The sequence below is a fragment of the Parasteatoda tepidariorum genome, chromosome 3 (assembly GCF_982258835.1).
Source record: "Parasteatoda tepidariorum strain Cologne lab strain chromosome 3, Ptep-v5.0, whole genome shotgun sequence".
In the NCBI taxonomy this organism is placed as follows: domain Eukaryota; kingdom Metazoa; phylum Arthropoda; class Arachnida; order Araneae; family Theridiidae; genus Parasteatoda; species Parasteatoda tepidariorum.
The window spans coordinates 33,807,074-33,928,969 of NC_141757.1; the positions used below are offsets into that span (position 1 = coordinate 33,807,074).

Sequence of the window (121,896 nt, forward strand, 5' to 3'; positions counted from 1 at the left end):
TTAATACAAATATATTTTCCATGGCGAGACGATGAGGCAACCACAAGCACTTCCACTGGTTCAAGAGATCCGCGAGGGAAAAATGCACAATATCACCGTTATTACAGAGCACGGAAGGGAGCAGAAACAAGAGTCGTTGAATAGATTTAGTGATCCTTCTACGACTGCTGATTCTTCTACAATTAACGTCGCAGGTTACGAAGTTTAACTTCTTCCGCGCGGAGGGACTTCAAGCACTATTTTTTTTTTGTATGTATGTTACCGTTAAAGGGTGAAATCCTTATTTCATAGAATAACTAGATATTTCATGAAATATCTAGACAGGTCAGTTAAAGTTTATACAAAACTATTGAGTTCTATGATTTAATTAGGTATTCTATAGAATAACGATTACTTGATCGTTAAAGTATGAAATACGGTGCTCGAAAGTTCTTTCAACCGGTTCTAGCTGTTTTTGGTCAATTTTGAACCGCTTATAGCTGCTTTGCTGTTGTTGTAGTTCATTTAGTCACACTAGAGCTGCACAATGGGCTATTGGCGACTGTCTGGGAAACATCCCTGGAAGATGATCCGAACGTCACGTTGGTGAAAAGAACGTCACGTTCATTCTATCCAGTCTCAGGGTGGGCGGTAAGTATTTCTAATCAGGGAACATGTTTTGAATAAAATTTTTAAAAAAATTAAAACTTTTTAACAAGTAATTTGTAATGTGCTATAATAAACACTACTACAATAACCAATCCTAAGCCTGGAAAAGTGTGAAGGGCAGTTATTTAAAAACATTCTTATAGTCATTTTCAATTTTGTCCAATTATCCGGATTTTCCGTTATCCGCTCCGGCCTTGGTCCCGATTGGTTCGGATAGTCGGCGCTCTGCAGTAATTGTATTGGGGCCTTTATTAGGTTGCTGTGAAGTGGGGAGATGGATGGACTAATGTAGCTGTTAGAGCGACATGGTGGGTTATGAGCAAATTTCAAAGTTTCACCTTGAGCCGTGATGGCTCACAGGATAGAGCGTGTGCCTTCCAATGAGGTGAACCAGAATCAAACCCCAGCGATGTCTGGTTGATACGATTTCCGCATCTGGCTTGCACCGATCACAGAGGTGACGTAAAATATCCCAGTAGTAGACGGATTATAAGTTAGTCTCCTTGCCGCCAGGCTAAATGTGGGAGGGGGTTCGTGGTTATCCTCTCCATGTAACGCAAATTCGGTTTAGTTCCATCAAAATGTCCTCCACGAAGGCAAATTTCTCCCAATACTTGATCCAGGAGTTCCCTTGTCTTCTGGATTGGATTCAAAATTTACGGTGTTGAACATTAGTAGTCGTAAACCCAAAAATTGGGTCAACTGTTCAACGAAAGTTATAAAAAAACGTTTCACCTTAATTCTAATCTCACTTTTTTTTTAAACAGTGTATTTGGAAGAAGCGAAAACGTACGTAACAATAAATAAGTTTAAGATTCTCCTTTAAGCTTTCAAAATGGAGGCTTTATCCTGATATTGTTGCTGCACTTTCTAAGCAATACTACAGCCGAGGCACCATTATTATGGCCTAAAAACGCATTTATACAGGGACATAAATGAGCCCTTAATTTTGAAAGTAGGAAGTATATTTGGAGCCAAAAAGTCACTTATTTATTCTTTTTGCGATTTCAATAATCATTGTCACATTTTGATGTTTCATCAATTTATAGTGTTAAAAACATCACCCAAATTGATTAAAACATTTGCCAAATATGTTTAAATTCATTCAAAAACTACTTCTTAAAAGTCTTGGAACTACGCCACTTTCCAAAAGGACTTTATCCACTTTCAAAAGTTAAAGGCACAAGTGTTAATAATGATCTTATCCGCGAATCACTTTTCATATTTTAAGAGTTTTCAGAGCACAGGAGATTAATACTTTCAAGTGAAGTAATTCAAAATAGAAAGTATCAAGCAATAACTTTCTATTTAGTGATTTAATTTATACGGAGCCTTAATAATTCGGGAAACGCATCTTTAAACAGGGCTAAGTAGAATTGAAGGGCTGGTTCACTCCTTTAAAGAAACTCTCGCCGATCCAAACCTCCGATTTTCTCCAGTGACGTCACTGTGGCGCAAAGTTTGCACTTTTACTTCAATAACGGAACGTTCGGTCCAACTGTCTCTAACCTAACTAATATTGGAGCATTTCTTTTTGTGACATATTCCAAGACATTTGTTGTTTTATAAAATGATTTTCCTCAGTTTATTGCAGTGAATTTACAAAAATTTAAAACTATTAAAGAAATGCCAGTTTGCGCGATTGCAATTTGCAAAAATTCTGATAGAAACACAAAAGGAAAAAATATAATTTTCCACGTGTTCCATGAACAACTATGTAAAGAATGGATTCGACGAATTGCAAACGAAATGACACAGTTAATATAAAACAGCAGTACGTTTATTCTATCGTTAAGAACTTTTAAAAAAATTCACCATCTAAATAGAAACAGCCTCGTTAACTTCAAAAAGAAAGGCAGGCGAAAAAATTAAAAATGGATAAAGTCAAAGAAAATTAAAGCGTAAGTAAAAAATATAAATAAAATACATAGTATATAATTAAAATTCTCCTAATTTCATAACATATTTTTTAATGTAGTTATTCTAAATATTTATGATTTTTTTAAAATTATAATCTCTTAAAATTAAATATCTATAAATTATATTACCTTAAATTTAAATATCTATAAGCAGTTGTAAAATTTCAAATATCATTATGAACCTAAATTATTATTCTGTTTCAGTAATTAGCGTTTAAGGTTGATGTTTCTTAATGATTAAGTATGAACAAATTGTTAGAAACGGCATATTTTAAAATCAGGATTCTATATCTAACCCTACTTATAGTTATCAAAGATTATGTAGATAAAAAAGTGTCGATAATAGCTTTTCTTAAATAATTAAAGTTCTTAAATAGCTTTTCTTAATAATTAAAGCTAAAACTGAACTTTTTAACATAAAGTATTTATAGTGTCATTTTCGCCAACTAGTAAAATATTTTCATAAGTTTAAAATTGTATTTTTTTAATATAATGGCCAAGAAAGTTTTTTTGAACTATGTTTATGAACGGAAATAATGTGTTAATTATGTAAAGTTTGAAATCTAATAACCAGAAAAAGTCTAACTTATTTTTACAGAGAGAAAGATGCAAGTTATCATAATATCTTTGCTAGAGATCTCCGAGATCTGTGTATACAGTGACGTCATGAGGAGAGAAAGCGTAGCTTCAGCTCTAAGAGCGGAATGAACTAGCCCTTCTATTCTCTTTAGCCCTGATCCTTAAACCTATACCACTACATGTTATAAACTCAGATTAACAGAACGCACTTTCCCGAAATAAATTAACTTTTTATTTTGACAGGTTAGAATTTTAGATCTGCAAAATTTGCAATAAAATAAGGCTCGATTAGTTTAGTCAAAGAACCCATGTGGACTAACTTTATTTTCCGTTACAGATCCTGATCCATTTTTATTTTCTTTTGTATTTTTTATTTAATCTAATAATGATAAAAAAGAACTCTGAAGCGTAAGGCATAAAAATTTTGCATCTTCTTAAACTGCGTAATTTTGCGAAATCAGTCAAGGAAATTTTTTATAAATTTAAATACTAAAATAAATGATTTGCTCCTGAGAAACAAAAATTAAAAACTTGAATTTTCTTCTTTGAATTGAAAATTTGGTTCTCAAAAACTATTCGTCCAATTAGTAAATTTAAGATAATCGTTTGATAAAGCGTGAGGTCTAAGTTAGTCATTAAGTACCAAAATTAAATCTTAGAACAGAAAACACCGACCATTAGAACAAATAAGGATATTAACGATTTTCTCGCTCAGGGATTGAAAATAGTAAATAGGGACATTGCATCTTTAATAATTTTTAATTTATTGATCACTTTCTAAGACGTAGTCTTAAGGGGTCTGGGAAGTTTTGATTTCATCCAGAAAGCATCATAGTGCAACTATTTTTTTACTTTCTGTAACTTAATTAGGGTCCCGCAGTGGACTGATCGTTAAGACACGGTTCCCAGCAGATCACCGAAGTCAAGCATCACTGGCTACGGTCAGTGTGCGGGTGGGTGACCACTTGGATCAGTCTGCGTAGGGACCGAGGGTGTGCGGTATTGGTCCTCGTTAAACTGTTCTTCCGTAAAGTGCTCGACTTTGCGTGCAGGTCGCCGGGCTACCGAAGCGGGGGTGCCATCCCTTCTGCAGAGGATCAAAATCGTGATGATATGTCTTCGGATCATCCTCAGGGATGTTTCCCAGACCGTCGCCAATAGCCCATTCTGCAGCTCTAGTGCGACGTAAATGAACAACAACAACAACTTATTTAGGATTTTAAAATTTTACTGTAGTTTAGCGTAAGGATAATCTTTGACAGCCATCATTTTTGTAAAATAATTCAAAGAACTTTTATAATTTATTTTTCTTTATAACTAAAACTTGGACAAAAAATTGGTACTAATTTTTGCGAGCACGGTAAAAGTCATAAAAAACATGTTAATGATATGAAACAATTTTAAATAAGCACTCTAATAATTGTCTCCTTAAGGCCTGGTTTCTTAGAACAGGACGCCGTCAGCTGGAAATCAGCGTTAACCTCTGATTGGTCCATTTGTGAGTTTGATAGTATACGTCATCGAACGCTCATCTTGAACTACAATTGCCGTCCAACTCAACTGCAGTTGGATTACAACGTGACGTTAACCACAGAAGCAATGGCGGACAACATCCAACAGCACATTGAAATCAGCAAAGATTTTGACTTTGACATTAAACATAGCTTCTTCATTAAGCATAGCACTCTTCATTTAGCTCAGGTATAATGGGTTTTTTCTTGGACAAAGTCATTATTTGTTCTCTAAAACACTGGTCGACAATCACAAAATCAATACAAATTCAAAATAAATATTTGTTTACGTTATTAACGCATGCGTAATGAGAGATAATGTCTGCGTTGGACCGACTGCTCACGCTGAGCTAACAAAAAAGTATTTTTTTGGTGTCAGCTCTACGTCAACTTTCCGCTGACGCCCAGATAAGGCGCTAGTTCTAAGAAACCAGGCCTTTAGAACCATATTAACTGAAAGAAATTGAAAAATATATTTTCTTAAATTTCAGAAAGATGAATTTTTTTGTCTGAAGATAGAAATTTATTTTGACCAAAAAAAAAGCAAAAAAAAAAGAAGAAAAAAGAGTTGAATAAAATAAAAAGTTTACTTATTATTCTAACTATTATAATTTATTATTCTAACTTTACTAAGCGCTAGTATAAATTTAAGCAAATTTTTACACTTTAACAAGTTACCAAGTTTTAGCTTCATAGGTTCATTTAAAGTCGGATAATCTTGTGCTGCAAGGGAAAAACTTTAATTGAGAAAAACAGACTTAAAAATAAAACTTAGTTTAAATTATTTTAAACAAAATACAGGAGTTAGCAGACGATTCCTGTTTAGAAAATGGGTGGTGTTATTTTCTGCTTTCAGTGAAAAGGTTATAGTAATTTTACTCTTGATTATTATTTGGTAACAAACTGCCTAGAATAAAACAGGTCGCTATACATATTTTCATGAAAAAGAACTAAAATTTTGTGTTATCTATTATTTGCAAATAATTCATTGTTTTTTTTATGTAGGATAATTATTTTGGAACATAAAAATTCAGAGCATAATCGTTTTATTAGTCTATGCAGTTTTTCTACAGAAAAAACGTGGATTTCTTTAGACTTTAATTTGTGATAATGAAATAATTTCAACACATTATTTTATTAACAAATAATGCATTTCGGGAAATTTTTCTAATCAGTTTATAACGAAGAGAAAAATTAAATTCAGTCTCTACATTTTTTCTTTTAAAAAAATCTGTCGGCAATTAAATACGGCTCTTTTAATGCAATTTGTTAACTCCAATAAAAAGGTCATTAAATTGTAGCGTGAAAACTATTGTTTTTGCTCCAATTAATACTTAATTGTGCTTGTAAAAAAAACACTTTCAACGATTTTCGAACACGTTTCATTTTGTTTAGTAAATCACAACCATTATTTTTTTATCTCACTAACACGCTTAAATATTTTAATTAGCATTTTTTTAAAGTCCTTTTTAAACTGCAAAATGGTTTAGCACTACTTTCATAAAAAGAAAGTTGGAGAATTTCAAATAAAAGTTACTTAAGGTATTCCGAATTCGCTGAATCTATTTAAAGAAAACAATTAGTGAAATTGTATCTAAAAATTTTTTAAACAAAGAAATGCTCTTAATCCGTTATAAAGTTTCGGTGGAAAATTGTATAATCTCAGCAATAATTATATATTTCTGAAAAATTTTCTTCAATTAAGCTTTTTCTATTAAAATAAAGAAGGGATTGGATATGTTGATCATAGCTGCCAACTGTTCCGTTTTTCCTGATTCTTTTTTTTTTCCAAAAAGAAATTTAAGTCACAGCGAAATAACAATTCGAAATAACAATTAAAATAAAACATTTCAAAACAAATGTATTGAAAAAATAGTAGGAAAAACATTTTTATACCATAAAAAATAATAACTTGGAAAAATTATCTTACGTTCGATAAATCCAAAACCTCGATATCCCGGCAACCACTTCAAAAAAAAAAAAGGTTTAACTCATGTGAAGTGCAGTTAAACATAACTCTCATCGAAAATATTTTGTTCCAAAAATATAGGTTTTGAGCTTAAAGTTCTTTTAATAAATATCTAAATTCCCCTTGCCATGCTAAATTTTTTCGAAAAATGACTAGTTTTGACTTTCATTTTAGAAAAAAATTACAGCTCGAATACAAAATTCTACTATAAATAGTATAAGAACTTTAAATTACCACAACATACATTAATTTTAACTCTAATTTATATTTCAAGTAAACCAAAAACTATTACAGTTTTTTTTCTTTTTGATGAAATTGTATACAGTGAAGCAAAATATACTGAATCCGAAGTGAAACCTAATTTTGATAGCCATGAACATTAACTCTTTAATAATACAAATAAAAATAATTTTCAGCATTTTTTTAAATATAATCAAGATCATTTTTATTTTTAAAACAATAATCACATACGTTTTTTAATGGAATACTAATTTTAGAACTATACCCACTTCACCCCACTCTGGGGCAAAGTGGGTATATCAAAACATGTTCTTTTGAATGCAATGTAAGAAATGTTCTAATGTAAGAAAACAATCAAATAAAATAGATAAATCATGCTTTATATTTAATCCGGGTTAATCCAATCGATATAAAATGGATCAAAATTTTCGATAAAATAAATTTTATAATTTGATTTTAAAGCCTTTTTTTTTTTTAAAAAAAAGCTTGATTTTATATCCAATTTACCCCACTAAATAAACTCAGACTTCGATGGATTATATCCTAATCCATCCGTTGTTGCTGAATTTTATTCCATTCTTTATTATCAACCATACTTTTTAATTTAACTTAGTTTTGTTTCAATAGGAATTTTATAAATGTGTACTTCCCTTGTAAATAAAAGTAGTTATCTTTTTAAATTTTTATTTTGATATGTTAGTTGAATACCCATTCTTTGTGCGGGTTGAAAAAAAAAAGTAAAAAATCAATAAATCGTTAATATCAAGACCATGGGTGCCACTCTAAAATATTCCAAGACTGAATTTATTTTTTGACCATTAACATAAAGCATAATTTTTCAGAAATTTATTACTAGCTTTTCATAAAAACAGCCCACATATTAATAACACCTAACATCTTTATATATTTTTTCAAAATTGCTGATTTACACCACCTATTTTATTTTGGAGCCATTCATACCTCTACTTTTTATTAATTTCTTCATCAATATTTCATCACGCATCAAGCTTCATCAATATTTCATCAAGCACATTTTGAAGTGCAGTCAATCAGTTTCTTTCATTGTGGTGTGACACCATCATTTGATCATTTTGCAATAATTATGAAAAATATCTGTTTTATAAAAAATAATTTTTTTTTTAAAATTTTAACAGAAAATATTTGTTTTCTTCTTTAAAGAAAAAGGAAATGTAATTTTTTTCTGAAAACAATTTGTAAAAAAAAATTGGAAATAAACATTGATTCGAGAATGGAATTCAGTCCACAGTTTTCAGTCCTCAGGACTGAAGAGTGGCGCCCCTGTAAGATTACGAAATTATGCACATGACTGAAAAACATCTACTGACACAATTATTAAAACTAAAATAATTCCAATTTTTTAAAGTTATTATTTGTTGACCTTCTCATATCCTTACGTTATTAGATTAAGCAAAACATGTTTTTGTGATTCACAAAAATAAAGACTAACTGGACAAAAGACTAATCCTAGTAACATTTAGCGTTATCCTGTTGCTCAAGGCCAACTTAAGAATTTACTACATTCAAGCAATATTTTCTCCTGTATTTATCGCTTTTGAGAAACAGTATAAGAACTCTATCCACCAGTATCTACATTAAAATTGTATAGTATTAATAGATATCAAATATACCAATATTATATTTTGTACCCATATTAATATATCTTTTATCTATTAAACAATTACTAAAATTAATTAAGTATCATAGGCATCCATAATAGTCTGACTATTTTTACGTTTTACCCAAACGAATTTGAATACTAATTATCTAATCTAGCTACATTTATGAGATCTGATTTTTTCCTTTTTTTAAAAAAAAGGTCATAATTTTTATGATGATGACCAATGAACTAATGTATTTTTAATATACTTTTGAATAATTTTCATTATTATTTACGAAGTTTGACTTCTCTAAAAAAACCAAAGAAAACTTGCAGAAAATCCACACCGCTGTCACCAGTAATAATTCTGTAGTGTTTCAACCAGTGGTCGGAAGTAGCGCACTACATTCGTAGTTTGTAGTGTAAAATAAGTAGCGCACTACATTCGTAGTTTGTAGTGTAAATTAAGTAGCGCACTACATTCGTAGTTTGCAGTGTAAATTAAGTAGCGCACTACATTCGTAGTGTTAAATAAGTAGCGCACTGTATTCGTAGTTTGTAGTGTAGTGTGCTACTTATTTTTAAAAAAAGTAGCGTAATGAGATACAAAAAATAGTAGTTTGTAGCGATTCCTTGCAACTGCTATTTACGTTAGTTTAGTATATGAACAAGGTTTCAACACAACTAATTGTTCGAATTCGATGGGTACATATCTTCGCGGGTCTGTCAAAGGACGCACTTTAAAATGCCCCTGTGACTGTGAGTTAACAAGAATTGCGAATTTATAGTCACATATAACTAATATTTAAGCTAGCCATTGTGAATAATAGATAATTTATCACTTTGGTCACACGTTTCACACGCGAATGTAAACTTGTAAAACAGTGATGTTATTTCAAAGGAAGGAAACATGTTTTCGATGTACTTAATTTCTTTGAGGAAATAAAAGAGAATGAAATTGCACCACTTAATGAAATTACAAGTACTTGATAATTTCTTAGCATCTCTTAAATTATATATTCACTGTCAGGAACATAAAAAAGCGACGACTAAATAAACAAATTAGAAAAAAAATGTTTTAGAATAACAAAATAGCTCATGTAAACATGAATAAATATTTCTAAATAATTCTTTATGTTTAATATAAGCCAATTTTTTTATTCAAAACCATTTTGAACATAAATTGTAAATTATACAAGTGTAAATTAATTTCCTCAGCAAAGTTTGGTTCTATACATTAGCAACATAGTCACTACAATTCCTAAGTAGTCTGAAGTCACCACATTTAAAAAAAGTTGTAGTTAATTATATTTGTAACAAAGCAGCTTTAAATGTAGTAAACTACAAAAATAATGTAGTTTTTCTGACCACTGGTCTCAACTAACTGAAAAGATGACGTGAGTTCAATAAATTTATTTCAAAACCTGTACACAACTTCGTAAATAAGTTTGACAGTCTTAACATGAAAAGAACTAGTCTTAATTTTAAAAATCAGAGGAAAAAAAAGTCACAAATCCTGCTTAGTTTGATCAGATTATACTATGGCTTGAAACATTTTTAATACAATCTGCTTGAACTCTGTTTTGTTTGCTTTCTTGTTACTTAATAACACGTATAATTATGCAAGTTACAATAATTAGCAAGAAAAGGCCAGTATACCCTGGTTGGTAGGGCACTGGACCCATGTCCGAGAGTTCGATCCCTGCCGGCCGAAGACTCCCCGTGTAGTAAATGGTGACTGATGCACGTTAAATCTGCCAAGTCGCAAAGTCCTCTATGTTCCCATAACAAATCAATACCTCTGGGGTTACTGATCCAGGAGTTTCCTTGTCTTCTGATTTGGTTCAAAATTACAAGGTTGGGGAGTTGAACATTAGTAGTCGTAAACCAAAAAAATTGGGTTGGCTGTTCAATGACGGATATAAATAAATATAAATAATTAGTAAGAATATTTTATTTTAAAAACATATATACATATATCACAGTTGTATGAGAAACCAATGGTTGATAGGAGTTAGAATAGCCTCCACTGATTTCCACTGACATAGAATAGCTTCTCGAAGAACTGCCAGAGAAGAGGAGGAAGAAATCATGTCTTCACAAGACATCAAAACTTCTATCACAGAATACATTTTTTTGAAGGCCAAAAATACTTGATGAGGGAAAGCAAATCTTTGATCTGTAACACAGAGATTTAGAGAATTGAAAAGGGTTCTAAGAGACATTTGTAAAGAAAAAAGAATAAAAATTTTTTAGAAAGATTTTATTTTAGTTTTATTTAACCACACAAAATTCATTTACTTTGTTAAATCTTTGAGTTTAGAACGTTTTTAGTGTATTAGTGGATGAAAATACTGAGTGTTTTTCAGTATAGAAAATGGTTCCCGAGGCTTTTCATTGCAATCAGTCAAGTAACGTTGAAATATCTTGTTTTTGAGAGTATGTTATAATATTAATAGTGTGAATGGTAAGATGAATGCAATTGGTAAGGCAAGGTATAATCTTATTTTAGATTAAGGACCTCTAAATTAATTTACTTAAATTCACTTCAACCCAGTTCATCAATTGTTTGATAAAAATAAGTAATTTTCGTGAACAATTCTGAAAATCTTACAAAGCAGGGTGTAAAGGTTACCCTGATTTCTAATAATTCAGAGAACCTGATTTTAAAAAAATTTGATTTTTTTTAAAATTTAATATTTGAACTTTAATTTTTTCCTTCTAAATATTGTGTTACTGAAGTGAAGGATTTTAAGTTATTAAATTTTAATTATGTAAGCTATAGTAAGAAGCCTAAAGTATAATATTTGAATGCAAATTTGCTGTAATGGTGTGGTTAATAATTAAACCCTAGAATAGAGACAAAATGGATTCCCTGATAATTCTATTGCAAAGTATCAGTAAGCATAAATAATTCTGCTTAGCAATCATTTTTTAAAATAATATTAAAAATTAAAACTAAATTGTTATAACAAATTTGGTGAGCGCAAATCCGTAATTTAATATTTTCGTTTACTAAACAGGTTGATACATTAAATACAATTTGTGCATGCATCACATTGATGTGAATCTACTCAAATATTTTCATTATTTAACCAATCACTTTAACTGTAATTTATAATATTATATTAATGTAATTTTTACCAAATAAGTAATTTGTAAAATGGTTAATAAATCTAGACGCCGATTTAAATATGTTTATCTGAAAATGTAGCATATTAAGGTACTAGCATAGAATTTCCTTAAAATAAAGAAACAACAATTTTAGTTTAGGAAACAATAAAAATTAAAAACATAATAATAGCAGAGTAGAATAAAAAAAATATTGCTGTTAAATGCTTTTATATTAGGGATAAAAATATTTCATAGGAAAACAATAACTTTATGACTTTTACTAATTTTAACATGATGACAACCCAAAATATACAGAAATTAATGTGAGAAAATTTGATTCTATCATGCATTTTTGGGCTAATAAAAATGCACCAACAACAATGGAAAATTAACAGTCGTAACTGACTACAATGTGATGGGATATAATAAAGAAGATTTAACAAATCATCTGCCTGATATCATTTGGTCACTACTGTTTTCCTCAAAAATGCACAACTTGTGCATTTTATTGTTGATTCTTGTTTTTTTTTTAATATATTATGAACCTATTATTGTTAGACAACACCTGAGAATGGATATTTTCTTAGAAAATAAATGTAAAACATTGCCATAGAGCATTTCTGACCCTCCAACTCAAAGGTTTTATCTCACTTTCAATGAATTTCAAAAAATATCAAAGAAGTTTGGATTCCAATATCCAATAATCGTGAGTCTAATAACAAAAAAATGTCAATGTTATCATATTATTATATTATATTGCAATGAATTTGATAACAATAAGCAGCTGATTCCAATAACCAGTGATTATGGACACTGGTGGTCACTGAATGCAAACTAACAGGTTTTAATAATTTAGTTTCATTAAATTATATCCAGCTACAAAACGAAATAAGATATTTTTATTGAATATTGAAAACTTTTATTGAATATATGGTTCTCTTAATATTAATTATGAACACCTAGAGAAAAGAAATAAAGAATTCTACATTACTTGTAAGACATTATTAATAAAACTTTGTGTATATTCAAGAACAAAGGTCTTTGCAGATTAAGTTCTCTTCAAGAAGCATGAATTATTCACTAAGAATGTTTGCATTGTTAGCATTTAATTTACAATAATTTAATGTTCTAAAAAAAGGTGAGTCCTTCTTTGTAATTTTTTTCTCAATTTTTCATTGGTGTTTTTCACTGTGTGTCTAGGATTGATATATTTTTTTAAGAAGATAAAATATAATTCTAATATGTAACTAATTTTTTCTGAGTTCACCAAGTTAAAATTAATTTGGATCCCAGAAATGCAGCACTTGGAGCAAGCACATGGGATCCATGCTAGCGTCTCCACATGTAGGCAAACTCTGCACCTGAATGGTGATCTCAAGTAGGTTTTAAAATAAAGTTTTTTACAGTTAGAGATCATTTATATAGAGCATCTACAAGTTATTTTTATATCCATCAATATCCTAACAGAGAAATACTGGCATCTTGGAATCACCAAATAAGAATATCTTTTTTCTGAATAAGTAAAAAAAAAATGGACCGAGTATAGTGTGATTATTTCATAGAAGTAACTGCACTTTGGGCACAGAGCAAAAAGAACAATTCTGTTCGATCCGTCAAACCTGATGGATCTCTGGTAACCTCTTAACAAATTTGCTACATAATTTTTTGATTTAGATTAACTCTTTCACTGACAATATATTATATACAAATTACAATAATTAATAATTTACTGACAATCTATATTATATAAAACGCTAATACGTACGTATGTATGCATGTATCAATAAAACCGATGATATTTCTTTTCTCGCGCTGGCAACAGTTTTCATTTTTAATTGATTGGATTCGGTGCGCAAGAGCACGTAGTGAGCAACCAGATAACAATAACCAGAGTGAGCATTATCAGGTTGTTCAATTCAGATTCATGCACTAAAAACATGACAATATTTAAGTTAAACTCAATTAGGAATTAATTAATTAATTGAAGTGAGAATGCTTTAAAAGGCTGCTGTTGAATTAATATTTTTCTACTGGGAGCTACCTAAACGTTTAAGTGTTTGTATTGAATGCGTTGAATTCTTTTATATTTCGCGTTTATTTATGCATTGAATTTTCACGCTTTAAAATGCAGAATATTAGTGAAGCAATATTTGATAATTTATTTTGCTAATATGTTTCTTATTTAGCTAATGTTTTGATTTTTTCATCATGTACAATCTAAATAGCTAATATACTTTTTTAAAAGCCAATAAGAACATGGGTAGAATTCATCTACATAAGTACAATACTATGTCTTTGGTGATAAAATATAAAATACTATGTCTTTGATGATAATATATTATGTCTTTGTGCTAGAACATTGTGTTCATTGGTGAGCGAGCGCAGCGAGCCATGGTTCACGGCGTGAACCACATAGGATTGCGTAGCAATTCTCGGGGTTGGCGAGCAGGGGGCGGAGCCTCCTAGTATATTAATAATTTACGATCACAAAAAATATGTAAGGTTCCTAATTATCATAATTTACATACCAATGACTATTATCTTGCTTTTAATGTTTGATATATATTGATTAATAACCACATAATATATAATAATAACCACATAATATATAATAATGACCACATCCAAAAAAAAAATTCATTTTAAAAATTCAATAAATTCTAAACTGGAAAAAATAACATACTTAGCTTTGAAAAATCATTTTCAGAAAGGAACTGTACCAAATCTTGTAATTCAGTTTTTGTATCAAAAAGGAACAGCTGAACATTATCAGTCCAAGCTTTATAATCTTTATCATGCAGCGATTTCATAGCTTTCTGGAAAATTAAGACTAAACATTAAAACAAATAACATTTAATAGTTACTGCAATAAAACCGCTTTGAGCATAAATTGATGTCTCTTAATTGCATTAATTAGTCGCTAGAAATTGATAATTTATTGAGTAATCACTTTTGCCCAATCAAGCACCAATTAAAAAAAATTTTAAATTAGCTTGCACACCTATTATCTAGTGTTTCACACCTATGCATTATCATAAAATACAAATTTTTTACGAAACGTCCCTTTAAAAAATGGTAATGGTAAAAAAAATTCAATTAAATAGTAAAGATGACACAAATAAAATTACAAATTTCATTAGTCATTGAACAAGAGCTTCATTAAAGAAAGAATAAGATATAAATTTCTATTAAATGCAAAGGCAACCAGTTTAAACATTTGGAAAATGTTTAGGCATTAAATTAAAAAATGCATTTACATTTAATTAGATAAATACTCAGAATTCGAAGCATTAATAGTTAATTAGACATTTAATCAGTATAAAATTATCTTAATGAAACTAAAGTCATATTATAATGTCACATTGTTAACATAAGAAAGTACTTAATGAATGTTTTCAAGAATATTAAAAATCAGTTTCCCTATTTTAAAACCGACTGTTTCTTGATTAAGTTAGATAAATAAGAACTCAACAAAATGTATTTTTCTATTTATTTTGAATTAAAATTTTTTTTTTGTCTTCTTTATGATGAATTTCTATCCTTTTATCAGTATTATTATTTAAAAAAATAAAATTTCTAAAATGATCTGAATTTTTCTTGAGTAAATGAATACATATACAATATGTAAAAAAAAAATTTTTTTTTAGTCCATTAAAGACAGAGAAAAAAAAATTTCTAAATATGTCAATAATTTTTTTTTAAAACTCTAGGTTTCTGAAATAAATAATCTGAGCAACATTACCAGAAAAAGGTCTCGATGCTTCAATAGCAGTTGTAGCGGTTCCGCATAAACATTCACATACTCTTGTTCAAACAAATTTGTTTTACTGAAATAAAAAACAATTGAACATTCAATTATACAGTTGTTATACTTTATTTTAATACATATTATAACAATTAACTGGCACCGAGCAATCTAAATTGGGTTTGTAACTCCCAGTGTACAATTATGTAGGATAGTAATTTTGAAGCTAACTAATTCTTAAGGCAAAGGAATTCTTAGTATGGCATGAAATTAATTCACATTTGTTCTACCTGTAGAGGAAAACATCCAGTGGTCAGTTTGAAAAAGAGATTTTAACCCAAATTTAGTAAAAATGCTAATAGTATTTTAAACCAGCACTATGCTCATGTGATATTTTACATATCTGTGCATATTTATTCTTTTGGTGTGTTATATTGTCTTACATCAGCACTATGAGATAGAAGTAACATACAAATCCAAAAGATCAGGGTCAAACTCGTACTTAACTTGCTAAACAAAACTTTTCTGTTTCCAATTCTATTACTTTGTTAGATTATTACTTTTGTTTTGTGCAAACTTTTCATTTGCATCAAAATGTTAAGAGTCATTTTCTAAATTTTGATAGCTAAAATTTTTTTTAAAAAAAGCTCATTACAATGAAAACTAGAAATATCCATTAAATTTTATTTGCATGAAAATGAAAAAAAAAGAAGATATTTAAAATCATAATTTAAATAAAGTTTTGAAGAAAATTACGCTTATTTCAGAGATGCCAACTTGCTCCATGTTGTAATAAAATATTTTCTAATGGTGGTGAAATTTGAGTTATTTTCAGTTTAGCATTTTCCATTTTAAGTAATTTTTCCACCACTACCTATCAAAAATTCAAATTATCATATGGAATGAAACTTTATTGCAGTTATCTTGTAGTGACACTTTTAAATAGTAGGAGTAATTATCCTTATTCTACAGGTATTAACATTAAATCTGCTACCAATTTATTAAAACTTTTACAGAAAGCAGAGCAGTTCGCTTTCCTGTAATTTGGAAGGGGTAAACTGCTTTCTTAGGAACTGGATGTAAATCAATGAGGGGAAACAAGAAAGCATTACTTCAAATTTCAATTGAATAAAAATGAAAAAGAAGCTAAAATAATAATGAATAAAATGAGAAAGGTTTTAAAAATTATGATTTTAAGGAAGTTTTAACAAAAATTATGTTTATGGAGAGGTGAGTTCTCACATTTGAAGCAAAAATATTTTATTTTACATACATACATTACTAGACCCAGAAAAGAATTTTACACTTTTTTTCTTTTGTTCCACACATCTATTAATAATTTTTCTCTAAGCAGGTACTAAGAGAAATCCTTTTAATTCTATAGTCATTTTCCCATACTCATAATTCTATGATTTATTTATCTACAAGTCATATTGTAGGCACAAAATTTGTAGAATTTTTTAGGTATTTGTCGAAAATTCATAAACCAAAAATACTATACATAAAATCTAGATTTTTCCAGGTTTTTGTTAGAAAAAATCAGGGCTGTAAAATAAAGATTGTTCAGTAACCCAAAAAAATAAAAACTACTGTTATTTTTCCAGGTAGCAATAATTTTTGAGCTCTATTGCTTGGACTATTTAAACTAAAGATTTGTCTTAAAATGTAATCTGGTCATTTGAAAGTAAAAATATGAAATATAAAGTGTTGGTGTTAAGTATACAAAGCTGCTAACGAGTGTTTTCACTACAGCGGGAGAATCTCGCATATTTTTTTCCTTTTTTGCAATAAAAAATTATTAACGCGAGAAGTTCGTGCACTCTATTAATCAATTTCAAAATGAGCGAATTTTATTAAAAATTTTGTCTTTTGCCATTTTGAATAAAATCCGTTTAACTTTTCTTCCTTGATCTTTCATTATTTTGAGCATTGGTCCTTGTTATCTAGCTTTCCTATTTACCAGTATTGTTCAGAACCGGTGCGAACAGCAGAACACCCTTAAAGAAATAATTTTTTTCCAAGTCTATTCGAGCTTTTTTAATTTTTAGAAATCTTACTTAACTTTTTGAAATCTCACTCTGTTTTTGAGAAAGGGTGAGAAATTCTCCCCCATTTTTTTTCTGTAATGAAAACACTGCAAACCTACGAATGAAAAATAATAATGAAATCGCTCAGTCTGAAACTAGCCTGCAACAGTTGTACCTGACTCAGTGGGTACACCTATTGACAGAATAAGTTAATAATGATTTTTAATTTCCTTCATTTCGAGGCTGAAAAAGCTGGTCACAAAAGGAGTCAAGAATACATAAAAAACAAAATTTGATGATACAGTACTTACACAGACTTCTCTGCCCCTCTCAAGATTTTCACAAAACTTGGATAATTTTGAAGACGATTCCACAAATATTTCAAAAAATAGTCATGAAAAGATAGACATTCAAACATGTGCTCTAAAATGATCTAAAATACATCAAGATAACACACAATGTATTCATATTATGAAATTTATAAACTATAAACAAAATTAAAATAACAACAAAAATTAAATCAACATCTAACTATTGTCTATCATCCTGACTAAACCATTAGGATATTTTCTCCAATTGAAGATTAAAATTCTAAAAATCATAAACCAGTAAAAAAAAACTAAAAAAAAACGCTTACATTTTTTTAAAAAATAGTTTATTTTCATAATTTAAAATATCATCTGCCTTCATTAATTAGCATATTGAAGGATTGGATGTCTAACCCTTGAACCATCATTGCGTTTTAGTACACGAAAATCTGATTGTTAGGTAAAGAGTTATTTCAGAGGTATTCTATTTTTTGTGCATTGTAGAGTAAAACTAGTGCAAAACTTGAGAAATGAAGGATTCCCTAAATAATTTTATTGCATTTTCGACTGCAAACCACAAGAATTAAGTACCCATGTAAAATCTGTGCTATTTTGTGTGGTTAATAGCATAGAGAGAGACTAAGTAAACATATTGAGTTTTTCTTCTTCTTTTTTTTAAATTTTATCTTGCTCTTTTACTAGCAATTTGTGAATTTGGACTTTTCTTGTTATTGTACCAGGCTCCTCATTTCTTATAAAAGGTATGACTGTTGAATTTATAAAAGAGGTAACAAAACGGAGCAATGTATTTATGCTGGCAACAAATTATAAAATCATAAGCATCATTTTCTGAAAAATATATTATACAGAATTCCACATTATATTACCACATGTATATTCCACATTATTTTGGGAAAAATATTCCTCATTATTTTCAAAGATACAATGAAATCACTCAAATAAATTTCAATTATGTTATACAGAGAGAACATAAAGTAAAATCAACTCACATTAATGCATACATTAAACTGCAGAGATGTGATCTGAAACAAAATAAAGACTCAATAAATCCAATGCTTGAAAAGTTAACCACTGAACTTTTTAAAATTGTTTTAAATTATTAATAAGTCTCATGCTTGAAACATCAATATTAAGTTGCTATTCAGTTTAGCTGCTGGGTGGTAAAGGAAGAATTGCAGATTCCTTTCATTTTAGAATAAAATGAAGTTCAGATTTGTCAAAAATATTTTTAACCAGTAAGGACAAATTTATTTAATACTTTAAAACAATTGATTTAAGTCAACTTAATTTGAGAAATAAAATTCAGGCTAATAGTTTCAGCCAAGTTAAGCAATAGAGGGAAATAGTGTATCAAGAATCTCTAGGTATTTCCATGCATATTTATCAATATTACTTATTCAGCCGTTAATCTAAAGTTGCTTGCTTCTTAGTAAACCAGAATGTTTAAATAATAATATTTTTATTATATTTTTTATCACAGCACAGAAAATCTGACAAAGCTGCAAACTTATACTGATTTGAACTCATAAACCAATAATGATTTAAACAATGCTTCATAAACAATATGTAAAAAGTAATAAGTAATTTCCTTAGTTGAATATGGAACTAATTAGGAGAAAGCTAGAAATAGAGGTTTGACTTCAATAAGAATAACTAAAGTTAACTCTTTTCCCTTAGGTAAGCTTTAGCTGCCATCTTGAATTTAATGAAAGGAGGGTCAAGGTGAAACTTTCTATCCATGCAAGAGGTGTTTGTTTCCTATTTTTATTCTAAATCGAAAGATACCAGAACCAAGTTGATAGTACTAGTTGTTCAGAAAATATAAGGGAATCATTAAGTATAAAAAAGTATAATTTTGGATTTATACCTACTTATGCATCTAATATTACTATCTGCCTAATTGCCTCAAGTCATTGTGACTCAAAATGTCACGAGATTCAAATTATTTTTTATAGCATAAGTACCTTAAAAAAGCAAATTCTGTCAGTTTTTCTTCTAATCATTCAAGAATATGATATGAGGAAATTTTATGGAAGCAACTGTCCGTTGCTTTCTAAAAAATTGGTCCTTAAATGGTATTCACTCTTAGAATTTTCAACAATTGCCCAAACATTTATCTGAAAAATATATACTAATTGTTCGAAATTTTTATTTTGAACTCTTAAAAATCCACTAAAAGTGTTGTTTTCTAATTATCCACTAGTATTACTCTCCTAACTATTATTCTCTGCTATTCTGACTCCTATTTACACCAGTTCAAGGTCATTAAGTGAGGTCATCAGGGCACACAACACATTTTAGCGGAGAAAAAGAGACCTTCTGTAGTTAAAGAGAGAACTTAGAGGACCATTTATATTTTGAAAAAAGGACTTAGATGGACCATTTACAGTAAAAACAATTTAGTTTCAGTTATGACAATAAATGTTTCAGTTATTTATTGTCAAATTCATTAACATAAATTCATACAAAAATGAAGGCTTCTTTCATAGGTTTACAAAATGTTTTTTTGTTCATCTACTAAAGAAGAAAAAAACCTGAGTGGCTCTAAGAGGATTTTTTAATATTAAATTGATAGGATAAAAATCGGTGGCTAAAAAGGTGTCCTTAGTTGCTCTGTTGTGTTGGTCTTTCATAAAAGTTCCACTATAGTAAAATTTAAATATATTTATTTTTCCTCAAATTACTTACTGGATATTTGTGTTGAAGATTTGATGGGAAGAAACAAGCTTTATTTCTTATATCTTCGTCCTCATCTTGAAGTAGAAGCAAACAACCTTCACACAGACTGTTAAAGAAACATACATAAGTATTTGAGGACAACAAATATAATATTAATTTGAAAAGTCGTTTACGGGGAGAAAAAGCAGGGCATATGATCAGGCTCTTGACTGAGATATCAATTTTTTTTTATATATTTATAAAAATTTTGATTTTTGTGAAAAATTTATTTTTGGTATTGAAAATTTATTTACTTCCCTTGTAAAAAGCTTTTAGTCTCAACTTTCTATTCACACAAATAAGATAGAATATTCTATGAATTTATAGATCAATTTTTTCTAATCATAGAAACTCTTAAAATTTAGAATATAAGATATATTTAGCATTTCATTTTCTGATTAATAAGCGGGGATCACAAACCAAGGCACCATGTACCAATTATAAAAACGAAACGAAAATCAAAAATTTGGAAAGTAAATTAAAATTAATAATAATAATAGAAAAAAATGAAGCCATTATGTTCTCAGGAACAAAATTTGAGAAAAAACAAAAATCCATTTTAAACTTATTTATTAAAATTGATCATACGATTATATTGTTCATAATCAAAGATGATTATGAACAATATAATCGTAATCAATATGATAAATGTTCATAATCAAGTGGCATATTTTTGTAGGGATTCAACAAAAAGTGAATATTTAAAAGGCCTCCTGAAAAAATTTTCGCACAAAGTCTAGTGGCATCTCCACAGTTTATTTCAGTAATTAGAGTATAATTAATTTCAGGTTACATATAATACAAGTTTTGGATCCAAAACTAACTTGATAAGCAAAGAAGATGCTGTTTCAGGATCAGATTTGAGCATCTGTATGAGATGGTTGTCTAATGTGATGCCAAGAGCAGTGACAGAATGAGCAGCCTGCATTCTCAGCAGATCAGGGCTTCGAGCATGACAAAATGAGTGGAAGTGCTTAATCCATGAACTTAAAGAATGTCTGAAAACAAAGTTAATTACTAAATTAAATAGTTATATCAGCATTTCTTACTTCAATACATGATTAAACGTTTAAATATACTTAATGAATATGAAGGAGAAAAAAAGACTGCTTATTTTGGAAATACTTATTAACCTAATTAAGAAATTTTCAATATTGAACTACTATTTAAAGTTAAGAAATGCAGTTTTTTGTTGAAATAGAGCATCATCAAAGCACTTCATAAATTTTGTTGAAGAGACAGATACATAACTTGACCAGATGTCCTCAAATCTTCAGGATGGGCCTCATACTTCATTAGCTATCCTCAAAAACTTCTAAACTCTTTGACAGATAATGTCCTCAAATTTTAACATATGTACTGGAATTTCTCCAAAAACATCTTATTTCTTTTACACACAATGATACATTAAAAAAAAGAAACAAGGAAAAGCAAAAGTTCACCATGCTAAAACTATTCTATGAAAATTTCTTACTCGTCTGAAAATAATTTCAGAAAAAAATAAAGAAAAAATAAACATGTTTATTTTACCTGCAACAGATGCAGAATATCATGTGATGTTTCAAAACTGCTTAGAAATGAAATCAAGTTCATGGTTCTGCACATGATATTAGTTATCAATTTTTTTTTAAAAAAAAAAAGAAATCTTTGTTGTACATGTAAATTATTTTCCATAAATATCTGTGTCATGCTGAAATATGCATAACATATTTCCTAAAATTTAAAAAACAAATTATTATCTTATTTAATCTTTTTCTTAGTTAATAAAAATCATTTAATATAATATCAAATCTTTTTATACCACAACCTTGAATTGAGTGCAAAATAAAATCTTTTTTCAGAGATTTTCTCTACATTTGCCTAACACATTAGAATAGATTTGGAAACCGGTATATGGTTGCTGATGTTTCGATTTCAATAAAATTTGATATTATTTCTCACGCTTTCTTTACTGCCAACACACTTGAATGTGTAAGGTTAAGAAAAAGAGCCTTAGCATTAAATTTAATCAATTAATAGCCAATACATGGGTTCCTTAACTTTCCTTGGCAAAACTATATTAACATATACATGGGACTTGCAATTTCGATTTCTTGGTGGACGGAGGTGCCGTGTTGGGCTTGGCCCGGCAACCACACCCTCAGGGCCATTTTCCAAATTTATAACTCGATAATATATATTTTTATTAAAAATTAAGATTAATCTTGATTTTTGAGCTCAACATAAATTTCAAAAGTAAAGCAGTTTCAGTTATTTAAAAAAAGAAAAGGATTAAATAAGATAATAATTTGGCTTACACACATAAAATGAATCCACTTACACACTAAGGCGCATCAAATATTTCAGAAATTGTGGAGTTGACAAAGAAAATTAAAGAGTGATGCATGACATGCAATTATAAGGGCATGTGATTCTCTGATGATAAAAAAAAATTGTGTACCAACAGATTTATATTGGCTATATTATAACAGAACTTATATCACTCCCAATCAAAAGTCTTGTTAGCTCAAATATAATTCTTTTCTTCCTTCGAAATTCTTTGTTTTGTCTAACAACTGAAAAGCATAATTATAAATATTCTTATTAATAGACACGTAAACGAGTAGAGGATTCATATTTTTAATAGGGACCAGCTTTTAGCAAAAAGGGACCCAAACATTTGAATGTCTAGGTTCTTATGAGCCCAAAATTTATAAAGTCTGGTGGAATCACTACACGTAGAACAAATCAGTAGAATTTAAACACAATGATTATAACAAATACCTGGAAACATTATTTTCTTCAATATGAAATCTGATGATGAATGACCATGCTGTTAATGAGGTTGCCACTACTGACAGGCTGGACTTAGTTTCTAAGAAGTATATCAGGCTTTTTTCTAAGGCCTCTGTGGCCTCAGAATTAAGAATCAACTTGCCAATCCTCCAGTCTTCACACATGAGAATGATGAGCTTCAGCGCTTCTAAAACAACACTGTAATGGTTTTCTTTTTGAACAAATGAAGCAACACATACCTAAAATGTTTGGAAATAATGACTTCAAGATCACTAAAAATATCTTTAAAAAATATGTTCAGCCCATAACCGAAAATTTTCCAGTTTCATTTTTTAATTTCAAATTTAGCTACATGTATAAAATTACACCAATTATAAAAAACTTTGTGTAAGATAAACATGTAGCTCTTGTTTAAATAAACTGGCAAATGTAAATTAAGACAGATAGAGAAATAATCCCCTCTTAGTGTGCATGTGCTTTTATAAAGTTAAACCCAGAAATTTTTATTATTTTTTTTAAATATTTCAATTGTTCATTATTATAATCAGAAAAATTTAAAATAAAAATATATACTCAAAATGAAAATGAATTTACAGGAGGACAAGCAATGTATTAGACTTCATTGTTAAACTGCATAATATAATAACTTAACACATTAAAAGCTTATTATAGTTTCACATATGAGTACTCTAGGACAGTCACATGCATTCAAGGCTGAACACAGAACAAAACTCCTTGCTAACCCGTTCCTTTTTAAAATTCAAAAAGTCAAAGTTTGTGAGCATTTTTTAAAAAAAAATTCAAAAATATTATCACTTATGACACAAAATATCAATTTTCATTAAAGTATAAAATATTGATCTCCTATTCTTTATGCTTATTTTAACTAAAATCTAAACGTTAGTTTACATTTTTAATGTGTACTAAACGTGAAGAATTGTTTATTAGAATTGTGACCATTACAATCACACATAAATGTGTATATATACATATAAAAGAGGCAGGGAACATTATTAACTCAAGATTCAAATAATCACATATAGATCCTATCACTATCTAAGGTGGTACAACTAGAAAAATCAAAAATCTACATTATTCAGAGCTGATGCGCCTTGAATTAGTTCAGGCTGATGTAATTCCTATCACTCTCTTTAGATGATGCAATATGTATGCTCTTTCTCACACTTTAATAGTTACATCCTGTCTTTTGATCTATTTTTGGCTTCAAGTTATGCATTAATTAACATTTTTGATACTTCCCTTTATTTTAAGTGAGAAAGACTTTTTCCCTCAACCTTTTTAATAGACCAATTATAATTATTGAGAATCCCCTTATTTCCTAATGGGAAATATTTTACAGTTTTATTTTACAAGATTTTCCCTAACCTTTATTTGGTTTTGTGTCACTTGAATATTCATTCTCTGATTATGAGTCTTTTTTTAAAATCCTGTGCCTGTTTGTCCTGCTCGCACAACTGCCACCCTTATATATTCATCCTTTAGGAAACCTTTGTAAATCTGGCATCAATGAGGTATACATGAAAAGGCTATGGTTTGTATCAAGCACAAATTTTGATAGAAGAATAAAATCAAAATAAAATTTTCAAAATTCCCTGCTACATTTTCCAAATGAGTAAGATTTAAGAGGACACTATACCATGGGAGAAATATTTCGTCGCAAATTCTCTTTCACCTCTATAAGTAACTTAAAATTTACAATATGGGAAAAGTGAGTTCAGACGAACCTAGAATACTGAAAAGAAATTTTTAAAATATCTAAATAAAAATAAATTATGAGAACATAACTTAACTTTTAAAAAAATTATGAGAACCTAATTATGCAATGGAGAAGCTCCCTTCAAAAATTTGTTTGCATTTTGATATTTTAAATTTTCTTTCAGCAATTGAAATTTCAGAGCTAACTCTAGGTTTGCTTCAATTTTTCTGTAATTTAAATTTTAAATTAGTTGAATTTAGCAATGAAAAGTTTCTCCCATGGTATGAAGTCCTCTTAGCCAGTTAATAAAAATTCTTACAAATATCCCTTGCAAAGATTCTTTCAGAGAAAATAAATCCTTTTTATCTCTAGGAAACAGTTTAGAAGAGAGAAAGTGAAGACACTCAATTTGAATAAACAAATCAACATTTGTCAGTTGAGAAATGAAGAGAGGAAGCTCATCAAGATGGAGGCTCTTCAATCGACACCAAGTCAGGTTCTTATCACATAGTACTCGACCTACCTAAAGGGAAAGATAAATAAAACCTAAACAACGAGGGATAAAACTACATTTAAAAAAAATAATAAATAAAAAAAATAATAATGAGTACCCTTATTGTTTATTTGACTAGATTCATAACTTTAACTTGAATTACTAAACTAACTATCAAACATAGAAGTTAGTTTTTTATAAAAAAAATTTTTAAATCTTTATTAGGTTAGATTCTAAAAAGTATTATTTCCCTCATACAGTTAGGATAATTTTTTGGTATTGGCTCACTTTCATTGGCTGAAATTTTTGGAATAATTTAGGTCATATTGTATATCTCAATATCTCTTGCAATTCTGCCCTTCTCAGATGTTTGTTTTTCTTCCTAATTAATATTATTTCAAACTTTATTGAGATTTGCATCACAATTTTTAACATACATACACTAGTAATACAATTGCTAAAATGAAATAATGTTTTGGATTGAAATTTTTGTTTAATTATAACGAATTTCTTTTTTCCAATTTTAAGAACTTTTCAATGCTCATAAGTTTATTTATTTATTTATGTTCTCAAAGGCATTTTTGCTATTTTAAGGGACTCTTCTGGGTTATCGAAATCTGCTAATATGAGATGTAATAATACTAAAAGAAATATAATACTAAAAGATATCTGACTAAACCCATAGCAATAGAAACATTAGTTACCAAATATTACCTTTTCATATTTAATAACATATATATCTGTAACAAATTCTTTCGCATACAAATGTTTAAAGAGAGAATAGATTTAAAATCCTTCAATTGCTTTAAAAAGAGTCTACTTTTTAATTGGTACTTACAAATCTATATAGGAAAATGATAAAATACCTTTACCATTATAACTTAACTTTAATGGTTTAAATCAATGATTTTCTTAAAAAAGTGAATGATTTATATTACTGCTTTTCATCATTTGATTTAATTGCTGTCACATTAAGTAGATTTAGCTTCTGTTTACACTAATATATGCAATTGCAAACTTTAGATTACCTTATAAATATTTACACTCAGTTTTGCTATAACCAGTATAGTATGAAATTTGACCAGGATAATTTATATTACCTGTATAATATGAAATTAGACATTTTGAAAGCTTGAGTTTCTTAAAGTGTGCTACATTACTTAAAAGATTAGTCATTTTTATAACTTAAAAACTAAGAAATCACAAAAAAATTTGAAATTTTTACTTTAGAACAAATACTTTATAAATGGAATATTTACTTTAAAATAATTTTCTTCTTCATAACTTTGAGTCTCTTTGAAGATTTCCAGCAATGAACAATATGAATTTCTTTGATTTAAAATTATAAATATGCTCAACATTTGAGCATTTAATATAGGAACTTGCACTTTTGTAATTACTCTATAGAGCAATTTCAGATGATCAATAATTTCAGTGTCACTGCCAGCTAATCTGAAATAATAACAGTACAAATAAATTGCCAAAAAATTTAAAATATGATTACCCAAACAATTTTCATAATGATAATTCATACATCAATTCAGTGAATTAATTTTTACACATTTGAACAGGATGCTTGGACTAATTGAAAAAATATTTATAAAAGGTTTGCTTTAAAAAAATCAAGAAGGGATTATATATGTTTAGTTTGTAGAAAATTTTGCAATTTCTTTTAATAGTTTGCAGAATCTTGAAAATTTCCATATCAATAATTCTACTTAAAGTTTGAGGATGATTTCATTGAATTAAGAGTGGATTTTGCACATTTTTGACAAATAATTGTAAGCTTATTCTTTAAAATAATTATTTTTATTAAAAATTAGAGCTTTTTTGTCAGCTAAGTAGTAATTATTATCAAAAAAAAGTGTAATAAAATGTAAAATTTAGGGCCTTCTTAAAAACAATAAGAAAATTTAAGATCACATTGTAAATATGCTCTGAATCTAACTTAAGTTGTCTTGAAAATTTTACTAGCTTTGATTTTACATTGAGAATTCTATTAAGCATTGCGAGGCGTGGTGGCTCAGAGGATAGAGCGTTTCCTTCCAATTAGGTGAACCGAATTCGAATCCCAGGGATGGCTGGTTCATATGAATTCTGCATCTAGCTTGCATAAAATATCCTCAGTAGTAGACAGATGATGGGTTAGAGTCCCCTTGCTGCCAGGCGTGATTTTCGTGGTTTTCCTCACCATGTAACTCAAATGCAGGCTAGCTCCATCAAAGAAAAGTCCACCACAAAGGCAAATTTCTCCTAATACTTGATCTAGGAGTTCTCTTGTCTCTTGGATTGGTTTTTAAATTACAAGGCTATAGAGTTGAACATTAATGGTTGTAAACCCGAAAATTGGGTCGGCTGTTGAAGGACTGTTATAAAATAATTCAGCATTGTAAAAGAACAATGCTTATCGTGCTTTAAATCTTGCAATAATGTATATTGACTTGTATTAATTTGCAATGAAACATAATAAAATTGAATTTTTCAATAAAGAAATAACCCAAATATATTTTTAAATATTCATTTAAAGTACCCGATCATTTTGACTGTTTATTGTATTCATCAAAACAATATAGTGTAATAAAATGTAAAATTTAGATCCTTCTAATTACGTAGCTATGAAAACTTAGGTGTTTATTTTATATACTTTGTTTCAAGACATATAACAAAATTTCTGAATTTGAAATTTCCTCAATTATTTTTTAGATAAACAATATATATTCTTGCTGTTAAGTAGAAAATAAACATCAAAACAGGAGGTAAAAATTCTTAAATTAAACAACATATTGAAATAAGTTTAAAAACTCTTAAAAGTTCAGTTTTATGCATAAAATTTAAATCAGTAAAGCTATTCAATTACATAAAGAAATTCATTTTTTTAAACTTAAAGAACGGTTTTAACAAACAAAAAAAAACAATGATAATAAACATTTGAAAATATTACATATTAAACATAAAAAACATATCTAAATTTTTAGGAAAAAAACTCGGAAATTTGAGTTTTTAACTTTGCACTTTTTATTTTCTGAACTTTCAGGTGGTGGGAATCCAGCAATAAAGAACTGGTTTTCTCCAATGATGTTGTAAGAAACAAGTGCATAACTGGGAAAACTCTGAATAATTTAGACTACAGTCTAAACACACGGAAGGTTAAACAAATTTTAAAAAATATAAACTATTAACATACTAGAAAAAGTGAACTACTTACAAATTGTTTCGCTTAAAGAACTTTTCAACTGTCCATAATATTCCATGAACAAAATTGCATTTCATATTGCCTTGTTCTAAGCTTAGTTTGATATTTTTACATAATTCAGAAATATCTTCAATTGTTATGACAACAGATAAAATCGATGATACGAGGTCTCTTATTTTCCAAACAGGGATCCCTAACAGTTCTAACATTAGACTCTTCAATTCCACAAATAATGTCCTGAAAATTAAAAGCAAGGGTACTCAAACATTAGAAAAGTTTAAGAATAATATAAACACAAATTTGTATTTGAGAAGTTAATAGTAATAGACAGGGCTGGAAGCCCAGAATATAAAAATTAAGGACTCAATTGCCCCCAAATTTAAGGATGTAGACTGCTTAATGGGAGCAACTTCCAGGATACCAACAATTACAATTTGCAAAAATGCAATTGGTAATAGTTTCAGTAATTCCTGCACTTAAGCAAACAAATAAACATTTCTCAGAAAACTTATGTGTGTGTTTTGTGGGGCTAGTTGTTTTCGACAATGTTAACCTTCATCTATGAAAAGGTACCCCACAATAGTACCCCATCACGTTCGGGTCACCAATGTGGGAAGAGTAGTTATCGACAATGTCAACCTTCATTTATGAAAAGGTGCCCCAACATAGAATCGAGTTAACATGTTTTATATACTAGTGAATTAGAATTGTATTTTTGTAGTGGTAGATACATTACAGTTTTTTTTTAAGTGATTGTTTTTTTTAAAAAGAAGTTATGCAATTTTTTTTCATATATATATATATATGTAAATAAAGTGGGAGAAAATTAGTATAAATATTGGAAATCATTACACAGTAACAAAATACAAGGATTCTCTTGCGAAAATTAGTATGATATAGTGATGGAAGGAGAAAAAAAGAGATAAGAGCTTTTTATATATTTCTCCCACATGGAATGTTTTGTACCATCAAGTCAAGGGTAATTGGCTTTAATAATGGAAGTAAACTAATACCATACTAGACACGCTATAAAAACTCAGGCGTTCATTTTATATACTTTGTTTCATGACATATAACAAAATTTCTAAATTTGAAACTCCTTCACTTATTTTTTAGGCAAACAATATATATTCTTGCTGTTAACTTCATTAAAATTTGGAAAATACAAAAATTTCAGGAATTTTATTGAAATTTTTATTAATTAATAACACTTTCTTTTTTAAGAAAATTAAGGACTACTTTGTGCCCTGAATAGACAATGCAATAAATATTGTTGCTGTTCATTTACGTCGCACTACAGCTGCACAATGGGCTATTGGCGACGGTCTGGGAAACATCCCTGAGGATGATCCGAAGACATGCCATCACAATTTTGATCCTCAGCAGAGGGGATGGCACCCCCACTTCGGTAGCACAACGACCTGCGCGTGCGAAGTCGAGCACTTTACAATAGAACAGTTTAACGAGGACCAATACCGCACACCCTCGGTCCCTACACACACTGATCCAAGTTGTCACCCACCCGCACACTGACCGCAGCCAGTGATGCTTGACTTCGGTGATCTGCTGGGAACCATGTCTTAACGATCAGTTCACTGCAGGACTGCAATAAATATTAATAGCCCCCTTACTGCCTTTACATAGATTTATACGATTTCTTGTTTTTCTTTTGAAATCTCTCATAAAAGAAAACCATTTAACACAGTCATAGCACCAAGGCTCTAAAAACACTAGGTAAAATGTCAATCCTGACAACTTTGATGCTTGGACATTTCGTTGGAAGCCATGTATGAATGCAGTAGGGGCACATTTAATGTGTTACATTAATCAAATCAATGTTCTTTTTTTTTTTTTTAAAGATTTTACCAGCATTATATTTTAAAGAATCCCTGATATTAACTGCTAAAAATTCTGTCTCATGATGCGTTCCAAGTGAGATTATATCATTTCATTTTATTATTTGGCCCAATGTTTCACAATTTTTAAAGCAATGCTAAATTTAAAATTTGTTATCAAAAAATATCCGAAAATTCCAATTATAAATTATGCAATATTTTGCAGAAATCAATTATCCCACACTGCCATTCCACCCATTACCATGGATAGTTGGGAGACAAAAAAATTAACCTAATGTCTATTGAAGAAAATATAACAAAATTTATAAAATATAAATAATTTTTATCTATGTAATCAATATTAATCTATCATTCTTTATGGCTAATAAGAACAATTAATTTATAAGCATAATTATCTTATAAGTATAATTAATAATTAGGTGAGATCCTTTTAAGTATGAACATTGAAACAAATACTATACTTTTTTTTTTTTTAAAAATTTACAATGTACCAAAAATAACTAAATAAATCTAACCAATTTTCTTCTTGAGGTGGATTTAATTTCACAATAATTGATAAAATTGGAATTAATTCTGAACTTAATTTTCCCTGCTTATGAAGTTTGACACATTTTTCCAACTGTTGAAGTAAGTACATTTCTAATCTTGGACATCGAGAGAACAATTCTGATGCTGAAACCATATTATATTCAGAATCATCTTCAGCTACTTTTTTCTGACCACAAATACGAGGTAAAAGAACACCTGGGAAAAAAATAGAAAATCATTTTAACATTCTAATCTTCTTTTTTTTTAAATCTAAAGACAAAACAAAAAAATTTACTGTTCATAAATACAAATAAATGTCGATTTTGCTTGAAATACTTATTTTCTTGTACACAAAATTAGTTTTCCATAGTTCTAGTAACAAATAAAAATAAATAAGATAAATAAATAAACATTAACAAGTGCTGTACATATGAAATTAAAATTGAGAAATAATATGCATTTTCCTCAAACTAACTTTTTGTTATAATTACATAAATTTATAATAATTATAATGCTAATATATATGTTATAATCTTAATAATGTTAATGTTATAATATAAATTATAATGTTATAATTACATTAATGTTTGAAAATGAAATTTAAAATAGAAATATAGTAAATATGAATCTTTCATTTTTATATCAGTTTCAACCAAAGACTATTTTTCTTTCTTAATTTCTTTGTTGAGTTCTCTATATCAAGCTTAATGATTTTAATGATAAATAAGCTCAGAGTTCTTTTAAAACGGTGTTGTAATGTTAAAAAATGAATTGGTTTGAAAAAACAGAAAAAGAAAGAAAAATTTACAATAAGCTCTGTAAAGAAATTATATGCAAAAGGAAAAAGATAAAACTTCCAAAATTACTGTACAAAGGTACAAATAAAAGTGATATACCGAATAGTTGCAAAGCACCATTGCGTACTGGCCACAGTGTAGAGGAGAAACCCGAGACACAGGCATTAATGAGGCTGTCCAAGTGCAGGAGAATTGCTTGAGATAAACTTGCTTCCATCACCAGCGCCTTGAGTATGTGATATGCATGAGCCTGGGGCAAGTCTGTTTTGTCACTGATCTCGGTGTCGGACGGCAAAGGCAGGCTCACAGTTTTGAGCAGAGCATTTATGATGTAGGGAAGCAACCTCCTCTAAAAGAATCATAATATACAGATTATCAATTTAATTAAATACAAATAACATTAAGCTACAATATGCAATAATTAAAGAAATTATACTCCGTACATTAATGTTAGACTTTTCACTTGATACTACAGCAAGGCAAAGCGATGGTAAGCCAGCAGATCTTCTGGTCACTGAGGTTGATGAAGCACCAGATAAGGATTCAAATACCTAAATAATAATAATTTCATTGCATCAATTTTAATTTCAATATAATATTAAAAAATAATGACAGTTTCTCTTTTGAAATTATGCTAATTGGTGGTCCTTAAAACTATATCTAAGTCATTAAAAAAAGAAAGAAAAATGCAATTGTTAAATTGCCCTTTGTTCACAGTTCTTGAGTTGTAGCTCCCATTTAAAAACAACAATTATTTAGTGTGAGTAACCTGAAATGTAAGACATTACCACATAGTTTGTTGTGATCAAATATAATTGTAAACATTACATTGATATTAAGTTGAAGTACATTATAAATTTGTTAACACAAATAAAACATAGCAACTAAAACAAAGTCATATACATATTACAGTTTGTAGAGTAATTTTAAACACTCTATTTCAAATTGTATTGCATGCAAAAAGACGATGGTATAAATTCACTGTGCAATTGTCTGCATTATTCTTTATTATAAATCAATAAAAATTCATTTTCAACTCTTTACGAATGAAATGGAGCACGTTTTAACTGCACAAAAGCTAAAATTGTACATTAAATACTGTGATAAACAAAAATATCAGATACCCATTATTATAAAATCAAAATGATGTTGCTAACTAGGTATGAAAAAAAAACTAAATTAATTTAAAATTATATAAACTTTAAAGCAAAAAAAAAAGCTAACTCAATAATGTATGATTTAAATTAAAGTAAGATAAACTAATTCAAATACTATGCAGATTATTTTTATGGGTTTCCAACTACTAATGTTCAACTCCGTAGCCTAGTAATTTTGAACCAATCCAGAAGACAAGGAAACTCCGGGATCAGTACCCCCAGAGGTATTGATTTGTTATGGGAACATAGAGGACTTTGCGACTTGACAGATTTAAAGTGCACCAGCCACTATTTATTACATGGGGAGTCTTCGGCCGGCCTGGAACACGAACTCCATGCAGATTATTTGTTTATATTTACTTTTATTGTACAAATTCATGCTTGAATACAGGATCTCACACATTGCTTCTGGTGGTATCCCTGTTTGATTGGCCCGGGCCGATGAACAATCTTGAGTGCAGGAATGTTAATGCAAGGCGGGGGTTATGAAAAATTATAAACTTGCTTCTCGGGTAGACTGGCCAACTGCAGTGACCATACGTTTGGGAGCACAGAGATCAATTATTGGGGTTATATCAAACATGAGTTTTATTAAATGTCAAGCCAATCGACAATAAAAAAATTATTTAGCCATTTTAAATTTAGGTAAAACCAAAATGCCAAAAAAGTTCAATAATAAATTGTAGTACACCTGTTATTATATTATGTTAGTGTACAAATGGTTGAAGAGAGAAAGATTATAAATAGACTTTTTATATCCAGTTGTCGTGATATTGAATAATAATTAATTTATTTTTATTGAAATAAAAATTTAGTTGTTATATACATTGAGAAAAAAATAAGATTTAAAAATGAATATAGACTTCAGAAATAAATAAAACTAAAAAGCTATGAAATATGTAATGCCTGTATTGGCATGAGGATAATTAACATGAATATAAAAGAGAAAAATTATATTTTATTGATTTTTTATTAACAATTAAATTTTGTTGTTCTTAGTTTAAGATTTATCTTAAGAAATTGCGATATTAAAAATTCAGACACACCAAGTTCACGTTATGCACAGCTCAGGGGTTTGTTTAGGTTGAAGACAAAAGAAGGGTTATAGACAAAAATCCGGTTAAGACTTCTAAATTTTATTTGAAGATACTTCTAAATGATAAGAGCTATTTACAACACTCTAATTTGATAACATTAAATCATATAAATAGAATTCATAATATAATATAAAAGAATTTTTCTCAACATAATTTTTTTAATTTGTATAATAAAATCAATAAAACATATTACCATACTAAGTAAGTATTTGCAGATTTCATCATGAAGTTTCTCTTCTTTTAGCAGTTGTACACAGAATTTATTCAATGCTAAACTACAAGCATCCACAACACCCTGAAACAAGCAACTCAAGCTATTAAAACTAAAACAATTAAACAAGGTAAGTGACTTTGAGTAAGTAACTGAAAACTGTCCTTGTTTAATTTTAAGATTTTTCAAAATTTAATTTTCATACATTTTAAACTGATGAAGCCAACTTAGATGGTGCTAAACAATTCTTATGACTTAAATTGCACAAAATTATTTAACAAAAATCTAAAAACAGACAACTGTATACAACTTAACATGCAGAATTGTATTAGCATAATTTTGTCAGAAAAAATTAATGCAGAGTTTAAAATACCCCAAGCTTCATATCTCAAATTCTGATAGGGTAATGCCTTGTATTTTACATGCATCAAAATATATTGCCAAATAGATTAAATATCAGCTATCAATGTTAGTAAAAATTTAATAAATAGAATTAAAAACATATTTAAAATCATTAACTAGGTCTTCACATCTTTGAGAATTGGGTTTGGGTCTTAAGATCATAAAATTCTGTATTTGAAACCTCTAAATGATTTTTTCCAATTTAAAGTTCATTTTATTCAACGAAAATAACTATTATTGGCTTATTTAGACGAAGGAAAAGTTAAGTTAATGTTACAAGTGAATGAAGCTTAACATAAATAAAATCACATAATAAAACATACTAAAATTTGGATTACCCTATCAAAACTTGTTGGTTCATGTAGTATTATTTGTACTTTTATTCATGTTGTTTTGTTTTATTCAAATCAATTCATTTACTAATAACTTTTTAATACTTTATTTTTTAAAAGATCCAATAACAAATTCATAAATTTTCAACTTAGCATAATGATTCTTCCCCTTTCTATCAACTTCACTTCAGAGTATAATTTGTTTTTAGAAAACAATAAATTACTGTAAAAACTGCTAGACAAAGAAATTTTTGTAAAACAAAAAAGGAACTAAATTCTATTCCAAGCTAAGTTTATGGTTGTTAGTTAAAAGTAACATGCATAAATTAATTTATTAAAAAAAAATTCTTTCTTGATGACGCTTTGTTTTGTTATTGATGATTTTAAATTAAAACTCTGATTTAGAATGAAAATATATTTCATTGGTGTAAAAGCTTCAAAATTTTATTTTTTAAAAAAAATAAGGAATAAATTTATTTCACGATACATTTCCTACAATCTTGTTCATGTAAACCGAAGTAATGGTTATACTTTTATAAATCATTATTTACTGTCAAAATTTAGTTGTCATTTTCTTAATTTTATGGTGAATTAGCTAAATGCAAGCATAGATAACCTACTCTGTGTCGACTTGATATTAATATGGAAGAGAAAATCTCAGCAATTCTTTTCAAATGATTCAATTTCTGGAATGTCTCTAGTTCAAGACAACAAAAGTAAGTAGACACTTCACATAACAGAGAGCAACTATTCTAAAATGAAAGAATAATAAATCTTGTCCATAAGTTTATTGCACGTTAAGGAAATTTAAATAATTAATATTGCTTATTATAACAAAACAATAAAATTTGATAGTAATAAAAACAATAAAATGTTATAAATTATACTATAGATATAAAACAAAGAACAATGCATAAAAAATTGGTAACACAACTAAATAATTTAAATAAATATATAGTAAGAGTTTAATATAGCGAGCATGGTATGTTGTGAGAAGTCTGTTGTAATGATTGGTTTTAAAGTCACTATCAAAGATTACGTATATAAAAAAAATTATTAGTCTTCCACCATTGTAGCAATTTTTTTAGACGGAAATAACATTTTCCCGCCGTTTAAAGGAGCAATTCTGTAAGAAAAAGAACAAAATTTGAGAAATTCTTATTTTTTTCAGGTGTTAATGTTACCGTGAATTACCAAAATCAAGAGAATGTCGACTTTCATGGATGAATGTCAACAATCACAGTCATTTTGGTGAATGTTGAATATCCGATTTGACATTAATTTATTTGTTGATATTATTATATTTATTCGATATTTTAATATCAGCTGAGAATAGATTAGGAAAAACATCAGTGTTCGGAGTACCAGTTGAATGCATACCAGGCAGTAGCACTGACCCTTAAAAAAACAGTGATCTAGGGCAAACCGGGTAGTGGCACTTAACTAGTCCCAACATATATTTCGGCCATTTACCAAAGCCAGCATTCGGTCATTGAAAGTATTCACCAGTGGAAGTCAACAACCACCAATTTCGTTCATTCACAATAACTCAATACAGAAAAGTGAAAAACAAACATTATTTCTCCTTACTCCCCACAATCTTAATCCTTTAAGTTTCTAAAGAAACTTGTGTGAGCAATTACTAGCCAATTTATCTTCCACCTTACAAAAGAAAAAATTTTCTGCCATTTTTTAAGCATCTTGTTCAATTTAAAAGAATACTCCTTTTTAGACCACATACCACAGATATGCCCCCTTTTTTCTATTAGTGGCAGCTTACTGCTGAAATCAACACTCAGTGTTATCAGGAATGTCAAAAGCTATTGCACTTTTATTGCTATTTTAACATTAAATATGTGTCTACGCTAAAAACAACAAGCCAGCTATAACAATAATTTCCTTTGTTATTGTGAATGGGTGTTATATTGTACTGTGTGTAAAAGAAATGATAAAAAATATAATTAGAAAGAAAGAAATATAAAAAGAGAATACCAAAAAAACATATTGAGACATAATAATTAATTATATATGTATATAATTTTTTTCTTAAGTTAATCACGAATTGGTATTACTTTAATGCTATGCCAACAGCATGACAAAACAAGTTCTACTTCTGCAGTGGTTGGCTTCTCTAAAATTTCTTCTTGATCTACTATTGCAAGATTAGATTGAGTTTTGTCCCTTTGTAAAATAATTACATTTTCAAGAGCTTGACCAATGTCCAAAAATGATGGACCTACAATAACAAAACAACACAAAAAAATATTAAAAAGAAATAATTTTGAGAAATATTCAAATGTAAAGGAGAGAACAAATAAGTTTTATGGATCTTACAATTTTCTTTATCATCACCACGTTTCATAACAAGTAACATGGACTGCATGATGTCATCACACAAATTCAGAATGTCATAAAGAAAATTTAGGGTTCTGTTCTTTTCAGATTGGAAGAGCTTGAACACAACTCTGTTAAAACTAGACAAACAGTACTCTAATGCCAATAATAAGCCTAAAATAAAAGGTTTTTGACTTATGTCAGTAGCATTCTAAGTTAGAATAACTGAATAATATTTTATAACTATGTAATAAAACAAATCTCAGCAATTTACAGTTTATAATACAGAATCCTGCTTAACACTGAAAATAAGAATAAATGTTTTTAAATGATAATTTAATACTAAATAGTTAACTTTATTGATAGCACTGTCTAATTTAATAATACAAAAACTAAAAAAATGTTTTTTATTTATACAGTCAGCGCTCTTTAGTACAACCACCATTAGTGTGACCCTTCCATTGTAATGACTGCTACATGAAGCTTCATTTGCTGTTCCATAAACACAATGCGAATTTAACATCCATTAGAACATCTCGACTAAACCATTCATTTAAATATAGTGATTGACATTTTGTTTCCTTTTTTTTAATTCTTCGAAAATCACTTCAAAAACAGTTGTTACACATTTTTGCACTTTCAAATCTAACATTTTCCCATTGTGAATCAATCAATAACATAAATCAACAGAAAACTATTTAAACCCTTATTTCTTTTGATGTTACTGCTTAATTAACATGATATATCTTGAACTGTCTATGAATGAAAACAGATTGACAGGAGAACCTATTCTTAAACCAGGAGGATATATATATATATTAATTTTGAACTTATATATATATATATATATATATATGTAACACAATAAAGAAAAAAAGGAAAGAGATTAATCAAGATAATTTAGATAAAGAATATTAATTAGTTTATTTACAAATTTATTTCCTGAGAAATATGGAAAAATTAGTTAGTATAGAAGTATTTCCATTATTTTGTCTAACCAATGGATGTAATATAAAAACATATTTTTTATATATAAACCCATATATGTATACAAACATACATATTATGTATTTATATAAACTTATTTAATCGATATCAACACATATTATGAAGGAATTTATTAAGTTTGATAAAACACATCGGTCCATAAAGTAGAATAATATTTTAAACAACTCGATTTCCTTTATAATGTTACTTTATTAAAAAATATTATATATTTTTAAGTTTTAACAGCAAATAAATATAGGTACCAAGAATTTTACTTTTTGAGAATTTATACCTTATTAAACAATTTACTTCATTTTTTTTAATGGAAAAAGCTTTGACATATAAAGATTACTGTTTATAATTAACTAAATAGGTCATAACAAAAAGGAACATTAGAAAAAATACATACATGTAATAATAATAAATGGTAGAGATTGTCTTACCATGAATTGGTTTTGAAGCAGCAGCATCTAAAAAGTTTTCTTTTGAATATTTCAATTGCTCTTTGGTTGATTCTATAATTTCATTCAGAAAATCCAAAGCTGAACAATATTCATTAGAATTGACAACATTTTCATCATTCACATAAAACCTAAATTTAAAACAAAGTAAGCTGAGACTCTCAGCATAAAGTAACTATCAATTATTGAAATGACATTTAATCATTTTATCTACTCAAAATAGCTTTCACCAAAGAAAATAAAAATTAGACTAAAACTGTGAAAACTTATTCAATGTTAAATAATAATCTGTCTGCAAAAGTTAGATTTCTGCAATGCAATTCTGTAATGCTTAATAATCAATAAAGTTAACACTTTGCTGACCAGCAATTGTACACAAAAACTGTGTCATATTACCAGCTACTATTTTTTATGCACAATGAACAGAGCTTTTGCAATATTCTGTATTGCTCTGGGTTTCATAAATTGAAACTGATATTGCATGCATACGAATATTTTTTTAATTACCACCTTTAATATACAATTTTAAACCATTGTAAAAAAAGTTCAGTTTCTATTGACAACTAAACTGGTTTTGATGCTTTAAATTTTATCTTCATTTTAAAAATCAATTCAATAAAATCAATTTTAAAAATGATTCATCATTTTTCAACTGCATCTTTGAAAATGTTGTTATAATATATATATATTAAGGGTGGTAATTCTTGAACATCGATAAAAGTCAAATATATTTTGAATATAAATTTACATCAATGCAACAAAATAAAAAAAGCATACTTTTTAAAATAAAGGCAATAAAGATGAGACCCAGCATCATTATTTCGATAGTCAGGATGATTACACAAATCCCGTGCATGGTTTAGGATGAATTGCGGTTTAAAAATAGGGCTCTCATTTTCTACCAAGGGCCATTTAGTAAAGTTTACAAGGAGGTAAAAAGCAATGGTGCGAATCTTTAAAGAAAAAAAATTGATTAAAAATATATGATTTAAGAATTGGAACATAATTCAGTGAAGAAGAAAAAAAAAGAAGTATACCTCATCAGTAAAATCTGTTAAACAGGGTAAAATATTCAAAAGTGAATCATCTTTAAGAAACAACCATAAATTGTGAGATTGGGCAATTTTCACAATATCTCCAAATTTTTCTGAAAAAAGATAAATTTTATCAGTTAATAGGCAATTTTTACAGCAGACTTTTGAATATCCAATTTTCAACATAAACAATTTTCTATGCAAGACTCGCTAAGTTAGCCCGAAAACATAACTGATTGCTTTTTTATTTTAAAAAAAATGTAAGCAAATTCAATAAATTTTTCTTACAATGAAATATTCTAAAGTATAACTTAGTTATTCCACATTATCTTGCTAATTACATGCATTGCAAATAGTAGCAATTATTCAGGATGTTCCCTAATGGCATTTCTTAATATAAAGAGTCTTTTAAAATAGCAAAGAAAAAATAAAGAGTAAAGCAGACATACAAAAAAGAACAATCATACGGGTGACAAATGAACTACTCATAGCCTCCCCAATTTTTTAACCAATAGCATTATGATAGCAATTTAGTAAGTTTTACGTACTGTTGACCTTTTACTCACAAACTAGCCGATACCAATCCATTTGAAACTATGTAGGCTTCAAGCCACCTTCCCTCGATACATCACTATAACAGTTCAGTGTCTTAATCACTTTGCCATTGGACTCTTCATACTATTATCAGTGTTCAACCTAAGTGTTTTTGGAAGGGCGGCCCGCCCCACCTGCCCTTTCATCCTCATAAATGTACCCTCTTTGCCCTTTTCGAAAAAATAAACCGCCATCCCCTAAGAAAAATGCCTTTTTTATTTTTTCAGGAAAAAAAAAAATTTCCTAACCACCTGTTTCAATGAGAAGTCTATTTCTGATTTATTTTGTTATTGATAATTATTTACCTTTAATTTTTAATTTCATTCCTTCATTTTAGTAAGATTTTTTTAATGTTGTCTAGTTATATAGATAAAATTTACATGATATTTGGCCACAGAGAAGTTCATATCCTTTTTTTGGGAGGGGGGGGGTATATTGAATTTTTTAGTAATTTTAAATTCTACCATTAAATTTTTTTTTTTAATAAATACCTTTTATTTAAAAATGCACATTTAAATGCTTATTTTTCATAATTTTCTGCTTAAAATGAACAATTATTAAAATTGTTCATTAAATAATCCTTCTTTTTTTTTTTTTTTTTTGAAGAAAATATATACACAAAGATTGTCTTTTAGTTTATATCTTTAATTATTTTTTAAAAGCTTCGGCTTTTTCTGTTAGTGTGGGAATTACTGTGTGAGAATTACTTTATAAAATATACTCTTTGATCCTCAATTACACTTTTATACTAGTGAAAAAGCGTAATTGAGGATCAAATTCAGTTATTACATAATATTACATATATTGAAAAATTTTAATGGTGTTAAGTGAGAGCCCTATTCTCAACTCAAAGTTTCTTTTTCTGCGAGTAAGCACCCTGAACTTTTTTATTTCTAGGAAGAACTATGTATTATGTGATATACAACCATACCTTCCTAATAGGAAACTTTTGTTCCAGAATTTCCGACAGTTTGTTAAATGTTGTTTAGAGATTTTAATTCCATAATTGCAGATAAAAATGATCAAATTTTGATTTTTTCTTTCTTTCTAAATCATTTAAAAATAGATTTCATTATAATCGTTCTATAGGAATGTCAATAAATCATAACTAACTTGATGGTTTTTCCTTCCTTTTACCGCCAAGAACAGATACAACAAACACGTCAAAAATAGTATCGATCAGAAGAAGGGAGACACGCCGTCTCTGGAAGCAAGCACCAGGGTGTGTGTTTTTTACAGATGTCTTGAAAAGCCAGTCAACAAACTCTACAAAGAAAAGAAAATTTATAATTATTTTTTTTTAATAAAATGCTAAGAAGAAATACTTATAGTGTAATGCTATGTCTTAGATTTCCAATTTTTATAATATCAAATGCTACCAACACAAAATTGACAGAGCAAAAGTAAGATAAGATCCTAAACTTAAATAAAAATCATACTTTAATCATAAATCAAATAAACTTAACTTATAGATCAAAATTTTAAAATAATAAAAAATTTTAATTAGCCTTTTTTTCATGGGTTAATTTATAAATTAACTAAGGTTTTTATAATATAGGGTAAGGTTCACCAAAGGTAAAGTTTAAAACATTAAAAAACGTTGTTTAAAAGTTGTATTCAATAGTTATGACATGATAAATATTAACCGGTTTAGAACTTTTAATATTCTCCTAACAGGGTGTAAGCTTTAGTTAAAAGGACAGAATGAGAAAATAATTGTTCCAATTTATATCAAGAAGCAAAGAATTATTTTTATGAACCTATAAAAATATTGAGAAAATATTGTGAGATATTCTCATTTTCATTCAGATATTCTCATTCAATATTTTCTCAATATTGTAAAAATATTGAGAAAATATTATAAAAATATTATGAAAGAAATAATTTAATTTAACTAATCAATCAAAAGATATCATGTGAAAAGGAACTAATTAGAATAACATTAAAGCAACAAAATTTTGAATCGCCATAGCGGTTAAACTATAAAAGCCAGCTTTTTAAAATTTCGTCCACCCTTTCCCCTGTTCTGGGGATGCACAGTGCTGACGTATACTCAGTTGTAGATGGAACATGGCTTAGAATCCTCTATCTGCCAGGCTTACCGTAGGAGGTTTTCCTCTCCATGTAAAGCAAAATTTGGGTTAGCTCCATCAAAAAGTTCTCCACAAAGGCAAATTTCTTCCAATACTCGATCCAGGAGTACCCTTGTCTTCTGGATTGGGTTCAAAATTACAAAGCTATGGAGTTGAACATTAGTAGGTAGTCAAAAATCCATAAAATTGGGTCGGCTGTTCAACGACGGTTATAAAATGAAATAAAATAGTTAAGCATAGGCCGAGATAGCCTGGTTGGTAAGGCACTAGGCCCATGTCCAAGAGATCATGGGTTCGATCCCTGTTGGCTGAAAACTCCCTGTGTAGTAAATGGCGACTGATTCACGTTAAATCTGTCGAGGTCAGAAAGTCCACCAAGTTCCCATAACAAATCAATACCTCAGGGGATACTGATCCAGAAGCTTCCTTGTCTTCTGGATCAAAATTACAAGGATACAGAGTCGAACATTGGTAGTCGTAAACCCAGAATTAGGTCAGCTGCTGATCGATGGTTATAAAAAAATTAAATAAAAATTTTTAAGCATAGACATTTGACTTTTGTAATAAATTATGCTAAACTTACCAAGAAAGAGCATAATTCTCTTTATATTTTTCTTAATATACTTCCATGCTGATACTTAATTATTAGACTCGGAAATTAAGAGTTAGCATCAGCATGATATTATAGGAAATCAAAGTTAGATTTCTTTATTTAATATCAAAGTTCTTTTGAAAAAAATAAATAAATAAACGAGAACCTGTTGCACTTTTTTTTTTACTGTTTTGCTACTCCAAAACGTATTGCATATTCCATATTTCTTGCATTTGTATTTTAAATTAATCATACAAAAATAGTTTTTATGTCATCTTTATAGAATTAATGATGATAATGTCATAGTCATTTAAAAGTGTCCATAAAATATGAAATTACGTTTTAATTTCTTTAGCATTTTCTTTCACCTACAAAATGTCCTCCATTTTAATGAATTTGGGACATCATTGCCACCGGAACAAAAACCAGCATTCTATTTGAGGTCTCATAAGAGATTTGCAGATATAGATTATATAATGTTACAATATTTTCCCCCTTTAGGAGGGAGAGTTATAAAAATGATTAGTTCCAAATATTAACATAAAATTCAAAACCTATTTCAGAATGTCCAAAACAAATGCCAGGATTGTCTTTCGGCATCAAACGGTATTGTTGCACTAAACTGTCTCTTATTCTGACCAACAGTGTTCTCATTTGAGCAAGAAGAAGTTGTTGAAATGAAGTTGAATCTATGTTAAGATTAACCAGAATGAAGTCTTTCAAAATGTTCAATTCCTCTTCAGAAACGGCCTCTAAAATAAAGGAATGTTGGAATTTATTAGCAAATCACAATTGCTATGAAATAAACTGAAATATGTTCTAATCTAAACAATGATCAACAATGCATATTGTTTAAAAAAAAATTTCTCAAAAATATAATTAAATTACGAGCATGGTCTAATTCAAAATTATTGAATATTCTAATTCAAAATTATTCTTCACCGGTATTCTACAGTAATTTTCCTTCATAAGACCCTTTCATCTGAACATGGATTTGTAAGGAGCCATTCATATGAGAGAAAAAAAATATATTAGATGCCATCATTTAATTTTACCATATAAGAGGTTGCTTTTTGAAACTATACTATGCCAACCTGTGCTATATTTTAGCAAAATTTTTTGTGCTAAATTTTTTTAAAAACTTTTTAAATCAATAATTGTATTATTTAGAAAATAATTTGTTAAGCGCCAGTCATAATATATTAATCAATACATTGCTTCAGTTTAATTTGTTTTAAATTTTTTTCATTATCTTGTAAATTTTAAAATAATTGTAACTTGCTAAGGGCATTTCAAACATTAAATATACATACAAATTTAAGGATTTTTTTGCTTTTTTTGTAGCTGGAGTAGTAAATAAAAACTGCGTTCAAATAAATACATTTTCATTCTCATTCTTTTATGTGTATAATTGGAGGTTCAGTTATTTTGTTACCTGGCATTAAGAATTAAAAATTAATAAATAAAATAAATACATTTAAAATGTGTTAAATATGTAAAATATCTTAAAAATTTATTTTTATTTGTTTTCCTACCATTAATATTAAAGAAAACTAATTTATCTTCAAATAATCATGTAGTGGTATTTGGATGAAACATGTTAAAAGCATTTCAAGCACCATTTAGATAAAATCTGTTTATTTGTTTAAATTATGAAAATTATAAAAAAAAAATTTATTTAGGAGCCTAAGAATCCTAGGAAAATATCTTAACTATTAGGGGAATTAATGGGACAATTTATAACAAAACATGCAAGTAAAAAATAGACATTTAAAAAATAACATAAAAAATGGATTTACAGATAAGAATCTCAATTTGTATTATTCAAACATCATAAATCATTTAGCAGATTTTATAAACAGCAATAAAAGTCATACCTTTAACAGCTCATAATCATGGTAGGTTACTTTTGCAACAAACATTATAAAAAAGTATTTCTAATAGCAATTAATATGTAAAGTAAAAAAATGTTTCAAGAATTAGAATTACAGAGTAAAAAATTTTTTTTGATATCATTAAAACATACCAAGGATCATAAATTCAACAAACAGTTTTAAAAAATCAAATCAAAAAATCTATTAATATTAAAAATTCTATGAATAATAAAAATAAAGTTCAAAATAACAATGGCAGGATATTGTTTAAATAGATAATACTATAAAAATAACTCAAAGTTTAATGAAGAATAACACACAGCTTAATTGCATTGATAGTCTTATGTAAATTGATTTAAAGCAGATTAAGTTATTAAAATCTGCACAGCACACTTTATTGAAACAAAAATAAGAATTACAAGTTGTACACTAGCTTTAAAAAAAAAAAAAAAAAAAAAAAAAAACATATTACTTAAAGACATACTCAATTCAACAAGAGCATCGCATAAGAAATATGGTGATCAAACTAAGTTTAAAAAAGCACACACCTGATTTTTTCGAAGAACAACATAAAGTAGAGAGTATTTCCGCACGAATATGAATTTCGTAATGATGCAAATGTGCCCGAAGTATTTTGATTTCCTGTGAATTATAACACAAACAATTAATGTTGTGCAAATAACTAAACAACAAATTTTAACAATTAAAATTACCTTTTCTTGAAGAGAATGTACACCAGATTCTTTTGCTACCCTCTGTAATATCAACTGAGCAAAAACTTGTGTTTCACTTTCCAAGAGGAATTCATATGATTTAGGTATTGTTTTCATGGTCCAAGGTAGAATGAGATTAACAACGTTTTGAACAAGGGATCTGTTTTAAAAAAAAGAAACATTTTTGAAATAATCCTTTAAAAATCAGCTTTTACACTGCAATCTTTAAATGAATTAAAACTCTGAAGTCTAAATATTGCATAAGTTACTTTTAGGCAACATATTTATAAAATATAAATAAAATAAAGAAACGAATGTTTGTTTATAGATTAAGATTTGAATCTTATCCATTTAAAATGTTTCAAAATTTCAGGAGGAATATTGCAATAGTAAAATCTTCATGCAAACAGGCATAAATTTTTTACAACTCTTTTTTGTTTTTAGCAACTATTAACATTAAAAAATTTTATTAGAAAATACAATATTCCAGCTTAAAGGAATACCATTGGTTCCAGCTAACTCCATTCAATTAAGCAGGTTATTCGATTAAAAGGGGAGTGCATTATTTAATCTTTATGTTAAAATTTTGCCCAATTTTTTTAATGATATCTGCATAGTACAATGTTTTGATGTGATGATTAACTTAATTTCATAATCAATAAACAGTCATAATTAAAGCTGTCAGAGTTAGTATCATAAAATATAAATGTCATTTAAAGTTATACAAAACTTTGAATGAAAAATATAATACAGGAACTAGTGAAAAATATAACTAATGAAAAATATAATACAGGAATCATAGTATTTTATTTCTTCTGAAAAGCATTGTACATGAATGCATTTTCTTTTAATAATAGAATATTACATCCAATTATGCACAAATTGTGTGTATTTGTATATGAGTCACTTATTTTACACTTTAATATTTCCAATTGCTTAGCTTATAATAATCTTACTTATGAAAATTCTTACTTATTCTCACTATTTAAAGAATCCAAAATAGGCTTTTTCCACCATTGACCCCATTCATTCAGAATAACATCTTCAGAAGGATTAGTATTTCTAAAATGTGAAGAAAAAAAAGACATTTTAAATGCATAAATAATAAATATAATGAACAATATTTTTAATTTTAACTAAGAATTATGAACTTCTTGAGTTATTAAAATTGTTATGCAGAAATTTACCTGATAACAGAGACAATAGACTTATAAACCTCAGAAACAGCTGAAGAAGCATAACCAGCTTTCATATTAGTAACAACTGCCATAGGTACTTCAGGATAATTAGTAAGGTACTAAAAATAAAATTTTATTTTAAGAAAGATTTTAAAAATGTAGCATGGATAGAGTAAATGATTGATCTAGTTTCAAAGAACTGTTTATTTACAAGTATACAAGGGAGTAAAATGGGAATGCACAATCAGATATACATTAAATTTCGGGTATATACTATAAATACCCAATGCCTGCAATCTTCAGCAGTGGCACGCATCTAAATAATGTTCTTGCAGCATTATAGGACTATTCTTTTAAAAGGCAAAGCTTAAGAATATTTGTACTGAAAAATTACGAAATTTTATCTTTCCTAGACTGATGAAATTGGAATTAAAATGTTAAATGAATCATAAAGATCTGATGATCCATTTACAACAAGCTTTAAATAAATATTTTTCCTGTTGGAACACTGTAACACATAGTGAGTTTTGTTAATACATTATTCATTATAACTCTCTGAATAGGTAAACTAGAAGTCAAATTTATGAGGGTTTAAATGTATAAAAAAATAAAATATGTAATAAACAAAAATATAAATAATGGGATTTTATCAAAAAAGTTGTGGGTGTGTGCTGTTTTCCCACATTTCCTTTCCATTACACCCCTGATCAAAATTAATTTTTCCCACAGGCCACAAGAAACTGTCAGTGAGCCACTACTCACCTAACCCTGACATACATCATAACATACAAAAATTACAGTCTAATTGATTGTTTTTCATCAAATTGAAATGAAAACTTAGTTATTTCCTATACTACTCTCTCACTGAAGATAAATTTTTATTAAAATGTTTGCTTACATAAAACAGGGTGCGTAGCCATATTTTTTAACAAAAGATAAGTACCTTTTAAGCACTTTTCAAGCACTGAAAAAATATTTTTAATCACTTTCCAAAAAAAAAAAAAAATATTTCATACTTAAAATCTGTGCAGCAGAAAAAACTATTTTTTTCTATCGTTTATAGTTCTTAATTTATAAACATAAAATCAATAAAATTTTAAAAAAACTTTACATAATTATGATAAAATAACTAGTTTCTGATAAATATTGCAGGGAAAATCGTGAAAATCATGCATTTTTTGTAATTTAGAACAACAATCAATACGGCCAAGAAAAATTCGTTTTTTAAAAGATAGAAAATTAAGCACCTTTTTACAAACGTCGAATAAAAAAAAGCACCTTTAAAGGCTTTTAAAAAACGTACATCAAAAATAAGAACTTTTTAAAAATGCTACGCACCCTGTAAAAGTCTCACTTGGGCATGAATTCCGCTATCTAACATGATCGTCAGGATAAGTAAAAATGTTCTGCCACTAATAATAGAAGATTATATGGATGTAATTTAAAACAGACAACTGTCAAGCTATTTTAGTTAACTTATTTTTACATAAAAAATTAAAGCACAATCAATATTTTACATGTAAAACAATGTAAAAGGTAATTAGAAAAAAATATTACTTTTTTATAGTCAACAAATTGAAGAAGCACAGAGAGAATAACATATTTTCCTTTGATTTGCCAACTTAATTTCAAAGTTTGGTCTAACAAAAAATTGACCATATCAAAATCTTGTCTGTTCAACAATTCTCCTTCAGATTGGGACAAATGAATAAGTAATCTATAACATTCTTTGACAAATGTTGTAACGCCCTTCACTGGACTTTCCAAATTGGATTCTAATAAACAGAGGGTTTTTCTTACCACAAAAGACGTGCCTGAAGAAAATATGGCTTCTGGTTTGCTATGAAGTACTTTTGAAAGGTACTTTTCACACGTCCTGAGCCAACTCAGCAAGACACTGAATGCATGATATTGTGAACAACAGGGCGATGAACACATGGAACAAATGTATTCAAACAATGATATAAGAAATGGCATATCTTTATGGAGTTTGGAACTGAATAAAAAAATATCAGAATTTTGATAGGACAACATGCCATGTAACATGGCTATTTGTGAGAATGAAGGAGCCATTCCATATATAGAGTCATTCAAATTGTTGATAAAATCTTCATCTTCAACCAGATTTAGGGAAAGGACTTTATGCAACTGTATCTCATCCCTCTCTAGAAGAAAGTCTGAAATGCACAAATAATGAGTTACTTTTAGTCTAAAATACATAAATTATGTATTCTGAAATACATAATGAGTTTTGGTATCCTAATGAAATGAATGATTAACAAGTAATTAAATTAATAACAAGCATGTATTTACAAAAACAAGCAGTAAATAAATACACTGCTGTTCTTGTTATATTTTGACATAAGAGTAAGGACTTTTCGGAAAAACAACAGTCAAAGTCCTTAGCAGTTACAATATATATAAAGCCCACTAACATTCATAAGCATAGTCTCTTAACTTTATAAAATTTTAAGAAATTTAAAAATAATATTTTTCAACAAAAAATAATTTTGAAAGTTTTTTTTCCCTTCATTTTTAGTAAAAACAGGACTTTTTAGGAATTTATGTAATCAGAACGATGGATAAATCTCTGTAAAAAATTTTAATTTTAAAAAGGAAAATAACTGAAAATTTTGAAAACATGAAATTTCTTTATCTCAATATAGAATCACTTCAATAATAACTACCGTTTAACAATAGTAAAAGCCACTTACTTTTTTGAATTGTTTCAGTCATATTATGGCAGTTTACTATTTTTTAGTTTAAGACTTTGCAGAATTTCGATAGTCCTGAATATCTTTGCACCACATGAAGGGAGAAATTGTTTTCTCACCTCTTTACAGGTCTTTATTTATTTTAATTAAGTTCATATAAATCTCTTCATTCTTATCTTTCTTCACAGAGTTCCAACAGTTCAGTGTAATATTTAAAGATGTTATGTAAGACAAATAGCTGACAAAGTCATTAGTAAGAAAGAATTATTTATAATTAGGGAGAACTTATAGAAGTTAATGATGAATTTCAATAAAATTAAGAGAAAAAAAAAGAAATTATTAGGATTGTGTTGTATGGTAATTTGATTAAAATTATAATCCTAAAACCGGTTTTACAGTAAAAATACATAATGAGTCCAAAGAGTCATCTATTAGTTGGGATCACATTTCAGTGTTGAATTAAGCACTCAATGAAAAAGCTTTGTTTATCACCACTGTTATTGGTTTAATGGATATCTTTCCAGACATCAGTGAAAAATCTTCAACATTTTTAAAGAAAATAATTCTTTCAGTTTAGAATTCTTTAGTCTAATAAATAAGTTAGATTGCATTCCCTAGCTTTACTGGTATTTTCTTCCATTTTGCAATTTCAGCTCTTATTTATTATTTTTTTATAACTATCATTCGGTCCTTTATTTAAACTTAAATTTTTTTTTTGTGAAAACTATAGTATTTTTTTATTGCTTACTATAAGAATAAATATTTTATTTTATAGACATTTATATTTTGACATGGCACTTTTTCTAAAAAATAAGAGTCATATAGAAAACGGATAATTTTAGAGTGTAAAAAAATAAAAGAGTTTGAATTTGAAAAAAATATTTCTTTTTCTGTTTCTCTCACATTATTTTTCTCTTTGCTATTTTAGTTCCTTTCTGTATTTACTTTTAAAATTTTATCGATATTTAATATTTTTATAGACAAGTAGTAACATTTTTTCCCCCTTTACTATTATTATTTTTCTATTAAAATGGATTGTGATGCCATAATAGCATGCATTGTGATGGATTGTGATGCATTACATATTCCCTAACTTTTAAATTTCTTTTATTTTATAAATTTAGTCATATCTAATCCTTTTTTAAATTAATAAATGAGTTAATTAATTTTAATTCAAATTTATAAAATGATAATTAAAATACTTCTATTCTCAATAAATGTAATATCGAACTTTTTATTTCAATACAAGTGCACAGCTTATTAATTCATAGTCATGACAATTTGAATGTCAAAATCTATTTTTAACTTTGTTTTCCTTAAGCTGCTTTATTAACAGTATTTTTTAACCACAAAAATGCTTCGGTTATAGGGTTATATTAAATTCTAATGGTCTTTTTGGTGATTAATTCGTAACCAGATTATTAAAAATTTAATGATAATAAAGCAGGGTTAACTTTATTTTTGGTTACACTATTTTGCAATATCTTGCAATTTTTTGGATCTCTTCCCAAGCTCCAAAGCATTGGTCAGCAAGTACACATTCACTGGTAATTAGAATTTTTTGATGTATTGGGCATCTTCAGTTCTATCCACACTAGATATTCAGGAAACAGAATTTGAGTAAAGTCTAAATTAGATGTAGTTAAAGGGTAAGGTTAATTTTTTATTTTATTAATATTTCCATCTTCAAGAATAATAGAGAGTAATAACACTTTTGACTCTAAATATTCCTTAAAATCTATTTTAAAGTTAATGACAGAGCAAATATTAATGAAATATTCATAATTCAATTACATAATACATAAGTATTTTGATAATTGAGAGATTCAACAAAAGAAAACTCTTACCTGGTATTGGCTTTCCAAAAGAACAGTATAAGAATATAAAAAGGGATGAAGCATAATAAGGATGAAATAGACCAGCTATTAAAACCGAAACACAAGTACCACATAACAGTAACAAGTCCACAGGGTAAACCTACATGACGAAAGATTATATTTTACTTAAAAATATATATACACGCAAATAAAAAAAATGTATAGTAAAAGTATATTCACAAAATTACAAATAAAAAGCAGAAATATTTTTATACATGAAACTTTTCGTATTACTTTATTAATTCACCATTTCCATACACCACACTATTTGTCATCAAAAAAAATCTTAAAAAAGAAAATTCATAAAAAAAACAATAAAATTTTTTTTATATAATTTTTGTATATTATTGTTTAAAAGAACATTCATTTCAAAAGGGCACCACATACGTCTTTATATCTGATTTTAAAAAAAAAGAAAATTCTTATTAAATGTTCTAAATCAAAAGCTATTGACATAAATTATTTATCAAAACTAAGCTTAGAAAAATTTATATCTTATAAGCTAAAGAAACACTTCAACGCTCTTTAAAGATGAAGAAATGCAAGCTTGCATAGAGAAATAAATGTGGCGAAGCATGATTCTTTTACTAAATTCATCAATGACTTTAATTACAGGAAAGACAGCGAGAGAATTTTTAAATTTGTAAACAAATTAAAAGGTGACTTTCCAGGAAGAACTAAAAAATGTAGCCGGAAGGATTTTATATTATAACAAAGATATTTCAATGCTTTCATTAAGCTTCACTCAAATTATTAACATCTGAACTTAGATCTCCAAAGAAAACAGAAGGATATGAGAAGAGAGATTTAAATGAATCATAATGCAACTCACAATGACCAGCAGCTTTTTAACAGAAATTTTGATTTACTGGAATTACAGGAAGTTAATCATTATTAAAACAATGGTAAAAGCTCTGTCTCGCATAACATTCCTCCAGAATTTGTAAAACACTTTGGTGATAATGTTCTTCTAGATATTATTATTTTGAGCTAGAACACTATGGTTCCTGCTGTTTGGAAGAAAGCGTTCATGAAAATGTATATAAAAGCATTCAATAAAATAGCCACGAATGCAGGTATTCAGAGTGGAAAAACGTAATTGAAAATGAACTTCTTTTGATGGAGAAGCATAAGCATCTCTCTCTTTTGAATTAATATTGAGAGGCCTAAGAATGAAAAAATAATAAAATGTAATTCGGTGCATACAATTAAAAATGTTGATAACAATGAAATTCACAAAGCTCGACTGGTTGCAACTGGGTTTAGTCTAATAAAAAAATGTTGATTATTCTGAATAATATACACATGTGGTAAATATTGAATCATTCAGATTATTAATTGCTTAAGCAGCAAAATTGGATTAATTTGTTACATTTTTTTATATTTAAACTGCTCATTCACAGGGTAATATTGATTAAAATGCATAAGGTTTAGAAGATAAATAGGGTAAAGAATGCAAATTAAATAAAAGTATTTATGGTCTACCTTAATCTGGTAGAAATTCAAAATGAATTCAAGTGAACTTCAAAAGATTGGTCTCACTCAACTTGCATCTGATAATTGCCTATTCACTAAAATTAATGATAATGATTTTTTTTTTGTAATTTGAGTATATGTAGATGATTTAGTAATATTTTCTAGCAATTTGAAATTATACAAGGATATCATTTCAAAACTTAATCAAACATTTGAATTAATAGAAACAACCAATGGTTAAAAAGTTCTAAGCATTGAGATGTAACAAAAAGAAAATGGAATTGGTTTATCTCAAACTCAATTCTTTGAATTTTTAATAAAAAAATATGGTTTGAAAAAATGTAAGAAAACACATAATCTCATAACTAAAGGTGACGAAAGATGTTTTAATCCTAATGATGATTTAATAAATCAGACTGATTATCAGGAAATTGTCAGTGAACCTTTTATAATTAGCAAATAGAATCCACCCTGATAATGCTGAACTACTTATTTCTCACAATTTCATAAATGTCTTGAAAAAAGGCATTATGTTTTAGCTAAAAGAGTTAATTGAACCGTTCAAAAGATAGAGTCATGTTTTATAGTAAAGAATCCGGTTCTTAAAACTATAGTGCGGATGCAAGTTGGGGCAACACAGAAGGAGGAAAATCTTTTTTAGGTTGTGTAATTATGACAGGTAATTCTCTTATAACCTGGAAAAGTAGAAAACAAAGATGTGTAAGACTTTCAACATGTGAAGTCAAATTATTTGCTGCAGCTGACACAACTCGAGAACTTACTTGAATAATAAATATGTAAAATTAAATGAAATTAAAAAAATTAATTAATGTTCCTGTTACTATATTTTTTTGTAGTCAAGCTATTATTGAATGGTTGAACAATGGTAAGTCTTCTAACAAAACCAGGGATGTAAATACTTAATTTCATTTTGAGAGTGATGAATGAAGATAAAACATTAAAAACTGTTTACAACAATACTAAAAATAAAATTTATAATTTCTTAACTAAAGCTGCAATTTTTGAGAAGTTAATTTTCTCTTTGGAAAATATAAGTTTAATTTGAAATTATATTGAGAGAATTAATACTTTTACATGCAGTTTTATTTGTATCAAAAATTAAAATTTTTCTCGCAGGGAGAGATTGTTATCATTCCCAGGGAACGATTGCTACAAAGTCTCTTTATTACCAACAGATGGCATTCTTTTAAAATTTGCATTAATTTGTGAGCTTAATATCAATAAACTTTACCTTTCTGTCTGAATCTCTGTTCTGATTTCTGTCTGAATTGCTTCGGTCTGAAAAGTCTTTTTATTACTGCCAGATGGCATTCTTTTAAAATTTGCATTAATTTGTGAGCTTAATATCAATAAACTTTACCTTTCTGTCTGAATCTCTGTTCTGATTTCTGTCTGAATTGCTTCTGTCTGAAAAGTCTTTTTATTACTGCCAGATAGGATTCTTTTAAAATTTGCATTAATTTGTGAGCTTAATATCAATAAACTTGACCTTTCTGTCTGAATCTCGCTCTCCAAGGACTATAAAATTTAATAGGTGATTTTAAAATGTTTCAGAGAATTCTTAACTTACTTGAACAAAGAGGATGTTAAAACTAGTAGAAAATAGCAGTTAAGTGATTATATAAATGTAAAATTCCTAACAAAAATCACATAGCAACAAAAAATTAAGTAAAAGAAAAATGAAGCTTTTGTGGATAAAATACTCACAGAATTACATAAAATACAGCTAAGATGTCGCAAGAGAGAAATCAATGCATTCTGCTGTTCTTGTACTAAGTCACCAAAGCTGATTTTGTACTTCAAGTTGCATTGAGAAATTCTGCTGTACAACACCTAAGTCAATAAAAGTATGCAACAAAATTAAATTTTTGAAATAAATATTATGAAACAGAAATTAAAAGGAGAAATTTTTTTTAAAAAAACTCTCGGAAAGAAATAATTAAGAAGTTTTTTATACAAAAAACATAAAAAGAAATAGCAATCTTCTCATTAACATAGCTTGTCTTCAACTAAAAAAAATCATTCTGTATTTTATTGCATTTAAAAGATTTTATTGTGAAAAATATAAATAAAAATATCTGTTTAAATACTTAAATTTGATATAAGAGCAGAATGCTAAGTTTATAATTTTTTTTAAAAAAACAATAAACTTACAGAAGTGATTTTTTTTTCTTTGTCTAAATATACAATGGCATTTTAGTTTTAAGTTAAATGTAATTGACATAAAAATAGTTAATAAGCAATCAATAATTAATAAAATAAGCAATGAACAAAGATATTATTTTGTATTGTCTATAAGTCAATGTCTACATATTAAAAACAAATATTTTATTTTATTTTATAACCGTCGTTGAACAGCCGACCCAATTTCATGGGTTTACGACTACTTACGCTCAACTCCGTAGCCTTGTAATTTTGAACCAATCCAGAAGACAAGGAAACTCTTGGATCAGTACCCCCAGAGGTATTGATTTGTTGTGGGAACATGGAGGACTTTGAGACTCGACAGATTTAACGTGCATCAGTCACCATTTACTACACGGGGAGTCTTCGGCCGGCGAGGATCGAACCCACGACCTCTTGTATATGGGCCCAGCGCCCTACCGACCAGGCTATCCCGGCTCTAAAAACAAATATTAGACAGTTCTTCTTTTTCAATAACTAAAATAGAATCTCTTTAAAGCATCCAGAATCAATTAAAATTCTGTAACAAAAATAAAGTGCACTGTTTTTAAATTATTCATTTTTTATATTTTAAGAGGAACAGAGTACAATTTGTGTTTATTAAGAAAGGATATTTTTTCCTGCTCTCTTTATCAACAGTTTTTTATGTTGTACAAAATACTGTTTATGATCAGACAACCAATCATGAATACATCTCTTCTTGGTTTGAAGAAAAATTCACAACAAAATAATCAAATGCTTAAAATAAGGAGCATAAAAGTTGATTTGTCTAATAGGTGTGAGGTATCTAAAATATGTGCTATTAATCTAAAAAACATTTCCATCACAAACAAGTATTTAAAACTATTTGTTACTGAGGGGAAGAATATATTTATGTATATAAATGTTGAGAATGGAAAATTTTTGTTTTACATTGCATCAGCATGAGTAATAGTTAATAATAAAATAGAGTATAAACAAAAAAGAAAGTGTGATTGTTAGGTGTGATAAATTTAATATCCATGATACTTTCAAAGAATACAGATGTTTTTGATAAAATCAAGTTAACATGTCTTATACTAGTGAATTGTCATTCAATATTTATAGTGGTAGTTACGCAAAAACATAAGTTAATATTATGAATAAAAATACAATTTTAAAACTACTATAATAAATTATGCCAATCTCTAAAACATACTTTCAAGGTATTATGAATTTCCACTGTGAGTTTCTTGTTTGAAAATTCCTTCAAAAGACTATCAAGTGATTTAAAAAAATTAGACACCGTCTCCGTTTCTAACATTATAGTTATAAATAGGTAAAGGAATTTAAGTTAATGATTGTTTTTGTTTACTGGCAAGAAAAAAGTGCTTAAAAGTAGTTATTCTAATCAACCCGCCGGAACATAATATCCCCATACCACGATATTTTGACTTGTTTGTAAATATATTGCTAACTATGCCAGATATGCAATTTCAGTTTTTGTCGGATAGCTTTTTTAACTTTGTTTAGTTTCACTGAGATTTTTTTCTTAGCTAGTCCAGTCTCTTATATCCTTTTATGTTATTAAAACAGCCATATAAATTAATAATATAGGTAATAAAAACGAATTATCTGAATTTTTTTTCTCGTAAAACCGTAAAAAACAAGAACAACCATAACATTGGTGATAAATTGAGCATATAGACAGTGTTATTCTTTAAGTTTTTACAGCAACCATATAATAAAAGTTGCCAACAGTTTTATTGGCTTAACTTTTCTTGGGATTCTTGGCATTAAATTAAATGTTTTTATTGTTTTAGAGCCAAATAAAGTAAGCTGACAGATCTGTATTGTCCAATTAAAAGTGCTTTATTCGAGAAAATATAAAGAGAGTATTTCTGTTCGTAGTTATTCATTAGAGGTGGGAATGCAATGGGATGCCTCCAGGGAAGTGTCAGGAATCTTTAAAAATTTTCTATGACGTTTGAAGGATGTTTAGTAAAAAGCCTCATTCAGATGTCAAAAAATCTTCTCTAAAAGTTTTAGACCTGAAAAAAGATAGTTTGGGCCGTTTGAAACATTTGAAAGTTGTTTTAGGTAAGTTTATTTCTGGTACAAGTTAAGTGGGTAACATAAATAGACCCAAATTTAAAGTTAGATTTTTAGTTATTTATTACTTTAAACTGAGATTTAATTCTTAAATCAACATTTTACTTAGTTTCGTTTTAAATTGGTTGTCATCCTCCTTTAATGTCCATGATCTTTTAAAACTGAATTCGAGTTCCTATTATTCAGGGCACTTCAATTTCGTAATTTCTGTCTTATTAACAATTAATTCCATATTTATTGATACATATCTTCGATTTTTTTCTCCTATATTTTAATCTTGCATTTTCAGAGATAGCTTAATTTTTAGTTGTCATGCATAGTTTGTTCAGTGCATCTTACGAAATGAATTAAAAAAGATTTATTATTAGATTATGAAATATAATTGAAATTGTAGGCTTGCCTGAAATGCGAAAACAAATCAAAACTTTCGTTAATTTTCTTTAAATTTTGTTTGGTATTTCTTTTAATCTATGAATATATATTTATTATTAAGAATTAATTATTTTTCTTAGATGCCAGCTTTTATACCTAAATTTGTTACTAAAATTTCTTTTCTTTGGGTATTTCCTTATAGTAATATGTCAACTACAATTGCTAATGCCCCAAATGAATTTTGAACTTGCAATTTTTTTTAAAAAAAAAAAAGGCATGTAGATTTTTATGAGGTGGCTATGAGTTATACCCTTATCTCATTGAGTTTGTGGTTTTTTATAGTTCCTCGCTGGCCTTTGCGAGGAAGTTGCCAAGACTTAGCAATTATTCTGTTGCAAATCATAATGCGCAAAGCTTCCCTCTTTATTCATAACCTCCAGTGCAAAATTATTTTTTATATTTGATTATTAGGTATTTGGATAAGTTATTCTGCTGATGTACCCAGGGTTCTGTCTAGGTTTTTCTGAGAGGTACCTATTTTGTGAAAATTTAGACATAATTTGTGAAAATTGAAAATTATATTAAAAAATCAACGCAAAAATATGGATTTATCGTTTCTTACGGGATACAAAAATGAAATTTAAGAAAAAGTATTTTGTGAAACCACCATTTTTCCTAAAGTTGAATTTGTGAAGGTACTGCTAAACGGTACTTAATTTGGCCCTGGTACTGCAGTGTGTGACACACCCCAATATCATAGCTGGAAAGTGCAAGTCAAATTATGAAATGTCCTCTTTAAATTTCATTCATGGTATTAAAGAAACACACATAGAATTAGCTCAACAGGTTAATTTTGGGATATTTCATGATCTGTCTCACCAATTATAATTGCCAAGACGCCAAATAGATTTTTAACTTGGAAAAGTTTTCTAAAAAGAAAAAAAAAACATGTAGATGAAATGATGTTACTGGTAATACCTATCGAGTTTGTCTTCTTCTGTGATGTGTTTTTTAGTTTCTCGCAGTCTGCTGCCCAGAAATTGCTGAAAAGAACAAGGCTTTACAATTATTCACCCGTGGATCACAAGATGAAAATCTTTTCTTTATTTTTACTCTGTAGCCAAAATCGAGCCAATTTTCTTTTCTGCTGCAGTGGAGGAACATCAAATAACATTGCCATTGTCTCTTGACACAAATGTTTGATAAGTTGTTATTAAAAGCCTTGATCGCTCAAATATAATTCTTTTCTTGTCTTGATTACATTTGTTTTGTTAGTCAATGGAAAAGTTATGAAGAATAATAATTATAGGTGTATACAGAAATAGCTAAGAAATTTACTGTCTGCTCAATATCAATATTTTGTTTTTCATCTTGAAGTCCTTTTTTCTCGCTCTTTTTATGTTTCATTTTAATTTTTAAAACATCTTTTAAAATGCAAGTGTTTTATATTTCCGCAGAATATTGTAATTTCTAAAAATTTAGACTATTATAAACTAGTTTAGATTTTTAGTTAACCCACTGATTATTTAACTACTTTATTTTTAATGTTCACTCATTCTTAAAAAACGATTTTGCTTTTTTAACATTTTAATGTTGTTAACATCAAGAATATTTTTCTTCTTTTTTTATTTACCGTATATTCTGGCGTATAACGCGCACCCGTAATTTCTAATTCCTTTTTTTAAATTTTAAAATATACTCTTCGTATAACGCGCACGAAAATTTGGATTGTACATGTGCAATATCTCGTCTTTCAAGATCGTAAATAAAAAGTATTTTTCCCTATCTTTTGCAAAAATAAAAGAACTGAATTTGACATGTATGTGAGGGTTGAATTGAAGGAGCAATAATGTGATTCTGGATGGACAAAAATGGTGTTAAATTGTGGGTAAAAAACATCTGGCAAATCCGTCCTGGTTGCGTTAGAAAACCACAAAGCCTTTTAGAGTGGGACATGTTTAGGTCCCACCTTACAGATAATACAAAAAAAATTTTTAATTATAATACAAAAAAAATTTAATAATAGTAATTGATAGTGGAAGACGAATATAATGAACTATTTATGTAATAACGAAAATCAATGAAGTATATAGGTAAAGGTATGTTATTTCTTTAAAATAAAAGTATTTTTCTATACTTAAATTTTTTTAATCCATAATTTTTTATATTCGGCGTATACCGCGCACCCGTAGATTCCGATGTTATTTTTTGTATTAAAAGTGCGCGTTATACGCCGGAATATACGGTATGTATTTTTTTTCAGAGGAATATTTTTCTAATTAGTCCCGCAGTGGACTGATCGTTAAGACACGGTTCCCAGCAGATCACCGAAGTCAATCATCACTGGCTGCGGTCAGTGTGCGGGTGGGTGACCCACTTGGATCAGTCTGCGTAGGGACCAAGGATGTGCGGTATTGGTCCTCGTTAAACTGTGCTACCGTAAAGTGCTCAACTTCGCATGCAGGTCGTTAGGCTACCGAAACTGGGGTGCCATCCCCTCCGCAGAGGATCAAAATTGTGATGGCATGTCTTCGGATCATCCTCAGGGATGTTTCCCAGACTGTCGCCAATAGCCCATTGTGCAGCTCTAGTGCGACGTGAATGAACTACAACTACAACAATTTTTCTAATTAATAAATTTAATAATAAATACTATAGGTATTTGTTTTTTGACAATAAATTATTTTGACTTATGTGTTAAAAAAAGTAATTCTCTAATCACTTAGAATTTCTTTAGAATATATTAGTAATTTCACTTAAGATTATAACCATAGAGGAAAATGTTGCTAGCATCAATGCACCTTACTGAATGGTAGTATTTTTAATAAGAAGTATGTCTTAACTTGAACTTTGGTTATGAAAAATTTTCAATTTTTTTATACATGTGCTTGTTAGAAATTAATTAAAATTTCCATTATTATTATATATTTCTTTATGGGAACACAATCGTTTCAAAGTAGTTATTGTTAATCTAAAATTATGCTATGTAGCTGCTTAATGTTATTTGCTTGTTTTATATACATTCTATTCACCTTTTTTTTATTCTTCTCTTATCGAAGTTTTTTTAATAAATATAAAAGTAAGCTTATGAAAAATATATTTTCTCTTATTCACTTTAAAAAAGATCACCTCATTTTGAACTTTTAAGATATGGTTTTTTTTTAATATAATTTTTTGTCAAATTAAGTCAAATGCTAATAGCATTTTCATTATTTTTTTCGCATAATAAAACATTTACTTTTCATGTAAATTGTTATTAAAAAGGTTTTAAATTAGAATCTGCTTTAAAAAGGATCTAGAAATTTAGATATTTATATCACTATAAATATACAAAAATGTTAAAGTTGACTAAACATTTAAATGAATTTGAGATAATTTTATGTTCAAGTATCAACATGACTGAGAAATTCATTAATATCTTAACACTGACTATAAAAAGAAGAGTTTTTAGAAATGATAGATATGCCTACAATTTGGAAAATTCTATTAAAATAATTATATATTGATGATAAGGCACTGTTTTTAAATAAACTAACCAATAAATCATAGTCATAAAATGACATTACTCATAAACTATTCAATGTATTTTTCTAAATTAATTGAATTTGCTTTTGAATTTTCTTTCACTTACTGTTAAAAGGTTAATTTCCTTAATATTTCATCTAATCTTATTGAATGTATTTTAAATTTTCATTTTCATAAATTCATTTTGTTTTTTCTTTCAGAAAACTCTGACATTCATGAAGCAAAAATCTTCTTCGAGTCCAATTACAGTCACATTTTTTATGTGTTTTATGATGTTTTTATATCTGCAGAAAATAATTTGAAACAACGAGGTAAATGTTTTTTTTTTTTAATGATTGTTATTCATATTTATCTTCTTTACTGATACGATAAGTACAGTTATGTTCCTGAAAGTTAAAATTTTGTAAGTTATAATCAAATGCTCCATAGCAAACTATTTTTAAAAACTATGTTTAAATTATTAATTCTAATTCTAATATTGTAATTTTCTAATAAAATATATTTAATTGCAACTGGAATTCACATTTATGTCCTATGCCAGCCATTTTTTTTACACAAACTTGTAAAAATTCGACACAACTTTGGCAAACTTTCAAGTTCACAGTACCCGAAAAAAATTTGAATTGTGCCATGTGGAAGTTATTTCCATGATTGAAAGAATGTCTTGTGTTTCCATTTTTAATTATTAAAAATTCAGCTATTTCTAAGAGAATTCAATTTCTCCTATCTACATTTCATATTCACCTGAATTAAAAAAATATCTACCATGATTTGTAATGATGCTTAAGATTTGCATTCATGCTTAATTAAATATGTTTAAAGATAAATTTGATGAAATAGTTTGCCTTTTTATTATTTTGTTGTGTTTATATATATGTTTTTGTAGATCATGAAATTAAATATCATTTTTGTGAATAAAGCTTTATATCAGACCAACTATACTATATTTGAAAACAACTATATTTGAAGTGTTGAAATTAAATATTCTAGGCATTTTTTTTTCTTTTGATTTTGTATTATTATAATAGAAAGTAATTTATATGCTGAAAATTAACTGTATTTAAAAGTTACATAATATTTTTATAATAAAGAACCTGTATTAGTTATTTATATCATGCTCATTTATAATTTATTTGATGTCTAAATTTATAATTTGTTATTAATTTTAGCTCATCATCGAACAGGTAGAGAAGATTTAGAATTAGTACGCTTCATATTTGAGGTATAGTTTTATTCATTGTACGGTAATATTTAAAACTTGCTTAATTTTATCAAACGAATGTTAAATCTTTATTTTTTATGCATTTTTAAGCTACATTAATGAATTATTGTCCCTCATTAATTTTCAGAAACTTTTGATTTTACTTCCGGAGTTGATAAATCGACGATGGCAGTGTCACAGCTTACAGAATATTATGAAAAAGTTTCTTCACTGTGGAAATTCAGTGAAGGTAAGGTTTTTATATCTGAATATGTGAGATATTTTTTAAAGCTTTTCTGAACTTTAAAGAAACAACTTCTAATAATTTTGTTTTATCAATTTATTTATTATAGTTAATTAAGTTTTTATAGTTAATGTAATTAGCATAGAATTTTTATTATCAGACGCAGATTTCGTATTATTACAACTTGCGAATCGACTATTGTACGTGTTTAAAAATATTCTGGAGAAACTGTAACTCAAAGGCTACTTTTACTGAACGATTGAAAAATGTGATGTAAAATTTTGTAAGTTTTTGCTTGATAAAAAAGGCTATTTTCAGTTTAGCTAAGGCCTGGAATATTTAAGAAAAACAACTTAAAAGAAAAAGCTGTCAACTGGTATTGTTGAAGACTCAAGAATGGTAGGAAATAGATCTTAATGATGATGTGCCAAATTTTATTTCATTGACATCTGAAGAATTCTTGCTTAAATTGTGATAATGTCATGGACAACTTAGCACTGAGGAAATTGTCAATTTGGTATCTTTGAGAAGAATGTTTTCAGAACTCTTTGACAATATTTTGGATAATAACTGGGGGAAAAAGCAAGATTATGATTTAAATCTATAAAGGTGACAATATTATTAAATTTATTTAACTTAGTATTGTAATGAGATGGGCTTCATATCTTCTGAGAATAAATGCAAAACAAACACCACTCATGATGATCTTTAAAACCCTTTCTGTAGTAGAGCAAAAGAATGAAATGTGAAGACAACCTAGATGAAGATGTTGCTGTACGTAAGATAAAATCTGGAGGCCAATTCTTGGGAAAAAAGCCAGTCTAGGAAAAACTTCCAAAGTAGACCATTGTCCACGAATTACTGTATAGCCTATGCTGACAACGTATTTGCCCTTAATGGGCTTTTTCTGCCGTATAAGCGACATGACACTTTTATTTACTGGGTCCATTGCGGCACATATGGTATATGTTCATTATTGTAATATAATGCAATTAATTTAGATATAATTAATTATGCAATTAATAATATAACTATACTGGATAGTAGGTGATTTTAATGATGGACCGTTTAGGGTTAAATACGACTACTCGGTCTTATGGTTCCGGCAGTGATGAATCAGAATGTGGTAGTAAAATCATAACCGACGGATACAGAAGACATGTTAAATAAAAACGCTGGGTTGTTTCAAAAACAACTACCCAATTATTACTGTTACAAGAAATTGAAAATCTGGCTTTTAAAAAATTACAATTGGAAAATAAAAATATATCACAATTTTTTTCTTCTTCAGAATAATACTGTACTATTATCTAAAATAGAAAATAAAATACAAATAGATGGGTTTTTGTTTTTATTTAATTATAATCACTTCTATTTTTTACTTATAGTTAGATGTTTATAAACTTACAAGTGCAACTTGAAAAGGTCTTTAACTATTCATGGATTCCAATATCCCTTGATGCAGAGAATCAGGGTCTACTATATTTTTTCAAAACAATTGTTTTCTTTAAAGTTCTTTTGCAATTTATATTAATTGAAGATTCTGTTTTCTAATTATCAAATTAACATTGAGTGAAACACATTTTATTTGTGTGATTGAAAGTTTCGTTCAAATTTTTTATCTGATAAGTCTTTGTAAATTTAAAATAAACTGGGCTTGCTACTATTTATTTTTTTAACCTTTTTAATGGAATAAATAATGTAATGAGAAATAATGTAATACGAAAAGTGTGAAGCATTTTTGTCTTTCTGATAAACAATTATTGGTAGCTTGATCTTGAAAAATTGATGTAATCTCTTGAAATATTTCTTCTGTTAAATGGTTTTTTTTTCTTTTCTTTATTATTATTATTATTCTAGTGCATTACTCTATATTTACTGATACAAAGAAAATGACTTTTTTCCCCCTTATTCTTAGTTTGCTTGTATATTATTTAAAAGAAGTTCCTATTTGATCAGTTTAAATTTACAAGATTTTATTTTGAATGTTCAAAGAGGTTTAAGGTTATGTAAAAAAAAAAATTTAACTTATATTTTTTACCTCATGATTTTTTTTTCTTTTGTAATTGAAATATAGCTCTTTGTATGCAAAACAGACAATAGAAATAATATGTATATTAATTCTATTCGAAGAAATATTATTCAATGGTGGGTGGTCTTCAAATAAATTTCGGTATCTTACATTTTTTGTCAAAAATTTTTTAAATCAGTTTTTAGCATGAACCTCTGTATTTCATGATTTTTTTCCTCCCTGACTGGTAGTCTCAGGTTTTGAATTGTCCTTGTTTTTATATATTGTTCATTTTTCTTTTGACAGCTTCGGAGAGATGGGATTCGGCTCTTTCTTTTGTGGTATCAGATATTAGGTGAGAATGCTCCTGGGGAACTAGATGCCATTTTTATGTCACTAGTTCCGGGTTTGATTCCTGGTGTTCCAAACCCCTACATAGTTCCTTCTAGCTCAAATCAGAGTCATGGACTTTTCAGTAGAAATACAAATTCTGGTGAAGGATACCAAGAAACATCTACCTTCTACGCTAGTGCTACTGATGTTCCAGAGAGCAGTAAGAGGTTTTCCTATTTTTAAAAAAGAGATTTTTGTGTTCTCAATAATTCTAACTGTAACTGTTTTAAACATTTCTCAATAATGTGGTGAATCATTTGCTCTTTCTGAATAATCATTGACTTATAACTGTAAAAAGTCCCGTATCTGAAATGATCGGGACTTCGGTTAGTCCAGAAATTAGTTTTTTTTTTAATATTTTAGGTAAACAAAGATCAAAACATGTGTTATTTAATAAAATAAATAAATAAATGACAATTGACATTCATTTTTATACAATATTTTTTTGTTATTTGTTGAATGACATTTAAATATCTAAAAAATGTTTAGTATAATGAAATAAATGTCACTAATAAAAAACAGAAAAAGTTAAGCTGACAGCCAGTTAAACTTTGAAATTATAAATGATTTTATAAAAAAATCCGTAGTTTTGTCCCTTGTTTATTATTTATTTATTTATTTTTATTTGGATGTCTGCAGACCTGAAACTTTGCACAAAATAAAAATATAATTTAAAAAATAAATATAAACAATGGACAAAACTGAGGATTTTTTATGAAAACATTTATAATTTATACCAAAATAAAGCCTATCTGATAGCGATCCCATTGTGAAGCTCAAAAGCAGTGTTTCCCAAAGTGTGGTACGCATACCCCCAGGGGTACGGGAACAGTTTAACGGGGGTACGCGTTCTTATGCAAAATATCTTGCAGCAAATTAAAATTTCAAAAAAGCTAGTCATGAAAATTTACGATTACATATTTTTCTATTGGCTATTTTTGTTGCAGAGTTAACAGTTAATAATTAGTGGTGTCAACAGCCAGTTGTGATTTTTAACTTTTGTACAATCTTTTTTATAGTAAAAAATACATTCATTTTTTTATTAGTGGTACGCAGCATTACGAAAAATTTAGAATGGGTACACAAAAGTCATATGCTTGGGAAACACTGCTCTAAAGCAACGAAAATAAAGTACTACTAGTCGAAATGTCACTTATTTTATTATCATTACTGTTATTTTTTATTTGTTATGCTTAATCCCAAACTCAGTATTATTCCACTTAGCAGGGTTCGTAGCCAAAAGTTTGTTTTAGATGGGGAAAGCATGTTGACGGAATAATCCTAAAGTACCTATTATTGTAGTGTTTGTTGTATTTTGTTCAATTATTTTATTCTGATTAAATAATTGTGCTTTAATAGGTCCTGTATGCCCCATAGAGATTGCTCCCCTTTTGCCTCCCCTGAGTGGAGAACAATTACCTGATGATAGTACGAGATTCTACTTAGATTGTTTGCTAGAATACATGGTCTCTCAGGTGAGTTCTAGTTTCTTAGAATTGTAACGGTATATTAATATCATGCATTTTGATATGATATTATTTTATTTTATAACCGTCATTGAACAGCCAACCCAATTTTATGGGTTTACGACTACTTACGTTCAACTCCGTAGCCTTGTAATTTTGAACCAATCCAGAAGACAAGGAAACTCCTGGATCAGTACCCCCAGAGGTATTGATTTGTTGTGGGAACATGAAGGACTTTGAGACTAGACAGATTTAACGGGCATCAGTCACTATTTACTACACGGGGAGTCTTCTGCCGGCGAGGATCGAACCCATGACCTGTTGGATATGGGCCCAGTGCCCTACCGACCAGGCTATCCCGGCCCCGATATGATATTGTGTAAATCATTTGGTTTTTTTCAGTATCTTTAATTAGCAAATTTCTTATACTCCCAAAAACAGTGAAGAGGGGAAAAAAAGCTCGCCAGAGAGCTTTTTATTTTAGGACACAGCTTTACGTAAAAGTTTATCTACTATTGTCAAGAAAAAAATAATCACATAGCAAATATTTGATCTGATTAGAGAAGCAAGCAGGGGTGCAGCCTTTCAGTAATATAAAATTTCAGTTTTTTATATAAAAAAAACTGCTTTGTCACATTAAACTTTTAGTTTATACCTTACTATTATCAAACATTGGATTTTGTTTAATGCACCAAAAGCGCATTTTTTTATATTAAACTTATAATACAGTAGGGAACTGATTATTCGGGACCATCGCTATTCCGTATAACTGATTTTTTTTCCGGTTTTCTGAATCGATACAAAAAACCGTTTTTTTTTTATTGTTAAACCCAACTAAAAAAAAATAGTTGGAAATAATCTTAAAAAGAAGAAAAAACGATGAAGTAATTCACTAATGATTATTTCCAAAATGATGGTAAGGTAAACATCTTTCAAAAAAGAAGAAAAATCCTAAAATCTTATGAGAAAAAAAAGAAGAAAAAAATTTTTTAAATGGCGGGAAAAATTTTCGAATTTCGTTCCGGTTTTCTCATTTTCGGATAACGGGTTCTGAACTGTATAATCATTTTGTTTCCTTTTAAAACTAATGTTAATTGAAAGTGAAGCGTAGATATATCTTTAATTATAACTAATATTTTAAAGGTTTTTATTATTGATTATATATTGTACTTTATATGAATTCAGAATCTTTGTGTTTCAGGGTGACACTGCTCATACTTCTTTTTTATGTATTTTTCACATCCTTCATCTTATATTTAAAAAAAAAAAGAAAATTATGCTTGTCGTGTTAAAAATTAGTTTTTGACATCGAAAAGTCAAACCCATTTTAAATAATAAATAGCTCTTTAGTTTTATTTCTCTTATGCTGCTTTTTATCTCCTTTGTGATACAATTGAATCAACTGTATTAGCAGGTGTGTAAAGTGGAGTGGAGAGATAGGTCAGAAATCCGATACCTCAAGTGCTTTCATTTTTTGTTTGAGAAGTTTAAGAAACATTACCTACCACATCTCTTTCCAGGATTTTCTTGCATCTCAAATTTGTTCTCACCATCATTAGGTAAATATGTCTGAGTTTTTATTAATTTATGACATTTTTTTTTTTTTTTTTGTTATTCTCATAACTTTCTATGTTATGATTATTTCTTTTTTTATGCTTGTAGTGTTTTGTGTTAAAAGAATTGTTTTGTGTTACTTAGATTTACCAGTGCTGCGAACTGAAAATGATATTAAGTTAGACCACGATAGTACAAGGTTTTCACAAAAAGAGACTTTGTATCTCTGTCAGTCAACAGTTATTCGATGGATTACTCATTTTACTCAATTAGTGAAAAAGACCACTGTTACTTTTCAACAGGCTGCAATAAGCGAGTCGTAAGTTATTTTTATCATTTTTTAAAAAATTTTTTTGAATTGAAAAGCTAACTTACATAATTTTACGATTATTTGTTTACTTATAATTATGAATTTTAGCTTTGTAACCCTTTTTATTTTAATTATAAATGCATTTTAGTTTGATTGCAATATTTTTTGTAATTAGATTTTTGTTTGTTTATATAACCATACATAAAAATATTTTTTAATTCATTAATACAAGATAGGTGCTCAATATGGAACATGTTTATTTTAATTACTATTATATGGAGGAATACCTTTATTTTTTAAGAATTTTTTAATTCTTTTTTTTTAAATTCAATGTAAAATTTAATAGATATTATTATTTAATTAATAATAATTTTTAATCATAATTTTTTTTTTGTGTCAATCTGATGATGAAAAAATTTATTATGATGTTAACTTTATTTAAGTAGAAAAGTATATTGCATAAGTATGGATTATAATATAAATAACAATAGAATTCAAAATTAGCTACTTTTAATGTTATGGCCTAACTTTTGAGAAGTGAAAAATTTATTAACTTGGAGATAGTTAAAATTGAGATGTCTTGTTTTTCTTCTTTAGGAAGGAACAGAATGAAACAAACCGTCCATCTGCAACTGCAGAATCTGAAGGGAATCATCATTCTTCATCTCACAACAACAACAACCTCCTCACAACATCTTCATTTGGGATGGAAAGGGACCCCAGTAGTACATCTCTAGGAAACGATGACCTTTCCCTCCACGATTATGCGATAGTTCGCAGTACTCTTTATTCTAGTCGTGAGAACATCAACATGGTGAACGAGATATTTCGCAGGGTGAGGTCTTAACCTAGTATTGAATGCAGAAATATAAAAAACTATCTCTGCGTGATTAAATCTTTTATACTTTAAAGAAATACTAGCATCTTAACAGTAATGACTATTTAACAACAATATATTACTAATGCATCAATGTATTGCCTAGTCCTAATAAGTATACATGCTGTTATTTTTAAAAGTGGAGTAAGTCAATTCGGAAAGTGGTACAAGTCTGAAGCTTTTAAGAGTTAATGTTTGAATGAATTTAAAAATGTTGGCAAAGATTAATTAATATGAGTAATTGAGACATTATAATAAGAGAAAACATAAAATGCTACAATGATTATTAAAATTGTTAAAAAAAATTAATGCCTTTTTAGCTCTAAAAGAACTTTTTCACTTTCAGAAATAATGGCTTATGTCTTTGTTCATAATAAAAAATTATGTGTCCCAAAGAACCATAACAACTGGAGCCTGGATTTTGATTTACTAAAAATCTCTAGAAGTGCCTTTAAAAATATCAACAACAAAAAATGCCTTTAAGAACATTTTAAAATAAAAAATAAATTAGCAAATTTTTTTTTTTATTTCTATTGGTAATCAATAATTTTGTTCATAAATTTAATATAACAATCATTAATGTAGTTTTGTGCAGTGTGGATTTGTCAGGCATAACATGACCAGTGCGTTTTCCTATAAATAGGCATAATTAGAATCATTCAGGTGTTTGTAAAGGAACATTTGCAGACTTAAAAATTTTATATTATTCTTGTAAAATTGTGACATCCTTAATATTGCTGATGAATTGCAAACATAAACATGCTTGCTTTCTTGTTTCAGCAAGTTGAACAAATCTTGTCTTTTTCTACTTTCTAATTTACCTCAGTAAATTGCTCTTCAACTCCATCTTTTTTTGTTTTCAAAATAAAGTTATTTTAAACTTAGTTACTTTTTCTAAATTGGAAGTCATATTTATATGGAAACAGTAAAGCATTATATAATGTAACTCAGTTAGAATGTGTGAAAGTTGTAAAAATTAGCTAGTATTTCTAAAAATTTCCAAAAATCTCTAAAAATGTTCCAAAATTAAAAGAAAAATGCTCCCAAAACTCAAAAAATATATCCAAAAAATAGGCAAATGTTATCAAATTCCAGTTCTTAATCATAACCTTTTGTACATCCTGTGTACAATTTTTTGTGTACTTGGTGCACGTAAGTAGTATCAAAGAATTTTTTTCTTGAAACGTCCGAGCAAAGCATCAGAATTGTGATTATGATGGCCTAGAATGTTATGTATCAATAAAAGAACGGAAAAAAATTATGGTTCCACAGTAAAATTAAGCATTTATAGCAAAACCTTATTTGTATCATAATATAGTAGACTTGTGTATGTAATTCTAAAATAACTACTGGATTTATGGTCTTTCTGTTGTTCTTTTTCCATGGCAGCCTAGAATTGAGAACAATTTATTGTAACAAATTTCTGTTTATAATAGGGAAAATTTAAATTGACCCAATAATATAACTTCAAATCTGATTGTTGTTTCTTCGATCTAAAAAAATAACTTTCTTTTCAGATGGTCCATCTTTCAAATAGACTAACGTGACCATTTTTGTCCAATAAACAACCAGTTTTCACAAAAGAAAGGAGAAAAAAAAATTTAATTGCACATTTAAGTTTAGAAAATCTTCAAAGGAAATCTTCTTGACCATGTCATGTCTTTGAAACCATTGCAAATAGACAATAAAAGTTTAAAGGCAAAAAGATTTACAACCCATTGTTTTTTGTTTGTTTGCTTTTCCTCTTTTAATTGTAATGTGAAGGTTTGACTGTAGCCTGTGAATGTATTGAAATTCTAAGTATTTTTTTATGTAGAAAGCTCTTTAGATTATTGAAAACAAAATAAAAAAAAATTTTTGCTTTTTTAATTTAAATGATAGTTAAAAGATTTGTTAGCTTTAAGCATTCAAATATTTGAATCTAGCTTTTTGCATTTTTTGGAAAAAACAATTATTTTTAAATTTTTATTTAAAGAGGAAGATTTAGACTAATAATTTTAAAAAATTGAGTTTAAAAAAATAAAAAAAACTTTTAAGAAAGATAAGTTGTAGGGTTAAAAAATTGTTTTTCTGAAAATAATAAACTTTTATTTCTGCATTTTGCTATGATTCTATCTAATTAATGTCGGCAATTCTTACATTAAATATTATTAATTTGTATTGATGTATGTTTTAAGTTTCTTAAAATTTTATAAAATTAACCTTTTTTTTAGGCATTTTTAATGCACTTCAAGTTTTCCTCCACTATGAGAAAGGTAGTTGCTGTTTATAGAGAATGGATTCATAAAAATGTAAGTACAGCACATTTGTTTTAAAAACATATAACATATATAAACAACATCATCTAAATGGAAAGCATTTAATAATTTTAAATTTTCCTTTACAATTTCTTTTCACTTATTCATACTTTTTTTAAAGAAATATATCAAGTTTTCTTCTATTGCAAAAAGATTAAAGGGCTGCCATTGGCAACTTAAGTGACTATTTTGAAAAAAAAAGTTACTAATCTATGGTTACTAATTTCACCAAAATATAGGCAAAAATGACTAGGTTCAGTTGGGGTAAAGTGGGTATAAAATCAAGCTTTTTTTAAAGAAGGCTCTAAAACCAACCCATTAAATATACTTTTTGGTATACTTGAAATGTAAATGAGAGCCTTTAATATAAACCTTTTACTCTAAAGTTTTTCAAATTCAAACTTGTAAAAGTGTTATCAGTAATCAAAACACAGCATTTCTTCTTCTCAGCTTAAAAAAATGTCTTAAAACTTATAAAATCAAGCAATTATTAACTACAACCTATAGACCGGAAAATAACGGAAAAATTGAACTATTAGGGAAAATTATTGTAACACATTTGATTTATAAAATTAATGATACATTTGAGTGTGAAGTAAATTATATTTCTGAAGAATATAATTTTATTTCACACTCTGTAACTAAATTTCCACCATTTTATTTTATGTTTGTTAATGTCCCATTTACACTTCCTTTATCAAGAGAAATTTATCCATCTGTGCAAAAGCTAGAAAAATAAGTGTTAACAGAACAATAATTCTGAAAATTTTAAGTACCCTAATACTAGAAAACTTAACCCAAATATTAATTATTAGATCAATAAAAATAATATTCATATTAAAGAAACAACTAAAATAATTCATGTATCAAGTATGAAATGGTAGTACCCACCATATAAATTAAAATTATCTCATGAATAATAATGAATGTTATCATTTAAATATTAATGTTGTTTAATAACATTAATACTAGAATTAAAGAACTAAAAAAAATTCTGATTATGACCTATCATAACATGGTTAATCCCCTTTGGTTGTCTTCTTTTTCTGAAAGATCCCACCTTTCAGTTTCTGACAAGTTAAGTGTTTGCCCTTATCTGACACTGATATGTGGTATAAAATACATTTTTTCTTTCTCTGTGGTCAACACCATAAACATATAACATGTTTATAATATGTCTGGTCTTTGAAACTAGAATCTTCCAGCACACAATTGTTGAGATTCAAGACTGTTTTTTTTCTTTTTGTTGATAACAGCATTACAGATTTTGTTGATTAAAGACCTTTGTGCCATTTTTTTTTTTAATTAAGTAAATGATACTTAAGTTCTGAACTTTAGAATAAACAATGCAGAAAAATGTAGAGTTTATAATTATTTAGCACCTAAATTCATTATTGGTATTTGTTTCTGAAAAAAACTGCAAGTGTTCATTATTATTTTTTCAGAGCAATGAAAAACCAATTTTTTTAGAAGAACCTGTTCTAACACTTGAATCAAAAGAAGACAAAGTGGATGGTCCTTTTTTATCAAAAGTTAGTTTGTATTTTCTTTCAATTGTTTGCAACTACCATATCTCCTTGCAATTTATTTAAAGATTAATTAATATTTAGTTATTAGTAATTTCATTAGCTTTTTTTTTATGGTATGTATAAGTTTAACATGTCTTGTTATTTTGCTCAAACAACTTATCTTATATTTGCTGCATTAAATTTTTTTTTTCATAAATTATTGAATTAAAAATTTCTAATTAATATATATATATATATATATATATATATATATATATATATATATATATATATATATATATATATATATATATATATATATATATATATATATATATATATATATATGTTTAAAAAACAGAACCAATGACTTCTATTTTTTCTTGACTAGGAAGCAGGAGGGGAAGAGTATCCATCAGAGCTTTCAGGCATGCGCCTGAGAAAAGATTCCTACATAAAAGCAATACACAGTGATAACAATCATTTGAGAGCTGGTCTCCAAAATATGCTCATAGTCTTCCTGACAAATGCAGCAAATGTATTTTTATTAGATTTATCTCACGATAGCTTGCATTTCTTGGAAGAACAGGTAACTATTTTTTATTTCTATTGAAATATTCAATTTTGAAGTTTATTTTGAAATCCTGCGGTTAATTTCTGTTTAGCTTTTAATAGTAATTTTGTGCTATTTCTCACCAACAATGTCATGGGCCTTGGGAAGATTGCTTACCACCTATACAATCTTGCAAAATACCTTTGTGGGAAGGGGAAAAACATAATATATTGGCCTTGCTTTATTTTTTTTATAACCGTCTGTAAGCAGCCAACCTAATTTTGGGCTTACAAATACTAATATTCAACTCTGTAGCCTTGTAATTTTTAGCCCAATCCAGAAGGCAAAGCAAGTCCTGGATCAAGTATTGGGAGAAATTTTCCTTCGTGTAGGAGTTTTTGATCGACTTAACCCACATTTGAGTTACATGGAGATTAAAAACACATAAACCTCCCATGATTATCCTGACGCTAGGCCACTCTAACTCATGATCTGTCTAGCACTGAGGATATTTTACATCGGTACTGTGTTCAGTGCTAGCCGTACATGGAATTCGTATCGACCTGTCATTCCTGATATTCAAACCCAGTTCACCTCATTGGAAGGCGAATGCTCTATCCCCTGAGCTGCCATTTCAATGAATCCCATCAATGAATCCCATCACAGCACACAGAACAGAGCAAAAATTACTAGCCAAAGGAAAACCCTGGGAAAAGATCCAAGAGAGTTGGAAGGACTATAGTCATATATATCTCGTATGGAATCCATTGCTAATTTCAGACTTAAAGCAGGTCATGATTGTTTAGCAGAACATCTGAACGGCATTGGTTTCCTTCCAGTAAATAAATGTCAAATCTGCAGAGCAGGTAAAATGAACCCTGAACACTTACTATCATGCCTAGAACTCTATAAAGATCTCAAAGAAATGGCTATATTCTCATGTTATATTGGAATGCTGGAAGCATAATAAGTTCTCCGTAAGACTTTTGGGACCTGCATTTGGGTGACACTTTTTATTGAAGTTCATTTTAATTTTGTTATCATTATTCATATTCACTGTTACTGTTTATTTTTCACGATTTTTAATTGTTGTGTATTGTTATTGATCACGTATTGATACAGGGTGCGTTCTGAAAGTAATGCGTATGATTTTATTGTGATGCTACTATAAATTGCAGCGCACTCAGATTGGTCTAAAAATGTGGTGGGGGATTTGTCCTTCCAAATACGCCTGGTCTCAGGTCGCTCCGAGTGGAGGAGCGGTAGGACGTGTCTTTGCGCAAAGTCTTTTTTATGATTGAGTCACAGTGTGATGGAGTGTTCGCTGGAAAGCTATAAAGTTTTGTTTGGGAAGAATGCGACGGAAACTCATCACATGCTTCAAGACGCCTTCAAGGTGAAATGCATTTCGAGATCTCAGTGCGTGAAATTTTAAAGTCAGACCGTCGGTTAAGCATTCAGGCAATCACCAACACCCTGAACTTGTTAAAATGTGTGGTACATGGGATTGTGACGGAGGATTTGCAAATGAGAAAGATTTGTTTGAAGCTTATTCCGAAGGTGTTGACGGAGGAGAAAAAACTACCTGACCCAAAGTGAGACCCCCTTGGTGCCCCAGCCTCCCTATTGCCCTGACTTGGCACCGTGTGACTTTTTTTTGTTCCTTCGACTGAAAAGAGAGCTGAAAGGAAGGCACTGGGAGTCGGTGGAGAACATCCACGCTCATGTTACAAGGCTCCTGAGAGGCATTCCTGTTGAGGAGCTCCTGGGTGCCTTCCAGGCGTGGCAGAATCATCTCCGCAAGTGTATTGGTGCACAAGGGAACTATTTTGAAGAATTTTAACCATTTGTACCCATAGGATCAATAAATCTATTTTTCCCAGAAAATGCGCATGATATTCTCGTTTTTTGTATATGTTGTCTATATTAAGTGGATTGACTTCCAATAAAGCTGTATGTTAAGAAATCTATATATATTGTTATCTTGTTAATAACGAATTAAATTGAATTAATATTTGATCTTTTAGGTGGATATGTGTAAACGTGTGTTAAATATATATCGATATATGGTTATGAATATTCAGATGGAAAGAAGAGTATGGTATGATTTTTCCCTGAAGATTTTCTATTTGAAGAATTTTTTAGTTTTTCTTTTTTAATGTTTAGTTTTTGTTATGTAGGCAACAGTTGTTGTTAGTTTTGCTTCAAATAACTTCATTAGTTCTTAAAGAAGTGCCTCCTGTTAGAAAGGAAGATGTACTGGGTGGTCGATTAGCTCCTGCTTTGTTTCAGGTAAATTAAGTATTATTTGAAAAACTTTGTAGTTTTAAATTTTTAGCGTTTGATTTATTTAAGCATTTTAATTATTTTTCTTTATGTATGAGCACTCTCATTTGAAGTTTTTTTAAAACACTTCTGCAGATTTCCAGGGTTTTTGACGAGAACAAGTTTTTCATAGGGTCAATAAATTGTTGTTAAACCCCTCAACTTAATTGTCTTGGGCTCTTAAGGAGCTTACAACTATTTGATAAATTATGTTTAGTAAGATATTAATTATTCACTATATTTGTTTCTTAAATTTTTTTTAAAAAATGAATATCAGTCATGTCACATTTTTTTCAGCTTAAATTTTATTTTTCAAATTTTGATTGTAATTAAAAATTCTGCTATTTAAATTAAAATCCCTATTTTCCTCGACTATCTGAGTGTTAAAGAGAAGGTAAAAAACGATGTTTGTTGTTGGTATATTGCTCTTAAGTATACAGAATGTGTACCGAAATTATTGCCAGATTTTTGTATTGGAAGACTCTCTACAAGCTAGAATAATTTGGTTGAATTGATGAGTGGTTAAATTTTAGAAATTTTTTCTCTCAGAAGAAAGTTATGATAATGTCCAACTTACAGAAAAATCCAAATTAGTTTTTTTTTTTTTAAATATTTTTTAAACAATTTTATATTAATTTAAAAATATATATATACTGACTTCACTTTTTTTAAAATCAATAACAGGCATAAAACGGAACATAATAATAAAAAAATATTTCTGACTCGCCTTGCCTGAATTGAGAATTTTCAGTGGATTTAAGTTGTTGTTGATTAAATGGATCTAAAACATTTGCTTGCATTTGTGTGTAAAATGAAATATGATTTGCAAATAGTATGGAATGCGCACAAAAAAAAAATCTGAATGACGCACTTTTTCTTAATGTTGCAAATTAGCATGTTGAAATACTAAAATTACTCTTGTTACTTCTAACATGTATCAAATTTTAAAAAAATTGTTTTTTTTTTCAGACTTTGATTGTAACTTGGATCAAAGCAAATCTAAATGTTGTCATATCAACAAGCCTTTGGGATAAGTTTCTCTCTGTCTTATCGTCTCTGACTCTTTGGGAAGAATTGATCAAAGAGTGGGCTGTAAGTTTCTTTTCTTTCTCTTTTTTATATTTTATTGTTATACAACTTATTTTTCTGTATGACTTATAGTACCTGCTGTTAGTACATTTGTTCTGGGGGCATTTGATGGTATAAGGCATCTGATTTTATAAATTGCTATATAAAAGGTTTCTAAATTAAACTTTATAAAAGCATTAAATTTAGATTCATTGCTATGTTTTTATTTTATTATAGCTGCTTTATTTTCATTTGAATTTACTACAAGGTCTTAAAATATTAGCTTATTGCCGTTTGATGCACTGTTAGTAGCAATGTTTATGTGTCAGTTACTTAAAGCTAATATTAAGTTTAAAAAAAGCAAGTAGGTTAATTTTTATAAGGGTCATTATTCAGTTTTTGTGTATGGTACATTTCATAGTCAAGTTATCATATAATTGTATTTTTTCACTAAGAAAAAATACTATACAAATAATTTTTTTTCTAATAATTTTACTGCACCCTTTTCGGTATGTGAACTAAAATGTGGAATTAAGAAATCAACTCCGAATTAAAATGCTGAACCAGATGGCATTTTGCTAAATTTCTGGTTCATCTCGGAATTAAATCCAAATGTACTTTACTAAGACTTATTAATCTCACTTGGACTTCAGTTATCCATAGTGTCAGGTTTCCATCCAAATGAAAAAAAAGTCTTGCTTTGGTATGAGCTTGAAAAGTATGAATATAAGTCAAGCACTATGGATTGTAGATTTACCCATAAGATGTGAAATTTATTTGTTGTGAAAAGTATAGTAAATGATGTTGAGCTTGAAATAAAAGTTTAGTTTAAACAATTTTAGAAAGCAACTTTATTCAACATTTACAGTTCGAAATGTAAAAAATAAACTTATATTTCCCTTTATCATATTTTGAATGTAAGAAAGAAATTGTGTAGAAAATGAATAATGCCTTTTATTGCTTAAAATTCTTTTATAAATTTATTAAATTCCTATAAATAATCATTATTTTTAGTTTTTTCTCTATTAAAGTTTTAAGGCAAATGTTAAACACAAAAACAATGGCAAAAAACTGCTGTTAGTAGCAAAAATTTTGATTTTTAAGATATTTATTTTTGTGAATATAACCTTCATTATATCCTTTTGCAGAAAACAATGGAAACTTTGACCAGAGTTTTAGCCAAACAAGTGTATTCTCTAGATTTAAATGACTTGCCTCTGGATAGATTAAGTGAGCAAAAAATGAAGAAAAACAGAGGTATGCGGAAAACTGTTATCGGAAACCTGGATGAAAAATTCGAAAAATGCAAATCGCAAAGCACTTCTGTTGTAAGAGCTGGAAATATTTATGATGATGCATCTTTACAAGGAACTGGTAATATTAAGTTATACAATTTATAATCTATGGAATGTATAAACAAACAATTGTTTATTGTCTCATTATTATATGGATAAACAACTCTGTCTTCTGCTATGGTTATTGCCAATGCTCATCGTATTTGTATTTAACAAATTATTTTTAATGTATTTTTCACCACAAGCAAAGACTTTTTTAAACCACACCTCATGGTGGTAATTTGTGTATTAAGCAATAATCCGTGAGGAGCTAAAAGACAATAAGAAAAAAATTAGATTAACACAATTAATTAAATCTTAAAATTATAATCAATTAAAAAAATAGCTCACTACAAAGTTATGCTGAAATTAACATTCACATATCTGATTTCTATCGGAAAACTCAAAATATCATCATCAATGAAATGGTACTTGTGGTCTTTAATAAATTTAAAAAATAACGCAAAATTGTCTGTAATAACATAGTGGTTTGAAGTTTTTGGACTTTATAGATTAGATTTATTAACTTAAACATGAATAGCACACTTATCACATGCACATCTTTTAAATAATTTGTGTTCTTCATTTATCTAAATAGCCATTTCAGTGGTATAAAATGAAAAGATTTGTAAAACATACAACTTAGCCAAAGCCGAATTCAAAAAGACAGCAAAAACCATAACTCCTGAACAAACTTGATGTTTCTATTAGCTGATGTAAATAATATTGTTTGGCCTGAAATGTTCTGTACATCCAATGATTTGCCCAGAACATTAGATTTTCTATGACATATTTGTTCTGATATATACTATCAGAAGTGTCTAATTAGTGAGCAGCAAGTCCTACAATTTCCTACCAATTTGGCAGGGTGACACAAAACAGAGTGTAAGGTTGTAAATAGTAACTTCTCGGACAATGGGCAATGCACGAAGCAGCCTGGATGCAATCCACATGCTTCATCTAATTCATTTAGATAAAATAAATTTTACCATTATAAACTGATTTATTTAATGGCTTGACCAAAAAAAATACTGCAGTACAAAATCCTACATCTGGATGTCTATTTTCCAGTGATGTTTATTTTGTGTGCAATTTTTTAACAATCATTTTTCAAAAAGAAAACACTATTTTTTATAATGTTCATAAATCCATATCCATATGTAAAAAAATTTTTTTTATAATTTTCTGGCACAAAGAAAGCATTGTCCATTAGCCCTGTTGAAAACTGCAAGCTGTACATCTTTATTTGATAATAATCCTTTCGAGTAATAATCCGTGCTGTGTTTTGGGGATAAGACTTGCGTCTAATCCCCAAAAGTGCTGCAGGCAGTAATCTTATGCAGGTTGGATAAAGATGTGTATTATTACATACCTCTCGTTAAGATTTTAAATGTTAACAATTTTCTTTTGCAGTGAGGACTGATGCTGCCCCTGTCATGAGGGCACGGTCTGGCAGTGGGAGTGGTGAACATATGCATAAACATCATTCTGGAAATATGCGGAGGAGCAACAGTGATACGAATCTATTAAGGAAAAGTATGTTTCAATTTCCATGCTTTTCTTTTAAATTGGATAGTAATATATCGTCTGTTGTAACTTATTTAATGGAAAAAGTTCTATACTGAGATTTGAATTTGTTAGAATTCTAACCTTTTTGTTTCTTTAAGCAATATAGAATAAAAATTATAGTTAAAGTTTTAATAACTTACTATTTTAAGAATATTTTTGTTTAGAAAAAATAATAAATTTGATTATTTATAATTACCTTAGTCCTGAAATAAAAGTTGATTTTTATTTACAAAGTACATTGTCATAGAAATATGGCAAGTAATATGGTATAGAAATATGGTTAAACAAACTGGTCATAGGTTAGATATTTTAAAATTATGCTCGAAATTTTTTTAAGTATTTTTAACATTATTATAATAATAAAGCACTAAAAAAGTTATTGGTATGGTTTAGCTTTATAAAAAATGGATTCATAGTCGTAAAATTACATTTGGGCTACTAATAAAAATAATGTTTTACCAGATTATATCTAACATTTTTCTGTTATCTATTTTATTTTTTACGGGGGCTTATTTTAAAAACTCGTTTTAGATCATTCGCATCGTTTGAAGGATTTTTCTGCAATCGATGTTTCTAGTCAAAAGCAAGTTTTTGTTACAGGTTAGTTTATTATTTTTAATTTTAGTTTATTATTTGTCATTTGATCTACTATTCCCTGGTGGATGTTTAAATCGAGATGTAAATGCTAACAACTTTTAAAATATCACGTATAAGAGCTTAAAATTGTGTTCACTCTAATAGCAGAAAAATGCCAAATATCTTTCAAAAGAATATAAGCGAAGTTTAATGGAAAATATGTTTGTTTAAAAACAAAAATTTGTAAATAGATATAATCATAGAAATTGAGATACAGAAAGGTATTAAAAAAAATACAATTTAACAAGCTTCAATGTGAACTTAAGTACTCTTGTACCATGGAGGAATGCCATGGCCCGGTGCATCATCCAATAACTAGTTAAATAAAAACTTTATCAAACTTGCATTGTTGATTACTTCATCCGTGTTATTAGTAAGTGGAAAAAACACAGAAAAATTTTTTTTTTGTTTATTTGCCTTATAGTTAATATATATTATTTGAAATTTAAATAAATGAAAAGAAATCCAAAAAGTGCCAAAACAAAAATCACCTTGTATCTTATGTATATGTTACTTATCTAATGTTAGTAATCTGGAATCAATAAATTTTTATTAACTTTAAAATTACTTATTTTGCATGATTTTCCAGAAACACCTCTACTGTATGATCTTGTAAGAATTTTGTACTCAGTATATGTTTTGTTCATAAATATCTTTGTGTTCTTTGGTTTTCTAAGGTTATTTTTTTACAATTTCCTCAGGTGCTTCTCCAATGGCTGATGATGAATTCTCTAAAGGCATTCATTCTTTTGATGAAGCAAAGGATTTCAAAAAAATAAGTTATAAACACAAAAGTAAATCACTGGACTTTTTGGCACATCGAGGTATAAACTTTAATTATCTTGATATCCTTTTAAAACCTGTGATATTACCTTACCTGCCTGCTTATATGGTTTGGTCGTGCTATGTACAGCATTTTACCCAATTGTACGGTCGTAAAGTACAGCACGAAAAACATACAGTTTTTTGTGTATTTCTTTCTCAAATAAAATCTAAGTATTTTTCTTTCTATTGTAATGTAAACCAAATATTAGCTAAAAGTCTAACTAAATGGTACAGTACAGAACCCATTATCCGGAAACCAGAAAACCGGAAGAAAATTCAATAAATTTTCCCTCCATTTTTTTTAAAAAAAATTTTTTTCCTCATCAGATTTTAGGATTTTCCTTTCTTTTTTTAAAGATGTTTACCTTACCATCATTTTGGAAATAATCATTAGTGTATTACTTCATCGTTTTTTCTTCTTTTTAAGATTATTTCCAAATATTTTATTTTTTTTTTAGTTGGGTTTAACAATAAATAAATAAAAAACGGCTTTTTGTAACGATTCAGAAAACCGGAAAAATCAGTTATCCTGAATAGCGAAGATCCTGATCATTCTGGATAATCGGATCCCTACCAGTACAGAACCCGTTATCCAGGAAACCGGAACGAAATTCAATACATTTTCCGCCATTTTTTTTTTTTTTTTTTTTTAATTTTTTTTTTTCCTCATAAGATGTTAGGATTTTTCATTCTTTTTTTAAAGATGTTTACCTTACCATTTTGAAAATAATCATTAGTGTATTACTTCATCGTTTTTTCTTCTTTTTAATATTATTTCCAAATATTTATTTTTCTTTAGTTGGTTTTAACAATTAAAAAAAAACTGCTTTTTGTAACGATTCAGAAATCCGGAAAAATCAGTTATCCGGAATATTGATGGTCCCGATCGTTCCAGATAATCGGTTCCCTACTGTATAATCTTAAATTTTATGGGCTGATGGCTAAACGAATGAATCAAATTTCAGTCTATACACTAGCTAAAGTTGGCCATATGCGTGAACTTTAGTAGTAAGTTCTACTTGTTACAATGTTTGAAGCTTAATGCTAAATTCTAGAGAGCAATATTTGCAATTGCGCTTACTGCATGGCAACTAAATAAAATAAAGTGGCCACCAAAAAAATTACCATCATTCAGTACTCACTTTCCACCATCTCTTGTTGTCATTTGATACCCCATCCTCACCATTCCTTGGTTTCTGGAAATATGTCTACGTAATGCACATAAAAATGATTATTTTTACTAATTCCAGTTCATTTTTTAATTAAATGTTTTACAGGCTGCATGGTAATGGATTTCTTATTAGGATTCTTTAAATAAACTAAACATAAGCACAATAAAATTCAATCCTAACTTTTTTTTTCAATCTCTTTAAATTATAAGATTTTATTTCTTTAGAATGATCTGATATGTTTTCTAGTGACATTTTTTTTGTTGCCCCTCTTTGATTGACAGTTTGTTTCAACATCTTTTCTGATGTGACAAACTTATTGAAGCCATAAATTAGAATTAATTATTTGTGAAAAGAAACTCTCTAAAGAGTAGGCTGATGTTTGATTTTGTTCCCTTGCTGAAAGATGGATTGGAAATAAAAGGCTGGTGTAATGTTACGTCTTCTGGCGCCCCTTGACCAAATCACAATGGAGCGGGAAGGGGAAAGACAAAAATAGTATTGCCAAAAAAAAAAAAAAAAACTACGGCAATGATTGAATGATGAGATTCATTTGAGAAAATCGAAAAAGAAAATAACATTAAAAAACAATGAAAAAGTATAGAAATAAAAACAGCAGTTGCAGAAATTCTCATCTTAATATTTTATGTTTAATTAAGAGGCTTAATATTTCAGAATTATTATATTTCATTCTGATACAGAAGTTTAAAATTGATTATGAAAAAGGCTTGTTTAAAATCGAATCTATCATATATTCTTTTTCTTTTTTTTAATAATTACTTTTTCTTGAAAGATATTTTACAATAATAACAGATATAATATTTTTTTATAATAATATCTTATAATATTAATAATATTTCTTTAAACTAAGAAAAATATTTTTTATAACAATTTAAAGCAAAGCAAAAACATTATTAAGGTACTTTTAATGCAAAAGTGGCCACCAGATAAATTTCCTAGTCTTGCTCTCTTTACTAAGTTCTTTAAAATATTTCTTTTAAATATTACTTGGCTTTTATTTGTGGTATTGTATTTGTAATGATCAGCTTAAAAAAGTGAGATTTCTGCCGTTTTAAAAGCTGTGAGTCCACATATTTTTATAGACTGTCTTTGCCCTTTGATACCCTTTGCTAAGAAAGAGACTGATCGTCTACCAATTTCTGTTAGTGATGTTTGAATTGATGTTGTTGTTTTTTTTTTAATTATTTAGTGAAAAATCTGAATTAGAATTAGTACACAGTGGCTTTCTTTAAAATGATTAAAGAGGGTCTTGGCTCAGTAGGATACCCTTTCCAGTTTTTAAGAATTAAATAAATCAGATAATATATTTTTTGTGTGCTTATAGTAACCTGAAAAATACTTTTAAAACTGATAAATGTTTTATTTTTCGAAGGTTTTATCAATTAAATTTGAAAGTGAATTTGATTTATTTTATCAATTAAATTTGAAATTCCTTTTTTTTAAATGTCTAAAAAGGTTATAAATGATTTACTTTTATAACGCTTCATTGAGTATCAAAGCGTAGGTTCAGAATTGTAAAACTAAGCAGATTACAATGTCTGTACTGCTTTTAAACTTTTTGAAAGCTGTCAGTTTGTGCAAGCTGTTGGCGATTTCAATTACCCTTTTTCTTTGCATAGATTTATTCAAAAGTATTTTTTTTTATTTTGAATCTAGCTGAATCACCTTGTTTCTCAGAATCATCTGAGTGCCATAGTCGATCTCCTTCTCCAACGCCATCTAGTGGCTTGGAAAATACTAGCATTAAGGATTCTCCTATGCAGATTGACACTGTTGCTTCAAGTGCTGACAACTCTTGCAATAATTCTGGTATGTATTAATTAATTTATTTAGTCAGATTTTGTAAGTTTAAAGTTACACCACGTTAATTTGAATTTAGTAACGCTTAATTGAATGAGACGCTGTGATTACTTTTCTATAAATTTAATGACAATAAGTGTGCCTTTGCTAGAAATTAAATTGAAAAGGGTATATTCGAAATCTTTATAGTCTTCACTTCTTAAGTAAGAAGTAACTCAATTTAATCAGCGATGACTCAGGGGATTGATCGTCCAGTGAGGCGAACCAGGTTTGAATCCCAGTCGATACAAATTCCGCATCCGGCTTGCACCAACCACAGTGCTGACATGAAATATCCTCAGTGGTAGACGAATCATGGGTTAGAGTCCCCTTACCACCAGGCTAACCGTGGAGGGTTCTTGTGGTGTTCCTCTCCATGTAACGCAAATTTCTCCCAATGCTCGATCCAGGAGTTCCCTTGTCTTCTGAATTGGGTTTAAATTACAAGGCTAGGGATTTGAACATTAGTAGTCGTAAACCCATAAAATTGGGTCGGATATTCAACGATGGTTATAATATAATAAGATACAGTGATTACCTTTCAATAATCTTAATGTCTCAAAGATCTTTATACGTTCAATTTAAATTTTTTTTTTTTTTTAATTTCTTTCATTATTTGTGCAGTTTTCTCATTTCAAAATGTACTAAAGATATCTTTTGCCATCTCAAAAGCTAAAAATAAATTTTATGAAATTAGTAGAAAATATTCAGAATATATTAGTAAATACTTTTTTCACTGTTGAAAATAAGCTTCTTTTTTTTTAACGTTTTATTAAACTTAAATCAACTTTCTTAGAAAATATCAAATACAAAACATGTAATTTTGCCTTGTGTACTTGTAATTTAATGGCATTCAAATTTTAATCATACCTCTTCATGTTATTCAATGATGCTATTGTGCATGGCAAGAAAATAATGTAAATTTGCACTAAGTAATACAATAGTTAATTAGTTAAATTGGCTTGTTTTATTATGTTTTCAATTAATAGAGTAGTTAATTGCCATCTCTCAAATGAACACTATTTTAATAATTCCGATTTTTTGTTTCTTTATTTTATCATTTTAGTTATATTATTGTTTTAGTTACATTTTCTCACCTTTTGTTTTGCACTTATTTTATTCCATCAGACAACTTTGGAACCCGGAAAATTTCATTGGATCATTTTGGCATCTTGATTTCTAGAAGAGGTTAAGCAGATTTCATTAAAAAAACTTTTTCCCCTTTGTTGCACATTTCAACTATGCCGCAAATCCCCACTTTCAAAAACACTTGCTTTTTTTTGTTCATTTTTGTCATAAATGTGAGTGATTTGTTTGCTTGGTCTAGAATTGTGTTGTAAAATGTGCTGCCAGATGATTTCTCTTGCTTTTTCATTACATATGCTCTTTTTTAAATGTGCTCATTCTTTTGTTGTTAAAAAAACAGGTCTTTCTGAGAAGAAAAGGAAAGGTATGTTTATTTACCTGCTTTAGCAGAAATGTTAGAAATATTTATCAAAAATCTTTTATTACTATTTTTTAAGTGAAACTTGTTTTTAATTCAACAAAATATTGTTTATTGTTTTTCTAGATTAATGACTTTCAGTTCTGTAGTGTTATTGCAAATCATAATCTCTGTTTTTAAACATGTTTCATAAAATTTCAAAAGTCTTTTTTTTTTAAAAAAAAAACAATTTAAAAACAATGCTTTAAAAACAATGAGATAAATATGAATAAATCTGTATTAAATTACTCCTTTCGGAAATTATTTTTCGTATGTTAAATACAGTGTAGCTTCCAAGAAAAAACCTCCTTTAGCAACCTCCTTTATTTACAACCACTTTTGGGAGGCACAGAATTTTTTCCTTAGACTTTGTGTTGCAGAAAATCTTTAGGAGAGACCATCAAAACCTCTCCCAGCGACCGGGCAAACTTCCACACCAAATGCGGAAAATATCAAATAAAGAAGCACAAAAAAATATTAACAACACAACTAAGTAGATTCAAATGTATTTAAAATATTTCTGAGTGGTTCTTATTTAAGGAGCTCTTTTTGATGATCTGTGAAAGAGTTTGACAACTTCATGCTTCGGTCAATGGGCATAAAAATTTTGCTATCACAATGACTTAGTTATAAAGTTAAATTAAGAAAAAAACTAAGCATCGAAAAGAAAAGAAAAAACTCATATTTTTTTAAGTAAACCAATTTTTATAATAAAAATTAAAAGCAAACTGAAACAGAGAACATTGTTTATCCATTTAAAATAGTTTTAAAAAAATAGTTTTAAAATTCATAATTCAAATAGTTCGAAATTCATAATAGATTAAAAATTCGTAATAGATTAAAAATTCATAATTTGTAGGAGTCATATTTATTAAGTTTAAATTTTACTCATCGATCCGGTTTTTACGACGCCAATGTAATGCATTTCCGCACCAAGAAAATGACACTGAATAAAATTTAAATTGTTCGCGATAACTCATGTCCGACGATAACATTTTAAAGTCAATGAAGGTAACCCGTTTGAATGACCAACCTCCATTTTTGAGAAATTAAAATGTCTTTGAAATTGTTACATGATTTAATATCAAATTTGCGCATAATATTATTGATATTATATACCTATATGGAATTGAGTAATACAGACTCCTTAAAATTGTGTTTATTTAAATATCGCAAATGCTAACTGGATAAATGTCTGTGTTATTGTACTTATTACTGATGGCTAGTTTGAAAAGATGGAAACTTTACTGCAAACAAACACTTCCCAAAACAGATTACAGATCTAAAAATATTTCCTTATTTGTTCATTGATTTAAATATGATCTAGAAGTGAAAAAATAGTTAAAAACTGTAAAGCCTGGTATATTGTATTAAATATTGATAATATTCAACATAAAGTTAAAAAATATGTATCCCCTGACTATATATATATCCATCAGTGATTTGTAACAAGCGTTCATCAAATTTACTACTTAAAAATGTAGCAGTGTGTATATTATTAATGTGACATAGAATTTTTTTTAATGTGTTTACCGTTTTATAATAATTAAATAATAAATCTTGACTTCAAAAGAATTGTCAACCAATGTGTTGCCATTTTTAAAAAAATAAAATAACCCTACCAACCACAAAAATTACATCAAAAATGCATTGTTTATTAAATTTTCAAATAAATTAAATGAGAATTGGAAGAAAAAAAATTAAAATCTTACAAATTGTCAATGTTTTCAGAAGGGAGTTGTGTTATTTATTTTTCTTGAAACTCAAAATATATTTTTAAAAAATATTGTAAAACTGGATAGTTTGTTTCATTGCTTTTTAGCTGCTTAAAAATTTTACCTAAATGCATTCAATTTTTTTTCTTCTTTCTGCAGAAATAGGCACTTCTAGCCACATTGAGGCTCGCAGCATCATGTCTGGTGGTACAACCAACGGATGGCTGCCTGATGTGGCTGTTGTGCTGTGGAAGCGGATGTTGGGTGCGCTGGGTGATATAAATAAAATTAAAGATGCCTCTGTTCATGCTCAAGTTCTCAAGTACCTGGTTGATCTCTCAGAGCTTTTTGTAAAAGTGAGAATTTCTTTCAATACTTAAAAGAATTTAAAAATTTCTCTTGAGCTTACCTCGACGACGTAGCTATATTTTCTTCTGATTTTACAACATCTCCAGAAAGTGTTCACCTAACTGGAAAAACACAAATTTACCATTGAAATATTTTTCTTTTTTTTTCCATGATCTATTTTACATTCCTGGTAATGTTTGTAATTTTGATTTTAAATAGTTTTATTATATCAACTAAATTAATGGCAGTTTAAGTTTGTTCCTGTTCTTTGAATATATCAATCTATATGTAATATTTTTTAAGAATGTCTTAAATTTGCCAAAACATATTTTATTGTAAGACTACGGGACATGGCTATTGCTGAAAACTCTGATAAGAGGTTGGTGTTTCTACTATTGTATAATTGGTCTGTCAGTTAATAAAACTAATAAAAATAGTTATTATTGTTTAAAAATATTTCAAGACAATATGTAACTATCAAAATTTGAATTATGCGTATTAAAGCACTGTAAAAAAAATTTATACAATTTAAAATAAAATTTCCCCTTATTTATCAATATCTTTACTATCCTTCATAGATTAATTGTTAAGTTTGTCAAGATAGGTACCAAGTTCATTTCTTCAGATTATTCTAAAGCGAGAGTGTTTGTTTCTGCTGCTTTAAAATAAATTTGTCCTCAATGATGAAATGTTGTGTAAATATTTCCTATTAGTAGAATATTTTTTACGGCTATTTTTCTTGTTATTTTAAGAAGTGTTACAGTTTAGTCAGACTTCTTACTGTAGTGACCCTTCCATTGTAATGACTGATACTCTAAGTCCCATTTACTATTCGGTAAGTATAAATATAACACCAACTCCCTCTAAATGAAATAGACACTAGACCCATATCCTAAATGATCAAGGCATTACTTATAGTTAAAAAAATGGTTCAATATTGATTTAAAAGACATCGCATTGTTAAATATTAGCATGATATTTCTTCTGCATTCATTCAGTTTCAGTTCGGAATAACATTTCCTATTTTTGTTAATTTTCCTTTTCAATAAATTTATCAGTGATGTTTTTCTTAAATTAATAAATAAAGTATCTAATAGTTTTGTCAAAATTAGTGGAGAAAATATTAATAAAAATATAAATATTTGCAATATTTTTATGTTTCTTGGAATATTTCGTTATCATATTCTGACATCCACTTTTCTCTGGTTATATAGAATGTCATCTGTATTTGGCAAAGCATTTGTTTTGTGGATGATTAATAAGTGTTTTATTTTAGCAATTTATATGCTGGGTTTTTTGTAAATATCTAGAGTGATATTGATCTTGTAGGTTTTGCATTTGTCTTATGCTTTGAGGGGAAAAAAGTGGGGATATGAAATTATTTTTGTTTTAAAAGTAGATAATGAATGTGTCATTTGTGTTCTATTTAGTAAAAATTATTTCGAACAGTTTTGCTCTTTTAACGAAAAATTGAGAGAAAATTGGTAACAACTGTTCATTAGTCATACTCATTAAGCTAATGTAAAACCCTTAACTTTCTCTGTGTGGAAATTCAGAAACTTTTTTTCTTAACTAATTGATTTAAGTTTTTTATTTTGTTTTCAGATTCGTGACAACTTAGGTGTTACTTTAGATAATTTATCAACTCCAGTCCCTCCTGATTATGTGCCACCTTTATTACTTGTTACTCCCTGGCTGTTTGAAGTGAGTGTCATTTTATTTTCATTTTTTTTTTTTTCAAAAATAAGGTGAATTGTTTGCTTTAGGTATCTTTCATTGTTTATTTAATTCCAAAACAGGCTTTAAATCTACCTGAAAAGTACAAACAGGGAAAGTTGACAGCATTTAAACTTCTCTGCATATTGATGGTTAGAAGACATGACATACCTCTAGCAAATGAATATCTTGCTCACTTCTACTATTCATTGCACTATGGTCTCATGGCCAATGATCAAGTAAGTTTATATTCATTGTTCTTCCATTGTTCACTATTTTAAGTTAACATTGTTGTGCATTAAAATATTTTATATTTCATGAACTTCAATGATCAGATTTACTGTGAAGCAAGAAATCAGAATTTTAAAAAAAAGTTCGAAAATAACTTTAAGAATTTCTTTTTATTAAAATCAAACATTGTAAAAGTTTGATTTAAAAATATATAGATACTGAGTTGTTAAGTAAGAACAGAGGGGAAGTTTTTTTAAATTGATTTACTTTCTATTAAATTTTACTGGAAACATAATTTATGTATGGGCTTTGCTATGGTACTGTGGTTAAAGCATTGGATCGCTATTGTTAGTGATCAGGATTTTATATCTAGTGCTGGCTTGAAGCCCACCCAGCTTCATATTGATGGATGCCAGCTTGCTGGGAAGCAAAAACAGCTGGTACAGAGTAGGACTGGGCGATGCATCATAAAATATTGATGTTATGTAATCATCGCTGATTGAATGTTTGGAACGGCAATTTGTTGAAGCAGGGGGAAATCACGATTTACCGTGATGTTGAAAATGTTTCCTGATACATCAATGGTCTTAGATCGTGCGAAGAACACCTTTCCCGATCATAACTGAACTGTGATAGTTATGCCGATGGTGGTTATCTTTCTCTGTGTTTCTTTTGTCATGACTCATTGCTCTGTTGACACAATGAATCTCGATGTGATAGAGAACCAATCCTCTGGTGTGGATTTTTTATTTTTAGGTGCTGATTTTTTTATGTTTGGAAATATGAAGAATGAAGTTTTATTTTTTTAAATAAAATGCCATTTACTAAATATGAAGTTTTAATTTATTTTTATTCACTGATCCGTTTTACTTTCTAACACATTCTCCTTTTTTTTTAATAATAATTGATGGCAATTAGTTAAATTTAAAATAGGTAGGGGTTGACTCTGAAGTTGCGTGCTTTTTGGTGTCAGGTTTCAATCTTTCTCAATCACGCAGCAAAGTTTTTAGTTTTTGCTTATAACAATTTTCATAAATGCTGGCTCAATGTGCATTTCAACGTTGATTTTATATTTATAATTACTTATTCAATAGCATAGGCTGCAGCTGTCTCATTTCTGAGGCATGCCCCCTCCTGCGCAAGTTTTCCCCTCTTTTTTCTAATTTTTATTTTCAATGTGTTAAGTCACTAATGAGATTTATGGATATTTTTTTTTAAAAAAATACAGTTTAATGTCAAATAATGTATTAATCAAAAAGTGCAAAAGTTCAAAATTACACTATACCAAATATGGCACATTGATGTTACGAAACATCGCAATATATCAAAATTTCGAAATGTTAGAGTGACGATACATTGCCATGCCAAAATCTTAAAATTGGCCAGTCCTATTACATAGTGCACAATTCTAATTGCATTGCTGTTGTGTCAATTGTGGAATCTTAACCTCCACGACACTGGAAAACTAGCTGCAATTGGAGTACTTTAATTTATGCACCTTGAAGTGTAAATTCATAAATTAATATTATTTTTTTTATCTTACTTGTAACAAGATGGTCTAAATTGAATACCTGTTTCCTTATAATTTCTGCTTCAAGTCAGTTGAAGAATATATGAATTTGAACTCCTAAATATAATTTGTATTTTACCAAAAATAACTAATTAAATTCATAACATTAATAGCATTTAAGCCCTAAAGTCTGAAAAACAAGAAACAGAAAAATCAACTGTTTATAAAAGTGTATTCTGATAGTAAATACAAATATACGATAATATGTAAGGTATTGAGTGTGAGTCATTTTTGAAATCTACTTTGCATCGATTAAAATAAAGTTTGCAGATTTTTGTTTACTTATAAGTAGCCAGTGATAATAAAATTATACCTGAATTTGTTTTTTTAAAAATAAATTTTTTAATAAATTACTTTGGAGTGTTATTTATTTATTTTTGTTCTCAATGCTATAAATCAAGAAAAAAATAAGCTAAATCTTCTTAACCATTACAAAAACAAAAAAAGTCTTTTTTTTTTTAAAAAAAAAAAGGAAGACAAAATTCTTATTAACTGCTGATTCCAATTGTTGTGTAATTAAACAATTTATTTTCTGTTTGTAATTTACTTTCATCGAGAAATCTGTGTTTTGCAGGATATGATAAACACAATAGTCAAATACTGTGGACCAAATTTTTTCTCTATCGGGCTGCCAGGTAGCACACTTTTAGTAATGGACTTCATTTATGCAGCCGACACAGTTATATCTTCAAGTGACATTAAAGGAGTAAGTAAAGTCCTTTAAAAGTATTTTTCACTTGTGTGTGTGTGTCAATACTTCATACTTATTCATTGAAACAGGTTCCTAGGACGGAAGCAATATCAATATTAGGTGCTCTGCTTTCACTCACCAACGTGTACAAAGAAATACCCACTCTTCAACCCTCATCAACAGAACTATTCACAATAGCATGCAAAGATGCTAAAGTAAGCAAATTTTTAATAACAAAATTATATTATTTTGTAAATTATTTTAAAGTTAAAAAAAAAAAAAACTAGTATTTATTTTGCCTGATGTTTCTTCTCTTAGGATCACATCATTAGTATTTTATTCAAAGCCGGTAAACGAGAGCCAGCGGGTCTGGCACGGTGAGTGAAATCTTTTGCTTCATAACAGTTATTCTCTTTATAAAAACGTTTAGGTGTGTTTTCAATAGTTTGCTAAAAATTATTTGTTAAAAATAATCTGTATTTACTCAAAGTGACCTTATTATTATTATTTCAGCAATCATTAAAGTTCTATTAAAAATCTGTTTTAAACTAGATGTATGAATATACAGTGAGAAAGTCCCTTATCCAGAATCAACAGATCTTCAGCAAGTCTGGAAAATAGATTTTTCGGATAATAGGTCTTAAAATAACAAACATCTTAACATGGGTTATTCAATAAAAAAGTAACAAACTGACAATAATTACACTTCAATATAACAGTTGTTAAAGAAATAATTTGTTTATTATCAAAAGAAAGGTGAAGATATAAGAATAATAATTAAAGGAAATTATAAAAAATAATGAAAACGGAGTGTGATGTAGAGTGTACTAATGTTCAACTCCGTAGCCTTGCAATTTTAAACCCAATCCAGAAAGCAAGAGAACTCCTAGATCAAATATAGGGAGAAATTAGCCTTCATGGACGACTTTTTGATGGAACTAACCCTCATTTGCGTTACATGTGGAGAGGAAAACCTCCCACTGTTAGCTTGACAGCAAGGGGACTCTAACCCATGATACGTCTACCACTGAAGATATTTTACGTCGGCAATGTGGTCGGTGTAAGCCAGGTCCGGTACCGATCAGCCATCACCAGAATTCGAACTCAGTTCGCCTCATTGAAAGCAAATGCTCTATCCCCTGAGTTAAATGATTGTAGTTTTTAAAGGAACTTTCTGTTTTGTCCTAAAACAAGAATGATTGTGCATTCATCTTGTAGGTTCGTGAGCAAGAGACTGAACTTCCAATTTTAAAATATAGTTTTTAAAAAAAATTTTAACTTTTTTTTCTACCATAAACTAATTTTATCTTATAATTGTGTAAGATGTGTGAAACTTTTATTTGTGACCATTATATATTAACACTAAGCATACCATAACCAGCTAAAAGACTGTTTATTGTTTGTTGTATTCTATTGTAAAGTGTTGGTATGTTTAGTGTTTATAATGACTGCTTTTTTCTATCAGATGCATTGCAATCAACAGTATTGGTATTTATTTATATGAAGAATTAACGAATAAAACCAGTCACTATCGCATTAAAGAAGCAGTTACAGTCTTACTTATTGCTGTTAGGGTGAGTCTTCAATCCAACATTTTTTTACATATTTTTGTGCCTCCTTCCCCTTGTATTTACTAACTTACACTAAGCAATTTTTAGATAGTTTTATTTTCCATAGATTTTACTTTATTTTCTTATTTCCATTTTATTTTCATCTTTGGTGATTGGGCTCTGCATGTCTTTCAATAACACATTTTTGCTTTGAAGTCTGCTTTATCCACTCAAAAACCCAGGGATGTAGAGGTATTTTGGTTTTATTGTTTATTTTATTATTGTTTGTGGTTGAATTATTTTTGTTAATATATTTTAAGATTTTTTAAAAAAAAATTTAACTGCCATGCTTGTTAAAAACTCATGATTTTTTTTAATTGTTATTTTAAACTTTTAATTTTTTTGTTTTGAATTGTGCATTAAAATTATCTTACTGAATAATTTAATAATTTGGCCTCTTACTTTTTACTTATTTATTGAGTTTATACTTTTCCCAATCATTATGTTCATTTAGCTCATAACACCACTTTTCCAGATTTATCTCACTTTTTTTAGATTTTTCTGAAAATACAAGTACAATAACTTAAAGGATTTCCGCTTCTCAGAATTCCAGTAGAATGGATGAATCTTTTCGGGAAAAATTATTAGTATTTTCTTTGAATTGATTGCAATTTAAGCTATATAAAAATCCATATCAAATTAAAAATATTATTAATTAAAATATAATTCTGTGCAAAAAAAAAATTTTGCTAGAAAATATAACCAAAATAAAACTATTTAGAACCAGCCATATAATTTTTAAGGAAATCTCTGTCATTCCATCATCCTGCTTAAAAGTGCTTGTATTTTGATACGGTAGAGTGGCATGCACAATTAACAGATTAAAATAAATAAAAAATTTATTTATAATAAATCAAATTAAGTAAATTTTCAGTAATTACTTAAGCCAATGTTAAATTTATTATTATAAGTTTGTCTTTCAACAAACTTTTAATTGAATATAGAGAATTCAAGGGGGTTGACTTCTATAACTTGAAGTTTAAAATATCGGTTGACTTTTACGAGCAAAATACAATAATCAAACAATATTCCTGATTTGCCTGATTAAAAGCATGGATTGCCAAAACCCAATAACGTCATTGACCTAAAACTACTTATTCATCCTGCTGGTGACCTTCTGTAATTTTATACAAGATAATGTGTCCTGACTTGAAAGTGTGACGCACCTGATGTAGGGCAAAATTAATTTCTACTGGTCAATCGTGTAGCCTTTTTCAAAAATTGAATTTTTATTATCTATTAAAACTTACTTGAAAATCATAATAAATTTAAATTCTTACTTATGACAATTAAAGTGGCAGCTCTGCTGCTTCGAGAGCCAGTGTGGACTAATTGTAAACAAAGCTTTAGTTTAACTAGTAACTTGAATGGATTGGCGCATTTGAAGTCATCGACCTACATGAGGTTGCTAAAGATAATTAAAACAGTTAAAGATCCTATAAAAGTAAAGAGCCTAATATATTTTTCTTTACAGTTTAACTGTAAAGCTGTGGCTCGTGTTGCTTCAGACATGCTGCTTCTGCTGTGCGATCATGGGGAAGAACTGGAGAGAATGCATTCTGATCTATGCAGGACAGTAATTGAGGTAAGTGCCCACTTCCAGTTATGTAGTAGGAAGATTTGTAGGTGCTTCCTTGTCGGTGCCTTTATCCGCACATAAAGTAAACACCTAACTATCCTCAGGTGAATTACTTGATTTACAATTTTTCTGAGGGCAAAATCTCTTGTTTGGAAGATTGAAAAGTACAATTTTTAAACACTATTTTAATGATGAAACCTACACTATGAATGAGGATATGCTCTACTATATTTGTTCCCATTAGATCACTATTTGTTTGGTCCTTTGAAGGAATACTTCTATGGGCATGCTTTGGGTAAAAACAGCATATTCTAGACTTACTTGTTTGAGTGAAATATTGAGCAAGATTTCTTTCAAAAAAGACTTGGCTGATTTGGTAACTTCATTAGAATAATTATTTAAATCATAATAATTCTTTTTTCGAATGATACCGTGATAGGATTTGTCAAATGTCATAAAATACAATCTATTTATGTCTGTAAGTTTTTCTGTCACAATAGTTGGCCTAATATTTGCATTTTTGAAATATTTGTATTATGTACAGTGTGTCAATAAAAACCTGGATCACCTTGAATAACTTTTGATCTATTTATTGGGTCTTCACATTCCAGAACTTAATCTCAAATATGCTTATTAATTGGTGTGGACGGTACTTTTAAGTTACAAAATCACTACTTTTTCTGAATAAATATGCCTTTTTTCCACGGATTCAGATTTCTAACCTCAAAAATAAAGGAGGTAGCCGCAATCTTAGAAATATGGTTCAAATAGTTAAATTTGAAGAGCAATGCATAGTTTGGACCCCTTAATGTTAATTTTACTTTTTCCGTATTCCACCATGTCTCAAACCTTTTAAGTGAATTGAAAAATTTTTGCATTTTTTATAAAATTCGTTTATCCAAAGATAATTTCATGCAAAAAATAAATTTTAGCAAGCATTTATTATTTTATTAAATTATAGTCAAAACAATTTTGAATTTTAAGATATTCAATTTTTTACATCATTTTAAAGTATGTAATTTTACATGGCAAAATACAAAATTTGAGGAAAACCGGTTGAATATTTCCTGAGAAATTGAATTTTAAAGAAGTCTTATGTTTAAATTTCGATTTCTCAGGAACTATTCAACTGATTTCGCTCAAATTTTGAATTTTGCCATGTAAAATTACATAAAAAATTGCATACCTTACTATTCAAATTTTTTCAGCTATTATTAAATAAAATAATAAATCTTTACTAACATTTATTTTTTGTATGGAAGTATCTTCGGATAAACGAATTTTATAATTGTGTGCAAGAAATTTTTCAATTCGCTTACAAGTTCTACGAAATATAAAAAAGTTAAACTAGCATTAAGGGGTTGAAATTATAGATTACTGTCTTAACCAAACTATGTGAACCATATTTCCCAGATTGAGGCTATCCCTATATTTCAGGGATTAGAAATCGGAATCCATTGGAAAAAAGGTAGGTTTATTCAGGGAAAGTACGTTTTAGTGTCTAATTTCGTAACTTAAAATACAGTGTGCACTAATTAATTAGCATATTTGAGGTCACCTTCTCAAATCGTTAAGAATAGGTCCTAGAATATGATAATCCCATCATTAAATCAAAAGTTATTCAGGGTGGTCTTTTCTTTTCTTTGGCGCTCTGTTTACTTTTCTTTTTTTTAGCGCACTGTACATTATTTATTTATTTTCTTTCTAGGTTCTTTCATCCACATTAGAAAATCTACTTCCTTCATCTGATGCTATTTTATTAGAAGATGATAAAAAAGTAATGTATTGACGTTTAATTAGTATGTTTGCCTAAAAGAAATAATAATTGTTAGGAATGTTCAAATATAAATGTTTTTTTTTAGCTCATTTTGTCACTAATTCATTGTATTGGAGAATGGTGTTTCGTCACTAAAATTGGTTCACCCTCAATAAATGAGCAGGACTTTGTTCCACTTCTTGCTGTATTTAAGGTAAATTTTCTTTTTATTCACAATGTGTAATATCGATTTTTTTTGTTAAATATTTTTTAACAAGTTATTGGGCATTTTCTTTATCATAAAAATGTAATATCAATTTGATTTATATAAAAATATGACTAAGTAAATGAGGAGTTATTTTAGTTATGGTTATTATTTAAACTAAGTAAAAAAGATGTTTATTTTATTAAAAAGGAAAACAAGTTTTCAATGTTTCTAATTGTCTATATTATATAATGAGACTAATAAATAGGAATGTAGTCATGAAACCAATGGAATTTCTTTTCTCTTGGTGGCAACACAGGTCTAAAAGACAAAGCTAGGCAAAAGTTGGAAGTAAAGCTAAATTGTTCATATAAACAACAAAAATAAATTTTAGTTTTCAGTATGCTTGTTATTTTATGTAGGTTAATTATTTATTTAGATCTATATTTTAGTTTGTTTTATTGATGTTTAACAATTTACTCAAGAGAAGGAGAAAAAAAAAACAATTTAATGATAAAGCGGAACTAATTCAATGACAATCAGCTTACTGCTTGTGCTGAATGATGTTACTTATTATTCAACCTAGCACTTTGTTTTAGCACTGGAATGTTACCTTCATTTTTACCCACTTGGAAATTATGGTTGTATTTCTAATCTTTTTCTTTGGTTTTTAAATGTTTTAAAAGTGAATCGAAAATTTAAAATTGTGTAAACTGTAAAATTGAGAATAGGGCTTTTAGGGAAATTCTTTAAACAATTTTTATTTCCAAAAAACATGTTTTAATGTATATAATTTTCTAACCGTCGTTGAATAACCGACCCATTTTTGGGTTTACAACTAATGTTCAACTCCATAGCCTTGTAATTTTGAACCCAATCCAGAAGACAAGGGAACTCCCAGATCAAGTATTAGGAGATAGTTGCCTTCGTGGAGGACATTTTGATGGAACTACCCTGCATTTGCGTTACATGGAGAGGAAAACCTTAAAAACCTCCTTTGGTTAATTTAAAAGTCTCACTGGTGGTATATGTTTTCTATTAAAACTTAATTTTAAGAAGAGTACAAATTCATAATTATCCAATGTGCAAGCAAAGCCATCCAGAATTAGTTGCAAGAGAAGTTCTGGCTGTTGAGACGTGTTGTTAGTAAAGGATGCAAGCTCATAATAATTTTAGACAAATTCAAATATATGTTTGCTTGAACACAATAAATGTTATGTAATTATCTACCAGTTCAAAGAAGAAGATTAGTCTTATTGCTTGACTCAACACTCAAACCATTTTAATCGTAAACTATTGAGCAATTTTGAAAGGTTGCTTATGAAACTATTGTATTTATGTCAAAGTTAATCAAATACTTTTTATCATGATAGCCAAAAACTGAGTCATCATTTAAATAAACTCTCTTGTGTTCTTTTAAATTTTAAAACGTTGAAATAAGTATTTAATTAACTGTGGAAACTAAACTAACTAGTGAATTCAATTGTGTATTATGTTTGATAGGTTCTTAATGCTGCTGCAAATGGTAAGAAAGTGGATGCCCCCCAAAGTACCCAGTCCTTAACTGAACTCTCTACTCCAGATGTCGATCCTAATGTCCAAGTAGAAAATTTTCAAGAAGGCACTACCCCTACCCCATCAGTACCACCACGAACACTCCAAAGTCCAGAAAAGGCCAGGTCAGCCGACAGCTCTTTTTTTAAGACTATACAGAATCAAGACCATAACATAGCTATTAAATTGGCTGCCAAAAGTGTAAGAATTTAAAATTTATTTTGATTTCAACTTATTGTCCATTGACCATTTATTGTACTGTAAATAAGCTAATTTTTGTACCTCAGTTACATATATTTTTAAAGACCGCATACTAACCAAGATTTATTGTTTTTGTGCCATTTCCAGTGTTAACCATGCCATTAAATCTCAGAATATAAGTGTCCAGAACTTGCTTTGAAGTCTATATGATTTCTATTGATACAGGAAAAATTCTAAATTAATAATTAAATGAGCATAAAATCTAAATCTAATTAAATAAACGTAGAACTAAATTGGTATAATTGAAATGTGAAAGCTAATGAAAAATTATAATTTAAGAGTTTTGTGCCTCTCTTATCTACTTTGTCTCAAGTTAATTTTTAAATTTAATAATTTATATGCTCCTTCCTTCCATTATTTCGTTTTAAAAAAACCATAACTATCAATGAAATGAGACTTTTACAAAAATAACACCCTAAAAAACATATTTATTTATAATGTTCAAAAAATATTTAGATTTGAATTTTTAAAAAAAAAAAAAATTAAAAATCGGTTGGTTTTAATCATTGATTTTTTTTTTATGTAGAATTACAGCTGATTTATATTAATGATTTTTTTTCTGGAAAATCTAGTGATTTGAGTCATCCCAAACCTGCATTGCAGTTAACAAAAATATTTGAACAAATCATTTTTTATTGATCATTAATCATTTTGATCTCTTTTTCAGCTCTTATGTCAACTCACCTGATTAATCATTAATCATTTTGGTTGTATAAATACCATAACTATCAATGAAATAAGACTTTTTAAAAAATAACACCCTAAAAAACATATTTATTTATAATATTGTTCAAAAAATATTTTAAATTTAAATTAATAATTTTTTTGAAAAATCAGTTGGTTTAAATCATTGATTTTTTTAAGAGTAGAATTACAGTTTTATTAATGATTTTTTTTCTAGAAAATCGATGAATTTGAATCATTCTAAACCTGCATTGCAGTAAACAGAAATATTTTAACAAATCATTTTTTATTGACATGTAATGAACTCTTTTTTAGCTCTTATGTCACCTAATTAATCATCTTGGTCACTTTCCCATGGGCATTGGAGCATCACGCCTTACTAGTCTTGTGCATGAGCATGATGATGTCCCTACATTGACTGGTGATGAGTTGTCTGCAGAAGTGTTTCATGCTCCGAACGTTCAATTTTTCATACTTAACAACTGCTCCATTGTTTCATTTGTAGAAATACCAGCTCTTGTAAGTTTTCTTTACATACTTTAAATCTTTTAAGTGGAACTTAATTACTATTGCTTTTTAATGCTTCTGAAATGTGCACTGTGTTTTTTATTATTATTATTGTTTTTTCTTCCTACTTTTGATTAAGTAGCGATTTTTAAGAAAACTTTCCTCCATTACATCCACTGCTAAAAACTGTCTCACATAATCACCAAATGAGTAGAGTTGAATCTTGTTTAGTTGATTTTGTGTTAATTTTTTTTACATTAAGCTTTTTTTTAAGTTTTTTTTAATAAAATTATAGAACCCTCACTAAAAATAATTAAGATTATTAGTGATAAACACCATTTCCTTCAGATATTGTGAAGAGTTAACCTTTTCTTTAAAATGTATGCTACATTTTCCTAGTCATTTTAAATTTTCTTTTTTAAATGCTTACGCAATCCTCACCTTACCCTTTTTTCAGATAATTTGGATTAATTTCAGAAGCATTTTAAAGAAAATGATTTCTGAAAAAAATCTGAAAGTATTTGTCCTAGTATTTGCTAAAACCTTTTCTAAACTTATTCTGAACATTTTCGCCAAATTTTCTGTTATAAATAAATTAGTAGATAATTAGAAATCTGTTAATTCAAATTAAAAAATGGGCCTTGTGGCAGAATTGTTTCGGGCTTTACCTCTCTAATACTAATATCTTTCTGCAAGATACTTTTGAAAATAACAAATATACATATTACTAATTTAAAGTAACAGAAGCATCAACTTCGAAAAAAGAAGAAAAAAAACCTTTTTTAATTGAATATGTAATATTTTTTTAATTCTAATATTATGTCGATATTCTTGCACTATGTAGGGGGAAAAGACACTTATTAGTTTTTTTTTTTCGTCTTTTGTAAATTATCGTAACATTTTAAAAAAAACTGTGAAATCTGTAGTAGTAACTATCGAAAAAAAGATATACTGCAAAATCTTGGACTCTTCAAAAAGAGGTTACTAAATGCGTATTTTCATTTTGAGATACAGTTGTTGTAATAAATAATACAGTATTAAAAATATTTGATTTTAAAAGCTATGTCTAAATCAATAGTAATAATTGCATAAAAAATAGAACGAACATTTCTGCAAAAAAGAGAACAAATTTTTAATTCATTACTCTATTTTTTATTATCCTCAAATGAGAACCGAAAAATCATAAGCATTTTTTTTTTCACTCCCATGCGCAAGAAAAGCATCTTCCGAATATAATACTGAAGAAAAGAGAAAATCTTTCGAAAATTTCTGCAGAAAAGAAAACCAAAGTTTTTTTCTTCTCAAGGGAAAAATCTTTCTGCAAAAACTCCGTAACATTCTGTGACAATGTCGCCGTGTCGCCACGATTCTGCCGCAGGAAAAATGGGAAAACTTAAAGAAATGTTTAGTGCAAAAGGTTATTTGTGCTTAATTTCTCTATCTTACTTTTGTTTAATTTTTTGTGCAAAAATTAAAATTAGTAGAAATTTGACAAAATAGTAAAAGCTTGATTTTTTTTAAAAAAATTCTCATTTTGAAAAAGTTTATTGCTAGTTTAGGCATCTCAAGATTTTATTTTAGAACAGTTTACCCTAGTTACTTGTAACGCTATAGATTCAAGAAATTGTAAACCTGTTCTTAAATATGCATTGTCTCTGAATCTGTAAAATAATATATAACTGAAAACTTTCACACAGATTCTTAAAAGTTCTTAGTTCCTAAAATGTTTTTAATGGTGTTCAAAAAATTAGTTTTCATGTTTAGTTCTAAAGTTTTCTTACTGACATTTAGGTTTTGAAATGTTCTAATTTAAGTCCTTAATTTTTTCTTGACTTTGAAGGTCTTAAAATGTCTTCATTTTTGGCAATATGCAAAAGAATTTTTTTGAATTTCTCTTTATTTAATGCTGTTCTTTGAAACCTCTTGAAATCTAGAGCAGCCTAAAGGTAAACCTGTTATATTCACCTTTAGGCTGTGTTAAATTATTGTACTGTAAATTGCATTTTTTTTTTTTTTTTTTTTTTTGCAGGACATGCCAGGCGGGGGTGCAACTGCTGGTCTCACCACTTCGAAATCTCAAGTACGAATAATTGTGCGAGACTTGGGTGGAAAATTCTCATGGGATTCTTCAATTCTGTATGGTCCTCCAGATTCATATTTTTGTTACCCTGAAACTGGTAATATACTCTTGTTTTCTTTGTGTATTAAATGTGGGGATACAAATAGGGTTAGCAATTTTTGACACCAGTCAGTTTTTAATAGTTTTGACCAAGCAAGATATAACCGCCATGTCAAAAAAGTAAAAAATTGCATTTATGTATAGGTATTATTATTTATTTTTTGTATGGGTCATTACTGGTAGTGTCTGAATGTTAAATATTAAATGTTACTTTTCTTATACAATTTAATGTATGTCGAAAAGAAATGTCTGGAGAAAACCTTTTTATTGCATAAACTTAATGGGTACTACCTTCCAACAAAAAATCTGTTGAAAACTCTATACTTGCAAAGTTACACATTTCAATAATAGAAAAGAACTTTATACAATTTAATAATTATTCATGTCATTACACTAATATACAAAATGGAAATTTTATGTTTAAACAGATTATTGCAGATTGATCAGAATTCTTTATTTTATTAAAATTTATGTTTGTAATAGCTATTTTTTTCTGTCAATTATGTTATTCCTCCAAAATTATTATTTATATTTAATACATTTCTATTGTTTTAAAATTTACTTTAAAAAAAATGCTAAGTATAAAATATTTTCAATCCATTAACGTAAAAACTAAAATAATTACATAATACTTTTGATTTCATTAAATATATTTAAAAATTCATTAAAAAAGATAAGACCATTCTAATAAAATAAGACAGAAGAATATAAGAAATGTGAAATCGTTATTCTTCTGATCAAAATCATAATTTCTATTTTAATATAACTATTATTAAAAATTTATATATCAACATGCATTCATAAACTCAATTTTTTTTTATTTACTATTAAATAAAACTTCACACCCATTATGATTTCCTTTGTTTTTGACATTTACTATGTCAAAAACCCCAAAACTTATTACTAAAGTATTAATGTTTTTGCTTTCAAAAATTACTACCCGAAACATATTATTCTATACAAGGGAATGTGAATTATTTTACCATATTTAATTTGCGATCCTGTTTATCATATAAAGATCATATAAGTAAGTTCTTCTGCTAGTACATTAGAGTAGAAGATCAAAATGACTTATATTTCATTGACTTTACCTGCTGCTGATATGTGACAACCTCCACCATGCTAGTGTGAGATGCTACTTCTGCTTCAGAGGAAGTTTTATAGTCTGTTAATGAATAGATTGGGCATTTCCTACCTGAACTTGGAAAACTAGAGACTTTGTCAAAAGTACAGATTTCTTGGAAACTTGCCATATGTAGTTTAAATTTTTGTGTTGTTGTTGTTTCTAATACCACTTGCCACACGGGCAAGCCTGCTTGGTGAAACCGAGCAAATTTAAGGCAGAGTGTGTGTTACTTATTTTTCAGTGGCGCCATCTATGGCCAAGAATTCGACTTCTGCCACACCATGCGTCGCACCCGTTTATAGGGCGGACCCATTCATACATCCATTCATTCATCCACAGATCATAATTTTGACCTGAATCAGAGAACGATCGATCTCCAATCCAGTACCCCCAGAGGTTTGATTTGCTGTGGGAACATGGAGGACTTCTGCTACTCGACAGATTTAACGTACATCAGTCACTTTACTACACGGAGAGTCTTCGGCCGGCAGGGTTCGAACTCTCGGACATGGACCCAACGCCCTGCCGACCAGGCTATCCCGGCAATTTTTGTGTTAATATTCATATGTAATGTCAGCTTTTTCATGTGTCACGAATTCCAAATTGTAGATAGACTTGAACTGTAATTAATAACAGTTATATACTGTTAAATAATGTCTATGCACTACTCCCATCACTGCTACACCTTGTGGAAAGTTCCTACAAAATAAATAGTTCGGAATATCTTGATTCGGGGTATTTATTTTTGACAGGTTACACGAGGAGGGCTGTCAGGTTTATTTAATTTTGTTTCTACTTTATTTCATAATTTTTAAAGATGATTGAGAGCTTTATGAAAATATAATGTTTATTATAGATCCATTTGAAGCACCACAGAGCTTAACTGTACCTCAGGATTTGCAGTCATCCAGCCTTAATGCCAGTGGCCTTTCGAGTTCCTCACTTAGCCAGAATAATTGCCTTCATCGTAGACAAAAGAACGAACTTCCCACTGCAGAAAACAGTTTTGACAATGTAGATAATTTAGATGAAGTAAGTGTGTGCTTTATTTAAAAACAGGCTCTGAACTGATTTGTGTTAATGAAGTTTGTTATGATTCTGAAATTGACAAAATTTAAACAGAAATATTAATTAGTGCGAATATTAAGAACATAGCAACGTTTAATAATCATTTTTGGCTAAATAAAGTTTTATATTGACTTCAATTTTCTTATGGACTTTCTGCTGCATTGCGCAACTTTCCTTTGGAATTGTATTTAGCTGCTTTATACATGATTTTTGATTTTTTTTTATTTATTATTACTATTTCTCTTTTATGAATAAACTTTCATTTGAATATCTTAAGAAATTAATTATTGCATTTTGAAAATTCGTTAAATGATTTTGTTATTTTAAAGAAAAATATTATAGCTGTAAAATTTATATTGTTTTCTTTTCTTTCTTTTTTTAAGAAAAATTGATTAGCAGATAATATATCTCTGTCTTTGTTTAAAAAGTTGAATTTCATTTTTTTTTTCAATATTTTTATTTGATTTTCAACTCTTTAAATTTAAAGTGAATTGGCACGTTATTAATTTATTTATTTCTCATCTCTCAAACGAATTATATCTGATTATTTGTTTTATCTGATTTATCTTTCATTAAGTGCTCTTAGCTATTGTTTGGCTAATTGTCACTCATATTATTTTCAACAGTCGATCAATTCAATCACTATGTACCATGAATCGACCTGTTGGTTGTTATGGCCATAACTCTCTTGTCTAACTCTCATGACCACTTTACCATTCATTTTCAAAAATTAATAACTTCACATACTATTTGTTAATTACAACCTCTTATTAGTATTTATATCAGTTAGTAATTACGTTAATTTGTTATTTATTTATTATTAGTTATTTTATCTCTTTTTAATTATGAACTATTTCTTTCATTTAAATTGAGGTTCATCATAATAACTTAAATCCATAACATGTAAACCATTTTAAAAATTTTCTGATTTTTTTTTTCTTTGACCCTTTACGAGCCCTTTATTGTAATACAGATAATACACAGATTTATAATATACACAGATTTATTATGAACATGAATATTGTATTGAGTAAAATATTTTATCTATTTTCAAACTATTTTGGACAAACATATTATTTAATTTCATGTGTGACGTTTGAGCAAAATCATAGAGAGTCCTAATAAAATTTATTATAATGAAATTGTGCTTTTCAAATTTTGGCTTTAAGACTTTTAAATTTTAAGCATGAATTTTTTTAAAGGTAACATTGTATGTGAAATGACAATCTTTGTAAGAAAACCATGATATATTCCATTTATTGTGCATTTATGTTTTTTTTTCTTCTTCTTTTTTGGCATTACAGCTGCTCCAGTACATAGGTTACACAAGCCATGAGTGTGTCTGTGAGAGTGTTCAAGTGTTGAACGTGCCTCCTTCTTTACAAAATAAAGAGGGTAGAGATAAAGAAAATGATATCATAAATAATATTCTCTCTCAAAGGAAACAAGAGCTTTCACAATTTGAAAAGTATTCCTTAAACAGTTGGTAAATATCTTTAAAATAAAACTATTTTTTCTGTATGTGTTGGATATAGAGGATGAAATGGAGGCTTTTTAGACTATATTAAATATTAATTGAATATAAATATGTTGAAATTTATAAGCATCAATTAAAAAAAGTATATCGGTTATCCCTCTGAAACATACAGTAGGAATATATTGTGAAGTTTTTTAAAACAGTAACTTATATTTTTTTGAAATCATAAATATTTTTGTTAAAAAAACTGATGCCCAGTTGTTGTTAGATGTTTTAATCATACCTACCAGTTTCAGATTCATTTCCTTATGCTGAAGTGTCCGTCTGCTCTTTCTTTAGTGTCGTCAGAATCCCAATCCAATGCTCTACCAGTTTCTTAGTCAGAAAAAGACCGTTCATGGTTAGGGATATCGAAATTGAAAGCTTGCCCATGCATCAGTACTGTCTTTAGATCTTCATTATAGAGGAATATAACCCAGCAGTAATAGTGTGTTTTTAGCAACTAAACCAACAACAAAAATATTCTTTTAAACAATAATGAATAAATAATGTTAGAATTTTAAATTGAAAAGCTAAAAATAATGATAAAAAATCAAATGTCATCTTTTGGGAACTTTATATTTTTTTAAATTATATTTTAACCCACATACTCTGATACAAATTGTTTATGAACTTGCATGAATAGTGTAGTATTTTAGTTTTGGTTATATGCATGCTGAGGAAGATGCTACTTGTCATGTTATTTTGTAGATTAGTTTATTATATAACACTGATTAATTTATTTTTAGTTTATTATTTTAATTTATTATATTTAACTTGAATCCATACTGTTTTTCAGTATGGAAGCAAAAGGAATTCAGCCACCTCAACCTACTGAAGCGAGTTCTCCTTTCCAACACTGCAGGCTGTTACTCAATCAGTTGGGATTTACATTCTGGGATAAAAGGTACTTCTTATAAATATAGGTTTTTTGATTAGTGGAGCACACAAATGAAAAAATATCTTGTTAAGAGCCTGCATTAGCTTGTTCAGGATCGTGATAACATATAGTTGATGATGCAATTCTTTCTTTATGGTCCACGTTGTCATGTATGAGTAGAGCTTTTCTAAATGCAGAGGCTCGTTATCACAGGGATGTAATCTTAATTTGTAATTATTTTTTTTTAAATGACACTAGGTGGCAGTAAAGTCCATTATAATTTCGAATAATGTCGTATAGAGTATTGACCTTCAATGTGTGCAATATTTGATCCGATGTATTTAATCAGAAAAACAACTACGTGTGTTGTGTTCTTTTGAGAGGATTGGGTATGTCATTCTAGGCTTTTGTTTATATTGACTGAATGCAAAAATAAAAATAATGGAATACTTATTAGTTTACATAGATGTAGATTGAAAATTTAAAAATGAAGCTAGACAATGTAAATAAAACACAAATAATACCACTAAAGCACATGACTGTTTTTATCTCTTTATTTACATGTTATTCATGTTGTCTTTTTTTTTTTTTTTTTTCATATTTAGAACCAAGTATTCTCTTTCTTTTGGAGAAGTGTTACTTTGATTAATCAATCTTACTCTGAAAAAGACATTGAATGTGCATTTTTATAAAACATTTGCACATGAAAAATATTTTTATCCCAAGTTTTGAATAAAATATCAATTTAATTTTTTTACTTATTCTTAGATAAATCAAAATCTTATTAATTTTATAATCAAAATAAATCTATTTATATGTTTGTATTACAAATATTGCTATCATTAACTTGTGGGTGCATAAAATGTTTTTGAGGAGAAGCAGAGGAAATAAAAGTTTCATTGAGCCACAATAATAATTTACTTATTCTTTAGTATAAGACAGCGAATTATGTATAATAATTAAGAAGTATGTCTTTAAGAAGAAAATTTGCATTTTATTATTTTCTGTTTTTAATAAAATTTTTCTTTAGGAATGAACTTTTAAAAGTTTATCTTGGATCCATTAAAAAAAAAAATTGCAATTGATAAATTACTCTTATACGAGGGTTGCTATTTATATTTCTGGCCTAATAATGAAAAAACAAATATGTAGGATCAAAATTGGTTTTATTGTTTTTCAAAATATTCTCCATGATGATCAATACACTCTTGCATGCATTTGAGCCAATTTTCAAAGCACTTTTTCCAGTTCGATTGAGGTAACTCCAAAACATTCATTTTGAATGCATCAACCGCTTCTTCAGGGGTCGAAAATCGTTGTCCAAGTAATTTATTTTTGATGTGTGGGAATAAGAAGTCATTTGGTGCCAAATCAGGGCTGTACGGCGGATGACCCATCAGTTCAATCTTTCACTCCATCAGAAATGCCTTTGTTTGAGTCGATGTGTGAGAGCTCGCATTGTCATGATGAAGAATGATTCGCCTGTTCTGTTTTTTTCGAATTTTTCCGATGACTTCTGGCAAACAAATGGTCGTGTACCATTCAGAATTGACCGTCCTGCGTTGCTCTAACGCCACTGTTGCCACATGACCGTTAATGCCGAAGAAACAGGCAATCATTTGTTTCGATGTGCTTCTTCCTCGAACAACTTTTGTTGGTTTTGCTTCGTCTTGTAAGACCCATACAGTTGATTGCTGTTTTGTTTACGGCTCATATGCATAGATCCATGATTCGTCACCTGTGTAGATGTTATACACAGCCTTTGATGTACCTTGAACGTATTTTTCCAACATTTCCTTGCACCAATCGACACGAGCCTTTTTTTGAGCGTTTGTCAGATTATGCAGGATCCAACGCGAACAAATTTTTTTTACGCTCAAATGTTCATGCAATATTTTATTGATGCTAGTCATACTAATGTCCAAAGACGCCTCTATCTCACGGTATGTCACATGACGATCTTGCTTTATTATATCACGCACAGCATCGATCTTTTCTGGCACAACAACAGATTTTGGACGACCTGCACGGGATTCGTCCTGGATCGTACATCGACCAGGATTAAATTCGTTATACCAATTTTTTACAGTGCTGTAGGATGGCGCTTTATCGCTGAATAAAGAATTAAGTTTATCGAAGCACTCTTGTCTTGACAATCCACGTCGAAAGTTATGAAAAATAATGGCACGAAAATGTTCACGATTCAATTCCATTTTTTGAAAGAGAAGAACTTTTCAATTTACTGTCAGCAACACAAATGAAGCTATAATGGTAAATCGTCTGCTGAATTTATGTTTAAAAATATCAAACTTTCGATTAAAATCGTCTGCAGTCGCCTAGCAACACTTACTGTTGCCAAGGCCAGAAATATAAATAGCAACCCTCGTATTAAATTTTTAATCACATTGGTTGAAATATGTTTTGGATTAAGAATAATTTCTTAAAAAATATCCAAAATGTTAAAAATTTGATCTATAAAGTGATATTCCTACACTTTAAAACAAATACTTTTGTTATTTCGTCTGAATTTATTAAAACTAGTTTTAAAATTTTTAAAAATGTAAAATAGTTTGTATGTTATGCTGATTTTTCAAAATAGTTTTTGGTTAATAGTCCCTCATTGATCAATTTAAGGCTGCAGGTTATGCACACCTACATTAAATTGTTCAGATGATATGTATTAATTGGCAAGTAAAGAAACCCGTTTTTAAATTAATTGTAACTTTCTTTTTAGATCTCAGTTTGATTTATTGAAGAAAAATGAGCAGCTGCTGCGAGAATTGAGAAATCTTGACAAGCAAATGTGGTAAATTTTTACTTACCTGCATTTTATTTGCAAGTTCAAATTTTTTCTTTTCTTTATTATAATAAAATAAAGTTTTTATTAATTATTTGATTAATCTTAGTTAATTTTGTCTTTTATAATATGAAAAGAAATTCAAGTATTAAAATAATTTTCTTATGAATAAATATTTTTTTCTTATATAGCAAAAATGTTTAGTTAGCATAATAAATTTCACTTTAATAATTAGAATATTAAAAATAATTCATAAAAATTTGTAATATATTTATTATATATTTGTAAATAATACATTTCTGCTTGAAAGTTAATTGTTCACATTTTTTTTCTTTACAGTCGAGATACTCATAAAATTGCTGTTATATATGTTGCTGCTGGACAAGAAGATAAGAATTCCATTTTATCTAATCCAGGAGCTAGTCAAGAGTTTGAAGAATTCGTAGCTGGATTAGGCTGGGAAGTATGTAAAATATTAAAAAAAGAAAAACATTATTTAAGAAAATTTATGTTAAAGTAGCTATTATATTAAATATTATCAAGATTAAAATTCTCAACCAAAAGGTAAAAATATTTATTCCTTGTATGCTTTTAGTTAAATTCAACAAATAAAATATTAAAAAAGATAAACATCAAAATGTGTGCATTTTTTTTTATTTGCTTAAATTAGAAGCTGAAGCTACTCTTAATCTGAGGTTTCTCAATTTTTAGTTCAAGGGAAGTTTGAAACATTTCCAAGATGATTATCAACAAAGCAAGACAATTTTAAAAATATGGCCCTGTAGTAAGGGGCAAATATAATTTTCTGAAGTCAAAAGATTTGTTCATCTATATCTCTAGTTTGTTGGCAAATAAGCCTCACAAGTTTAAAAAAAAATAATAAAAAATACAGTACAAAATGCCTTATCAAAATGCCTATTTTCTGAACACTTTTTTGCAATCAAAATAAACAAATTTCAGTTTACATTTTTAATCAATTAAAAAAGATAATATAAGAGATAATGTAAGGAATATTTTTTCTTCTTTTCTGATAACTTAATTTTTATTCTGCTTCAATAGACAAAAAACAAATTTGTGTAAGAAGAATAAACTCAATATTAATGAAGCTTGATAATAATAGTGTTTGAAGAGAACAGTGTTAGTGTTTGGTTCCCTTTAAATTATAAATGTATTTATTAACAAAATCTATACTCAATTCTCTTCATTGTTTTATTTTATTTTTTTTTATTAAATGAGATTAATTTACTTTTGTAGTTTGAGGCCTTTTTGTTATTATATGATCATTTGCTCAGTTAATTTTTCATATCAAATAGAAAAAATATATAGAAAAATGTATCTTTATTCATGAAAAGAAAGTTCAAATTATCGTTTGCTCACTTTATTTATTTATTTTTTTAACCTATAAGAAATGTTGTATTTCGATTTCAGGTACTCAGTACTTTTCACTGTATGTAATTTAAAACTATCATTCATTACATAATAATATTAATACTCTCCTAGGATTCAGGGAAATTGTAAGTATATTATAAATCATTGCAGGAGTCAGTTTCAAGAGGGGGAAAAAAATTTCGATTTTATTTCCACTCTTACATTTAAAAATTATTCATGCAATGACCAACTTTAAAAAAGTTACTTCAATTTAACAACTACGTAATATACATGCCAGCAAACTTTTGAAATTTAGCAATGTATACAATGACAATTCAGAAATGAATGAAGAATGGTTGTTTCATACTTTTAATTAGTATGATTGCAATTAATTAATATTGTTTGGAAGTAATTTCTGAGCATGACAAGTATGTTTTTAAAGAACTTGGCAGAGACGTTTAGGCTATTGAATAATAATCCGTACACTGTTGTTTTCTATTCACTGAAGCCACTGTTCCATCATCTCTACATTGATGTTTTCCTTGCAAAATAAGCCATTTAATGTAAAATTTGTTTTCATAAAAAAATTAAGAAGAAATTTTGAAAATTTAAAGAATCTGACCCAATCTTCACTTTAAGAATCAGTTTCAGATCGTGCATAATCATAAACCAATTTTATCAATGGCTATTAAATTTTTTAAACAGATATATATTAGGAACATAAATTAGAGTAAAATTATTATTTATTTTTATTTATCTATAAGAGTCTATTTATCCATTATTTTGCTTTTATAGGTTGAATTAGAAACTCATCCAGGATTTTTAGGAGGATTACAAAGGAATAAGACGACTGGTGATACTGCTCCCTATTATGCCACACCCTTCACAGAAGTCATATTTCATGTCTCTACTAGAATGTCTGCTTCTATGGAACCAGATTCTATTCATAAAAAAGTATACTTTTTTATTAATAACCTCTTTTTGGTTTTAAAAATAGACCTAGTCCTTGAAACTTAGTTCCACCCCCTGGCAAATGCTGTAATTTCATTGGGTGGAATCGACTTTGGAGTTACTGGGTAGATTTTTTTAAAATATCAAGAGTGCCTGATTTTATGTATTTTTTCAATCTAACTTGTATTTCTTCAGATCTCCATTGTACCCTATTTTCATCTTTCACAGTGCCTCGTGAAAAACAGAAATGTAAAAACTTGAATTAATTGGAGTACGTCTTTCTGAAATCCAGATCTGCATTAAAATTGTTGTATAACACATTTAATTAAATAAAAGGTAGTAACATAAATAAATGCTCATCTTCTTGTGTGTCACTCACACTAGGAGGCAAATTCTGCAGTAGTGTGTGCATAAAGAAATCTAGACTTATTCACCTCACTCTATTAAAATCAAGATTACCTTTTAAAATTAAAGTTCATTGTTAAATAAACATAATTAACACATTAAGTGCTTATGACACATAGGGGACTGACGTTGAACTTTTCATTTACGTCACATCAGTCGCCGTGACTGACAATATGAAATAGTATATAAAACTAAAAAATTACATTGTTTTAAGTAATTACTAAATATTTTTTTTACATTTACTTAATTTTTATTTATTATAATTCAAAATTTCAAACTATAATACGTGATCTTCTACCCATCATGCCTGAAATAGATTTTGAAAAAAATAGTTGTGATGATGCTCAATAGTTAATATAAGTTGGGAAGCAAACGTTCTTGACAAGATGGAGATAAGAAGAGTAGTGAAAACTAGAACTTGAGATAAGCATTAAACAGTGTTATCCAGTGGAAAAAAATAATTAATTCTATCAGAATTTTTATTTGTAAAATATATGTGTTTTATAGTAAAAACATGGGAGCTTTTATTAAAAATTTTGAAGGTGCCCTCATCCCATCCACAGATGGTAAGAGATGGCGTTTCTCATATTTGTTCATTTCATAAACAAAAATGAGGAAACTTTATTTAAACGGTTACAGTGTTTTATCCCTAAATGCAAATAAAGTCTAAATAAAGCTCTCATTTTTTTAATATATATTTATTCATGTTTTTAAATTTTTTGTTTCGTCTATCACGAAAGAAAAACCTTATAATTTTATTTCGTCCAGATGAGACCCTATAAATGTACGTAAATTTAACGGCTATTTAATATCACAGATCATTTTTTATCTTTTATTTTTCAATCTTGGAGACTTTCCCCTCCTCTCACTATGTTTTCATTTTTGAAGAGTTAGATCATTTTAACAATTTCATTTGTTCAATTTTAAATTCTTTAAGATTCTGGTAACATATATATTATTTTGTTTTTAGTGATACGATTTTTATCTTACCTTTATCAAAGTGTTTTTCTAAATCATCTAATCTACATAATGAATTAATACATATCAAAAAAATTAAAACCTGTCATATCTTTTGAAAAGATTTACTAACTTTGCATTATTTAAAGATAATTAATGTATAAATTTTGGTTTAATTCCTATAGCGGGTTCCTATTTATTTATGTATTTATATTAATAAAATAATTACCTGGTTTTAGTAAAAAAGGACCCAGAAAATTATGAGTCTTTAAAGACACATAGCTTCTAATGTCTAGCGGAATCGCTGATCTCTCAAAGTTATTTGACTTTTTTTTAATTTGATTTTTTAGGTTTGCCATTTGGGAAATGATGAAGTGCATATTGTGTGGTCTGAACATTCCAGAGATTATAGAAAGGAAATAATTGCGACTGAGTTCTGTGATGTTCTCATTGTAATATATCCTGTTGGTGGAAGAATGTATCGAATACACATATCAAGGAAGCTGGGTGTAAGTTGTTCAAAATCATCATTGACATTTTATATTTTGTATTATTTTGAACTTTTTTTGAAATTACTATTTCAATATTGCTGTAGATTCCTTTTTTCGGACCTCTGTTTAATGGGGCTATTGTCGGTCATAAAGTGCTGCCTGGACTGGTTCGAGCAACAGCAATCAATGCTAACAGAGCTAAGCGATCTCTTATGTCTCTTTATATGAATTAGTATCCTTTTATATTGATTAGCTTAAAATGTCGTGATTGTTTTTCAGACGTTGTTCATATTGATTTGGGGAAATTCTGGGGTTTTCATATCATCCTTCCAGGTCTAAAAACTAAGAGAAAGGCATGTGATTTTTTTCCACGAACAAACGCTTATAATCCGACAAAATTTTCACGGAGTTCACGATATGAAATTTAAATTTTGAAACTTTCGCCAAATCCCGTTAGCAAGACGTTTGCAAACTTGTTATTTTTCCACCAATTTGATTCTTTTGATTTGGCAGTATTTCTGCAGTTTAAATATTTTGAAACTTTCAGAATCGGCTAATCTTTGCATGAATTAAACATTCATATTCGCATGAAATAAACATTCATATTCGCATGATTTAAACATCAAGCATTGTGATACATATTCATGCTATTTAAAAGGCCAATATCTTGGTTTGCATCTGCTAGTTTTAAATATCAATATTGTGATTTGTATTTGCACCTTTTCAAAGTCCGATATCAAGATGTGTATTCATGCGAGTTTAAAAAGCAATGTTGCGATTCATATTCTCAGTGTTTTTAATATTGAGATTTCTATTCACACATTTGTAATATCTAACATTGATTTTTTTTTTTTTATTTATACTTGATTTAAAAGTTAGATATTGTGATTTCTTATGTACACTACTTAAAAATCCATTATTCTTTTTAAATCCATTATTCTTCAATCTGATATTTTTATTTGATAGGTAATTTACTTATGAATCTTATTTCAAAAAATTATATTAAAAATGTATAGTATATGCATTGATATCAAGTTTTTGTATGTAAAATTTTCAGAATTTTTCTCTTTGTGTCCTAATCATCCTTGAACTTAATTTGGTAGCAGTTTAAAAAATTTAAGAATTTAGTTTGACTATTATAAATTAATAATGTATTCTATAATATATTTATCAAATATTATTTGAATATATTATTTACTATATATATTAGAATTTGTATTGATTCAAATGAAAAAAAATTCATTCAAATAATTGATATAAATGTTACAAAATATATTCTTCTTAATAATTTTTTAATTTATTTTTGTTTCTGAACTGTCACGGGCTGCACGTCATAGACGAATGGTCCTAGGTCTAGCATAGGATTTTAAAAAAATTTTGCTTTTCATATATGCTTGTTTTTGTATTGGCTACACAATGATTGTTCATTGAATGAAGCAAACTAGTTGGTTTTCCCTTTTTTTTCTTAAATTTTTTGTGGAGAACGAAATGTTTTCTTACATTATGCCAATTAGTTATGAAGAAAGAAACAAATCTTTGGAAGTGATTGTACAGAATCACAAAGACCAGACAACATTTGAGCAATTTGCTGCCTGTATATATTCACCTGCACCAGCAAAAACTAGTGTTCAGAGTCGATCATCAGGTAATTTAATTTTTTTCTCCTCTGTTGTATTTTGATTTTTTCTTCAGTTTTCTGCCAAGGCACTCTTAGACTTGTTAAGGACGCCTATGCCAATGTATAGTGTTTTGTAATGTTTTCTACCTGTTCAGGACCTCCTAGCCGTACAGACAGTGCCTGTTCCAGAGGTATGCCTAACTTAGCCGCAGCTCTCCTGGATGCACACGGTGGCAAAGGCGGATCATCGTACAGCCCCAGCATCAGGAGTCGGACTGCTAGTCAGTCCACAGTTGAAGACATTTCACCTCATAGCTCTCCACAAACTTCACTTCGAGGTATACAGCTTCTTTCTAACTATTATTTGTGAACAGTAGAATCTTGACTGTCATTTTATTTTAAGCATACAATAGGGGGAATGCCCCTTGCTTTGCTCTTATACCCCATAATTGCTAAGCAATCATCTTTGTTTTAAATTATTGGGGATGAGAGTTCTATGCCTTTTACCAAATTTTTGCATTTTCAACCAATTTTCTATCTTTACACATCGAGACTCATCTTCCGCATTTTGGAAATCTGTTCATTAAATATTTCTTTTCCGTTTTGAGACAAGTCAAATTGGATCATATCATATTAGAAAAATATCATATTAAAAAAAATTGTATTTGAAAGAAAAAAAATTGGGATTTTAAAGCCATATACAAATAACAAATCCAGAACACTGTCTTACTGGGAAAACGATCAAGATTAAGTGGATTTATGAGAAGATTCATGGATTGAATGAGTAAAGACTGAGGTGGATTTAAGATAGTCGACACCGATGGGTAATCTAATTAAAAATAATGGGATTTTAAAAACCGCTCAGAAATTTTTAGCAATAACTGTCAAAAAAGTGATGAACAAGATCATGTGGAATAAGTTAGAATCACCATGGATCAAACGTATAAAAATTATACTGAAATGCGCTATTTGAAATTCGCATGTCACTTTAAAATTGTATAAAAAAGCGGGATTTTAAAGACAGTGTAGAAATCAGTGAAGATAATTATCTAAAATATCAAACGCTTAACCGAAGCTTTTAAAAATGTTATTGAAAATTTATGTAAATCAAATGAAAAATTACTATTAGCAGATGTATCCACTTCATTGTAGAATTTTATTAATCATTTCTGATCCAAACAGTCACCCCAATTTTCTTTCAGTAGGATTTTTTTTTAAAAAAAATTTAGTTTTTAAGGAATCAAAAATTGAAAGATTTTATTTATAAAAGAGCGCAATAAATTTCCTGCGAACTGTATCTTGTAAAATATCTGTTTAATAGATAATTATATGATTTTTAGGTTTTTTGCATAAATTTTATAATACACATTCAGGTAATGAATCAAAATTTTACTAGCTGCTTAGTAGCAAATAAAATTTTTAAAAAGTACCCAGAACCAGCCAGGTAAAAGATTCAATTTTCATTAGATGCCCAGACTCTACAAAATTTTTGGACCTTGTACATCTCTACCTGATGCACATTTTAAACTGCATTAAAGCCTTTTTTTTTTTTACATCTTTTGGTGTACTAGTACTAAATTTTATTTTCAAAAGTTTTAAATTTCGTATTCTGGATATACATTATTTATGCAACATTGTTTAATTGCTTGAACACAGATTTGATTAAGATGAAATAACGATTTATTTCGATAAAATCATCTTATTAATATGCTCGGTTGCAATTTTTTTTTAATTTTTGTGTACCATAAGAAATTGATGATTTTTTTTAAAAAAATTTGCAGAGAGATTGTTTAGTAATAGTGCTAAAAGCAAAAAGTTAATTCTTAATAATATTTTTTTTAAAAAAATTTCGTTATTTTATATTGAGTGGACACAGTTTTACACAAAGTTTAGCTACTAATTAATATATGTTTATCATAAAATGTTGCTCAATAGGATAATATTATAGGATTATTTAATAATAAGGAAATAAAGCTTCTAGTTTTAAGTCTTTCATTTGAAATAATAATCAAAAATGAAATAATCACAGAGAATTCTTAGGAAGGATGATGAATATGACAGGTAAACAATACCTTTGTAACTTTTATTAATTTATGCTGATGAAAACCAAAGAAATGTTAATTTTTATGTGTGAAAACTGGATCATACAATGATTTATCTGTCCATTGAGAATGCATGGACCAATTAATATTTTGATTGCGCTAACTTGTGTGTTTTACTTATATTTAGATCGTCCATTATCTGTCTCTCAAAGTCAGACGTAGTGTGATTCCATATTCTGAGTGATATTGAAATTCCTCACAAATGTGTAAAGAAATAAAGACAGTTGAAGAAAAATAACTCCCTTATTTGTACAGTTGGGACAAAAGAAGTAAATCTAATAAAAGTGAAAATTGCCTTTGTGAAAGAAGATATTGATAGTGATCTGAAGTGCCATTTCTATGGTGGTGATAAATCTACTTGTTATAAATGATTATTAGCAATTGTATTCATTCCAAAGACTGTACAGTGTTAAATATTATATTGTAATATAAATATGGGTCTCTCCTTGCATTACTTCTCAAATGATTTTTTTTATTATTAAATTTAATTCATTTCTTTAATCAAAAAATCTTTTCTTATTGGCGTTATTGTTTAACTTAAAGAATTAATATTATGTTGATATATTTATTTTTCTTAATTGTGTATAAAAAAAAGTACTTATCTAATATTAGTATTTTTGTACAATGAAATTATTCTTAAATTGTTCGAGAGTTTTACCTTAAATATGTACAAAATCGGGCACAAAAATGTAATGACTCTTACCAGACATACCTGTCTGGAATCATCCTTGTATAAATTAATTTGTTTTACAATTGTGTTTAAATTTACAATTGTGTACAAATGTGCTATTTTTGGTTCACTTAAATATTTCCTAAGTTATAGCGAAATTCAAGGTAACATTTTGTTTTTTCGCTCGAATAAACTGTTGAGAATATATTTTCCTGATTACGGCTACCTACTCATATATTAAGAACAAGAAATACAAATTCATAAGGAAAGAATATTTATGGAAAGTGCATTTTTCTTTCTCAATTTGTAATTATAGTAATGGGTTTCCATCATTGACTTGTAATAAAGATATATCCCCTAAGCTATCAAGATTGCATCATAGTTTGAGAAAATTTTATCCTTACATTGAAAGCCTATATTCACGATGTACCCTTTTTTGTGTACATAATACATTTTTAAAATTAAATCTATTAAATATTTATTTTTAAAAATAGGAGTATCTTGCATTTAGAGCTTTTTCCTTGTAAGGGCAAACTGTGTGTAGCAAACTTAATATTTTTGTTTCTTTTAAGGAGTTACACAAATTTCATAAGGTAAGGCCATTTATGTCTAAACAGGTATATTTTTCTTTAAAATTATCTATATTTTAGTTTAAAATAATATCCAACATTAAATACCTATCTACAAGTTAAAAAAGTTAAAACATTCAAATCAATCAGTTTAAAGTAATGATGCATCTAGGCAATCTCGTGGCCAAAAAGAGAATTGTCCATACTATTCTTAAACATGAGTTCTGGCTAAAAAAAAAATTTTATGATTTTTTTTCTGTTTGTAAATTAAGTAATTTCTTTCCTTTTTCTATTGTTATTTCTGGTGTACTTTTTGGTATATTTCTGCGTACCACGCTAATTTAAACCTAATATCCTTCCAGTTTAATTTAAAAAAAACTTTTTTAATTGTTTAATTATTAATTCTATATTTTAGTTTATATTTCTTATTGTTATATAGTGCTTAAAATACATAACTGAGCACACTACTTTTAACTTAACAATTGGTTTTTTATGTTCAGGGACTCAATCTTACTGGTTCTTGGGTCAGATCTCAAATATACTAATTAGTTAATGTAGACAATATTTTAAATTATGAAATGCTCATATACCTGCACTCTCAGAATAAACATGCCTCTTTTTTTGTGAGATTCAGACTCTTGACTGTCAAACTGATCCCAATAGTTGAGTAGAACGATCGTAAAATAGGACTCCTTTATGTTTATTTTACTTTGTGCATATTTTGCTTATCTCGAGAATTTTTGAAGCTAATCAAAAAATATTTTACTCATGCAATTAGAAAGTGTATTTATCCAAAAACATTTCCATGCAATCTGTTGGGGGAGGGGGATATGTTTATGCATAGAAAGTAAGTTTTTTTGTCTGATTTAATAACGTAAAATATTTTCTGCATCAATTAATTAGCTTCTGTGAGATCAGGCCAGCCTTCAAACCATTAAGATTGAGAAATCTGATCATTAGATTAAAAGTTTATTTAAAAAGGGATCATTTACATGCTGTTAAAAGTGGTAAGTTACATGGAGTTATTTACGCGGCAATATATTTAAAAAGCGTGAGAAATAATTAAAAAAATTCACATTCAATATAAAATTCTAGCATATTTCATACCATTCTCAATATTATTATTTATTATTAGCAACATTTTTTTAAGCTTCAACTTTAGTCTGCAAACATATATATTTTTAAATTAATTAAAGTTACCATATTGTTTCAATTCTGTTTCTTTTGAACGAACAATATGTTGCTATTTAGTTTAGTATTTACAAATAAAGACCGTTGTCAATTATTAATTAATAAAATTATACATTAATCTTAAATGCTATCTTAGTTCCATGATCAAAAACTAGTTTTAAAAAACCACGCAAAATATTTCATATTATATTTTTCTTCTGATTTTTCTTGTGAAATAAAGTTTAAAACCATATTTATCATGATTTTATCCTCTTCCTACTATTAAATTGAAAAATAAGCATCTAATTCACTATTTTAGCAGTGAAAGATATGTAAATGAAAGAGATTTTGTATATTCTGAGAGCTAATTATTATAAGAGTATTTGTATATAGCTGTAAGTAAAGACTTGTTTTTCTTATGATTTTTCAGAGAATTGTTCTTTATTGCCCAACCTTGATAGAATTAAATTATTTTTGAAGGAAAAAAAATTATTATTTGTGGTTGAATTTAATGAAATTAAGAAGTATGATTTTTTTACTGTGATGTTCCATGTTACCTGTAAATATGTTATTTTTTTATCTTGTTGATTTCTTTACTTTTTGTATTATTTTGCTATGAAAATGTTTTATTCCGACTGCTAACACATAGAGTTATTTTATATATGAGAATATAAAATAGTTAGTTTGTTGAATTGGGTATAACAGTTTCCAAAAAAAGAATATTTATTAGTATTTCATGTTATTAATATTTTCATTTGAGTTATTGAATTAAAGTATGCTGCATTTGAAATTATTTTTAACGTAACTTTAATAAAGAACTAACATGTATTTTAATGTATTCTGTGTTTATGAAGTACCTGAAGTGATATTTAGCGTTTATGATTCTTATGGAAAAAACACCCTTGCTAAATTCAGATTTTTACTTTAAAATGATTTGAAAATAATTTTTAAAAAGTGGTAAATATACTGAACTAATATAAGTATTGTGCTTCTAGTAGAATTTTATCATTTAGCTACTTAAGACATTCATGATCTCAGATATGTCCACAGTGCATGTTGAAACATGTAGTGATCCATGTAACTAATAAGGAAATTGCTCAAAGTATCCTTTAACATCAGGCTAATTTTTTTATACATAGGTTTTTAATTGGGTTGGAAGTAATATGTATATTTTTAATTTTATCTATTTTGATTTGTATGTGGAGATTTAAATTAAAAATCTAAGTAAAGTAGTACCTAAATTTTCTAAAGAATTGTAAAAATTTTGCCAAATGTGCTATAACAAATACGATGACAAAAACCACATTTAAGATACTTAAAATATATAAGTACTTTATTATTTGGAAATACTTTTAAATATTAAAAATATATGAATACTTTATTATTTGGAAATACTTTTAAGCATTAAAAATATTTCATGTTTGCATTTTTCATACTATTTCATCACAAATGCATATATACTTAATCTAATGAAATGGAATTTAAATAAATTTCTTTTTTAGGTTGCATGACAAAAATCGTAAATGTGCATAAATACTATTTCAAAGATAATTAATATATTATAAAATTTATTTATGACATTTATCAATATTCTTTTTTGCACATAAAGAAATAAATAGTTCTGACAACCACACTTGTTTTAATTGTTATTTCTGATTATGCAATACAAAGAACATAATTATTTAAAAAGTGATTAATTAAATTTGTCTACCTTTAATATTTTAGATAAAAGTTTGTATGAATGTGTGATTAGAAAATAAGTAATATTCCTAATGAATATTATCCTTATTACACTTCATTATTATGTGTTGTCAGTGCAGTGACCTGAATAATTAAATGCACTGC

At 28.3% G+C, this 121,896-nt stretch overlaps 2 protein-coding genes across 14 annotated transcripts; one reads left to right on the top strand and one right to left on the bottom strand.

Moving 5' to 3' along the window:
• Nucleotides 1–10,418: 10,418 nt before the first annotated feature.
• LOC107446349 (tRNA (32-2'-O)-methyltransferase regulator THADA) lies at nucleotides 10,419–56,555 on the bottom strand. 2 transcript variants are annotated; one of them, XM_087159042.1, is made up of 31 exons: nucleotides 56,285–56,555; nucleotides 54,631–54,756; nucleotides 51,397–51,526; nucleotides 48,393–49,012; nucleotides 46,845–46,954; nucleotides 46,630–46,719; nucleotides 45,658–45,817; nucleotides 45,493–45,586; nucleotides 43,625–43,822; nucleotides 41,499–41,651; nucleotides 39,795–39,904; nucleotides 39,535–39,710; nucleotides 38,740–38,888; nucleotides 37,310–37,483; nucleotides 37,048–37,211; nucleotides 35,596–35,727; nucleotides 34,224–34,325; nucleotides 32,220–32,327; nucleotides 31,876–32,125; nucleotides 30,967–31,195; nucleotides 28,608–28,832; nucleotides 26,662–26,854; nucleotides 25,229–25,432; nucleotides 23,181–23,431; nucleotides 21,242–21,415; nucleotides 20,388–20,484; nucleotides 18,689–18,721; nucleotides 17,682–17,803; nucleotides 15,341–15,425; nucleotides 14,282–14,414; nucleotides 10,419–10,663 (listed from the first exon to the last, which is right to left on the bottom strand). In XM_087159042.1, the coding sequence occupies exons 1-31, from the start codon at nucleotides 56,387–56,389 to the stop codon at nucleotides 10,464–10,466; spliced, it is 5,097 nt and encodes a 1,698-aa protein (XP_087015168.1). In that variant the 5' UTR covers nucleotides 56,390–56,555; the 3' UTR covers nucleotides 10,419–10,463. The 2 variants fall into 2 exon arrangements, with proteins under 2 accessions (XP_087015168.1, XP_087015169.1); XM_087159043.1 differs by lacking the exon at nucleotides 56,285–56,555 and adding an exon at nucleotides 55,315–55,545.
• A 240-nt stretch (nucleotides 56,556–56,795) lies between these two features.
• LOC107446352 (ral GTPase-activating protein subunit alpha-1) lies at nucleotides 56,796–117,845 on the top strand. Of its 12 annotated transcripts, none has more exons than XM_087159030.1 (46): nucleotides 56,796–57,165; nucleotides 61,275–61,385; nucleotides 62,244–62,296; nucleotides 62,424–62,525; nucleotides 64,837–65,083; nucleotides 66,283–66,398; nucleotides 67,804–67,948; nucleotides 68,088–68,262; nucleotides 68,851–69,088; nucleotides 71,344–71,421; nucleotides 72,873–72,959; nucleotides 73,327–73,524; nucleotides 75,516–75,589; nucleotides 75,669–75,780; nucleotides 76,783–76,905; nucleotides 78,030–78,255; nucleotides 79,629–79,751; nucleotides 80,316–80,384; nucleotides 81,122–81,244; nucleotides 84,092–84,244; nucleotides 85,403–85,462; nucleotides 87,632–87,828; nucleotides 89,426–89,524; nucleotides 89,620–89,775; nucleotides 91,912–92,043; nucleotides 92,118–92,243; nucleotides 92,347–92,405; nucleotides 93,494–93,602; nucleotides 93,795–93,830; nucleotides 95,113–95,223; nucleotides 96,926–96,994; nucleotides 97,080–97,187; nucleotides 98,682–98,933; nucleotides 99,993–100,196; nucleotides 102,214–102,361; nucleotides 104,346–104,521; nucleotides 105,862–106,043; nucleotides 106,873–106,980; nucleotides 109,688–109,759; nucleotides 110,090–110,213; nucleotides 111,914–112,072; nucleotides 113,782–113,940; nucleotides 114,027–114,154; nucleotides 115,437–115,567; nucleotides 115,696–115,878; nucleotides 117,770–117,845. In XM_087159030.1, exons 1-46 carry the CDS (start codon nucleotides 57,060–57,062, stop codon nucleotides 117,802–117,804), a joined length of 5,982 nt encoding a protein of 1,993 aa, XP_087015156.1. In that variant the 5' UTR covers nucleotides 56,796–57,059; the 3' UTR covers nucleotides 117,805–117,845. The 12 variants fall into 12 exon arrangements, with proteins under 12 accessions (XP_087015156.1, XP_087015158.1, XP_087015160.1 ...); XM_087159029.1 differs by having other exon boundaries at nucleotides 56,849–57,165; nucleotides 67,801–67,948; XM_087159032.1 differs by lacking the exon at nucleotides 93,795–93,830.
• The last annotated feature ends 4,051 nt before the right edge of the window (nucleotides 117,846–121,896 follow it).

Excerpts from the sequence above, each read along its gene's own strand:
- LOC107446352 (XM_087159029.1), top strand. The coding sequence starts at position 57,060 with ATGTTTAGTAAAAAGCCTCATTCAGATGTCAAAAAATCTTCTCTAAAA. Across the intron at positions 76,906-78,029 it reads AATTGATCAAAGAGTGGGCT|AAAACAATGGAAACTTTGAC; the intron begins GTAAGTTTCTTT and ends ATCCTTTTGCAG. Across the intron at positions 115,568-115,695 it reads TGTTCAGAGTCGATCATCAG|GACCTCCTAGCCGTACAGAC; the intron begins GTAATTTAATTT and ends CTACCTGTTCAG.
- LOC107446349 (XM_087159042.1), bottom strand. The coding sequence starts at position 56,389 with ATGTTAGAAACGGAGACGGTGTCTAATTTTTTTAAATCACTTGATAGT. Across the intron at positions 45,587-45,657 it reads TACATTCTCTTCAAGAAAAG|GAAATCAAAATACTTCGGGC; the intron begins GTAATTTTAATT and ends TATAATTCACAG. Across the intron at positions 25,433-26,661 it reads AAGAAGAAAATTATTTTAAA|GTAGGTCGAGTACTATGTGA; the intron begins GTAAATATTCCA and ends CTTTCCCTTTAG.